Source organism: Citrus sinensis, chromosome 8 (assembly GCF_022201045.2).
Source record: "Citrus sinensis cultivar Valencia sweet orange chromosome 8, DVS_A1.0, whole genome shotgun sequence".
Lineage (NCBI taxonomy): Eukaryota > Viridiplantae > Streptophyta > Magnoliopsida > Sapindales > Rutaceae > Citrus > Citrus sinensis.
The window spans coordinates 21,940,530-22,084,708 of record NC_068563.1 but is presented as its reverse complement, the minus strand read 5'-3'; the positions used below and the strand labels follow the sequence as shown (position 1 = coordinate 22,084,708).

Sequence of the window (144,179 nt, the reverse complement as noted above, 5' to 3'; positions counted from 1 at the left end):
ACATAATTTCATTAAAACTTGAAAATTGTGGCAGAAATGCGGTCAGAAAAATACCGTTGAATGTCATGCAGAATTACAAATTTAAACTGCAAGATTGCGACTCAATGCGTGTAATGTAATGTAAGTTTGTTAACTTTAAATTCCGAGTAAGCGAGTTCCACTCTTCATCTATCTTCGTTTATTATATAGCTCGACTCGTGTTTGACAATTCATCCAATTAGGTTTGCAAATAGTCAAGAAGAATCAACATAAATCTACGAGAATGGCGGTCGAATGTTTGGTCAGTCCTCTCCGGTTACGACACGTGGATCGAGGAAAGCTGCTTTTGATCATCATGGGATTTGTTGAAAGTAGGTCTTTTTCTTTTTCTTTTTCCAGACGATATTGATTATTGAACATTCGAAAGCTTGCTTTCTGTAAGAAATAAACACTGAAGAAGGCTGATATTTCATGATTTTGTCTTTCATGTTTATGTTTGATTAGATGTAGTTGTCTCTTTTATTTTTTATAGGGTTTTATAATGATTTATACGATTTGTCATTTATTTTACTATATATATATACTTTGGTGGTTGTATGTGTCTGTGTATATATAGAGTAACATATAAATTCGGTTGTGTGTGTGTGTGTGTGTATACATATATATAAAAGAGCTCCTTAGAACTTCCCCAGCTTCATTTTCTTAAATTCAATAATCCATTTATTTACATTCCTAGTATAAATGTTGCGTCTTTTTATTTATTTATTAAGTAGTGTTGAATGAAAAACAAATTAATATGTTTAAAGCTTATGTTAAAAAAATAAATAAATAAAAATTGTAGGTAAGTAACCTACAATTTCCCCCTCAACTTAATCATCTTACAGCCCATTTGCATAGAAATTAAAGTTTGCTTCTGCTTATTCCAATATTACTTCCTCTGTTCGTGCTATCAGCTACTTATGAAGCAAGCAGACACGGAAAACTTTGCCACATCTACACAAATCAACTACTATATATGCTTCTACATAACTTTGAAAGCATAATAACCAAGATATTTGATAAACACTCATTTTTTATTTACCAGCTGAAAGTTTTAATTCCATTCCTTAATATATTAAGAGTCACACCTCCTCAATCACAAACATGGCAATAATCTTGTCAAAAATGCAGTCCAAAAAGGATTGCCCTAGCCTGAGTTGTATGGTAAAAAATGGGACACATGACATTTTTTTTTTTTAACTCTTTTTTGTTTTGAATAATGAACAAAACCACACTACGTAGCAGCATCGCCTCCTTATCATTTTTCCACAAAGATTCAATCATCAGGTTTTTTAGTTTAAGATCAACGGATCAGGTGGAAAGCACAATCCTTTTGGTCAAACTCGTGCTTGAGAAAGTCACCACTAGGCCAAGTTGGAGAGTGCTGTTGAATTACAACACGATTAAGTAAGTAATCTCCAGATTTTAGAATGAGTGTAAAAATGCGTAACATGGATAAAAAGAAATTTTTATGTTTTCAACTTATCGCTAACAGCTGGAAGAAGTGGGGGGTTAGAGAAATGGAGGTCATAATAATCTGTAAAAAGCTACATATGATACCTACATATATACAGAATGGTATTAATTCTATTAAAAAATAATAGTAATAATTTACATTGAAAGCCATTCTGTAAAAAGAATTGTCATGGAAGCAGCAAGCATTTGCATTAAAGCCATTTCGTCAAGCAAGAAAGATCCAGCCATTTTCGTAAATTGGTAGGCCATTTCGTAAAAGGAATTGCAATGGAAGCTGCAAGCATTTGCATAAAAGCCATTTTGTGTGAGACTAAAACGGCCCTACCTAATCGGTACGTATATTCAAAAGCTTATTATCCTTTCATTAATTGTCAAGTCCTCGAAGTGAGTATGGCAGCTCGATCGCCATCATTGTAAATAAGTTAAAATAATAATTAAAACAAATTTAAAATGCAATTAATAAGAAAATTGAATTTTCCGTAATTAAATTAATTTAAATATTTAATTAACTTTTATCAAATATCTCAAAATTTATATAAAATCAATTAATTAATGGAATTATTGATTTTCATGATTGTAATGGAATTACTTTGGAATTGCCATCTTTAAATTTAAGTACGTTTGCGCCTTGATAAGATGTTTGCATAAATAAGCTAAATATTAATGTGGCATATACAAATATGCTTGTTACTGTGCAGGAATTGCAGTCGTGATACAGCGCTGCCAAATGTTCCTCATAACGAGAAGATGTGAACTTGCCACCCAGCTTGCTGTAAGCAACCTGCGAAGAGGACCCTTGAATTGAACCAAATTTCCGTCCTCCTCCCAGATACATTTTTAGGTTTGGATTCAAGAAAAGAGTTTCAATTAATCGAAGGGGTGATCAAGTATGGGGTCGATGGAGGGGAGAGACATACTTGTGTGGGGTAATAAAATGGTGAGGACCTGAAAATAAAGGTATACACAAAAAGGACCTCTAAATTAACCACACAGTGATGGAAAATAAAGCACATATTTTGCTAATCAATTTACAAAAATTACATACAAAAGCAAGAAATTGAAAAAGAGCAAAAAAAAAAAAAAAAAAAGGAAAGGGGAAGAAATTTTATTAATCCTGCCAAATCACACGACCCATTCAATTCAGCCGAAGGCAAAATTTCCACTCTAATCCAGTGAATGGAAGCATGCGATAAGCACGGCGAGCATGCGTTCAGGAATAGTTGATCCGCGATCCACCGGTTCAGATGCTGTCAACAAAGGTCGCTCGGTAAAGCAGAAATGCGGCTAAATGTGGAGCATGGGATCAAGACAATGAACGATCAAGATTGCTTCCCCATAAGGTGTGAATGGTTAAGCGTGTATGACCCAATCAATATCGCGAGTGTATACCGCGCATGGTGGCGTGGCAAGATCTCAACCCTCCATGGTCAAAGTGTGTCAATCGACCGGTTACTATTTCGAGGGCGTAATACGAACACCCCACCGCAAGCGGGAATAGTGACCTGTGAATATTGATGATCCCATATGTGCATGCCTACACTGAGTCCACCGTCCAATCAATCAAATAGGGACACATGCCTCAAATTCTGACACTCACAAGTACAGTACACCATGCCCCACAATGGCGTCCGCCCAATTAATCTCCGATTTCGGAGGCGCATTTGGGGCAGCTCACACGAGTGGGGAGAGAGAGTGAGACAGAGACAGATAGAGAGAGAGAGAAGCAAGGATGGCAATGCTGAATCACCATTATGAGCAATAATCCCACAAGGTATTCCACTATCGATCAAGTGCCACATTCAATTAAATGGATCAAGATTACCTATCCAGCAAGGTCTCATCACATTAACCTCAGAGGTCTGCAACAAGCATCAAAACAGATTTAGACCATAAAGGATACAGCTGAAGGGAAAAGGGACTTGATTTACATAATTTAATTACAATGGTATGCCTTGATAATATGTTGTATGCACCTAACTCCAAATCAATATTAATGTTGCATGTATAAGCTTGTTACTTCACAGGAATTGTATTCAAAATAATACAGTGGTGCAAGAATGTTTGTGCTAGTTTTTCTTTTCCCCAGTTATATGATCATTATCGCCACCATTACATTAAGTCCACCCATGCAGCCTATGCAATTGAAATCATGTGAACACGTAATTTTACTTTCTAGTTTCATATATTCTTATATTCATAGTGTGGTTAAACCTCAAAGTTGTGATGATTTTGGGACCTTGAATCAGTTCCATAGAACTGCACTTGGGAGGATCAACCCATGTTGCAACACTAACTACTGGCAAACTTCAAATACATAGCAGTTTCTTACCATTGTGATTTAATTAGAGAATATGCAAGATGCAAAATAGAATCAACAAAAGAATTAACACAAAAGCAAAACAAAGATTTGTCACCTGCGCCAATCAAGAGTTGGCAAGAGGGTGCAACCCATTAACACCAATGTATCTTGGACGTAAAAAAGGAAATGGAGTGAATTGATCACCCACTTCAAGCTCTCCAATCATGCCTCCCCAAGGTCGCACCAGCCCTCTCTCCAACCAACCATTAACCGACGGATGAAACCGATAATCATTCACAGTAATGAATTGAGCAGCATGACCAAATATCAGTGGTTGAGGACCTATCATTCTGGTTCCATTCTTCCTCCGAAGCCATGATCCCCCAGATACTGCAAAGCATAGTAATAAATAAATAAAACGAATCATTACATGGATGTTATTGACTAACTGAGCACCCAGCTCAGATACACAAAATTCAAAAACTTAAAACTCACAAAATTTAAGTTTTACAAGTTTGAATAACTTGAACTGAGTCCTCTTTTGGAGGCACAATAATTTTGAAAGCATTTTAGCTAAGATATTTAATAAACACCCATTTTTATTAAGCAGCTAATGTTTTAATTCCATTCCTCAATCAATTAAAAGTCACAAACACCTCAATCACAAAAATGGAAATAATCATATCAAAAACACAATCCAAAAAAGATTGGGCGAGCCTAAGTTTCATATGCACTAAGCATCACAATGGATGCATGTAGTTAATGATACACAAAAACCTTGTCACGAAAACAATATTCAATGATTAACACATGCTAAACTGTTGATAGCAAATAGTTTCAATCACCATTAAACAAGCATTTACTCTCATCAATGACTGCAATCTAATAGTCTAAGCTACCAAAAGCAAGAGAATTAATATAAGGGGCGACCAAAGTGAGAAAACATAAATCCATAAACAGTGTGTAGATAGAAGCATGCCTTACCAACTCTAGAAATTTTTAATGTTCTGCTTAATGAATCAAGTGGCAGGTTGATATGCTTGAGCTTCCACTTTTTCCATGGATTCTAAACCCAGAAATTGCCCTATATCATGTCCTTTGAGTGGCAGAATATTTGTTTGCAAACCAACATCAAACTCCTCAGAACAAACTCCATGACTTCCTAAATAAGCTACAATCTACATAGACCAGGTACAGTATTTACATATGAATAATCATGCTTCAAGCTTATGATTGAAATTTGTCTGATATTTCAAACAGAATTGAAGCCAATATACTAATATATATTTAGATGTTCATATATAGGGGTATAAATAAAGGTTGTGTTAGAGATTTTATTATTTGATATTAATTATCAATCGTGAAATATATATTTCTATGCACAAAAATAAAACCAAATAAGCAAAAGAAAATCATATTCTTGCTTACATGCTCAGCAAGAGCCAGCCACTTCAGGCAGCAGACTCTGAACTTGAAGCCAACAGCCATCACCACATATACTAGCCCTTCCACGAGTATCCAAGATACATGGAATACTTGGAGTGTTAGTTGGAAGAGCTGCATCTCCACACATCCCCCCAAAAAAAGGAGAAAAATACATATATCATCAAAAAGAAATTTTGAATTTTCTTAATTATGAAATTCTCCAAGTTATTTTAAATATTCAATAAATTGGAATGACATATTCCATTCCGTTACTCAAAAAGCATAACAAGAAAATAAAACTAGAGTAATCCACACAATAACTTGTTGAGCTTGTCCAAATCAACCACTAATCCAAAAGCAACACAAGCAGCAAATAGTTACAGCCCAACTTGGTAACAAAGATCCACACAAAAAAGGACTTCTAAAATGAACCTCTCGGTAGGCCAAGCGCAGCTACAACAGCCTCGAACATACCTGTTTTCACCTTTTCAGCTGTTGCAGTTGGGAAATTTTCCTAATAAATGATTTAAAAAACAATTCATACCAGTCTTGCAGAAAGCCTGAATTGCAACGTATACGTATCTATATATGCTGTAACATTGGAATGTTATATTGATTGAAGTATAAAAGGGAAATTAAAGCTAATCGTACTGCAAAGTCTATATAAATATGCACAAAAAGCCTTGTGTTTCGGGATTTCAAGCTTAATTATGAATGGATTCCAGTGCTCTAGAAAGGCCCTTCAACTTTGAAAACGCCATCTTTCTTCTGCAGCTTGCCACCTTCAATGCCAACCATCAGATCTCACTTTCTTCGCCCCCAGTTCCAGTCCATGGTGACGTTTCCGAGGGTGAAGGGACTTTCTACAGCACATGAAAGAATATGCATAAGTTTTTTTTAAAAAAGAGACAGTTATATAGAACCCTCGCTTCATCCAGTAGTGAATTTCCTCGAGATCTTTTCTCTTTCTTCAGCTTTCTTCAGCTTGCTTATCATAAACCTTGAATCCCAACCGTCCGCATCGGTGCAGATCTAGCTTATTTCCGACGACGAACCAACCCTAGTGTAGATTGTTGACTTGTCGAGATGAGTTACGGTGGACGCATTTATATAGATACAGGGGTAATCATTTTGGAGCTTTCTTAACAGTTGCTTCCGAGCGTTGGATCCAGCTTATGGTAACAACTATAATTAGATTTAATGGCTGGATGCAACTGTAGTATGGTACCACAGTTGTACCATAATTTTATCCTTCTTAATGTTATTTTTAGGTTAATTTCTGATTATTTCTAATATTGTTTCCCTTATTTTTAAAAATAAAACAATTTAAATTTTTTTAAAAATAATTAAAAAATAATCAATTTTTTAAAAATATAATTCAGAATTTAGCTTTTTCTAAAAATCTCTTATATAATTAATACAGATACATATATTAAAATTAATTATCTTCCCATAAAATTTTTTATCTTAAAAATTTGTATATTTTTAAGGCTTTCATTTATAAATTACATATAAATGTTCAAATCTTAAATTATTTTTCTTATTATATATATTTTTGTTTGTAATTTTAAAATCTTACAATTTTCTCAAAATATTTTTATAAAAATTAAAATATAATTATGAAATGAGGTGGGTGTAAAATGTTTATTAAAAGAATAATTTATTTAAATGTTTATAAATTACATATAATTGTTCAAATCTTAAATTATTTTTCTTATTATATAGTTTTTATGTTTTTAATTTTAAAATCTTACAATTTTCTCATATTTTTTTATAAAAGTTAAAATATAATTATGAAATGAGGTAGGTGTAAAATGTTTATTAAAAGAAAATTTTATTTAAATAGTTAATCGAAATTTGTATTTAAAAATAAGAAATAAACTAAATTGTATTTAGTTTTTTAGGTAATTTTAGTTTAAAAAGAAAAAAGAAAAAAGTTATAAAGAGTTTTTGAGGGGTGTGACGAGGAACTAGTGTTGGTAAAAGCCCAATACATGTTTTTCTTCTAATGGATCTTTGCAAAAGCGGGCCCATGTTGGCTTAGCCCATTAAAAATCTTTAGCGTCCCTCCAATAAGTTGAGACTATTGGCAACCCCTCTTGTAGCTTCTCACACTTCTCAAAAGTCTCGATAAAATTCCTGTATGCAGTTTACAATTTTAACCTTAATGAGAATTACGATAAAGGACAAACAAAGACATATACACTAAAGTCAACACATAATTTCTTTTTAGTTTAAGAACTTTTTACAGCAAGTTGGAAAAAAATGCAAACGAAGAGACCACTGTTTCATCTGAGATTTCCCAAATGCAAACAAAGAAACTATGGTTCTCATTTGTTCTTGCGCTAGCCTCATAGAATTGGTCTCCAAATTCCAACATATGCATATCTATGCAGCATCGAAGTTTGCTGTAAAATTGAAATGTCATATTGATTCAAGTATAAAGGGGAAAATAAAGCTAATCTTATTGCAAACTCTATATAAGTGTGCGGAAAAAAACTGAACTCATTGCAAATATCTTTCAATAGCTTGGGAGTTCAAGCTGAAGGATGAATCGATTCAACTAAAGGTATAGCCAATTGGTTAAAAAGTGTGACAATATTTGTTGTACGCGGAATGCGGAATCAAGCGCACTAAATAATCACAGAAAAATAAATGACATAGAATTTTACGTAGCTCGGCAATATACCTACGTCCACGGGAGTAGGATAAAAATAATTGTATTGCTAACAATTATTAGAGTACAAGTTTGAGTAGAGAAACCTCACTTTTTCAGAACCCAAATACAATCAGTACTCTCACACACACTCTTTAATTGCTCAGACTCTCATAACTCTATAATTGCTTCACTTGCAATTTCTCTTAAGCTCTCAAATTTTGGAATGATTTCCAAGTGAAGAATGCATATATATTTATAGCCAAAATGGTTGCATAGTTGCACTAAACCCTTGGTCAAATTGTCAATTAAATCTGCAACTAAATTCTTCAAAATTGACAAACACATGCATGCGGTGCCAACTTCCTCCAAATCATCAATCATGCATGTGGCTTACCTTTTCTTTTTCAACCAATTTGAATAAACTACTCACCAAAAGTCTTTCAACAATTCTCCATATCGGCTCAGATTTATCCAAATCTGAGCCGACTATTAATAAACCATCATCCTCAAAGTGGTTGCATCTCTATGACTGCTTACGTACCAAAATTTGAGATCAAGCCAACCGTAGTTCAAAATTTCCAAACTCAACACATTCGAAGGATTTGAATTAGTTTCAAGTAATATTAAAACTTTTAGTAATTACCTTTGTCAACATATGTGATGAATTATCTTTGGTATCGATCTTTCTCAACAACACAACGCCGCTCTTGATAACCTCCCTCATATAATGATATTTCACATCTATGTGTTTCGTCCAAGCGTGATATATTGGATTCTTCGCGAAGAATATTGCATTTTGGTTATCACAAAAGACCTCAATGTTCTCTTAAATCACTCCCAAATCACTATGTAAGAATGATGTCTTAATATCCAATTGAGTCAACTCTAACTCATATTCAGCTACCAGGGCAAATAGGATACGAATGAAAGTATGTTTTACGACTGGAGAGAAACTTCATTGTAGTTAATATCTTCTTTCTAAGCAAAACGTTTTGCTACAAGCCTTACTTTATAATGAAAAGTTGCTTGATCTGAAGATCCTTACTTTTTGGTGTAAACCTATTTGTTGCCAATAGCCTTCTTCCCCTTAAATAACTCCACAAGTTCCCAAGTCTGGTTTGATGGAGAGATTTTATCTCTTCCTCTATGGCTAACTTCCACTAATCACAGATGCGTAATACTTCACCGAAAGTGTTAGAGATGTCATCATTAATAATTGAAAGTGCATAGGCTACCCCCATGTCTGTAGTAAGTCATTCGGGTTTCTTTATCTCTCTTCTTGGTCTCCTTATTGCTATAAAATCATCATTATCTACATTATCAGTTGTTTCTTCATTTTCTTGAAAAAGAAAAGGTAAGCCATATGCATAATTGACGATTTGGAGGAAGTTGGCACCGCATGCATGTGTTTGTCAATTTTGAAGAATTTAGTTGCAGATTTAATTTAACCAAGAGTTTGGTGCAACAGTGCAACCATTTTGGCTATAAATAGAGATGCATTCTTCACTTGGAAATCATCCCAAAATTTGAGAACTTAAAAGAAATTGCAAGTGAAGCAATTCTAAAGTTCTAAGAATGTGAGTAATTGGAGCGTGTGTGTGAGAGTATTGAGTGTATTTGGGTTCGAGGAAAGTGAGGTTTCTCGACTCAAATTTGTACTCTAATAATTGTTAGTAATACAATTATTTTGTTCTTACTCCCGTGGACGTAAGCATATAGCTGAACCACGTAAAATTCTATGTCATTTATTTTTTGTGATTATTTGGTACGCTTGATTCCGCATTCCGCGCACAACAAGTGGTATCAGAGCCGGCGGTTTATACTTGGGAGGATACGGTATTGTTCACATATACGGTACTATTCTCGTATGCGGGACTGTTCACAAATACAATAGAGACAGTCTATTGTAAGTAATGTGTATTTTTGCATGTCTAGGAAAAGTTCTGTCAACAATGAGATAAGAGTTTAAAAAGTCTGAGTTTTAAATGAGACCGTTGTGAGCCCTCCATTCTCCTGAAAACTTTCCTAGTGTATTTATTCATGCGAAATTAACATCATAAAGATTGTTTTTCAAGTGGAAATAGTTCGTTGAAAAAATGGTAGAAGGTGAAACTTCCAAAATTAGGGAGAGATCTACCAAGACTATTTCAGAAGACACTTTAGGTAGGAGGCGAGATTTGTCAAATCACTATTCAGCACTTGTTATAGGAGGCCAAAAGATCGATGTTCAAAAGTTTGATGGAAAAATCAACTTCGACATATGGAGGCGCGAAGTTATGGATACCCTTATTCAAATCGATCTCAATATTATTCTTAAAAACTTATTATACGCGGAATGCGGAATCAAGCGCACTAAATAATCACAGAAAAATAAAAGACACAGAATTTTACGTGGTTCGACAATATACCTACGTCCACGAGAGTAAGAGAAAAATAATTGTATTATTAACAATTATTAGAGTACAAATTTGAGCAGAGAAATCTCACTCTCCTAGAACCCAAATGCACTCAGTACTTTTACACATACTCTCCAATTGCTCACACTCTCAGAACTCTAGAATTATTTCACTTGCAATTTCTCTTAAACTCTCAAATTTTAGGATGATTTCCAAGTGAATAATATATAATATTTCAACTTATAATATTTCAAAGTATTATATAGCTTCATTTGTCTAGCAATTAGAGGTAAGCCAGATGAACCAAGCAACTAATTTGCTCATTTTCCTACCATTACATCAAGGAACTATTACTAAAAAACAAAGCCATAATGTTAACAGAAAAACACAAGCAACAAATAGACTACAATCAATAAGAAACAGAAAGGAAACAAACATAACCTTGTCTTCTATATCTAGAACCCTATCTGGTCCTTAAATTTATAATGATGCTTCCAATTCTTTCATAACAGCTTATGTAATACTCATAAGAGAAATTTACAAGTCGTGGATAGGAAATTATCAACATGATGAGTTGTGGACATATCTAAAGTCATTGAATGAATGGCACAGATATCTTTGAAATAATTTAGAACGGGTCGATACTAAATAAAACATAGGCTGGATATTAAGAATAATTTTAAAAAAAAACTGAATATTTCAAAGTACATATACCTTTGTTCATCTAGCTATTAGAGGTAAGCCAGATGAACCGAGCAACCAATCTGCACATTTTCCTATTATTCCATCAAGGAACTACTATTACAAAACAAAGCCAAAATGTAAACAGAAAATCACAAGCAATAAACAGTCTTACAATCAACAAGAAACAGAAAGGAAACAAACATATCTGGTCGTTAAATTTATAAAGATGTTTTCAATTCTTTCGTAACAACCTATTTAATGCTCATAAGAGAAATTTACAAGACACTGATAGGACATTATCACCATGATGAGTTGTGGACATATCTACAGTCACTGACATCAATGGCAAAGAGTGAAAGTCAGCTCATATTATTCTAGCCTACTTAGTTTCACCCAAGCTTCATCCTGGTCAAGGATAGATCACCCATGTTTGAGTCCATAAGCAGTGACAACTGCTCTATGAAGACTTGCTTAGCTGCTGCTCCTGTGGCTTCCCCTAACCAAGCTACTGCATATGAGTCGCCGGCTCATTCTTCAAAAGGCATGTGGTCAGAGCCCCAGGCTCCTCCCACTACTTGGAAGCTTACAGTTCCATGTTCTATTTCACTTCTAGTTGCTTATAGCTACGAGTTGCTACTAATCTTAGTTGTAATCTAGCTATCATTTTTTCAAAATTTTGAGTGAAAAATTTGTATGAAATTTTATGAAGCTTTCCAATATTTTTGACGGCCCAGCATCCCCTCCCCCCCCCCCCCCCCCCCAAACACACACAACAAAAAATTTTAATAAATAAAAGATCAACAAACTACATAGGATTTTGTATTTGGGGAGGGTTTCCCTGTACCAAACGAGATTATTCACCATTCCTAATCCATTGTAATGATAGAATGTAAAATCAGATTTTTTTTCTTTTCTTTTTTTAATTTTTTTTTTCCTTTTCCAATAGCAATGCCCATTGTAACATTCATGCGACTACAGAAAACAATAACCTGCATTTTTGTAATACAAACGACTGTAAGACTATAACATTCACAGAGAGAGAAAAGGAGAAAGGCTAGCCGCACTGAATCACCATTATGAGCAATAATGACCACATCAAACTGCCCACGAGGTTTCCATTCTTGCTCAAGTGCTACATCCCATTAAATGGCTCAAGATTACTTATCCAGCAAGGTCTCACTACAGTAATTATAGAGGTTTTCAACATGCATCAAAATGTATTAAGCCATGGCACGAAGGACAAAGCGACTAATTTACATAATTTAAAAATAATGGTATACCATGTAAGATGTTGTATATAACTAACTCCAACTCAATATTAATAATCCATATATAAAGCCTGTTACTTTGCAGGAATTGCAGTCATAATACTATGGTGCAAAATGTCATACTGCTTATTCTTTTCCTCAATTATGATCATTATCAGCACTGTTTCATTAAGTCTAGCCATGCAGCCTAAGTAATTGAAATCTCGTGACCATGTAATTGTAGCTTTTAGTTTCATATACTCTTATCTTCCTTCTCCAGCCAAACCTCAAAAATATAATGATTTTGGGACTTTCAATATGCAAGCAGCTAACTTCCAGCAAACATCAAAAGCAATAATTCAGTTTCTTACTGATGTGATTTAATTAGACTACTTTCCCATTTTAATGCAAAGAAGCATTATAGAATCAACAAGAAAGAAACACAAAAGCAAAACAAAGATTTGTTACCAGGGCCAATTTATTGGAGGTGAAGAGGATGCAGTGAATTGGCCACCCACTTCAACCTCTCCAATCACACCTTCCCATGGTCACACCAGACCTCTCTCCAACCAACAATCAACCAACTTACGAAACCGAAAATCATTCGGCACAAAGAATTGAGCAGCATGATCAAATATCAATGGTTGAGAACCAATCATTCTGCCAAGCCACAATTCCCTGATATAGCAAAGTACACTGTTAAGAATACATAAATAATACATAAATGTGGTTGACTAAAATATTTGATAAATCCCCACTTTTATTTAGCAGCCAATGTTTTAATTTCATTCCTCAACAACTTCAGATTAAAAGTCACAACAACCCAATTCTAAACATGCTTATAATCAAATCAATAATGCATCCCAAAAAGAACTGAGTTTGCCAAAGGTTTATACACATTGTCTATCACAATAGCTACTGCCAACGAATGATATACAAAAACCCTTTTCTCGAGAACAGTATTCAGTGTACAAGAACACATGCTAGACTGTTGATAGCATATTTTTTCAATTACCATTAAACAAGCATATACTCTCATCAAATAAAAACATAACCCACATCAACGGGTGCAGTGAAGGTGACTTACACTCTAGTGACTGCTTTCTTGAGAGCTGACCTTCTTGGACTGCCATATGATGATCTTCTGCGGCGGTTTCTTGAAGTGGGTTTTTAAGCGTTTTGTGCTGCTGGGTTTCAGTTGAGAAGAAGGTACTTTAATAATGGTTGAAGTTACTGTCTTTGCCTTTGACAATCTTGAGAATTTTGAGGGTTTAAGGGGTTGAAGAATCAGAGAAGATGAAGATGCATAGGACATGAAAGTGGTCATCTTTTACTGGTAGTTTTGTTTGTTTTATCCTTTGTTTTATACTTGATGCTGCCTGCACTCTTTTACTGATATATTGTTCTTGACTTGGCCCATAAACTTGTGTTGAGGATTATCTTTCATATGATCCGTTTGATTTTTTTAAATCATTCTAACTAAATAATTCATATGATCCGTTTGATTTTTTTAATTCATTCTAACTACATAATTAGGGGTAGATATCTCCACGAATATTAATCAGACTAATTTGCCGAGCTACTGCTTAGCACGTTCGTCAGAATTCTAAATTGTACTACTAAATCCAGAATCTCAATAAATTTTAGATTGTAATTGTATGTATAAATTGTAACAAATTTTACTTTTGTTTTTTGTCTTTGAAATTTGTATCATCCAAACATACTAGACAGATTACACAGCAAGTTTATGAACTTCCAAAACCACATTTATTTACCAAACTATGAGAAGTTGCAAGTGATTGCCCTCTCAACAGAAACAAGTAAAGAACAGAACCTGCATTTAAGTTTGATGCCAAAACTACGGTTTGGTTTGCAAACTATTAAAAGCAGTCCAGAATTGAGCCTGCAATTAAGTTTTGATTCAAGATACAAGGAATCCAAAGGTGCCCAGAAATGAAGTGATGCACAAAGTTATATTATGAACACAGATGTCAGGATTATGATGCAATGATCAAAATTAGAAGAAAGAATGTCGAGAGAGACTCAATACAACTTATATATATAAAACATTTCAAAAACTGCCACCTCAAGTTCATACTATTGCTTAAGCTATCAATATGTCGGACAAAACAACATTTTTGTCCATGTTAAAGTGGATGACTCTTTATATATAACATAATATGTACCCAGCTGGCAGGAAAAAAAAATAATTTACAATTCAGATCAACACAAACCACTTAAAACTGAGTCACTGCAGCTTAAAAGAAACAGGCTATTTCTTTAGGAACATCCATATGGGAGCGATGGAAATCTAAGTCCATTTCCCCAATTTAGAGTTAGTGAAACCAACAGTTCAGGATTCGACAGTGATATCTGTAATTGCCTGCTCCGTGATAATCTGAGGGGAGGTTTTTGTTGTCTCCATCTGCTTCAGTTCATCGTTGACCTTGTAAGTTCCATTACCATTCTGTTCACGGATCCTGCTTTTAGGAGTCTTGGTAGCAGGGGATTCTTTGCAATTACCAATGCTATGGCGCTGTGCCCGAGCTGAAACTCTTCCCTTGTCCTCCCCAGCAGAGATAATTGCATCATTGCAACTCTTTCGCCGACTACCATTGTTTAGTTTTGGAGATTTCGGTCTTGTCAATGGCAGCTGGTATTAGATAGAAAGTAAAGAATTAATATTTTGTGGTCCAACAAAATCTGAGTGTAAAATAAAAGGCAATTTTAATTTCCATTAATAGTAAAATTTTCCTGAATATCTTTTCCAAGATTGACATTAATAATTTAATATTATTACATCCTCTCCCTCCTCATTAGAACATTATTAAGAACTACATACTTAAGAAGTCTCCTCCGTTGCAGCTATTCTGGAGAAAAACACAAATTTAGCTAAATCCTAGCCTTACACGCAATTTTGTTCAACTTAAATCTGAAATTTATCATAAAGGATTATGGACTTTCCAGAACTGAAAGAAAATATGGAAAAAAAAAAAAAAACCTTTTTAAGTTCAGCCTTGGGCGGGGGCCCCTCGTAGTAAAAACTGGGAACTGGTTTTGCTTTAATCACCAGGGACTTTCTAAGTTGCTTAATTGCAGCTTCTTGCTCTTCCTGGAAATAGAATGCCAAAAATAAATAAATCAAGATTGATTTCTTCACTCATAACATCGTCAGATTCTGTAGTAAGATAACATCCGACACTTGCTGACACAGTAGATCAGAGATACTTAATAAAATGCACCTTCAGTCTTGCTTCACAGTGGCTCCTCTCTTCCTCCAAAGCTTTGTGTTTTTGCTCTAATTTCGTGTAAAACTGCAAGATGGAAATGACAACAAAGATAAAAAAACATTATTTAGATAACTCGTTTGCAAATAAATTTCACATTTAATTATTTGATAACAAAGAAAATACCTCCTTCCGTTTCTCAGCACGTTCAGAGCATCTAAATTTTGGAGCCGTTCCAACAGTTACCTTCCGTACAGATGCCGCCGTTCTATGTATAGCTCAGGATAATCAAAGCCAACTTATACGAAACAATATAGTTAAAAGCACACTTAAATAAGAAGTATGTAATATGACACAAAGGATACGAAGAAGCAACGGACCAACTATCTTCTTCATCAAGGAGCTTCTTGTTATCAAGTTGTGACAGCTTCCTTGATGTCAGGGGTGAGTTTGGCTGAAAGAAATTGCAGAATATCAAAGACTAGCAACAACTTGAAATCCATAATTTGTACAACATTGATCATTGCGAACAACATCACAATGCTTTTGAATTCCCTTCAGAATTTTCACCATACAGATTGCTTTTTCAAAGAGCAATATATTCCTTTTGACGGTCATGCAAATAGGATGACAAGACTACAAATCTGTGAACAACAGATTTCCCCAAGGTGCACCAGGGAAGCCAAACAAAACAATGGTTATGACGTACAGCAATTCCAATTGAATCAAGCATACAGACTGAATCAAGAAGGCATATAGTGGGTAAAGATTCTCAATACTATTCTTAAGAAATTTTATAACTTTTTTCTTCAACAAATCTAACGAATCCTACACTTTTATGCAAGAAAAAATATTTTTAGGCAATTTTATGAGGTACAAACTCCAGTGGATGAATTCGTTATCTATTTGTCAGGTAACTTCTCAGTTCCAAACTCCTTACAAATAGTTGGAATTCTTTGCCTCTTCAGACCTCCAGTTATATTGGCTATAAACAATGTCATGTCAAGTTTCTCATTAAACTCATTGCCCTAACATAATAATAAAGAATAGTGGCATTCACTATTTATCCAATTGAGGATTTAACTTACCTGTGAAGTCTTCTTAGCCATAGGAGATTGTGCATTGTTGCTATCTGCTGCAATTTCAGCCCCACCATGTCTAGTTGTGCCTGAAGCACGTTTTTCAGTTGCCAGAGCAAAGGGCTGTGGAACAGTACGACTTGTACGCACATTAGCAGGACCATGAGATTTAGATGGCAGAGAGTTTGACTTTTGCACTGCCAGCTTGTCATTTCTATCATCAGTTAGGTCAACATCAAAATTTTTACTTTTCATACCAAGTTCATCTTGTTTCTCACGAAAATTTTCAACCGAGTTCTCTTCAGTGCATTCTTTCACCTCATAGTCCTTTGCATCAGCGTCATCTTCTGGGATTTTGGGAGCTACATGAACTTTATCACAAGACGCACCATTTGAATTCGGCACAACTCCATTTGAATTCTTATCCATGTGTACACCTGCGAGTTCCCTCCCCATCACCCTGCATGGTAAGTGAAACACTAAGTATCACCATGCTTCATAGAAGTGACATTGCTCAACCAAATTATATATACTCACTACAGATGCAGACATCTAGTGTAACAAGACACCAAGAACACTTATGAAAGGTTTTCTTATCCATGTCAGAATCTATGACACAACTCTCCGCGCTCGAGAAGATGTCATGTCTAATTCGACTAAAACTTTAAAAAAAAAAAAATTTTGAATGTAACGTATTTTAAGACAATTAGACTTTTTAGATTGTCCGTTTTAAAATTTATCACTGATTGTATGATTTTTCATTTTAAAAGAAAAGGCTAAAATTTTTTACTTATACCTTAAGTCTAAAGTCAACATTTCAAATTTAAACTCTCAAATTCATTTACAAAAAAAAAAAAAAAAACTAAGAAATTAGTACAAACATATTCTTCAGACATAAAAAAGAATAAATAAAAACAAACATATTTTTCAGATACATGTATTTAGATCTATTGACACTTCAAAAAAACAAAACAAAAAAAGAAGTTAGTAAATATTTCAGAAATAAGAAGATGCTCTAAAGCACCACAAACGAATGTAAATAATTCAACATGGAAAAGGGGAATCATACTACTAATTAGAAGATTTATGGCTGCTTTTTACGAGTTCAAAGAATATGATATTTTAAGTTTGATCCTTACCATAAAATTGCTTTAATTAATCTATGGGATATAAAATCATCATGTCAATTGTTCCAACCAATGAGTTGGTTACTGGATTATAAATACCTAGCAGAAACGTGTACTTTTGAGATACAATCTACAAAAGACACGATGATGGACGTGAGAAAGGGGAGATTTTGTCTTTCTCACCTCTTGTTCCCCTTACAACTCCAAATTTTCAAATATTCAGAAAGCTCCCACTCACACAAATTACAAATCTCCGTTGAAATGTTTCCATTTTCAAAATCTCCAATCCAGACAACTACGTAAGATCACAAGAGTATGAAGCTAACAGGTGATGATCTCCTAATCGTATAGAAAGCTGAAGGTCTTATTTCAAAACCAAGAAAACAGATACCATTATCCTAAACTTAGTAGCTTAAAAGACCTGGACAGAAAGCAAAAAATGGTCCCACAACTCCATGGATCTGGAGAATTGAGACTTTCCATTATTTGAAGAAGTTTATTTAAATTTTAAAATAACTATATTTTTTAATCTAATTTCATAAATTCATGCCAACTTAATAGGGAAGCTTTTCAACAACATAAAATGATTTTCGCTCTTATGATTTAAATCTCAAATCCCAACCATATATTTTCTTATATTACTCCTGAGATTTTCGCTGTCTTTAGCATTGAAAAACAAAAATCTAAAAAGTATTTAGAAAAAAAATAAATAAGAGATCTTTAAGGAGAAAAAAAATTCTTCACGAAGATAAGAATGGAAGTATAAAGATTAAACATGGCAAGAATTTAAAAAGGAGAAAAAAACTGGCACTTGTACATAAATGCTTCATGTACACATAATTACATTAACTAAAACACTGTAAGGAAAAAAATATCTTCATTTATTAAGCAAAAAACTACATATGGGAACATCTTCACATATAAGCATTACCATAACTACAATTAAAAAATAAAAAAGAACAAGAACAAGAGGAAAAAGAAAAAGAACCGCAGCATACGCAAAGAGCACACAATGAGAATTGAAAAAAAAAATCGGAAAAAAATATCACAAGCAACAAGAAATGCATGCAAATTCCACAATGCCCCCACATAAAAACAAAAAATACCCATTTCTCAAAATCTCGTTTCAGAATTACCCAGATGAAGATATGGAATGAAGAGATAAAGAGACATTAAAAACATTAGATCAAAACACATTATAAAAATGAAATGAAATTTTTAAAAAGAAAAAAAAAATTCTTTTTCAAGTTCTTACAACGAGAAGAAGAGGAAGAAGAAGAAAGATTATCTTACAGTTGGTGTCCCGATCTGACAAGATCTTGAAGTTGAATCTCCCTCTCTCTCTCTCTGTGTTTCTCTTTTATCTCTCTTTCTCCCTCTCTCTCTTCAAACAAAACAAAAAATTATGTTTTTTGAATGGATTTGCCTTCTCTTTAGGCTTTTAGCTAATTAGACTTTTCTTATTACCTCAGACCAAACTGTTTATTCTCATGTTGCCTTGTTTCTTATTTATAGTGGCAGTTTTTTCTGTTTTAACGGCGTTTATTTTCTATTATTTTATTCTTAAATTAATTATCCTTTCCATTATCGATTTCTTTTACTTTCATTTTCTTTTATTTTTTCTCTCCTAAATCTGTGAAAATTTGGGTTATTTTCTAAAATTCCTTAAAAAGATTTTAAATTAAAATTTAAAAAAGGCAACATTTTAAACATGTGAAAAGAAATTTAGTAAAAATAACTAAAAATTTATCCGTTATAACATTTTAATCGTTGTGTTGTAGACTGATTCAGTCTATTAAATTTTTATTATTTATAAAAAATAACTAAAATTTGACCAATTTTTATCCGTTAAAAAATGACAATTAAAATTTATTAATTAACAATAATTTAGTTTAAATTCTTTGGGAGTAAGATGATTTTCTTATGGTCATTATTAATCAGAAGCTTTATGTGGTGAATGTGTATATGTACTCATTGAGTTGGATTCTTTATTTTTTTTAATCAATAAATATATTTCTATACTAGAGGATAAACTCTATTATGTTAATGCCATTTGTGCATAGGATGTCCATGATTTTATTAATTTTTTTCTTAATATGATAATATCCCATGAATAATGTGGCAAATATAATATAATAAGAGATGATTCTCATTTATTTACGTGCAAATGGTGATACTTGCACACGTATCAAGTATGTCCAATTATTCAAGAGCAATCATTTTCGCTCTTGAATAAATTAATTATATTCAATTGTGACAAAATTGACACATAGAAGAAGAAGAAGAAGAAAAATTTGTTCATCAATTATGCTGACTGGCCATTTCTCATAAGAAATTATGTTTTTATGTATTTAATTTTGACCACAATTATGGTATTTTAGGATATTATATCATATGGTCTAATTATTCTCCGATAATAAGATTTTATTGATTTTCTAATCATCTTATATATATATATATGATGTAAAGTATTAGTCTAATTTTATTGACTTTCTAAACATCTTGTACATCGTAAGATAGTGTAATTGGACCCCTTAAATATTATAAGTATTTTTTAAATAAATTATTTTCCGTAATTATTATAAATATTTTACATAATTAAATAAATAAATATTTTTTACGAGTTTGTTCACTTGTGGAAGTTCAGGCGACGTCAAATGACGGCGCCAAGCAAAGCCAAAATGTGTCCAAAATTCAAAGAGCCGACATGTCGGTGGTGGTTGTCATTCGTAGCCAAAAATCTATTCGAATCTTGTCAATAGATTCTTCTTCTTCTTTTTCCAATCTTTGATTCTCCGTGTTCAGTTTTACACTGGGCCTCTCCATCTCTTTAAAGGACGACTTGTCGGAGATTCCTCAGAAAAAATAAAGGATATAACTTTTGGTCAAATGACCTTATCGCCCTTGCTTGCTTTCTCATCGTGTGTTTCCCAATTTGGATTATTACATTTTAATTTTTCACTTAATAGAAGACTCAGAGGGTATCGAATTAATGTTTTTAAATTTGGGATCCACGATTTAAGGGCTACTAATAATGATGATGATACTTTGTTTTAAAATCAAGAGAATCAATTAGGGTTTGAACATGTAGGGCACATTTACATAGTACTTTTAATTAGTACTAGAAATTTGCCTTAACAAACATATTCTTCATTCATGTATTATATTAATTTAGAGGTGGTGGTACCCATGAGCCATGACACACTTACATTATGCCCAAAAAAATTAAAAAAAAAAACAAAAACTACTTTGTTGGTTATAAATTTTGAAATGGGGAGTGGTAAAGTTTGAATTCAAATTGAGATGGTAAATGCAAGTAATTAAGTATGGTGTATAATAAATGTGGGAAGGTGTGTGTTTTCATGTTGGAGGGTTCTTCAAATTGAATAGATCAAGTTAGAATTGTAATAAATTGTGAGAGTAAATTTTTCAGAGTCATTCTTAAGTGAATTAAACCTTAATTGTATATTTATGATTGTTTGAAGTAAATTATTCATAGATTTATGATTATAATGTCAATATATCAAATATCAATTAGATAAAATAGACATCATCACTTATCATGAAAATAACTCAAGATTTGTATCTATTTCCTAGAGAAAAAAATAAATAAATAACTTGTGTATTTTGGCCTCTTGCAGTGAAAGTAAAAATAGATTAGGGATTTAATTCACTCCTCAAAAATGTATTTTACATGATCACAAGTGTTACAAGTTTTATGATTTCAGTTTATAAGAAAATAAAAATTATTCCTGTAAAATCAACAAACTTTTTATTTGAACAATGGAAACTTTGACCAAGACAGACAAATTTGAAACAATGATCAAAATTCATCTCAGTCAAGGCTTTGCTGTTTACAGAATCTCGGTGATGTTTCAGCTTATATATGCATTAGCTGCATAAGAGAGTGGAAAGCCCTCATTCACTCATCAAAGTAATAAACAGCTTCTGCCAAAAGCACGTTTCCACAAGTGCTTCTGCGATCTGCTTCTGTAGGTTCTGTTTGGGAAGCAAGAATTATACGTGTCCTAAAAAGAACTGAACCGACTAATTAATAAATGAAGCCATAGCTACCATCTGATATTGAAACCAGCTTGGTTCTTTAGCTTTTAGCTAGTACAATTAGTTTATGAAGAATTTATGAGTTTCATGAACATTCGATGATTCAATATAATTTCCCGTGACCATATTTACAATTTTCTTGTACATCAAAAACTTTCAAATATACAGTACAATACTAACAAAAATCGTGACGCACTTTATGAGAGAGCCAGCTCTCTCTAAGTTGTTGAGTAAATAGAAACTAATTAATGTCCAAATGTTTTAATTTTAATAATCACTATGAGTGTATTCCTTTTTTTTTTTTTTTGGGTGGTTCGCACGTAGGGACTTGCATGCACTGCTTAATATATATATATTACTCAAGGCATTAATTTAATTGTTTATTATAATTGTGTGGGTGGTTAACTAATGAATTAATTAGAAAATATTTTTGAATATGAATGGAGGTCTTTCCATGCATCTGGTCCCCATATTCAAAATAAATGCAACTTTTGGTCATTTCCTTTGAACATTCTCATCTTCCAAAGCTTCAAAAAGGTCAAAAAGATTCAATTTCAATAGTCCCCTTTAGAAAAATGTTGCCTCCCACCTTCTTTTGAATTTTTAACATCTTCTTTAATGGAGTCCAGCCATCAGCTGACTATATATATTTCATTAATTTTTCTTTAGGCATCACACACATATATATGTCACTTTCAGTTATTCAAATTACGTCCAAAAAATGTACATCTTGTCAAAGTACGAGCCTGCCTCCGATGCCAAACTTTCCACGTTATAAAGATTACGTAAAATATAATTTAAGAGTTATCTTGTCACGTCTATATTTTATAAAATATAGATTTATCCTTTACATAGATTAAAAAAAAATCTTAACTTATCTTTTACATTCATATATGTAAATGTCCCTTTCTATACTGTAAAAATCATTTACACTGATTTATATATTTACACGGATATATAAAGTGCAAAAATGCAAACGTCCAGATCGGAGCAATTTTCAAGTAACCTAGGGTTGGTTCATCATATATATATATATATATATATATATATATGGACTATGGAGAGGACGTGAAGGAGCAATTGGCGGCAAAATTTTTTGGTTAAATTAAGAAAAGGAGAAAATGATGCTGCTTGTTGGGAAGACAAAGTAGGGCCATAATGCATTTTCTTTATTCACTCTGGTGCCCTAACTTGAAGGAAGTGAAAGTGCTTCTCATGTATATATATGCAAACATTCTTAAATTGACCAATTTCGTTTTCAAAAACCAGATTAATTAGCGTATGTGCCTATAATTAATTATGAAAATTAACCCAATTTTGATATTTTAATCACCAGTGTCATGACCCCGAAAAAAAAATAATGATAATCTTCTACGTATACTCTACTTTATTTTGCTTTTCTTGCACTCTTTGTTTTAATTAGTTAACTCATGTACGTTTGGCTTTATGTATATATATTCCATAGGAAATACAGCAATGCAAATCAACTTTTTGGGGTTGCTTTTGCTTTTTAGTCCACGGGGTTTAACAGAAACCTAATAAATCCTTTCCTGTGATTAAAGTGGATTACAGTGTAACCAAAGTTGATTGGTGTGAGTGGTTCGACAGTCTCACTCTTTAAGAGAGGTCAAGGGTTTAAACCTCGCTTTCGTATGGAGTTACCATTTTGGCCAGCACTTTACCCTTACGAGCCGACTCAGTGTGAGCAGAAATTAATCTGAATTATAGTACAGTCTTAAAAGTACCTTTCACATTTATGGCCTACTCAAAACGTTGTTCAGACCAAAATAAAAAAAGTGGATTACATTGTTTCTTTAATTATTATTATTATTATTACTTTAATGATGGGTGGCTCGATAGACATGGATAAAAGTATTTTCGGATGCAAGTTTTAGTTAATAATCTTCTCAATCTTTCAATGAAGCGACTTGCTCAAAAACTTATCCGGAGTCACAAAGAATTGACTTTTATATGTACGTATATTTGTTTTCGTTAAAAAAAGCAATAATTTTATAGAAAAATGTGGCAAAAACTTGACTTTACGTAATGCTTGCTGGAATATTAGGGTATATGTATTGACTTTTGGCGTAATTTTTAGTGATTAACTTTTAAAACTTTGTATTATTATTCATTGAACTCTGATATAGTGCACGATGTTGTACACGTTATGGTGTGTCATGTCACTCGTGGCAAAAAATGACTGGAGGCTTTATTCTGTGGGCACCACAACTGCCCATTCATGATTTGCCACGCACAACGTCGTGCACCATAACATGAATGGCTTCGCGTACTAGATTAGCCCTCATTTATTATTAATGACACTCTTTAGATATTTACTGTCAATGAAAATGAAATTGAAAATTCAAGAAACATTATTTCAAATCCTTTGACAATATTGTTTGATAAATAAAGATGAAATTAATTACGATAATAAATGTGATAACTTAGTTTGGACTGTATACATGCGTGCATATTCAGAAAAGCCGAAGATTGCGAAAATTTAGAGAATTTTTGTTCATTTCCTATGTAGCGTAAGTATCCTATTTTCAATCATTAATAATAATCTATGCGTGCTAACCATTGGACCTTAAACCCAGTGGTTAAGGCACTCCCTCACAAGTGTGAGGGAAGTGGTTTGAACCCCTACAAAAACATTATCTCTTGAGTGAGGGTTGAAGTCTTTCGATTATTAAAGAGGGTTAAAATTCAGGTCGTGCTATATAAGAGTTTATGTAAAGTAATCTCAATAATTATGTGATTGTAAATATCAGTTATAGTAGCATGTAATATATTGTATCTTGAGAAATAATCTCATGTAATCAAAATAATAATAATAATAATAATCATAATTTATGCATGCTAACTTCCTAATTCAAAGTCACTCCATAAAAATATTCTTGTTAATATAGAGGTCGATGGTTTGAGTACTTTGTACATGCGTAAGAGTAAATTTTTGCCTTCTATAAAAATAAATTTTAAATTTAAATTCGATTTTGGGTACACTGAAATACATCCTAACAGACTTCTGATATCAATAAATCAAATAAAAAGTTATTAGATATATGAATAGATGGACTTGTTTTATTATGTTGATATCATTCATGATTATTATTTTTAATTTTATCAAAGATGAGCGACATGTGTTGAAGAAAAATGTGTTGGGTCAAATTCGAAGACAAACTTGTTCATGAAATTTCTTTTATGGAGGTTAATGGTGAAATTAATCATGGCACCTAACACATGCCATATGACTAATTAACACTAATCATATCCCAAAATGAATTTTTAATTTTTGTTGTAGACCCCAATTTATTTTTGTGTTGATTTCACAATGGATTGTTTTAATTAATTAGTATGATTAATAATTCTAGTTATCCGTTCATGTCAAGACAGCGTCACTTAGAATATGACTTCATTAAGCATCACTTTGCATATTAAACAAGTAATGCTACAGAATTCTGTCATCTCTTTAATAAACACATCGATTCATATTGAAACGTTTTATTAGTTAACACACAACTACCTAAAAATAGGAATAAAGAAGGAAAAATTTGTTCACCTACAACTTTACATTAATTTAATAATATTAATGTCTTAAATCAATTGAGATGAAATGTACGAATAAAATATTTAAAGAAAGGGAGCAGTGATATTGTTAGTTACATACCTTTATAATCTGGTTTCCCTTAAGTTATGTTTAATATAATTTATAATTAAGTAAAATTCACCCATTAACCCCACTTAATTCTATTATTCTATGACTGATTTTTACATTAAAAAAATTTAGTCAAAAATTTACAACTTACAATAAATGTAATTTAAGAAAACACTCCGTAATCATCTAAGATTCTAAAAAGAAGTCAACAACTTAAGCCACATAAAAGTTGACACATGGGCCATATTTGCTATGTCAAATCATCATCATCAATTAAGATCCACCCGTAATTCCATCACCGGCAGTCATGATCTTTCTTTGTATTTGGATGATTCGTCAAAATCAAGTGGTGGGTAAGCAAGTTTCATCAGAGTTCAAAATGGCGACTATACATATATAGGATTACTTGTGATGCCTAATTTGCCTAATTTTTGTTTTGATCGTGTAGAAGGATACAAACTCTACAAATCAAATGCTAACGAAAGCTTCAATAGATCTTGTCTATGATGAAAAATATACATCGCGTATGGTGGCTAGATTGTAAATGCCAACTCCAAATTTTCAATCATGGAGTGAGCCCAACTTATGTACAATAGGGACATTTGTAAATTACACAAACTTTTCCTCTTAAAGAAATTAATTATCACCATTGAATTAAATGTTTTAAAAGTACATCGGTGTGTAATTTTTTGGTAGTCATATCTTTTCTTTTCTTCCCCTTTATGATAGATTTTTTATTTCACAAATATCTTTTAATTAATTTTGCTCTTAGGACAATAATTAACATAACATTAGAGAAAATTGTAAGTAGGGCAGATACATCTCTTAGATATTAGTGATTACAGATATATTCTGTAATAAAATTTATTTACGTTTGTCTTAATAATTATTTAATTGTAAATATAAGTATATTTTTTATTGTAATATATTATTTTTTTGAAAAAGTACATGAATAAAGACGATTTGAGGCAATTCAATTGTATTACCCTCAGGTGCTCATAGTCAAAGTTCTTCCATTATCATGATATAATTCCCTTTGTTGACTCAAAAGTCTCGAATTAATTAAGATTGATTTGTTCTAAGCTACTGCGGCACGGAAGTGAACAAACCTTGACCATAATCTTGAACGATTTAAAATTCCCATATACTAAATTCAATTCTAATTGCGTTTACAAAAAGTATACATAGTCTTACTTTGTTGAACCAAAAAGATTAGATAAAATGTTTTGAATAACCCCCCCAAAAAAGAAAAAAAAGAAACAATTGAAAGTACTAATAGCAAAACACTTTCCCCATAAATCTAATACCATTTCTTGGAAAAGCACTTTTTATTTGTTAATAACAACATGCTACCAAATGAACTAAAATAAACCCTCAATGAAAATTTATAAAAAAAAAAATTGATTAAAAAGAAAATTCCATTGAAGCAAGAAACAATAATTCATGAATTATTAATATTTCCCTGCTCATTTACTTGTTTCTAAGAATCAAATAGAAAATGACCACACATTAGATTTTAGTTGTCCCTGATGTTCTTGTTTGGTTTCGGGTAATTGCTTGTCAATTTCATTCACCGACTAATTCCTTTTGCACGTGTGGGAACCATTCAATTCAATTCAACTCAATTTAATTCGTTAAAAAGATAAGCAATTTTGAGCCAAATTCCTTTGATTCATATTAGTGGTTTTTTGTATGGGACCGCACCATTACTGATATTATGTAAATTGGTATATGTTCCTATCGAAAAATTGAAAGATAATAACATACATTATGATTGAGATCACTCGACTTTCCCCTTTGGCTGTACTTATTAGTCTATGGACCCTTTCATATTCCTTTTTTGATTTTGTGGTTTTGTTCACTATTTTGTTCCTGTTTATACGAATTTCAGTTGTTGATCCACGTCGTTATTATTGCTTTTAAGCTTATTTACTTTTCAACCTAGATTCATAAATATTTATTGAGTCACGCATCAATGATTTGGATAAATTGAATTGATTTATGCATTAAAATTTATTATTATTATTATTTTGGAAATTCACATCAAAGCTATTAACGAATACAATTTAACTTAGTTTAGATTCACATCAAAGCTATTAAAGCCTGAATGTTTGATCAGATTAAATTCTCAAAAATCCTATAATTTTGTAATCTACTATATATTTTTTATCGGACTGCACTATAACTGAATTTATTGTAGTAGTAAGGTATCAAGTAATTTTTTGAGGACTCGATTAGAGTAGTCTTTAAGTAACTTTTTATAACTGGCCGTTAGGAGAATAAAAAATTGATTCGAGATTTTCTCCACCTTAAATATGTTATTAACTACCAGTACATGCTCCGAACTTTTTGATGCTTGAGAAGGTGTTTGATCCCCATAAACAAGAAGCAAATAAAATAATGAATCGTAAGTTATTAATTTAAAACTCAATTCATAAACGACTTTGATCCAAATCGATATAGAAAAATCTCCAATTTTCTTTGGAACTTTAATTATTTGTCCCAAATTCATAAATAAATAATGTTTTTAACTAAATTTTGGTATGAAGGAAAAAGAAACAAAAATTTAGTTAAAAACAATAAAATTTGTATTAGGGATAATAGGGGTGCCTCGCGTAACCCAGGGTGCGTTATTTGAGATGGTTTAGAACAGAGGTTGAAAGTGAAGGGAAGAAGTGAGTGAGCTTTGGAAGACCTAAGTCTAGAATGATAGTTGGCTTATGAGTTGTTTTTAACTTGCAAAATAGAGAAGAGAGATTAGAGGTGGAGCTGGCAGTGACCGACGATCACACTCCGACGCTCAAGTCAATTTACTGGCAATATTTTAGATGTTAAGAGCTTACAAGCCCTTAACAATGGTGGCTGGAGATTGAAGAAAGTCTCAGCCTATTTTTTTGTGTGTATTGCTGTGAGTATTCATGAGTGAGAAAAATAGAACCCAAGTGCTTTCATATAGAGTGCCCTGGGTGCCCTGGTCGCCTGCCACCAAGAGAAATTTTATTGATCAGCCCTTAAGAATATGCCATTCCTTTGGCTTGTATATTCATTTAGAGCAATGAGAGCATGCTTGGAGAACGAGTAGGGCGTTATTTGCTAGGTTTATTCTTTTTTACACATGGTGCATTCTGCATGGTAGTCTTGGATATCTCAGTAGAGGCTGTCTGGATGATTATTGTCTTTAGTGTGTTGTCCTTTACTTTTTGACAAGTATGGCAGCCAGCTGTCCCTTCTTTTCCAACAAGATATTCCTTATTTGATTATTCCAAATCAAATATTATTTTCTGGGCGATGGAGATATTTTATGCAGCGAATATTCCGGACAATTTCTTTATCCATTTCACTTCTGACATGGGGCACCCCGCGTATCAGCTTGACTATTAGCAGTATCTTGTGTAGGTCGGGTACCTTCTGGTCAGCCATGTAATTTTTCATTGACACGTGGCGCTCTATTATTGACCTTCCATTTCTTCCCCAAACAAATAACAAATTTTTCTTTTGATTCGGAGATTTGGGTATGACTCGAAAATTTCAAAATTCTTTTCTATTTCTTCCTTACCAAATCTCTAGCGTAAGAACAATACTCAACTAAGTTACTACAAAGTCTTTTGAAATTGCTATATGAAAATTTGTAGTTTTATTGAAAAATTATAATTTTGTGAAAGTTGAAATAATGAAATCCATTTCTAAATTTTTAGTTGCACGTTTTTGTAAGACGTTATCCTGTAATCACACCGCACCAGGATCTGTCAATACATGCTAAGTACAAGATAAGTCTTGCATGTATGAAGAAGACTTGCGTGCGTTAAAAATGTGTTAGACGGCAACTTGCTTGTATGATAGAGTGCAAGACAGAGACTTGAGCATAATAATTTTGTACAATATCTAGCGAAATATTGAAAGGGAAATATTTGTTATGATAAGAGTACATTGTCTTTTAAACTTTAAAAAAAAAAAAGAAAAAAAGATTGTGTTCAAAAGAATCAAGATTCGGAACAAGAGCTAAAAATGGTCCTCACTCAAGTAATCCTAATTTTGGAGCTTGTGAAAAAAGAAATTTAAATAGTTCGTCACATGCAACAACAGCCTTTTCCGAAACTCGCAAACCAGTTTCTTTGAGATCTTACCAAAACACAAAAGAGTTTAACTATTTAACATTTTGATTGATAATCTTATTTAGGATTCTGAAGTTTTGTGTAAAATTTTAAAATATATGAATTTATAGACGTAACTTTTAGATCTCTGTTTCAAAAGCTCAGAAACTGTTTAATGACACCAAGCTGATATCAAGAAGTACCTAATACATTCCCTTGCAACTGCATAAACAAGCTCCAATTCAAGAATATGAAAACTTGAATAAATAATGTGGATTAGATAGAAATGATCTCTCTCAATACACTACAAAGCATAGTAGCATAACAAAAGTTCATGTTGAGTATTACCCTCGAGATTTGGGTACAGAAACTGGATTTTGGGCTCTCAGTTTCTCGATTTTTGATTTCAGATCACTGTGGAAAGAAACAAGCGATTTCTGCCGGCATGCAAAAGCCACGCTGAATTGTTTAATCTCTTCTTCGAGATTTTTCTTTTTCTCTACTTCAGTGTTATAATCCTTCAAGACATTTTCCTTTTGGTCGGTAACCATTGTAAGTGTTTGAGATGATTCGGATACTTTGTTGAGCAAAGAATCTCGCTCTTCTTGCAACAGCCGAAACTCTCTTTCCAAGCTATCATACATTTCTTTGGAAGTTTCCAGAAACTTGTTGTTGAGATCTAAATCTTTCTCCAAGCCGTGGTACTTTTCCTTGATGGTATTGAGTTCACTGCTCAATTTCTCCTTCCAACAAGTAGATTCTTCTTCCTGAGCACAGCCCTTAACCGCAATCAAAACTAAATCTTAAAGAAAATAGAAAAATAGAAAGCAGCCTACAATGTTTTATTTTTGAGCAAAACATAGTATGCACATATGCAGGCATGAATTTGAAGTCTTTCAACTGGCAGACATCAATTACTAGTACCAGAAACTTTAACATCTGGTGCATTGCAACATGCGAGTCAAGACTTCATTTCTAAAGCTAAAATCATATGTCAAGAAAAGCAAAAGACTGGATACAATGTTCTGGTTTTGGGCAAAAACATAGTATGCACATATGCAGGAATGAATTTGAAGTCTTCCAACTAGCAGACATCAATTATTCGTACCAGAACCTTTAACATCTGGTGCATTGCAACATACGAGTCAAGGCTTCATTTCTAAAACTAATATTATATGTCAAGAAAAGCCACAGACTGGATGCACAAACAACCTAATTAAGATAGAAAAATAATTGTCATAGCAGTCCATGAGCAACCTCAGGATATGATTTTCAACTAATATATTGAACTTTTTGGTCTAGTTCAGAAGTTGAACTTCTGTCACACCATAACTAGCACATGGTACACAGTACATAGTTGATGAGATCACTCTATTTTGATAACCTTGATAGGTATCATTCTGTTCCCGGAAAAAAAAAATTACTAAGCTTTTCTAGCTCTTGAACTCAGATTTACAGAGTGTTAACTGTTAATTGTTAAGGATCATAATTCCAAACAAATTAAAAGCAAGGTTTATCCTTAATTTATTCCTCGAGAAAGTAGCTTTATGCCATGTTAGATCAACAAGATACCACAGTTGTGAAATTTAGGGAAGATGGATCTACAGTAGAGAAAACATGCCATTTTCTAGAAGTCATACTATAAATAGTTTAAGTTTAATCTGTTCTATGATTTTAAGAAGAAGAACATGGCCAATCAAAAAGGTCTTACAATGAATCCCAATTTATTGGGAAAAAAAGGACAAAACTTTCTAATAATTTTAATTTTTTTTTTCCACTCAGTCAACAGAGGTTTATGGCCAAAATAAACAATAAAGACAAAACTTTCATATAATTTATTTTTTATTACCACTCAGTCAACGGAGGTAATAATATGGACAAAACAAACAGCACAAACATCATAAAGAATAAAAGCATAATTGAGATATGATATCTTGATAATTGTGACCAGGCAGCTACCTTATTGTTGCAACTACATGGTGAATTCTTTCCTTGCTTATTGTCAATAGGTGCTTTTTCTGACAGTATCAGTGCTGAAATTGTGCTTTTCAACTTCTCACGAAATACCTTGCATTGTTCTCGGACTAGAGAATCATTCTTGGAGAAAGACTTGTCACCATCCATTGCCATCAAGAAATTGGTTTCCAGAGTTGAGAAAAGGCTGGAGCCAATTTCACTGATGCTAACAAGCTTTTTGGCAGTGGAAGATTCCCCATCAGCTGCAAAGCTCTAATTCACATACAAAAGGACAGAAAGTAAATATCAGTTCTTTGAATATCTGAAGAAAAAATTTGAACGTTGCTGGCATAATGCACAAGTTTCACCTTCATGCTACACAGAAGATCCTCATAAAAGTCCTTGCAACTCACAACAGATTCATATAGTCTTCGAGGGATTTCTCGAATTACAAGTACTTCTTGTCTAAGTTCTGATATCTCCCCAGTTAATCGAGCATTCAATATTTTTTCCTCGCTGTACTTTCTCTGTAAAAACATTAAAGCATGAACATAGAAAGGCATGTCAAAATGTAAATAAAAGAGAAACTGATTGGTTCAAGGCTGTAAGAGAATTTACTTAGAATGGAAAAAGAAAAGAGCTCAAAAGCAATATTATTGAGAAACTAGGGCTTAAAACTATTTCTCTTATGTTATGTTTGCTATGAAGGATTATTTTATAAACTCGAACTTGCAATTTGCACTTATATACCCATTAGTAGCACTTACAATGTATAGCAGATTAGCTAGACGCAGAAGTGCAATTCACAACAATAAAATTGTATTCTTCATCTTTGAGAAAATAGAATAAACAAATGAAAAATATTTTACAAGTGCAGGTTCAAGCACATACGCAGGATCTGAAAATTCAGATTATAACATAAACAAGACTATGTACCAACCTGAAATTCATTCTTCTCTTCAGTGACATTTTCTAATTGTCTTTTGAGCTTTTGAACATCTCTGTAGTTCTCATTTGAACAACCCTGACAAGAGCCCAATTAAAATAACAGTGTGAAATTATGCAATTGCTAAAATTACTAACAAAAACCTCCTAATGAGTGACTAATAGGATTAACTGTCATGGAAAATTAATTATAATTGATTTTAGGTTATATTTAGCTGGCATGATTTTAAAAAGATAAGCCTCCAATAGATGGGTGACAAACTATAAACCAAAACATTTTCCAATTTAGCATATTTCTTCTCCAGCACCAAGGTAGGGTATAAAAATGGAAAAACAAACATAGCAAGTTAAAAAGCAATCTGAACAGTGTTTGTCAATGTTATAGAGCCCAAGAACTTGAAACTAAAGGAGAAAAAGAAATAATAGATGTATTATTCAAAACAGAATTGATTATAACCATTACAATAACATAATAATTGCATCAAGAACTTCAGTAATAACAACTCACAGGAGTTCCATCATTTAGGGGAAAGGATTGAACTTTTGTCGCAGGAGTCATCTGAAGTGAATCAAGGTCAGCTATGTAACCTTTGTTCATTTTTAACCAAGTATCTTCATCAGCCACATTGCTAAAAGTATCTGGAAGTGGGCTATATTCAGGTAGCCTTGAATAATTTGATCGCTTTACAACAAAGGCATTAGGAGCTGCCTTAGAGCAAGGAGTTCTAAAAGCACCTCCTTGGCATATACCATTGCTATCACTGCATTCTTCACAGAAGCTTTGTCTCTTAGAATTTTGCTCCTACCAGTAAATACGGAATATTAGTATGATTAATAATAAAAATAGTGAAATAATAGATTCATTTACGTGATGACTAGCTAAACACAAATTAATTCACAAAGTAATGTTTTCTCAACATGATCAGGTTTCCATTGATTAGAATACATATAACATTGAATTACAACAATCTTTATTGTGACTTAAATTAATTTCTATGTTGTGCTTTGCATAAGTATGTCATACCTCACTATGGCTTCCATCACCACCTGAAGAAGTAACAAGACTGTTGTGATTTTGTAATCTCATCTGTTGCTCCCTGACGCATTGGTCACGCTCTTTGCGTGATCTCCTCTCCTCTTCTAGTTCCAGTTGAAGCTTCTCACGCTCTAGTTCATACTATAATTGCAAAATGAACAAATATAATTTATATACACGTAACTTAGCCTTGGCGCTCAGAAATAAATTGTAAATTCATTCACAAGGAGAAAAAAAATTACCTTGAGCATATCATTCCTCAATTTTAAAATCTCTTGCTCTAGTACCCCGGCATGAGATCCCTATAAAAGAGATGAACTACATTAATTGTTTGAAACTCTTGTATGAGGACAATTAATATCATACTGTCACAACCTGAAGTTTCCTTCGCAGTTCCTCAATCTCTAATTTCTGCCGCTTCAGTAAGGCAGCATCTGTCAAAATCTGTGACAAATTGAACCACTATTAGCTACTCTTCAAATTTCCACCAAAAGGATAGTGAAATGCAGCTTCAAAATAGGCATAAATAGCCATAGGCAAGTGTCAGTATTTTGATTCTCAAAGGATTTCATCTATTGCTAAATTCTACTAGTTTAAGTTGAAGTCCTGCCTATGTCTTATTATATCAAAACATTATATGTAAATTATCCGAGCCAACTAAAAGCGAGTGATTGAAATACAAACAAGATAATAAACAGACCTCGTTAACTTGAACGCAATTGGTGATACGCTTGGCTCTACTGGCAAACTGTAATGTTCCCTTTGTTTCTTCAATATGATCCTAAATGTACCATGATGTCAATTAATTAAACCAGAATTAAACAAATAAAAAAAAGATGCCAATCCTTTTGCACATCTTCTCAAAACAAAAAAAGTTAGAACCAAGATAACAGAAAATATAAAACATAAATAACGTGTTACCTCTTCTGGTGCTATAGTGCAAATAATTGAAGTTTTTGCATTTCCACCCAAAGCAGGCTGGAGTATGCGAGTTAACTTACTATCACGGTAAGGAATATGTCCCCTGAATTAGTTTGAATTCTATCATTAAAAACTGTTGTTCAACATTACTGTCATCTACAATCACACACAGAAGGAAAATCAAGTACCTCTGCTTTACTCCATCACTTAGTTTGTTAATCACATTGCCAAGAGCCATTAAGCTCTTGTTAATGTGCTTTCCTTCCTTTAAACGTACTCCATCAGCTCCAGTTTTAGCTATGCGCTCGGAGCCCGCTAAATCAACTAAATTCTACATTACATGCAAAATAAAAAAAAGGGCAGATAAAAAGAGTTGTAGAATATTAAATGACTTGCCAAATCCAAAAAATAAGAGGCAACAAGCATATGCATATATTTGAGGAAAATAGTCAATAGGTAGTTAGAAATGGTTTTACGAACCAAGACTGAAACTCGAATAGCATCAGTACTAGAAGAATCACTTGAAGAATCGTTGTCCTTCCCCTTGCTTTCGATTACCTTTTATACAGATTAAACAATGAAAAATGAGTTTTAAATAATAATGACCAGGTGGAGCTTTATTTCCAGTAAAACATTAAAAATATACCATTCTAAATATCGTGTGAGATCTACTACTTCGTACATTCATGTTTGTCTCTCCAAAGTGCCTATTAACTGAAAAAGAAAATAACTAATAAAGATAAGAACAAATTGATATTTAATATACGAAAGGAGCATAAACGAGAAGCATTAAAAGCATTAAACTATCATTCACATAGTATTCAACCTTCTCCCGACTCAATGAGCTTAAGCACTTGCTCAGCACTATTGACAATTTCCTCCCTCAGACCTGCAACAAATACCCCATGCTAGGAAAAAAAATATAAAAATAAAAATCAGTGGTTATACAAATTCAACAACTATCAAAATTTTCACAGCTTCATCAGTATCAAACCTCCAAACTCTCATGTATCTGCAACTTCTGGTTCTCCACCGCAAGGAGATCATTGATTTCCTCGTTGTAAATTTCCATGTAGGAAACTCGAACCAGAAACTCTCTGTTGGACATCTGCCAACATGAAATACCAAATATCATAATCATCGTTACCTGTAAGCACACAGCAAACTTCATAACAGTACAATTGGTTCTTACCATCTGTATTGCGTCAAAAATATCTTTAACACCCAAACTAATGACTCCTGGGTTATCAGCGGAACCATTCATGGTGAAAGTCTTGCCACTGCTGGTCTGTCCATATGCAAATACAGTTCCTGTGAAATAAACATCTAAACAATCAGCTTCCAAATCAAAATTATGTGCTTCTATTTATGTAGTGATTATTAAAAAACACTAGAATAACTCACTTCTCTCCTTTGATTCTAACTTTCAAAACCTTAAGCCACATAACACATTCTTCAGTAAGATTGTGGTTTTCACTTTGTTTCCTAATTAACTTTGAGAGAACAATAACAAAAGTGTTTGATAACCCACTTTTACTTGGTGGTTAATGTCTACTAACTAAACGCAACAGTTAATGTCTACAGACAAAACACCCACTTAAATAACAACTAGTGATTGCATTATCTTCCAAGTTGTGAATTACAGTATCTCAATTCCAAACATACTCATCGACCCTAAATGTGCTTGAAATGCTTTCTTTAAAATGTTGTACTCGAAATCCTAGTAATACACTAATTTTTTCAAATTGTTCTCTAATCAACAGTATAGCCAACAAAGCTGAAAAATGAGCTCAAAATTCAAAATTCAAATTTCAAACATAAACAGAAAAAAAAAGCAGGAAAAACTACCATTGAAACCCTCAACTGCAGCATGAATGATGTCCTTGGTAAGAAGCTCATAAACTCTGGCATTTGAGCAAGTTTCATCAAACACATGATCTGCACACACATGCACACTCAGATACAGACTTAAATGTAAAAACTAGATCAGGTCAAACGACAAGTCGAGAAAGATGAAGGCAATTGTTACCAAAAGCATAAGAAGTGCCAGACACAGGAGTGTCATGTTGCCTATGAAGAGAGACGCGATTGTCTTCAACCTTCCAAAAGACTCCACCTGAGGTTTCGAGTGAGACAGGCGGTCTCACTCTCACTGCCACGCAAATCTTCTCCATCTCTATGTCTTCTATTTTTCAAAAAGGTAATTTATAGCCAACTCCACTTGAAGATGAATTTTGATATTAAATTATAGTCAACTCCACGAAAATCTCACAGAGACAGGAGTGTCATGTTGCCTATGAAGAGACATCAATCTGTCACCTAATAATATTATGTGAAATCAAATTAAACCAATGGTGCAATATGAAAACTAACGATTGTAACGCCTTTGAACAAGAAAAAACTAAAAACCTAGAAACTACTAAAAAATAGCAAATTAGCAATCATATGCATCTTATTCAATATGAAAGGAAGATGATGTAGAAAAGCGCAATCACCAAAAGAAAAGGAATTTCTTTTCAACCCATTGAAACAATTTTCTTCCTAAGCTGTAAGTTATGATCCTTGATGAGGGCACTGAACACATTCCTTTTCTTATTCCATCTTTTAAAGATTAAAGTTTCTTTTTAAACACATTTCAATCGTATGTGTTTCCAGAACCGATAAACATCCAAATAGGATACACAATTCATGGATATCACTATCAGGGCGGTGCTGGTATTGAAAGAAGAAAATAGCTCAAAGACAAAATGGATTATCAAATGCCACTTTCCCTCACCCTTCAATATCAGGGGTGGCAAAACATATGAGGAATTTTCACTGGATTAAGCTAGGGTTGATCATATGTCCCAAAGGAAGGCCAAATACACAAACATAAAACTGCAAAATGCCTGAATCTCTGACTATGGAAAGTAACAAAGGTCAAGACTTTGAACAAGCAAATTAACACTGCTACAGCAATATAATACCACTCACCGAAAAGTATCAACATGCTAAAATAAAACAAATGAAAATTAACCATTTTAGTATCACTTAATGATGAATTACAAACGAAATTTCACCATTAAACAATCAACCCAAAATTTCACAATCCAAATTTTCCTTAAAAATCCATAAATTTCCAAATCTTAGCTTCAGTTCAACGATACCCATTACCCTTTTACGGAAACAAAATCCCTAACTAACATGCATTATCAAAAACGAAACTAATTAAACTTCAAAATAACCAACCGGAAGCAATAAAAAAAAAAACGCGGTTCACAAGGTAGCGTACCTTAGGGCAAATGAACGAACTTGATGGTTTTTCAGATCTGTAATGTCTGAAAATGGCTGGAGGTGATGAAGCTCTCTGGTGGCTCTCTGCTTTGTTCTCAAAAAATTCAAATTTTGGAACCCGGGACCGGGACTTACAGTAGATATTTAACTCTAGTTAGTTTTAACTAGGGTTTGTTCTTAACCTTAGTTTAATCAATCGATCCAAGGCCAAGGCCACGTCTCGTGTTATATTGTCCATTTTAAATTTTGAACTGTGAATTACGACAATTATACCCTCGCGACGTAAGGACCTAAGTGAAGAAAAAGGAAAATTTGTAAGGACTTAATTGATTGATTGATTGTATAAATTAGTTATATTTTTGCTTTTTAAGTAAACCACATGTACTTCAAAGTAAATTATTGTTTGTTTAAAGGAAAATGAGACTCTTCCCACATTAAGCACCACAATAAGCACCGAACGGTGCTTTTTGTGCATGGTATAAAATGAGCCAACTCACGTGATACACTCATAGCCACCACAACACACGCGCAATAGATCTCACGCGACACACACCTTTTCTCCATTTGCTCTCACAGAAATCTCATTGTTTCTCTTGCCGTGTCTCTCTTTGATCTCCGTTCTCAAACTTTCTCAGGTAGTGGTGCTCGACGTTGGTCTCTGGTTGTGGGTCTCTCGCCGTTGGTCTCTCACCGTGGGTCTGCTCTCTCTCTTCTCTGTCGTCTCTATTCTCAAACTTTCTCAGGCAGTGCTGCTCGGCGTTGGTCTCTGGTCGTGGGTCTCTAGCCATGGGTCTCTCGACGTTGGTCTCTCACCGTGGGTCTGCTCTCTCTCTTCTCTGTCGTCTCTGTTCTCTCGATGTTGAATCCCCCTCCATTCTCATCGTCGATTGCATCTCTCGGCTGGCTTCAACTTTACTCCCTCAGCTTCAGTGGTTGTTAGCTGCCGTAGTCAAATTGTAGAGGTAATGCCAAATATCTGTGAGTTGATTATGAATTTTTGAAAATCCAGTTGATATTGTGAGCAAATGAGACAGTTTTAATTGCACTTGGATTGATGTTGTAGTCGAATTGTATAGGTAATGGTAAATTTTCGTGAGTTGATTATGAATTTTTGAAAATCCAGTTGATATTGTGAGCAAATGAGACAATTATTTTCGACAGTCTTAAGAGATGGCCTTGTGCTGGAGATGGGATTTTGATAGCCTTAGGAGATGGTCTTGTGCTGGAGATGGCATTTTGATAGTCTTAGGAGATAGCCTTGTGCTGGAGATGGCATTTCGATAGTCTTAGGAGATGGCATTGTTTTTAAAATACTAGTTCAGATTAAATTGTTGCTATATTTTGACATAATCCAAAATGATATAGCAACTGCTCCTATGACTTTTCATTATTTGAGAAATTTATATTTGCAGTGTGTTCTATAGTGTGCATGGTTGTGTTCTGATGATAATCCTAAAAAGAAACTTGTATACTGGAAACTTATATAATGTGCATGGTTGTGTTGTATATGCTGTTTATATGCATTATGTGTTGTGACCTTGACAATAATTGTGGGTTATTTTGTATATTGAACAGAATTTGTTCAGTCATTATGTCTTCAAGCACAAACGAAATTCAAACACAACTGAAAGCTTGTGATAAATGCTGCAACAACAATAAGGTCTTGCGAACTTCACGTACAAAAGAAAATCCGAATCGTAAGTTTTGGAAGTGCAAAGGATGTGGGGCTTTTGAATGGGATGATGATTGGAAGAGCAGTGAATGTAATGGTTTTAGAGGGATGGAAGATTGGATTATAAATCAGAATAAAATTGACATATTGTTAGCAGAAGTCCGCAAGTTGGGCCATCAAATCGAATGCTTATCTTTTAAATTTCAATTGCTTGAGCAAGAACTTCAACGAAGACGACAACCAAGTGTTCTTGTAACATACATCCCACAAATAAAGATAACTCTTTTAATATGTATTATATATAGTTATGTAATTAATTAATGTATTATTATCTTCCTTTTTTTTTTTGCGAATTGTATCATGAATGCTTCAATGGATGTAAACAAAAACTAATGTAACATAAACTTTGCAATTAATATTTCTGAGTTCATCCATGTGCATCTACAAAGGAAGTTACTGTTTCTGTAAAGGGCAGAGAAGATTATGCTTATGATTCTCGCTGTCATTTTAATTTGCCTTATCATTTGCATCTTTCTGTCATTTGATCCCCATAACTAGAGTTCAGTAAGTTATGATAATTGCTGCACATTAAAAACACATTCATTTATCCCTCCACCATTCCAGTAGCATACAATTAAAAAATATCAGAATATCATATATCTCTCCACCATTCCAGTAGCACACAATTAAAGAATAACAGATCTGCATCATCTCCCTCAATTCCAGTAGCATACAATTAAAAAATAACAGAATATCATATATCCCTCCACTATTCCAGTATCACACAATTAAAGAATAACACATGCAGCATATCCCTCCACCATTCCACTAGCATATAATTAAAAAATAACACATGCAGCATATCCCTTCACCATTCCAATAGCATGCGGCCAAATAATAACACAGCTGCAGCATATAAATCTAATAAAGGATCATGCATAGAACCAACTAGTGTACACCAATATTCCAATATCACATAGTTAAAAACCACTGATATGTCATTCAAGGAAAAATGTACTATTACAAAAATAAATTCATGTATGAAATCCACAATCTCACATATCATAGCCAAGGGCTTGTATCCGAATATTAATGAGAATAAAACAATAACAATGCTATTCTACGAAATCACTTCGAAACTCCTTATCAACTTCATATTCACTATCTTGCTGAAAGAGTAGCTGCTGAAAATGTCCATGCGGCTAGAATTGTGGTTCCTATTAAACGAAACATTAAATATTTTGCTATAATAAAAGAAAATAAAGTAGATAAGATGAATAAATACTAAATTTATCACCACTTACCTTGCAAGAATTTTGTGTAGGTGTTGGATAAACATTATTCCCAACCATATGATGTAAGCTCATAAGACCCTAAAACAAACATAAATTAAATGAAGCGATAATAAAAAAAAAATCATAACATATACTGTGAAAAACTTACATTACAATAGTCCATAACTCCATGTGGGTACATATTCATATCAACACAACTTCCTTTAGGATTTTGAAATGCCTACAGAGGATCAACAATATATTAGAAAAATGTCTATAATTAAGTAATAAAAATCAACGGCATGCATATGAATTCCATAAAACCTACCGTAACAACATTGTTCTCGTGTGTTGGGATCACAGTCGGCACTTGCTCGTTCACTTGTCCATCCTGCAAAGTCCACAAAACGTACATTTGAACATCATTTATCTCATAAATTATTTAACTTTAATTAAATTGAAAATACATTTTAAAAGTACCTTTGCATTGGAACGTGAGGAATTCATTTTAGATTTTGAAAATTTATTAGATTTTTTTCTTTGACCAGATGGCCGACCTTTATGACGCCGAGCTATTGGATCTCTAACTGTTTCTACTTCCACACTACAACTTCCTTGGCCTGTAACAATAGTTACTTCGTTATCTCCGCAAGGAATTGCCTTTGATAAATCGTCCCATACATTCTCAATCCAATTGAAAACAAGATTAGAGCTTTCAATATCATGTGCAGCCATATTTGCAACCTCCGCGAAAGTAGAACACATTTTCTCATATCATTTTTGCTCATCTGTGCAGCTATGCAGCTCATAACTCGTTTTCACTCTACTATGGCATCTCCACACATCTTTTCTCCATCTTCGTAAAATATACTTTTCTGGAAGTACTTTTATGTCATTGCGGATCATGATTGTAACGACATGCCTACAAAGAATACCTCTAAACTGGAACCTTGAGCAGCTGCAACGTATTTCACCATTTTCTTTTTCTAAATATACTTAAAAAAAGGTTCTCTTTTTACCTTCTCCAACTTTGACATCCTCTCTAACTATATATTCACAACCCATAGAATTGACAAATTCGCAATACATTTTCCCAATCAATTCTTGCTGAAATTCTTGAAATTTTGAAATAGTGTACACATCTCGGACTTGCCTCTCCATTGCATAAGATGTTACACATGGCATTTGTTGGGAAAGACACCTGACATCTTCTTCAACTTCCTTCTGAACTTTATTCTTCAACGCACAATTGTATTGCTCTACAAACTGCTTCAAAGTAGTCTTTGAGTTAACATAACCATCAAAAAATGCATTCATGCTCTCACTGCATTGAGTAGATGACATTCCTGCCCAAAAAGTATTGTTTAGATAACAAGGTACCCAATGATGCCTCTCATCATATAAGCCTCGTAACCATTCGTTATCCCCCAAATCATATTCTACAATCATGTGGTGCCAAGTTTCCTCAAATTTCGCAGCACTCTGAGAATCATAAACAGCACAATGCAACACATTACTTATGTCACGATATTCTTTATGACCCCCTAGCTTCTCTGGAATTTTCTTCATTATATGCCATAAACACCACCGATGTCGAGTATTGGGGAAGACATTCTGAATTGCAACTTTCATTACCCTGTCTTGATCTGTAATAATTCCAATGGGAGCTGAATTAGACATGCAGGATAGCCATGTTCGAAATAACCACGTGAATGTCTCAATATCTTCGTGTGAAATCAATCCACACCCAAACAAAATAGAATGCCCATGATGATTAACTCCTACAAATGGAGCGAACGGCATGTCATACTTATTTGTAAGATACGTGTTGTCAAATGTAACAACGTCTCCAAACTCCTTGTACGCTTCCCTATTCCTTAGCTCGGCCCAAAAAATATTTTTTAATCGTCCCTCATCATCTACTTGCATACTAAAGTAAAACATATTATCTTCTGCTTGCACTTTCATAAAATAGTTTTGAAGAGCAGCAGCATCTCCATTTCCAAGACGTAATCTTCTTTATTTCTGAAGATGATTTCTACAATCTCTTTCTATGAATGTCACATTTTCATGACCGCCAGCCTCAATAACAAGTGATTGATAATTTTTACACAATCTGATTCATGCTCGATCATTTACATCAAGCTTTTTTTTTACATATGTATTGAGGCTACGATTGCACCGAAAATACTTGGATTTGGTTGGAGTGAACAGCACATGGTTGCGTTCAAGATTTAAGTTTCGAATTGTCCACTTTCCATCATCCCCTAAACCAGCTCCCAATCTAGCATTGCAGCTTGTTTTTGCATTAGGTTGGGGCTTTAAAATATTCACAGATTTGCTTCTTGTCTCACCACTTCTCCCACAAGCAAAAGTCACATTTCTAAGAATCCCATCACTATCCTTTCTACTAGTTCTCCTCAAAACCGGAAACCCTTTTCTTTTACCGTACTCTTTGAAGTAAATAAACAAATCAGCATCACTATCGAATGACATCCCAATTATTGGCTCATCGTCCTCCTCAATTTTCTCCAACTCTTCAACTTCGATGTCCTTTTCCATATTCTTTATTTCTACAAAATTGAAATAATTCACATTGACAAAATGAAAGTAACAAAATACAAATAATTCAGCACAACCTTACAAAACTAAACTAACTAATGATAGAAATTGTGAACACAAATTTAATATATACCAGCTGAATCTGCAGCATATATTTATTTATTTCGTGCTTACTATTAACTTTGTAATACACATGAATGTTTGCTGCATCCTGCCTGAGGCTAGACTTGCAAATCAAACTTATAAAATTCTATGCCTGTTGAACATGCTCTAGATCATGTTTTGTTGCATAATCATCCGTAATTACTAGACAATTAAACAACATTCTATAACTCCTAACCCCAAGTTTTAACAGCTAGTCAATATAAATTAACATAATAGCAATTAAGATGTCACAAATTAATTATTAGCACAAAAAAATTCCAGTTAATGAAGGTCTTCAGCTGGCCTACGATTAGAGGCTGCTGAAAGAGAAGAAGCTGCATTATCCATAATTTATAGTTTCATATAAAATAAATGAAGAAGACAATTAGACTGTCACTAACGAAGAAATAGCATACGCTCAAAGTCCGCCAACCTTCTGGTAGGTTCCACGGGGTTCTCAACGTTGCCGTTACAATTCTTGAAGCTGTTAATGCAATAAGGCAGATCTAGCCTTAAGAAGAGAGTGAGGAAAGGGCCTAGCTTCTCAATAAGTCCTTCATATGGCACTGACCATAGTTGCTCGCATCCAATGTATACCTGCAGAAATTGATTGCCGCAATCGACAATGAGTGAAGTCAGTCGCCAAGATGCAACTCAATTCCTCACACAACTAAGAGAATGATATACCGTGAGAGAGAGCCGACGGATTTCACACCGTGAGGAAGAGTCCATGAGTAAAACAAAAAATGCCTTGGGAGAATTAGCTGTTCAGATTTCTAGCTTGAATGAGGAGTGGATTTGATGTGAATGAGAGTGAGAGTGATGCATGCCTGAGATGCGCGTGTAATGTGTTTGTTCAAACAGTAGCCTTTTATATTGCACACAAAACGCACCGTTCGGTGCTTATTGTGGTGCTTATTGTGGGCTGAATATCGGTGCTGTTGTTTAAATCTAGAGAGGTATCACATGCATTTCAATCTGTTTGATTTTAAATTTGGTTGACAAAAATACCCTTGGTACGGGAGGGCGCATTTTTTTATTTGAGTGATGCTATACTTTTTTAAAATACTTGGTTTTATATGCTAGCTGATACGTGATTAGAAGAATTTCATAATTTTAAATTAAAAATAATGAGGGTTAATAATTATCTATCACTGAGCGAATCAAATAGTGACACTTTATTCATCACATTAGTTAATATATAAAACTAAGTATCCAATTAAATGAACATAACATTATTGTTATTTTATAATATAAGAATAATTAGTGTTTAGTAAAATTGATACCTCGTTTGATAGTTTATTTTAAAATTAATATCTATAAATGAAAATTATAAAAGTATTTGGTTATTTGTTTGAAAAATCTAATGCTTGTGGGATCATTTTAATAAAATAACTTATTTTGAAATTATGTTATAAAATTATAAATACGTATAATATTTTTTTAAATGCGATCGTTCAAATAGAGAAAAACAAACAACTATTATTCTTTTGATAAGGGACTACACCTTTTTCTATAATAATTACAATAAGATGTGAAACCTTTCCAAACTCAAATATTTGAAAGCAATAATTTTGTGAAGAAAAAGTGTAAATTGAATATAATTCATTTTCGTGCAAACCAAAAAAAAGTGCCACCAAATATATTTTATTATTTTATATTCTCGTAAAATGAAAATAATTGGTGCAAAATAAAATCAAGGGCACCTTTTTTTCATTTCTATTTTAAGACTAATATCATAATACTCTTTTTTTTTTTTTTAGTTATAACCTACGAACTCTAGACCTCTTATTTCCAAACAACAAATTTTTACCAACTAAATTAATTGACATCCACAAATACAATCCTATAGTTTGATCATAAACATACAAATACAATCTTATAGTTTGATCATAAACATTAATCGTAATATTTATTTATTGAATGATTAATTTCAAATCCAATGTCAACTCGTTTGAATTCTAAAGCATAAACATAAACCTAAAGTTTTTGCAATTTAAGGACAAAATCTTATTCTAATTTTTTATGAGTGTTACAAAATGTGAAAGTGTTATCAAAACGTCTGAAAATAAAAGAAAAGAAAAGAGAAGAAAAGGAAAAAATAAAGATCCTCACTCGGAGGACTAGGATGAATAAATCTTAATTCTCAAGGGGCGCAACCGTCAATCCATCTAAAAGAAAGACTAAAATCGAAAGATCGACCCGTCATTTGCTCTTACCGTTTCAACAATCAACGAAAACAAGCCACGTGTAAAAACCCCATTGGTCTAAGAACCCACACTCGCGCTCTGTACATAACCAACCTTGCATAACGATTTCCTCTACATATCCTTTTGGCCTTTTGCCTTGAGGCTCCATCCCACCATTTTCCTGCTCTCTCTGTACAAACGCAACACAACAAGAATTGAAAAGAAAAGTGAACAAGAATGGCAGGAGAAGCACCAGTGGCGGCAGCAGCGGCAGTAGCAGCAACAACAACAACAAAAACCACAACAACTGGAAGCATTGAGTCTCACAAGAAGAACAGAATCCAAGTCTCTAACACCAAGAAGCCCCTCTTCTTCTATGTTAATCTTGCTAAGGTATATATAACGTCTCTCATCTGGGTTTTTCTTCTTTATGATTCTTTTCATTGTAGAATGATTTGATCTATTTTTTTGTTTTTTTATGAATTATTTTGTGTTGCAAAACCTATTGGTGATCTGGGTTCTATCATTTTGATGTATAAAGTTTAGTGTCGTTGGATCTATATAATAAGTAGTAATGTTTGTGTTTAAGTCATTTTTGTTCTCCAGTTGATTTTCTTTTATGTGTTCTGTGCGTTGATGTGCGACATTTGATCTTTTTTCTTTGTAACGTGTAGTTTTTTTCCTTTCTTCTTTAAGAGATATTGTAGATCTCCTAAAATCATAAAAGATTTTGATTTACTGCCATCATTCTGTTGTTAAGAAAAGGAATTTGCATTGCTTCATTTCATTTGATCTGTTTCTACGAGGCATTGTGCATAAACTTTGATTTGTTTTAGGAAAATCGTATATCATTTGTACATGGCCTGATTGTTGCAATGTTTTCTCGTGTTGTCCTTTTGATGTAGAGGTACATACAACAGCACGATGAGGTCGAGCTTTCTGCATTGGGTATGGGTATGTTTCTTCAAATTCATCTTTCTTTCATTATTCACATCACATTCGAGGTGTTTAGTTTCTCTGCATCAGCGACAAAATAGATTTATATCTGAATTCTATTTGCATAATTTAGTTCCCTGTATAACAAGAAAGCACATTACTGAAGTTACCTTGTACTTGAAATAGTTACAGTGGACTGGAGATCTGATGGGGATTAATTTAAAGGGCTATAACTGTAGGCGTTTATTGTTATTGTTTGGACATGCTGAAACTAGGAGTTATGTTTGATGTTGCCGCGAAGTGGATGAAGTTATGCCCTGTGAAGAGATTCATTAACGTATGCCTCTAGTTGACAAGCCAAGCAGAAGCTAGGAATCCAAAATATCTAATGTATAGTGATCTTCATATTTTTGCTGCCTAAACTTTCAGTCTCTCAATATGGTGATTGATGATGTTGCGACTTAGAGATCGATTGACACTTCATTCAACTTAATTGACTCTACATGCACCATTTAGTTTAAAGTTTAGTCACAGTCAGTTATGGATTTAAGATAAACTGGAAAGTTTTGAAGGCATTAGATACTAGGTCCATGCCCTTGTATAATTCCAAAGATTTGAAAGGGGATTTGTGTCAGGACCAAAGAAGGAAATACAGGAGATGATTCTCTAGGCTGAAAACTTAGACGTAAAACATTCCTGTGATTGTTAATTAATAGTTGAAACTTCCAATGCTTGATAAAATTATCATGCCAGTTTGAGTTTTAGTTCATGAGTTTACACCTCGAAACCAAGTAATTAATTGACACTTTAATGTCTTTTTACAGCAATTACTACTGTTGTCACCATTGCCGAGATTTTGAAGAACAATGGACTGGCTACTGAGAAGAGTAAGAATCCTCCCCGCTTAATGCTCAGCATTGTCTTTAATTTATCTAAGGGTGGCTAATTCGTTAACTCTTCTTGATATACATAAAACAGAAGTCTTAACATCTACCGTGGGCATGAAAGATGAGAACAAAGGACGATTTATTCAGAAGGCCAAGGTAGGTTTGAGTATACTGTTGGTCAATATGCTAGCAAACGTATTAACGACGTAAAAATTTCTCATAACTTTTCTTATAATGGGTAATGACTTGCAGATTGAAATAGTGTTGGGGAAATCCGAAAAATTCGATTCTCTGATGACTGCTTCTGCTCCAGCTCCAGCTCCAGCTCCAGCTTCAGAGGCTGCCACCAAAGACAATGATTGACCAGAAAGATGGGAGCAATGTTGATGTTTCCTTGTTGTAGTTTTGTTCAAAATCTTCTCTTACAGTATGCAAAAGTAGTGATAACTAGGAGGTTGATAGGTATTTTTCTTTCATAAGTTCTGCTACATTGGACATTGGAGCGAAAGAGTAAAGAGGAAGTCCTCTGAAATGATATGGCAACATGGGGTAGTGGCATTTGTCTGCTTCTCTCTAATTACATCCTTTCCCAGAGCTATAGAGATCATATCGTCTCTGTTATCATATTGTCTATCATTGAAATCTGTATGCTTTCAGCTTACTGCACGGTGCTGATTATATTTGAATGGCTAATTAGAAAGAAATTCTGCTGATTTTCTTGCTTGGATATTTTGGTTTCCTTAGTATTTCGCTCATTTGCAAATGGACCATTACTTGCATACAGAGATTCCATCTGTCGTTTGTGAGCAAGAAGCCCTTGCCCAAGCTCTAGATAAGTAGAAGTTGGAACTCCTCACCGTGTCTTTTCATTGCCCTCAAGATATTGAGGATAATTCCACAGCTCCATATTGCTACTAAATCTAGTAGCAACTTGCAACTATCAAAACTTAAGTGCCATGGCCTAAAGCGCTTCATCACTCAAGTCTATCTACGCTGCAATTGGTGTTACTTGTAAAGAGTCTTAATAACATTTTTCATTATAATAATTAATGTTGTATAAGCACATCCTATGATAAGCCATAAGTTTTTATATATTAATAAAAAATGGCGTTGTCTAAAATTAAAAAAAAATTACGAGCATTACAACGTAAATTCGCTCATTCATATTCTCATCCATTTTAGATGTCTATTAAATGCATTATTGAATGCATTTTACATAAACATTTTTTTCTATTGTCAGAGTTTGATTAGAATTTTTTATAGTAGTTTGTCTAAGAAATGTGTGTTTTTTACCGTCCTCAGCAATGGAAATGCTTTTGGTTTTCGAAAATAATTTGGGGGAGTCGCCTATCGTGCAACCGTGATACCGTATAACGGTTTTTGTCTGTATTCGGAGAAGCCGTTGGATGAAAAGTTAGTGCATCTAACGGTTAAAATTAACCAATATTTGTGTTCAGTGAAACCGGGGAAGGCGGTAAGGAAAAGGTAAAATAATCGTTAAGTAATGGACGTGAGGGAAAGAACAAAATTCCGTGAAAAAATAGGAAATAATATTATTTGGATTAAAGGGGTTCCAGTTATCGATCGTACATGAAACAAAAGATAATGAAAAATGAAGATTTGTGTTCTGGGAAAAGGTGGAATATAGATTGCGTAAAGTGTAGAGGAGATATAAGGATTTTTGGGTGAAGACGAGGTAATTTGTTTTATTTTGACGATTGACGGAATAATATGAAATTGGGGTTTGTGTGAGTGGAAGGATTATTGTTATTTCATATAAGTGTGGATCACTGAAGTAGGTTTTGTTTGTAGGCGTTGCAGCGATATTGTCATTTTATGGGAAGTTTGTAAATGTGGACGAAATCTGAGAAAAGTATTTGGTTGGTCTGGTGATGTAGGTTATAGATTTATGATTGAGTGTAAATTGGATATTGCGTCATGGATTATTGGTAAAAAAGATTTGGTTGGGAGGGGGAAAATGGTGGCGAAGAAAAGTTGGATTTGAAATAATCAAAGGGGTTTGAGCAATGGGATAAGCACATGGTAAGCCATAATGTTAATTAGTATGATATTGGAAGTAATTAAAAGATGTATATAGAGGTTAAACATAGGAACATATGTTGATAGTCCAGTGATCTGCAGTGGTTTGAGTTTTTTTATCTGAAAGAGTGAAAATTGACAGGCTGTGCATGTTGCAGATGTGTAATTATATACATTTGGTGGCTTGTTATGTGATGAATGCATCAGAGATGGGAAAAATGGCAAAATCTGTAAGTTTGAACATTTAATGAGGTTTGAATGAGGCATGTAATTTCGTAGTATTTAAAAAAAAATTTGGGACGTGTGTGTGTAATCTGTTCGGTGTGTAGATGTATTATACAATTATCAATTTTATAGTTACTAGAGATGCAAAAAATTGAAAAAATGTTTCATTGAACGGTTAATATTGGAGTTGTTATTTGGAAAAGGGAGGAACTATATAGGTGGAATGCTATGTATTGTGGTGTTACTGAATGTACAGAAACAGAGGAAAGACGAGAGTGATATATTTATGACTGGGGAAAGGAAAGAAATTGATCCGAACACAATTTGGCCCCAGGGCAAATGCAATGCAGGGACAAAGTGCATGCAGGGAATTGATTAAGTTCGGGTGTAGTCCATTAGTTCAGTAGTTGGATAGGGCTTGGATGTTTTGATTTGGTGTAGTTCTTTAATGAAATTTGAGCAATTTTAATTTGTTAGAATGCAAGAATGCTGAATTATGTAAATTTTTTGTCAGTTGATCGATTGTGTGAATGCTGAAATGACAGGGAAGTAGTGAATGAAAAAGTTCGGCAGTATTGGTTAGCTTAGAAGTGTTTGTAGGTGAGATGAGTGTATGGCAATAATGGTAATGAGTATTAATTTAGTGAGGGTTCGTATGTGTGCCTTCATGCAATGGAGCATCTGTGAGTTGGTACAAATTGGTGTAAGAATTGTTTATTGTTTGGTGGATCTGCTTATTAATTACAAACAGGGTTAATATTCAGTTACAAGAAGAACTGTAATGAAGATCAGTAATATCGTGGAAGCACTTTCGAGGCTTTGATGTGTGAGGAAAGTTGTAGAATGAATACATGGTGTTTGTGGATGTATATGGTTGACATGGTAAGTTATATATTAATATTGTTTTACTGTTGCTATGTCTACCTAGGGATAAGAGATAGATTCCTTCTGCTAAAATTTAAGCGGATGGTTGGATGAACGGGATAATGAATGGAAGCAGATAGGATTCGCTCCAATCAATCAGTATGTCCCTGGCTTGTCCTAGAATCTATGGAACCACTGTCAGATAAGGGAGCATGCCTAGAGAAAGAGATTTCCCGGAAGAACTGTCAGGGGATTTGATAGTGAGTTGTGATTTATATTTGCAGGAATTATTAGTTGTGGCTCGTAGTTGTAGAGCAATTCAGAAGATTGCAGATGAAGAACCTACGAGTCGAACTAATATTGGGCCTGTATAGTGATGTTGTTTGACCGTGTAAATTTATGATTGTTTTGAAAGTGAAACAAAAACATTATTGGGCTTACATGGGAGTTGTTGGTCAATCAAATGATCCTGGGGTACACGGCGGAAGTAGTGGCAGTAAAAGTGCTTGCGGAATGGGATGGGTGTGCGGAATAGAAGGAAGGTGATGTAAGGGCTATTGACAAATTTGTGGTGAACTGTTTGGCATTTGGAGGGGATGATAATCTGTTGCAAGAAATGGATATCATGTTATTGTTCTGGTATAACCCATAGGCAGTATTTGCGGAAGAATAAAGCGAGTGTTGAGTGGAAGGTGTAGAGCAGATAAATTACGTTATCTTGTAATACATATCCAGAAATTTCTGATGTAATAAGTATTTGCGACAGCTGAAGAGAGCTGATACATGGTTGTCAAACCCATAGGAGAGACGTGTTTATGTTAATGGTGGTTGTAAGATAAATGAGAGAGAATATAGACTGGCGAAATAATGGGTATCAGTGCATTTGCCAACTACATATGAGATTACGATGGAAAAACATTGCAAAAACGACAATGAATTAAAAGGTTCTAGTAGTAAGAACAGATAAGGGGCATTAGTGAGTAATGGCGATGTTTCCCATCAGGGGACGTTGTTTGACATTATTTTACAAACCAAGGCACCACAAAAGAAACAAACTATTATGGGACAATCACACAGGCGAAAGACGTAGTCTCAAAAACATCAATGGTAGTGGATATCAAAAGTTGATTAATACTGCGGAATTGGTAGAATAACAGTCTTCCCCAACGGCACACTGTGAGTCAGAAGTATCGGATGAGAAACTATCAAAAAGATAATACTATAGTGCAATGTGGGTGAGGCCTAATGGGCAATATTTGATGTTGAGGTCTTGTACCCGATAAAGTGGCGACATCAGAGGCCTGCAGAGAAATGCAATTGCCAAAGTTACGACTAATTAGTAAATTGGAAACTACTTACGAGACTAGTGGATAACATAAAGGATAAAGAGAAAGTGGTGTGTTAGAACTGTAACCAATGAAAATAGATAAACTGAAATCAGAATTAAGCCAAGATTATGCAGTAACAGTAACTAATGGATAGCGACAAAATCCATTGACAATGACAATTATTTATCAGAATGTCACAACCTTGCATCCCATGTAGAAGAGCGACCGCAGAGAAAGAAACAAACATTATTGATATAAAAATTAGGGGTAGAGACAGGTTAAAGTGTGGGTAATGAACAACATATCGGAATAAAACAGGCAAATACATCAATAGTCTATTTGGTATTAAAAGTTTGTTATTACACACAATTAGAAGAAATGCAGAGAAATTGGTGGAAGGAGTTTATAAGCCAAATGGGTTATGTGCAGAGAGCGAAATTTTAACTGAACATGTGGATGAAAACAAAAAACTGTAATATTTAGGGTCATAGTTAATTAAGAAATACAAATGTTAAATTCGTTTATCATAGGGCATAAGGAAAGATTTTAAATGCTTACTTATACTATCATCGCTGCTGGTGGATATCATAATACACATGCCATCCTCTTGACTAGAGTTGGTAAAGGTAGTTTCCTGTGTCCAGTGTTAGCAGTTAAATAAAGTGAATTGAAAGTGCATATGTAATTGTCTCGATGATGAGTTATGGAAAGCAACATACAATTAGTGTAAGAAAAACATTAACCTGTAGGTTGTCCGTAGTAGAGTAGTAGTGATGAAGCGTGTGTTGTAAATCTTTGTTTGACGTGATGTCATTGGGCGGCTGAAGTGTGAGAGGTTGAAGAGCGACAGTCATGGGTGGATGCAAATTGTGACCTGAATGCCACTTCCAAGCATTTTCTTTGGGTAGTTGCATCATGCCCGGCGCATAAGTGGACAGAAAATTTTGAACAGACAATAACTCGTCGACATAATCTTCAACGTTTCCATTGATGTAATGTATTCCGATGCAAGCATGAGGACAGGGAATACCTGAGATTTGCCATAATCCACAAGTGCATGTCATTGCTTCCATGTTTAGGTCATAAGAGGAGGAAAGACTATCAGTAACTTTCAGCAGTGTGCCATGGTCCTGAACGACGCTGAGCCGCTTACCATCAATACAACGATCGTTAATTACATCTCGAACTTTTGGTGGTACTTTCTCCCGGTTCCAGTTCCATACGACCATTCGTCTTTGTTCAAATAGTTCTGATGTTAACCGTGCAATTGCCTCGAATTTTCTTGCAATGTTCATTTCCAAATATGGCTGACAGTAATTGCGAAGTTTTTCGGTAATTGTTAGTGTAATACAAGTGCACTTTACCCATTCAGGCACGCAAAAAAGCGCCCACCTTTTCCAATTTGATTTCTCTAACCAATCATGGCATTCTTTGCTTTGAACACATATCAACTCCATGTATTTAAAGAAAGCTAATGCACTCGTGCTGCGGCAAGCAGCCCAGAATAAGTGGTGAACAACTGCCTTGGGGAATTTATTGACCATTTCGGTGAAGATCCGGTGGCAGCATTGTCTGTACGTGGCATGAGCGAGGTATTCTTCAACAGCATATTCAACATCGTTATCTCCATCGGCCAGTATGCATAGACCCGTACCAGATTCTAAACGCAAAGCATTGTTAATGTTCTTCAAAAAATAAACCCAAGAATCCAGGTCTTCAATTTCAACTTCGCAGAATGCTACAGGCAATATCCCATTATTTCCATCAAGTGCAGCTGCGACTAGCATGACATTATTATATGGATTGTTCATTTTCCATCCATCGACGGCCAGCAGACGTCGACAATGCACCTTGAAGGCATAAGAGGCTCGTTCATAGCACACAAACATCCGCTTGAATCTCTCTCCGCCATCCGATGGCAGTATTTCGGTGTCGACAAGCACGATGTTGTTCCTATCGATTGTTTCCATTTCTTGTTTGAACTGGTTTACCATTGCATAACCGTCTTCGTGATCAATCCCTAGAAGTTGTTTGGCTCTATTTGCTGCACAGAGCACCTTCCATTCTGGGCATTTACAGTCGAAGGTAGCTTCAATCTCATGCGTCGGTGCAATTGTACTGATAGTTGGTTCTTGTTTCCACCGATGAAGAAACATGGTCGAAATCCATTTCGATCGAGGTTGGAATATTGGGCCACGTCAGGGACATTTGTGTTAGGGTGAGAAATCTGTTACGACAAAGGTATTTCCATTTACAACTCTCGCTGCCTTTATTTGCCAGTCACAGCACAGATGAGAACACTCACAACTAACAACATCAGTTCGATTTTCTATAACGCACAAGTTAAACCCTTCACGAATTGCGGACACCTGAAGTGCCTGTCTAAACGCTGTGACATGTTTAAATTTCTGTCCAATATAGAAAATGAGTTTATGATGTTCACTGTGGTCAATTACGAATGTGTCCCCGACATCTTGGCAGTCCGGTTGGTTAGCTGTGAATGTATAGAAAGTCTCCTTTTCATTTTCGGATGTGTAACCTTCTAATAGGTGTCGGTCGTCATTGATGTCTGCCAACCTGTCGCATTCGTCATCGGAGTAGCACCCTATTGGCCAGCGTTTATTTAGTAATATATCCATTGGTTTATCATCTCTAACATGTGCTGTTTCGGTGTTGTTGGTAGGAAATAGTTGTTTGGACACTTTTCTTGTGATTGCTACACCCTTGTCATCCAATATCGTCCCCCGTGTATGAGTTCTTTTGCGACTGCGAATATATTCAGGGGACCAGTTGGAGGATAGACGTTCGTTGGTAGATCCCGTGAATGTCAATTTCTTTTTCTTTTTTGTATCCTTCACTTCGGCTCGCCATTCGTCTTCCATAACTTTAGTGGATCGTCGTAAATTTGGCCGGTCATTCTCAACTCTCCTGCACATTACCACCCGTGGATGGCATGCATTAACATTCAATTTATGAATCATGTTATAACTACTACATGACCAAAAGCATTGCGACATGGCGAGATGCTTCGGTGTCGCAAATTGTTTGTACATTTGGGTGGAATACAAGCTAAGGTGAGATTGTTAAATAATTCTGTTGAAGCATAAACAAATTCATTCATTTTCACAAGTTGTAAATTACATGAAACAGATATTGTGCTATGCTTTTTACCTGGTTTATGCGCTCGAAGCGACATGGTTTATCTTCCACGCCTATTTGGTATGCCTCATGTCATCTGCATTTGAAGATTTGTAGCACTCCTACTTAATGAATGAATTTAAGGCAGCAGACTTAAGGTGGAAATTTCGTTGGTGGCACGTATGTCCGAATCACGTAAAAAAGTTGAATGATATCAAAGCAATTAATTACACCTGAACTCTGGGAGTGGCGCGAAGTCGGTTGATGTTGCCGCCACTTTGACATTTATTGGTTCTTTTGGTTGTCAGCACCATCATCTGACTGCATACTTGCCACATCCATTCATCGCTAACGAAGCTTCGTGTAGTGCTCCCATATCGACCTTTCCGTGTGCAGTCTGTCGTTCGGATTAGTAATAACAACATAATCAAGGAAATGACTTCACTGTGTGTAAAATTGGGCTCAAGTTTAGGAGTCATTTTTCTTTTGGGTCGCAATCCGAAAGATGTTATTTTCAAAGGGCCTATATAAAGCATCCCTATGGGTTGTACTCCGCCTGGGGGGACACTAGCAAGTGCATTTGTGAACGTCCAAATGACGTTGACCATATTAACCCTCTCCGATTGCCTCTTGATGTACCCCACATTTTCTGAACATATTATTGTAAGTAACAACAGTGGCTGCTATAAATGGCATTGGTAACGTTAGATTGTGCGGCCGTTAAATTGGCCTTCAGTATAATATAAGTTTTGACGGATCCATCCATGGCGGAGGTTACATGTGTTTGTTGTGATGAACCAGTATGGATTGACCCGATTTGAAATCGTTCTTTGACAATGTTACGTTCAATAACAAAGTTTTCATGATCCACGCTTTGTATAATATTCGACAATGTATAATTTATGACTACTAAAGTTAATATTTCATACCTTATTTAATTGATCGACGCTTAATAATTTAATCCATATTAATATGAAATCATTACAATTCAAGTAAACCATAACGGGTCTTGTACCTTGCACCTGCTCCATGGTACCCGTCATTTTGTCTATATATGAGTTGCCCATTATATGTAACTGAAAACTTGTTTCAACGCCTCGGATTTATTCTCTTTGGTTTGTAACACTCACATCATTAATGATTTCAAAAGAACTAAATAATGAACGGCTTCATACAAAAATTTGGTTTTTTCTTCATTTGTTTCCTATGTCAATTGAGTAACTGTACTATTATTTTCTGTGACAGGATTATGGCAATAACTTAAAACACATTGTAATACATACAATGTTTTTTATTCTTTGAAATACATAAATAGCAATGTAATATAAAATAAAAAGATTATTGTTATTTAAAATTTTAATGAAGCATATGTGATATTATAGAATTTATACTGTTTGTAACAATATATAAATTAACCAACCATATTACACAATTTGTAGAAACAGTAAAATTTTTTTTATGAATAATAAACTAAATTAATTATTTAACAAAATTTTATTTTTCAATATTAATAACAAATTTTACCGTTGCACCGTAGATGTCTCCCAGCAAATGACAATGTTTTAAAAATTTCATAATACTGACGTAAGGTTTATCATTCAAATATAAATAATGGATGACTCTTCTGCAAGCAAGAGTCACAGCATAGTAGTTTCCCAATAAGAAGGGGTACCGTGTACCCCTTCGACCGTATGAAACCTGTTATTTAAAGTTGAAGCTCAAGACCGCATCGACTTTACCAAATAAATGAGTTCCGGTTATGCACTAAGTTATTGGTTGATGGTGTTGTACCTTCAATGTTTGTTATACAAATTCCATGGGGGCAGCTTTAGTTCACTTGTGGTTCCAATCATCGGATGAAGGAAAGACGACATAAAAGTTTAAGATGTTTTTATTTTCAAAATGGGATAAATATGTGGGCGAAGTGTGGTACCGTGTCACAATCAGGGCCGGCTTTTGAGTATATGGGGCCTTAGGCAAAAAGTTTTTGTAGGGCCTTTTTTATTTTGTCATTTCAATACTCAAAGAAATATAAAATATTAAAAAATTTATTCGACTTTTAACTCTTGAATTTTAATAGTAATAAAAACGATCTTAAAAATTTTCAAAAACCAAACTTAAAGAAAAAGCAAGAAGATATCTTTTTTACTTTCATTAACATTATTACAAAAGTAAACAAACAAATAATTAAAACAATATTTTGTCAAATAGAATATTTTTGTATTTAGAATAGCAGAAAATTGAGATGATAAATTGATTATTAAATATTAGATATGCACTTTGTATTTTAAGAAAAAAAAATTTTTCTTTTTAAAATGAATCAATGAATGTTATAATTCTCTTTGTTAAAAAAAAAAAGAGTAAGAAATCTATTTATCTATTGATTTTTTATACTACAAGGAATTAAAATGAATATTAAAAGTCATATTTTTGGCCTTTTCTTAGGAAAGTTAAAAGGTAAAAAATGTAAATTTTTTTATAGAAAAACTAATAATGCATGAATTAATGACTAAACAATTTTCCCTATTATCTCTATGGAACATTAAGGTTACCAAATATTGATTTTCTATAAATAAATAAAAAATAATTCTTAGTTATGGTATAACTGTTAATTATAAAGATGTCTAATAGGGTTTTCTACAATACATAATTTTTAATAAAAAAAAAGATATTTATTAATTAAAGAACAATTAAGAAATACAAAAAAAAAATGAGGCCTTCAAAAAATATAGGGCCAGAGACAATCGCCTTGCTCGCGTATACTTAAAGTCACCCCTGGTCACAGTTGCATTCAGCTGTTGCCTGTTAGTGGATCCCAGCAATGAATGTGCATCGAACGTCTGAATGCAACAGTAGCGCGGTACCGCAGTTGGACCGTACCTTTATCCGTAAAAATGTCTAATTTAAAGGCTGTGCATCATGTCATGTACCAAACACAGACATACATCCCGAACCCGACTCTTTATATATATGTGTGTATACATAGTTATAAACCTATGCGATAACTCAATATCGAATGGACTTCGTTCTCCGCTCATTATATATTATTGACAAAAGCAGTGTGCATATCTCCCAATAAATACCGTAAATCCAACTATGTGGTCGCGTGGGGATGATAACAGCTAAGTCTCCTTTGCAATACCTATGGAATATTAACAATATTTGTTTCATCTGTTTTCAAACCCTATGCGAAAGGAACATCGGTGGTTTAATCACATTTGTTATTGCACTTCTTATTGTTGCGTAACCAAAAATTTTTTTCCCCGGGACTTATTACTTCAATTGAAACTCTACTCCTTTGTTCGTCTTGGGCCACTGTGCCACATGTACGATTTTAATTGACCCATGTGGACCGTAACATTAATATAAAAAGCCGTTACAGCATGGTCGTTAAAGTAAACAACTTCCCCTCAGGTTTTCATCCGTGGTGCTCAATACATTATCACCACTTTTTCCCCCGCGGAGGGACGTCACCTCGCTCGTTCGTTCTCCAGAAGAAAACAATGATATCAGGTTCGGCAGACTACTGATTGATATATAAGTTTCCGATTTAACGTTGCGATGGAAGTGTGTGCTGTGTTTTTACTATATTTCCATGGTTATTTTCTTTCATATAAATGTTTGTTATTTACAATCGTCGATAATATTCTTAAAATCCATCAGCGACTCGCATGGTCCTAATATTACGGTGTAATTACCCTTAACCTTACATACACAAACGCTTTATTCGGTTTGTTTATCCAACGACTGCCATGAAAACTTGTAAATGCCTGCCTCAGTCCTGGAATATGAGACGACAATCTTGGTATTTCTTAGGTCTGGGGACATGTTCTGTCAATCCTAAATAATAAATTTCGAATTATCTGCAGGTACGAAGCAGATAAGCGCAACATCATGCATTTGCACATTGCCATTAATGCAACTTCTCGAACGTACCAGATTATGTTCACGTCCTCATTTCTTGATGTGTTCATCACGTGGGAGGGGGTTCTATCAAATTTTAATTTTAATGTCGAGCTAAATGAGGCGTCGATTATGTTCGTTTTAGCCCGGGCAATTTACAATCGGCTACACTAGCAAATCTCCGTCTTGAAGGCATTGATAGTAGATGCTACCTCTTATCAACGTCTCTCAGTGTTCTAATGCTGTTTTGCTGCTGTTCAACTCTGGTGGGGGCTTTTTTATATCTCAGATGTTCTTTGGCTATTATGGATAAGGGGTAGCATCTATGTTTTACTTTTTATAGTTCACGCGCCTTGTTTTATACCTTTGTGCGATAACAATTGACTTAAGTTAGCTGACCCCACTTTTGAATGACATTCCCTTTGTCGGAATCCTAATGGTTACAAACAATGCTAAATGAAACACAAAACAACCTGTAACAACGCCATAACCAAAACACAATTATGCAGATGATTTAATCCCCAGTTTCACAATCTGTTCGATTACATATCGGTTAATGCACTTTACATGTGGCAATGTATAATAGCACATACTTTACTATTTCAAACAACAAAATTTAAAAGCATAAACAATTGCACATTGGCGGGGACTTATCAGCTTACTAGGTCCTCCTTAAATACCACCAAAAGTACATCACAACCACTCCTCTTGCCAAAAGGTTTGCCACGATGATCCCAATAAACCACGACGCAATGTGCCACGGACGCAAACGAAACTCTGTTGTCCTATCATGAACGTAGTCACGCACACTGGCCCACTCCTCATTATCCAGCGTCCACCACTGAAAGAACTTACATGTGTCACAGCAAAATAAAAGGCGCCTTGGGTTCTTAGGTGACTCTGAGATGCGTATTGCAGCTCGTCGACGCTCATGACAGTTGCAGTATCAATTTTTTAGTTGAATCCATTTACCCCGGCTCCCACTCCCATTGCTGGTGTAAATACTCGCACATGATGCCATTTATTCTTCTTAAATCGAAATTCCCATGAAGATATCTCAAGCAAGATCGTATAAAGAAGGAAAAGCAATATATAAGTGGTGAAGGTGCTTTACGGAATGTTATCATATGGTCCCCAACGGTAATAAAAGAAACGGTAACTTTAAGTCAACCGAGGGGATGCACAACAAATTATTCCACTCATCCCTTATAGGCGTGCAGTTGCTGTCAATTAATTTGACCAATAGCTACAACGTGGCACCCATATTAATGACAATAAATGCAAAATAGGCGAAGACGAACAACGATTTAATGTATGCGCCGTTTGTGCAGCTGGTATACCCCTGGGAAATTTCCACGCACCTTCTCCATTGCCCAAAAGCATTAAATAACTGCTGCAAGATTTGAATATACTATCACATGTCTCCGAGATTGACAGGTGCGACACCCAATGCACTGTCAATTATTTTATTGAAACCCGATGACTGTATTGGTCAGCAAATCACTGGAAAGTACTTCGTTGTCAGTGTTTGTACACGCCAATGACAACGACATCATCCCTCAACTGTTGCCCTCCCCGAAATCCACAATCCATGCTTTAATTACTTCGAAGATTTAGTAGGACGGAAGGATCTACTACTGTCATTTATTTGTCATTGCCGATGTGACAGTCGCAGTCGCGATGCAAGCAATTACCCCCAAATCGGTCAATCTTGGTTGAAGTGTTATCAGTGCTCGGTAACTGTGTGGGAGACTTCTGGGCGAAGCATCGTACACCCCGACCGTTACAACCTTTCCCCTCCCCTGGGAATCATAATTAAGAAGAGATATTTCCAATAAAGTTACATTTAATGTAGGTAATGGTCGGCCTATGAAATATCATGCACGACCCTGTTATCTAATGTATTTCTTTTTATTCCACACTACTATAAACAATTTGAATGGTCATATTTCGTTCAACTACTTATACTGAATAATATTTTATTGAAATCCTATAGTATCAATTGGCACCCATACTTATAAATAATGAAAAAAGCCTCCAGTTTAAAAAATTTAAAACTATTGAACTTTTTTAATAATTATAATTATAATTATATTTTCATATAAAATTAAATTTTTTTGTAAAAATTAATTTGTTATTAATAATTTCCAAGAATTAAATGCATTATAACTAATTAATGTATTATTAATAAATAATTAAAGATTTTTATTAACTTGTTTATAATGTACAATTAATAATTAAATTGTGAACAGTAATTACATCACTATTGACAATTATAAAGTAAATTATTAATTATGAGTAAAATTATTTTTACATTTTATAGTAAGTTGTTAGAAATTTATTATATGTGATGTTCATTCTAACAGAAAATGAACACATAAATAGTAATACATAAACTTCTAATAACGCTTTCTCAAGTTTAAGTAAATACCAAAACCACATCAATTGTGGGGAAATGAAAAACATGGAGTAAAACGAAAAATAACGAAATTGTCAATAGTTCGAGGACTGGACCAATCATTTATGGTATTTACGAAAACTGTCCCTGCAGCCGTAATTGCACAAAGGGGCCCGTCATTTATGAAGTGTGTGTGTAACCGGCCGGGGGGTACTAGTGGAAAGCAAAATATATTGTGTTTGCCAGAAAAAGTCATCATTTGTTTCGATTACTGCATAGCAACGTTTCAAACCACAAAAATCGTACTCAACCGGGTTTTATAGTATTTACGGAAACAACAGTATGACCGATTCCACACCGGCAGAGGGTCCTCTCTTTACTTTCGTCCTCGAGTACATGGGGTCGGGCATGATGATTCAAACAGTTAGGCCAACGACATATACTGTTGAACGTCTGTGCAACATTGCAGCGCTGGTGCTCCAGAAGAAGGAGTCTCCAAAGATTCATAGATTCCACCCCAAAGCAGTCCTTCCGTGGGGTGGTCATGTCGTGGAAGTCAATGGAGACGAATCACTTAAGAATATTATTAGACAGTGCATCACCAATGGCGAGTACAATGTCCGTCTTGTTGTAATGTTTGATGGAGAGGAATCACAAGTGGCGACATTTGATACCCCCACAAGAATTTTGGGGGTAGGAGACCAAGTCCCCAGCGTATGTGTCGGCCGGGAGCACAAACTAGAAGAAGGTATCGCCACGAAAGGTCAACAACCGACGGGAAAAAGGCGCGACGGTGGTGGGTCCAAGCGAATTTACAGGTGCAGCATATGCAGTGGAGACAGCCATGGGAAGCGGACCTGCAAGGTTGTAAGAACATTACCACCCGTGGCCCCATCGAATAGTCAGGTTGTGGTCTTTATTTTTATAATGTATTAAAAATTTCCTTCATCAACGCACTGGTCATAGTTAATTAAGCATATATCTGCATGATCACTATTATCAACATTTTTTGGGAAGTTCATAATGTTTGTGATGCTTATCTGTCCATTTACATAGGAACGACATTTATGTAATCCGACCGAGGACGAAGATTTCGCAACGAACGAGGATAACGACAGTGGGAGTTCGGCCGATAGTGGCTATACAGTTGTAATTATGTAGTCAATCTTTGCGTTGGTTGTTACTCTGTTTGTGTAGTAGGTTCGTAGGACCGGACCCGAAGCACTCCATTTATATATAGACAATATAAAGTTGTCCCTTTGTGTGGTACCTGCACTGCTTTTGTCATGGTCTGTGTAAATTGTTTTCTTGAACTGATACACATTTGTGTGGTTAATACTAAGTTGCATATCATCTCATGTAATATGTCGGTTGGCAACTATATTGCTCTCCATGGACTCCCTAAGGCAACATATATCACCAAAAAAACCAAACATATCAAGTGGGTTTATGTATTTTACAACAGAACGAATTAACAATTTTCTCTATTTTCGGTGTATGATGCATCAGGTAAAAAGGTTAAACAAAACTGGAGTCAGACAAGATAACAAAATATGACGAAGTGGAACCCTTTTAGGGTTACCTCTCCACGTAAATGGTGCACGCCACGCACACCGTCACATCTTACTGAAAGCAACCATATGCGAATCTCTGATTAAAACAGTCAACATGTCCGTGCAGCTACTGTGTTAGTGAAATACGTAATGTGCATTTGGAAGGACGTAGTAAGCTGAAAATACGTTGGAAGTTAAATCACACTGATCGGTGCAGGTAAAATGTTACACATTAATTGAAAACAAACTTTGATCCGTTCAGTCGATTACAAATAAAGATTGTTAATGAAGGGGGTGTCCAGCAGTGTAATATCAATGAAGCAATTGCAGTAGCGTTGGTGAAGGTTGGTTTACCCCATATGCAAATGCAAATATGTCAACGGATAATTTTATTTGAAGATATAATGAACATGAGTGTAAAAGGAATCCTGAATTGCAATTGAAATGTGAGTCTTCCCAAAAGGTTGGATACATTACCATTGGGTACTCGAGTTGTGAAAAGTTGAAGTTGGTAACTGGCACACTGAAATTTTAGAGAGATTCATGTTCATTCTGCAAACGACATGTTGCAAACGGGGCCAATGCGGGGCCCGTTTGCATTGGATATATAGGTTACGACAATAATGAGCCTTTCATATGAATGGATAATTTAATTTCAGGTCAACTACGACCAATTAGTAAATAACCTCGCGATACACCAATGAAGTAGTCAAAATCGCGTAACTGTAACAGTAGCATTTAAACTTTTTAAACATACATAAAAGGGCGGGAGAACCAGGGATCTCGTTATACCTTGGAGGGAAAAATAAGTGACAGGAACCTTCCGAGAAGATGCAACGTTATTGGAATGTTGAATCGGGGATGACTTCCTGTCGTTACGTACAGAGGGCGCTGAAAGAAATATGTCATGAGTGTTTTGTTTTAGTGAGACAGAATACCATGTCTGAATCATACAAAGAAACGGAAGCTGGGGACTATTTCAGTTCGCTGATTACTGCAGACATATACGGCGAAGACGACTTTAATACAGCGAATTCCAGTCCGGTCAGAACTGACGATGAAGGTGAAGGACCCTCGGAAGACGACCCCCACCTTACCGTGGACCAGGTGACCACTGCAGAATGCATCAACATCAACAATGACAGACAATTCCCCCAATCCGTAGCTGCAGGTTCGAATAACGGGACAACCATTCCGCCAATGTTAGAAAAGGAATTCGGCAGTGAAGAGGAAGTTGAAATATGTTTCCGGGAATACGCGCGCACAAAAGGATTTGGCATACGAAAACACAATAAACGAAGAAACGTTCAAGGAAAATCACTCATATTGCATGGGTGTGTAGTCAAGAGGGGTTCAGACATCGAAAGCACCTCGAAAACAAAAGAAGGATAAGGGAAGCAAGGCCCATGACACGAACAGGTTGTAGGGCACAATTTCGCATAAATTTCAACGAACAAACGAGGCGATGGACATGCAGCTATTTCCAGGGCAACCACAATCACGAACTAACCCCCCCAAAGCTTGTGCATCACATACGGTCCCATAGAAGAGTAACAAAACTAGACTTGGTAGCGGCATCGTCACTTCAGCAAGTGGGTGTAAAACCCTATCAGATACACGAGTTCATGGTGCATAGATCTGGGGGTTACGACAAAGTTGGGTATAATAGGAGGGATATGCAAAATAGGCTCTATTCGAAGAGACGGCAGGAATTAAAAGAGTCAGATGCAGTTACATGCCTATCATATCTAGATGGGAAGAAGAGCTCCGATCCGTCTTTCTTTTATAACTTTACAGTTACAAGCTCAAATCGACTAGGGGACTTGTTTTGGTGCGACGGGGGATCTTGTGCTGATTATGCATTGTTTGGGGATGTAATAGCATTCGACGCAACGTACAAAACAAATGCGTATCAGAAACCTTTTGTCGTTATTTTGGGGATCAATCATCATAGGCGGACAATAGTGTTCGGATTTGCTTTATTAGCGGATGAAATTGAACACACATACACATGGCTATTAGAATCATTTATATTGGCAATGAATAACAAGCAGCCGAAGACAGTCATTACAGATGGGGACAGAGCAATGCGAAATGCAATTAGCAAGATTTTTCCACAAGCGTGCCACCGATTATGCTGCTGGCATTTGGCTCGGAATGCACAGACCAATGTAAACAACACTGATTTCACTAGAGAATTTCGGCGGTGTATGCTGAATGGATATACGGAGGATGAATTTAATGAAAAATGGAAACACATAGTAGACACACACCACGTAGGGATGAATGATTGGGTTCAGAAGATGTATGATGACAGACATATGTGGGCTGATGCATATTTGCGAGGTAAGTTTTTCGGTGGAATGAGGAGCACTCAGAGATTAGAGGGAATGAATGCATATTTAAACCACTCTGTGAATAGAAGGCTTTGATTGGTTGAATTTGTTAAACAAATGGATCGAGTTATGGATAGGCACAGAGAGGGGGAGGGAAAGGATGACTTTAACAGTTGTGAGGGCTGTCCGGTACTAATAACCCACCTGAAGGTGTATGAACAGCAGGCAGCCGAGAAGTACACGCGTGCCATATTTCGTTTGGTTCGAGAAGAGATTGAGAAGGAAGGGATGCTTACTGCAGTACTATGTGACCGAGATATAGGCTGTACTACATACAGAGTTAGACAATTTGGTGTTTCTGGAAAACATTTCCAAGTAGTGGTAAATGAAACGACAAAAACTTTATCCTGCAGCTGCAAGTGCTTGGAGACACTTGGAATTCCATGTTCGCACTGTTTTATTGTGATGAAAGCTGAAAATATCACAGAAATTCCACCTGCAATGATTTTGTCTCGATGGAGTATGACTGCAAAGTATGCAGTTCAGTCTCCATCGGAGACAAGTTTACAGTGTTTGCATTACATGACACAGGAAGCTCGCGTAAGCATGATTTATGCATCATACGGGAGTTTTCTTCGATATGCTGCATCCAGTGTTGCCGCATACAATGAAGCAATATCAGATATTCATAATTTGATGTTAAGATTAGAGGCAATGTCTCAGGGAGAGCAATCGACAAGGGAAGCTTTCCATAGCACAGAAACAGTGGTGCGAAACCCGGAGGTTATTTTGACAAAATGCTTGGTTAAAAGACAAAAGAACACACAGGGGCAAAAGGGAAAGTGCAGCAGATGTGGTGGACGAGGCCACAATGTTCGAAAGTGCAAGTAAAAAGGTGAGACAGAACAACGGTTCAATGACTCAACAGCACAAACCGTGGACTTGGGTTGCGATAGCAACGTTCAACCAAGAAATGGGGTATGTGGATCAAGTACATCCCCCATATTACAACAACCAACGGACTCGAGGAACGTTGTCACGGCGCAACAAAGCAGTCAGCATAATCTACCATTCATGCCTGATGTACCTGCATGGCAGAACCAACGTCCACCCACCTGGGACAGTGACTCAACAAACCAGGCCTGAACAGAAGCACCCTCCCAAGTCAATTAAACAACATTGGAACCTCATCATATGCGCCCACCACTTTTGGTGACTATCAGTACATGTAACACAAATTAGTTGGGTAGAGGACCCTACCTCTAGTTACTTGTATACAGCCAAAGCTCAGGTGTAAAGATACACTATCCATTAATTTTGGTTGCATAATACCAGACTACTGTCACATATTGAATGGTAATATGTTCCATTTCCGATCAAATATTGATTAATTACCACTTAATCTACCAATAGCGCTTAACATTGTTTCCCAATAAATACCATAATGGGATGGATGTGAAGTCGTAAGAAGGTCCACTGTATGTTTGTGGATGGCATTCGTGATCAATTGATTTAAGAAAGCACGGCCATCAAGGAACAAAACAGCTAATTTCTGACAGCACATATGCGCAATCGACAGCGACGACCCAGGCCTTTCGAATGTTTCCATTTACAATTATTGATATGAAACCTATTATTGCATTACATAAACCACCAATACATGAAAAAAGTTTCAGTTTAAACGACAAATCATTTCAACGTTACAACATATAACCAAACATAATCGATATGCAAAATCTGTGAGGGTGCAAGAAAAGTTGTACTGTCGTAAACACACCCATCAAATGGAATTGAATGTCAGAAAGCGTATACATGTAAGCAGATAATGCAATAAACAGACAGGTAACTATGCATAGGTAGCTAATGCCTCCGACCGTGGCTCATACGGCTGGACTTCCTAAGCTGCCACAACCGCCTTTCCGCAATAGCCTTATTCACACAATGCGTTGCATCATCGAGATCCTGTTGATGCTTCTGAGCGCTTGCGCGAACTTTATCCTTTAAGTTGTTAAAGCTGTAGGTGATAAGGTCGACCACAATGCGTGCCCTCTCACAATCGGAATGAAACTTGATCTAAACATGTTCAATACACACATTATTTTCAGTGCATAGCACATGTATAATAACAAGTGCACAGTACTAGTATCAAAGATTGACACATATAACTATCGAAAATAACAAATGGAAAACATTACCTCTGTCTCAATAAGGCATGACCACATTTGATGCCTCTCTATCATCAACATAACATATAGCGCACCATCATGTTCATTTACTATACTTGGCTCTCTTGTACAAAACTCAATCGCGAAATCCCTGATGTTTAATGCAGCGGAGATACGGGTTGTCGCCCCTTGATGCAACAATATCTCAATTGATCGTAACTGCAATACAAGAATCACTACAAAGGTTTCAGTGTGCACTTTTGCACAACTATGTGGCATAAGTCGTCATTCCCTAAGAACAATAATTGCTTTAATAATTTTCCCCGGTAATACGTAACTACCCTTGCAATTAACAAAACATAACTCACCACGTGTTTACATTCTTCAATGGCCAAATCTGAAGTCGTTGCACTAGGGAGTGGATCCCACACCTCGACTCGCGTTTCATCAATAATTACAACCAAGACGTACCAATGCACAAACCTGTTGCTGACCGGGACAAATATCTACACAGGTTTGCACAATAACAAGGAATACGAGTTACGGAACAACAAACCACTAAGTGTACCCATGCCTACACGTAACAAAAGTATTATGCCCACCTTTTTACAACAACCAAAATTCGCCACAACAAATTTACCATTCAAAAAGTGAGCAGATGGAAACATAAGATGCGTGCACTGGCCATCAACACAATCCTGCAACTGTTTGATTTATCCTCCATCTATGTTATAATGGACGAACTAAACTTTCTATAACATACAATGAGTACACAGTTAGAAAAATAATGTTTCATATGAAGTTAGGAAAAAAATTTTCATATATTTTGTCACGAACTTCTACACCTGGACACATACAATACATTTTGCTACACTCGCAGTTATGTGTTCAGCTGTTATTAAAAGAAACTATCAACATCACAGAGTCGCAGAAACGACTTACGCCATTAAAAGCTGACAGGAAAAGGCTGAACGTACTGTCGCCAACCTTCTCCCTCCCCTGTGCTGAAAGCCATTCCGAAAATGCGCAAACAATCTGAAAATGAAATGTTCACCAAACTTAGACTTTTACATGGCCACTAAGTAAAACCTCAGTGTACACTTTTTTATGACAACTGATATTCAAAACAATAAATTATTAACACCAACATCAATGCAGCATTGTGAACGAGTTATATCTCCACCTTCAAATTTATCATACTTCTGGGAGTTAGAGACATAATATCGTTTCGAGTTATCTCATTCAACTTTGTTTGGAAAAGCATCTCCCTGCCACATTAAAAGCAACCTCGACAGGCATTAGTGCTATAACTGAATCATCCGTCAACTTTGTCCTATCTACATTTTAAGCTACTAAAGAATCCAAGATTTACACTTTTTTCCTACATCACGGTCGCGGTTGGGTAAAATTTCCAATTATCTCACCCTTTGTTAAGATTTTCATCCATGCAGAATGTTATCAACTCTCCGCATCCATATCAAAAGGCCTTGGCATAAGATAAGGTCCGACTCGATAATGTGATCTTTCAGGATAATTCTTAAACACTTCCAACTCACCATGCACTCTCCCGCCACACTTTCCATTACACACATGCACATCTGCCAGCCGTTTACTTCGCATACCAGATTGTAGCCTACCAACACACCCCTGCAATAACTGGTCCGGCAAATCATTCGCAAGTAATCAAACAAAACACACACCACGTTAATGATAAACGAACTAATCATATCGATTCATTTACAAAAATTTTGCATTTCTTACATAAAAACCACCTTATTTTGCTCATTACGGTGTAACTTCTCAACACATACTGCAGGCATCCAGGTCTCGATATCACTATGTCGCAGATGTACACAATCCATATCTTCTTTACTCTTACTATCTTCTTTTCCATTGATTTCGTTATGTGTATCTACACGGCCACTAGTTCCACTGCAAGAGGGCTCATAATTGAGGCAGCAATTGCATGCTTTCTCGCAATCGATTCTCTCACTGGAGTCCTTCTCCATTTCCTTATTGCACTGGGGACTGCGGTACACTCTCTGCTTCTTCATAGACATATCAGATGATCCTCCATGCGATTTTGACATTAACGCCGGAATTTCTAAATAACTAATCATATTCGCCTTTTTCATTCCTGAGACAGTTTCCGTGTCTCCACTTTCCACATCACAATTTTCCTCTTCTGCAGCCTTACTTGATCCATCCTCACATCTATTATCACATTTCATTGCTGCAGTTGATACCTGTATCTGCTAAAACAAAGTAATAAGTACAAATCTATTTTCGGCCCGCACAAACAATTTTATATGTAACCATCAAGTTTAATAAAATGGACCATCGCTCCTGCTAATTGTACCACGTAGTCCCTTTAAATAAAGTAATTTTCCATTAACTTATTCGCACTTATTACGTATCATCCTTCAACTTTTGTAATAATTTACCTCAGTGCTGCCATAACCTCCTTTATGCTCTATCCATTTCATTAACCGTTTTATCTCGTCTGTGATCCACACAGCCAGCGGACACATCGACCTATCCCTCCTTACTTTTGCATACAATATTGAATTCAAGTACAACATCTGAAAAAAGGAAAACACATTATTGCCAATACACATTTCAACCACAAACTCGTTTATTTAAGCATACAGTTTTCGAAACATATTTTCAATTCCAAAGTTAACCAAGTACGCATAAATTCTTCAGATTATTCAATAATGTTTCTCCACCCAATATGTCCTTTGCTGAACAGCTGCATTAACAGTGCCACTCATCATGCAGTTATTCTTTGACATTGTTACCAAAGATTCTTATCAATGAAACAATAACAACTACAGTTTTCCAATTACATGACGTGAACATGTCGGTTATTTTTGGTCATTTACATATATTCTCTTAATACAACGAATATTGTTTTTACCTGCGGTAAATTTTAACAGTCAATCATTCCATGCTGCAATATTACCTCCAAATATAGAAGACATCCTCCTATGTATGCCAAATTCTCTTCTTTATACCTAGTAATGCCTTGAATAAATCTATGAAAACAAAATGTGGCCCAATTCCTCTTTTGTATGCTCTTCGCGTCCTTTAACGAAAACAAGAAACCAGAACTTATATGTACTCCACCAAGGGGACATAAGACTGTACACAGAGCAAACAACATAAAAATCACTTTGAATCTATCGTCGGCTGCCGTTAAATTACTCAATATTTCCTCCAAGTCCTTGATGTTAATTCCTCTGGATGATGCACGTAACAATTTTAAATCTGATTCCACTTTTGTATTCTCACCCTCTAATACAATAGGCATCCCCCTATCCTTTAATCCCATTATCTGCCTAAAACTATTAGCGCTAAGCTCTACATCGATGCCATTCAAAACTAGAACACACCTAGCTATATCAATCCTCTCTACTAACCATCTGCATAGCTTCCTTTTCAGCCTACCACTGTTCAAGTTCAGCAGACTCCCCAAACCCATTTCACAAACTGCTGCTCTTTATTCGTCAGACAAATTCGAAACAGCTGCAGCTAATCTATCTGGGGCACATCGTGTGAAGAAATTGTTCCTCGCTTCCCCTTTTCTTGGTTGTTCGACTTGAACTTTGTACTTCCATTTTCTCTCCGGAGGCAAACTTTTAAATGTTGTCGCTATCTTCCTTCGAACCTACAAGGCAGTTCATTGTAACACAACGACATAAACCTTATTCTCACATCTCTCTTACTACCATTTACAATATCTTATTAAAATTTCACACACCTCTTTTGTAATGCGCGCACTTGCATTTTTTTCCTTCATTTGCCGGACGGTTTCACCACTAAAAATAACTCAAGTCATTTCATATTACTTTAATTGCATCCTCATATTCCAAACATTATTTTTTCATGCAGCATAAATACTTACAAATAGCTTATGAATCCATAATTACTATTACAAGCAATTAGTGGATTGCCTTCTGTACCTCCATTGCAATTGTTTCCATCGCAACCTTTCCGCTTGCGATCCCCCTCTGCCTCCATTGCTGTAATCAAATTAAACATTAATTTGTTATTACAAATCTCGCATTCACTCAATCATTTGCTGCAAACCTTTTTGCTCTCGGAAGCCAATTTCCATTATCAACTCTTTCACAACAAATTACAAGTTTATTTACACCAATTACCTGCTACGTCTGCTTTGAATGGCACAACAATAAATTTATATTAACTATGTCTACAGATATGCCTGTTTCGTAAGCTTTCACTATCGCTCCCTATGCGTCGCAGCTCCTGCTACCATCACAAATTCACCCTCGATTTCGCAACGCTCAGGCACCATTTCGCAACGGTGACATTCATCCAGGACTTCCCCTCCTCCCTTTGCAACTGAAATTGCGATTTTCACCTTTCAATTTCGTTCTCTGCACACTAGGTATAAACTCAACAGGCGATCGATTCAAAAACAAATGAACGATTGGATTACAATGTTTCACAACCCATGTTCATATACGATTCATCAAATGTTTTCTCCCCAACAAGTACCTATCTCCTTCGATTGATTTCCACATCAACACAAATCAATTGAACCCTAATTTGTTTTCGAAATTCTAAAATACAACCGTTGTTATCCAATGCAAGTTTACCGCCTTCAACAGTTGTCGGTCGTTACCTCACTTATTCGATTTCTATTTTCAACCGTTAGATGGACTCACATTTAATCCAACGGCTTATCCAGATATAGACAAAAACTGTGATACAGTATCACGGTTGTACCGTAATTGGATCCTAATTTGGGGGGGAAAAAAAAAGGTAATTGGGGTTGTTAGATGCCAAAAACCCATCAAAGCCCCATCCCTAACTCGTGGTCTCAGGGAGCCCACATTACTTGGACCACACAACCAAGTTAAGCCCACCCAATTAAAAGGGCATTGTAGTAATTAAGCATTAAATAGGGGTCAACTTGTAAATAAGATTACTTCACAGGACCACAAAATCAAATCCAAATCGCCTCAATTCATATCACACGACGCAAGTATATTTCACTTCCCCTCCGCTCTTCTCATCTCTCGCTCAAAAACCTAAAAACCCTCCAAAAACCAAAAGAGAAAATAATAATAATAATAATAAATAAACCGATTACTTGTTCCTCAGAAGATCACTTCCAGAATCTCTGAGGCCAACAGATTTTATCGTACAAGTATTAGCTCCTCGCTAACTTATGTAAGTGTTCTTCTATAGTTTTATTTTAGGGTTTATTACATGTGGGTCCGGTAATTATTGTGTGTAGTTTTAAATTGAATATCTTTTTAAGTGATTTGGGTGTTTTTATGTTTGACCCATTAATGGGTTCTTGCTATTTTGTGATTTTTTAAATTATTTTATAGTCATAATGTCTTTGTAGTTTTAGGGTTTATATGCTTATGTGCTGGTTTATTGTGTTACTATTTCAAACCCTAAGGTACTCCAGCTCAAACATGTTAATTCCAGGTTAGTGCGGTGCTCTGTTGTTTTCCTTTCTGTTAATTTTTTTTGGGATTATTACTTTTTGAATTGTTTGTAGATTCTATTTTTCTGCGATGCTATGCGTAGTTTATTTTCTTAAGTTAGTGAAGGTTAGGAGAAGTGAATATTGTCCAGTTGGAATCCTGAGTTCTGTTTGTTGGGCATATGTATTGTTGCTTCCGGTGACTAAGAATATTTGATGGCCGGAGTTCAAATATACTAATTGTTAATGCATTTTCTTTTTGAAATAATTTTTGAATCTATGTTTTGTTACAGTGGGGAAATTATGGCTGAAGCTGATCAGGGATTTGTTGAACATGACGGGAACCATGACTTGGAGCAAATACCTGAGAATCAAGAAGTTGAAAATCAAGTTCCTGGGTATGAAGTGCCTGAATATGAAGTACCCGAAGTACCTCAGGAGCAAGTGCCCCAGGAGCAAGTACCTGAGAGTCAAGTAACCAAGGAACAAGTAACTGAGGATCAACTAACTGAGGATCAAGTCCCTGAGGATCATGTACCTGAGGATCATGTACCTGAGGATCATGTACCTGATGATCAAGTACCAGAGGATATAGTACCTGAGGACTCACAGCTTCAAGAAAAACAAGAAAATGAGGTGAATTTGGCAGTTGGAAGCACTGAAAAAAAGTGGCCTGGATGGCCTGGAGAGAGTGTGTTTCGGATGTTGGTTCCTGCACAAAAAGTTGGTAGTATAATTGGCCGCAAAGGAGAATTCATCAAGAAAATAGTTGAGGAGACAAGAGCTCGAATTAAGATACTTGACGGTCCTCCAGGGACGACAGAAAGAGCTGTAAGTTTTCATAATTAATTTCCTTCATGCAGTTTATGTAGAAATAGCTGATATGCGAGTAAGCTAGACCTGCTTACTCTAATTTTTTGTTGGCTGATACCCTCTTTTCTATGAGCTAGCTCCTACTACTTTTTTGGTTTTCCTACTGGTCACAATTGGAGTTTTTTTTAAAAAAAAAAATTCAACATCACTCTTAAACATATGGATTTTAATTGTGTATGTATATTTGTCTTTTGAATTTTTTAAAAGACATGTTAGGTTGTTTGTTGGTTTGACCTTTAATGTGAAAATAACATATTACGCTCAAAAAATTTCAGTCGTTTAGTGCTAGATTGATGTAGAAATGGCTTGAATGAACATACGTGAGAAATGCGAAAGGAAATTGTTGAAAGTTTTATGGTCTCTCATAATTGAGAAAACTCCCTATATGCAGTAGATTTAGTTTGAAATGTTTATCATTATTTGAAATATGGGAAAGACATAAAAGTAAAACTACTGAATGGTTGTCTCCTTGTCAAAGCTAAAAGGTTTCAGAAATTCATTTCTAATCCAAGTTAAAGAACAAAACAAAAGGAAAATTAGGTAATCCTTCATGGAGAAGTTCATGAAGAGAGGAAAAAATGTACCTCTAATCAGTTGGATGTGATTGGAAGACTTTCATGCAATCAAGCAGATGTTTGGTTGTTAGGTGAGCTACAACTTCCATTCTGTCTAAAGTTTTAGAATGATTTATACATTAACTGGTAGCTTGGTTAATTTGTTAATGTCCTGTTATGGAGGAGGATGTTATGCGGCAGATTAATCGCATTGTTATGTAACATTTTGCAATTTCTCTTGAAATAAGGAAAAATGGAAAATGTTACTTTTTGAGACAGAACCGTATCAGACAATTACTCTTGAAACAAAATATAACTAATAAAGAGGACAAGAAGGGAGTGTCTTCTGTAGTAACTAGCAATCCGTAAAAGAAAAATAAAATTCCCTTTACTGCAATAACAAACATTAGTCTGTGCAGGTTCTATTCGCCTCTTTTTAAGGCAACAAATCAAAATAAGATTCCAAACTTGAAGGACCAAAGATCCAGATTGCAGGGATCAGCATTGAGCATTACAAAGTGCTGAAAAGCTGAGTTGAATAAAAATCTACAACCGTACCAAGAAGCCCTCCGCTGTCTCTGGTAACTTCAGAACCTGGATGATTGATGTCTTGCCGCAGATTGTAAAAATCACAAGAGAACCTATTAAAAATAAGCTTTAAAAGAGCACATAAGATCACTGTTAATCTTAAAATTTCTTTTGAAGAGGCCTACTTGTGTTTAAATTATGAACCCCTAAAATCATCTAACTCAATTAAGCAGTTATATTGAAAGACATACAGTAACTTTTGTACGTGTCATTTGTGTTTTTTAACTGAGTAGAATCTCAAATCTTTATTTATCAGCTCATTTAAAAAAGAAAACGAAAAGAAAACCTATGAACTTAGGCTTAATGTGTTGATAAAGTATATCAGGTTAAGGAAAAAATGAAAAAAAATAATTATTCACAATGTGGCAACAAATTTATATTTTGTTTAGTGACTGTGATGGCAAGAAGATGTCATGAGTTGGTAAAACCTAGCTACCAGTAATTTTTGAAATTATAGGGGATGTAACACATAAAATTCAATAGATTAGGAATTCCATTGGATCATTGTTACAACAATAAGCTGGTGAGGAGTTAATTTACTGCTGCATGATTTCTTGGCAAACAAATTGTTATATTTGTTACACAGACAAGAAAGTGGAGTCTTAGGTGATTTGTAATTTTCTTTTAAGTGTTTATTTTTTGTTTCTGTAAGCAAAGAGTTTGATTACCCGACGTTTCTTTAGTTATTTTTTTGTTTTGGTGGGTTCTTGTTTTATTTAAGGTTCTAGGAATTAAGACACGAAATTCGTGCTTTAATGTTTATGCTGATGTTACTGTTTTCCGGTTATGAATAGGTGATGATATCAGCCAAGGAGGAACCTGAGTCTTCTCTTCCTCCTGCTATGGATGGCCTTTTGAGGGTGCACAAACGCATTGTTGACGGTTTGGACAGTGATTCGTCTCATGCTCCTTCTGGAACTGGAGGCAAGGTCTCAACAAAGCTGTTAGTCCCAGCTTCACAAGCTGGAAGTTTAATTGGTAAACAAGGAGGAACAGTCAAATCTATCCAAGAAGCATCTAATTGCATAGTTAGAGTCCTTGGAGCAGGTATTCTTCAACCTCATTCTTACTTCTGACTAGAAGTTACTGTTGGTTCTATTTTGTCATCTTCTCTCATTATGTTCATCTTATTTCATCAATCTGGTGGGAAAATCTCTCCTAAAATTGAGCAGAATAAGCTTACTGCTGTGATGTTCCAGAAGGTTCTATGTTTGATTATCAGATACATGTTTTTTAGATGTGGTTGCCGTTCTTTTGCCTTTTGGAGCCCATTAAATCATTGTTAACATCTAATCAATTGTCTACTGCTATTACATCCAAATTTAAGGTTTTGATTAATCCACCACCTTATCCTAGGATTTTGTAGTTCTCATCGACCATCGCTTGCTATCTCAAAGACATTCCTTGAGAACCTCATATGATAAAGTTCTTATAATTATTCATTAATACGTCTATGTGCTTTATGTATTCCTGATGGTATGCTGTGTATATTTTAAGACTTGTTAAAATGAATTGCTGCAGAAGACCTCCCAGTCTTTGCCCTTCAAGATGATAGGGTTGTTGAAGTGGTAGGAGATGCATCTGGTGTTCACAAAGCTATGGAGCTAATTGGATCTCATCTTAGGAAGTTTTTGGTTGACCGCAGTATAATACCATTATTTGAAATGCATGTAAGTGTAATACCGTGACAATTGCTCCGAAGTAACTAACAAGACCAACTTTATCATATAACATAGTGAAATTCTAAATTGCTATTTTTTCCAACCAGATGCAAATGCCGAATCCTCAAATGGATCACATTCCACCTCCTCAGTCATGGGGTCCACCTCAGGGTCTTCCCCCTAGTGGAGGCCCGGGTTATGGACATAATCCTCAGTACATGCCACCTCCACGGCAAGCCGAGAGTTACTATCCTCCTGCTGACTTGCCACCTCCTATGGAGAAACAGCCTCATCAGGGAATATCTGCCTATGGAAGAGAAGCCCCCGTGAATGTCCATGGATCCTCAAATGCCCAGTCGACACCATCCATGATAACACAGGTTATATTTCTTTTTATTTAGTATAAACACTGAATAATAATTCTGTGCAATCTCTCTGTCTTATCTTTTTGAAGGAGAATATTGATTCCTTCTTTAGTTAAGAGAATAGCACTCTTTCCCCAATTTTATAAATGAGTCCCTGCAAACCAAATATAGCAGGCAAGCCTAAGAACAAATGAGAACATATAAGCTTATGAATCGAAGAGGTGATCGATAGTTGAACCGAGGGCCCCTTTGATTTCCAAAATGTGGTGCCTTGGCTTGTTATTACCGCCTGGGTATGAATATGTCATGCTAATTATCGCTGGATTTTTACATTGAAATTATAGGATGTGATCTGCTGTATACTGCTTACTTTATTTTATTTTATTTTATTTGTTTTAGTATACTCTCTTTCAGGGTTCTGTTAATCAAAAATGCATTTGGTTGTAATTCTTCAATGCATTATGCATTATAATGTAAACACTACGCTGCAAGTTCACTGCAGCCTAGATAAAACTTATCGTTGGCTGCATTTGCGGTTTATTTGTAATTCTTCAATGCATTATGCATTATAATTTAAATACTATGCTGCCAGTTGACTGCAGCCTAGATGAAACTTATCTTTGGCTGCATTTGCGGTTTATATAATCATAATCTTGGGCCAACCCAATAAACTTTTTCTTTTAATTTTTCCAGACATCTGAATGGTGGTTTTCATGTGATTATTCAGGTCACTCAGCAAATGCAAATTCCACTTTCTTATGCTGATGCTGTTATTGGGACAGCTGGTGCAAGTATAAGCTACATTCGACGTTCAAGTGGAGCAACTGTGACAATACAAGAGACCAGAGGCGTTCCAGGGGAGATGACAGTTGAAATTAGTGGAACTGCTTCTCAAGTCCAGACTGCTCAGCAGCTAATTCAGGCAATGTTCCTTGTCTTGAATTTGAACTGATTTTACTATATCTGTTTCTCTGTTAAATTATTTTCCAAAAAAAACTCTGAACTGGATATTCTGCTTTTTATGTCTGTTAGTGGCTTATTTTGTTTTTCCTGTGTATCATATTGCGTGTGAATTTTCAGTTTGTAGTGCGTCCACTACATATCCTTCTTAAATCTAATTTTCATTATCCTCGAGAAGTCTTTTACCCAGCTATATGTTCTAATTCTGCTACGTCTGGAAATAGGATTTGGAAAAGTTAATGCTCAATGTATGGGAATATTTACATTCTTTGAGTTGTACGTTGATGGGAGTGTAATTGGACACCTATTACACATAACAGTTCCGTATACTAGAAATAGGAATTACCCGTTGTGAGTGCTAGTTGGTTTAACTGGTACAACCTCTTAAAAAGTGTTGCAAGAGGTTTTGGGAGTGCTTTAGATCTGGTTCGGCCTGGTAGCTGCTCTTTAGTTTTCCTTTGGGATTGCTGCAGTCTATTTTTAACCTATCAGAGGCTGACAGTTTGATGACATTTGATCCTTAGGACTGAAGCACAATTTAGCACTTATTGTAATCCTTTTTTTTTCTTCCTTTAGTTGTTGGCTGAGTGAAATTTATATTTCTTAATGGACACACATTCAGCGTGTTTTCCCACACTCTCACGACATTTCGTTATGGTCTGATATGAAGATATATCAAAATGAACAATATAGAGATATTATCTTCTTTTCAGTGTGAATATTATGACTGCTGTTTTTCATGTAGCCTTTATAGCGTTCTTGTGCTCACGCTTTTTGGATTTTAAGCTGATAGTACTCTTTTTATCTTATGGCAGAATTTCATGGCTGAAGCTGCAGCTCCATCACAGGCACAAATGGGTGCGTCTGCAGACCAAGGTTATAACCCATATGCATCAATGTATGGATCACCCCCTTCTAATCCAGGACATGCAGGCCATGCTGGAGGCTACGGCTCTGTCTATGGCTCGAACTATGGTTACTAAGCAGGGGATGTTGAGTTAATTTTTCATCATTGAGACCTAAATTTCTAGAAAATGTAGCTGGTATATTACTGAAGTTCTCTGTTTAAGAAGAGTTTGATGTTGTACGCTGCTCTATCAAACTATCCTAAACAGTCATTAGGCTAACAGTTGAGCCGGCGAATATTTTGGTTATTAGTTAAACTCTAGTTCATTGTTGCTTCACATTCCTTTGTTCACCCAACAGCATTTTATGAATTGCCTTGTTCTTACGAGATTGCTAGTGACTATTGTAACTGTGCTTTTAAATCAAAGTCACTGTGTCTTGAGTTCTGCTTCACTATATTTTGGCAGGTGGGGTGTGTGAATAGTCATGAGCGTTTCATTGCAAATTTTGTCAAAAAAGATAATTAAATTAAACATCGAAAACACCAAAATCACTTATCAGCAAACATAGAACTGGCTGCTAATCTTCAATTGGAATGTAAAGAATTGGGGAATCATCGTTCATGTACTCAAATCATTTACAAATACGATTTTTTGGAATTCTATGTATGCATAATAAATATGAGGGTAAAATTATGGTGTAATTATGTTATTATACTACAGTTGCTTCTAGCCGTTGGATCTGCTTATGGACAACATCGTCGCCATCTCATTCTAAGTTCCCCCATGTGGCCTATGCAATTGAAATCATGTGACCATGTGATTATAGATTCTTATCTTCCTTGTGGGGCTAAGCCCCACAATACACTTTGTTTTAGGTAAAATACACTTTGTTTGCTTGGTGTGACTATGTGATTATGTAAATTACATCATATCATTATATAAGGAATAAAAAATCCATTGAAAAAAAAAATTAACATAGATAATTCAATTTAAAACTACTAAAATTACTGGTTAAAAAAAGAGAGAGAGAGGGAAAAAAAAAGCTGTAAACAGAGCTCTTTTTTTTAATTATTATTAAAAGAAAGAAAAGAAAAAGAAAAAGAAATACAACATAGTAAATTAGAACTGAACATCTGCTCTGGAGTTCTCCACTAATAGTCCAGATTTTATTCTCACTTTTCAAACAGACAAACAAAACACTCAGCTTAATTATTACTCAGTTGTCGTCGCCAACCACCTCATCAAAAGCGAGCTTGGAACCTGCCAGGAGACAACCTTGAGCCAAACATCCGAACCACTTTAATTTTGACACCAACTTCTTCTTCTTCTTCTTTTTCTCTGGCTTCAGTTCTTTAAAAGTGACAGTCAGAACCCCGGCATCATCCATCGAAGTCTCGAAGCCATTCGGGTTCACAGCAGGTGGCAATATGAAGCTCTTACAGTTCTTGCCAAGACTGCAGTCGCCTCCTCCCTCGTTCTCCTGCAGCTGCTGGCCTATTATGAGCATCTTGCCGCCTAGAATTCCCACGATCAGATCCTCCCTCTTCGTCCCACCCGCGAGATTGGCCTTGAAGTGGACGACGCCCTTGCTTTCTTCATTAACAGGCTCGTCCCAGCCCATGGGAGAATTGTCGAAGTTGAAGGGCCTTTCCGCAGCACATGAAAGAGCGGGCACGAGTTTCTTAAAAGTGACTGTTACAACCCCGGCATCATCATCCATTGAAGTCTCGAAGCCATTCGGGCTCACCCCTGCCGGCAAGTTGAATTTCATCGAGATCATCTTGCCGTCTCCTTCCTTTGATATGATCAAGGGAGATGAAGAGAGAGGACGTAAACTTGCCACCGTGCTTGTTATAAGCAACTTGCCGCCTTCAGTTCCAACCTTCACATCCTCTAGCTTCGCCCCTGATGCAAGAGGGCCCTTGAAGTAAACCAAACTTCCATCCTCCTCCCACAACACAGATTTCATAGACATTTTAGGTTTTGAATCAAGAAAATTAATTGAAGGGGTGAGAACTGAGGAACCATCCTATTTAAGGGCAAGCCGTCTAAGTTACGCTTAGCGTAATTTATGCTGGACACTGCAGACACTAACGGGTCCCATCATTATACAGGCGTAATTTACGATGTAGGAGAAAATGATAGTGCAACGGTGTACCGTATCACACCCAGCCAATGAATCTCAATGGATTCATTCATTCAAATAAATCTGACAGCGTGATGCAACAATGACACGATTGCACCGTAGCTGGGCCCATATTATAAACGCCGGCGCCATATAAGGGAGTTAACGGGGGAGACAAACTTGTGTGGGGTCACAAAGTGGTAAGGACCTGCAAATAAAGGCCCACGCGCAACGGACCTTGACCTCGAGATTAACAAAATAATTTAAAACAAAAAATTAACGTAACCTACGGGCTGCCCTGTAAACTATCTTTTAGCCCCTTATATTCCTACTTATTTACAATTTATTTATAAATTTTATATTATAAAATTTCATTTAATCCCTTACCCTCTGTTTTATTTTATTAAAACCCTTAAAGTACCAATTTACCCTCTATAATTTTAAATTCTCAAACTAACCTTGATTTAATTAAAAATATAAAAATTATTAAATGGATTATAATTATAATAATAATAATTATTATTAATTTATTATAATTATAAATATAATTATATTTTTAAAATGGATGAAGATGATTATTATTATTATTAACAACAACAAGAATAAAAAAATATTATAATTAATTAATCTATTAACAATAATTAATAATAATTTTTTAGTTAAATTGTTAATTATAATTAACAATAATTATTATTAATAATTAATTTTTGAATAATAATAACAACAAAAATAATCAAAATGTAAAATAATAATTATGATAAAAATTAATTAAGGATTTTATAGTAATTTGTTACAATTTAATTTATTCCAATTTTGATTCTAAAATAAAGTTAACACATAAATAATAATACAACTTATTCTAATTACGATTCCTGCAGTTCAAGTAAATAAATTATTCTGATTTCAATTCTTCATTTTAATTCCAACTATTCCAATTCTAACCTATTATGTTTCTAGTTAATTTCGATTCTTTTTTAGTGAATACAATATAAAATTCATAATAATTATGAACAAATTGTAAATAATATAAAGTGATCTAATTGAATATAGAATGGTTTACAATTTTATAGTGCATTCACTAAATAGGAATCAAAATTATTTGGAAACATAATGAGTTAGAATCGAAATGATAAATTAGAATTAGAATAATTATCTACTAGAACTGTATGAATTATAATTAGATTGAGCTGTATTACCATTTATGTGTTTACTTTGTCTTAGAATCAAAATCAGAATGAGTTAAATTGTAGCAAATTACAAATAAAATCCTTAATTAATTTTTATTATAATTATAATTATTATTTTGTATTTTAATTGTTATTATTATTATTTTGTATTTTAATTATTATTATTGTTATTATTATTAAAAATTTAATTAATAAGAATATTAGTTATTATTATTAACAATTGAACTGAAAAATTATTATTAATTATTGTTAATAGATTAATTAATTATAATACTTTTTATTCTTAATAATAATAATAATAATCCATTTTAAAATTATAATTATATTTATAATTAGGGTTCCTCTATGATGCTGTAATTTTTTTTTACAGCGTCAATAATGTTTTAATTATGTACCATTGGATTTAATTAATGGTACACAATATTTGTAGTAAAGAAAAAATAAATAATTTAAAAAATAATGGTAAACAGTTAGTTAATGGTAGAGAATTTTATAAAATAACTATGACCACCCTTAGCGTTTGAAATAATTTTACTTAAATAATATATTTTATTTAAAATTATTTTTCAATCCTCCTTTAAATTTGAAATGTGATAATCTTTTTTAAATAAATCTTTCAAAATCTATTACCATTAAGTATAAAATATATTGGTAGGTTACTTAACACAAATCAAATAAATAAGTTGCAATTACAAAATTTATATATGATATAACACTAATAAATAATACAACTAAGTACATATACTTAAGTAAATGTCATAGTTGCATCAATAAACTCATTAGTGAGATTGCTTGTAACATAAAAAATACTTAATTACACATGTTTTAATAAAATTTAATATCGTATATTAAAATACTCGTTATTTTATATAATATTAAGGGTCATTGTATAATTGATCATGAAGTATATATTATTTTTAACACCCATTTAATTTACTTATTCTCTTAACTTAATGTTTATCTTACAATTAATATTCTTACATGGTAGGAGTTTTAAGCTTTACAAGCCTATGTATTTTCATTTTATTTTCAAATATCACTTTGTTAATTTCATAAAAGTTAAATCTAATATATATTCTTAATAAGCTTTAGTTTATGAATCATAAAAGATTATTTTATTAATATCCTTTGATTGTAATTATAAAATTTTATGTTATTAAAAATCATTACTTTTGTTATGATAGTTAATAGTGACAATAAATAAAATATTGTCTCCAATAATATTTACGTGGGAAAAAAACGTGAAAGAAAATCTTTTATATTTTTATATTTTTATTGACATGGTAGGAAATTATCTGAGCCTTATAAAATTTAACTTTTACAAGCTTATTTTCATTTTATTTTCAAATGTCACTTTGTTAATTTCATATAAGTCTAACTCATATTCCTAATTAACTTTAGTTTATGAATCATGAAAAAATATTTTTATTTTTATTCTTTGATAGTAATTATAAAATTTTTATGTTACGAAGAGTCCTTACTTTTGTTATAATAATTAATAGTGATAATAAATAAAATATTACATCAAATAATATTTAATGGACAAAATGAGGAAAAAAAATCATTGTATGTTTTTATATTTCCATTATAAAGACATGGTTTGGGATACTTTAACTTAAAATTTTGACACAATATTCGAGTCACTAATATCTCATAGTCTAATGGTTGATATTAAAAGTCAAAGCAATATTTCATAATGTTATATCCCCCACCATTGATTGCATGAAATAAATAGTTTAATTTTTTGTTAAAAATTTAAATCAAAATATTTCTCACTTTATAGTTAAATAGACATATATATTTTTCAATAATAATTGGTGAATAAAATATTTCTCATTTGTTGTGACTCATATAGTATTATTAATAAAACACATATAAAATAGTTTATTGCAATGTCTTCTTTTATCGTTATTGTTTAGGTATTAATGGTTTGTAATTAAATTCATACAATACAAATTATTATAAGACTTTGTGTTAAATAACCTACTTGATATTATATTTTATACTTAATGGTAATTGATTTTGGAAAATTTATTTAAAAAAGATTATCATATTAAAATTTTAAAGGAGAGTTGAAAAGTAATTTTAAATAAAATATGTTATTTAAGTGAAATTATTTCAAATTCTAAGAGTGATCACAGTTATTTTATAAAATTTCTCCACCCACTTGAGCGGTTAACAAACTGTTTACCATTATTTTTAATTTTTTTTAGTACAAATATTGTATACTATTGATTAAATCTAATGGTACACAATTAATATATTATTGATGCTGTAAAAAAATTAGAGCATCATAGAGGAACCCTTATAATTATAATTAAATAATTATGATAATTATAACTATAATCATAATCCATTTAATAATTATTATTATTTTTAATTAAATGGAGGGTATATTGAGAATTTAAAATTATAGAGGACGGATTGATACTCTAAGGGTTTCAATGAAATAAAACAGAGGGTAAGAGACTGAATGAAATTTTATAATATAAAATATTTTATAATACTTATGAATATATTATAAATAATCAGGAGTATAAGGGGCTAAAGATATTTTACAGGGCAACGTGAGTTACGCAACTTAGGCGGACCCCTCAATTAATAAATAAAAGTCTGCGGTGGGTGAGAACCTCTAGAGTCTAAAAGTTAGCTGGAAGCCTGGAAGATTTAATTATTTAAATTTATGCCATTATGCTTTAAAGTTTAAATATACGGGAGTAATAAAAAATATCTTTTGAAGTTAAAAAAAAAAATTCTCTCTACACCATATTTTTTTATCATATGTACATTTAATCACTCTAAATTTTTGACATATATTTTATATCATTTTTATTTTTAAGTTTGTATTAATTAATTACTTTGATATTAAAAAATAATTATTTTATCCCTAAATAAATTAAAAGGTAATTTTATTTTACAAAATTTTAAAAATTAAAAACTATAATATAAGAATATCCTTGAGTTTAATAAAAGAAATAAATCTCAAATCCAATACGTTAATTTTTTTATAATTATAATTTCATTTAAAATTTATCATATTAATTTTTTATAATCATAATTTCATTTAATTTGTGTGGGGAAGTTTCTTAATATTAATTATAGGGAAGTTTACAATAAATATATGGAGCTTTTCTTTTCACATTAATTTTTGTAAACTTCCTTATACTTAATTTAATTACAAAAATTAAATAAAATTACAATTACAAAAAATAATAATTACAAGATGTTATTTTTTATAATTATAATTTCATTTAAAAATTACTATCTTAGATTTTGAGATTTTTTTTATTTTATTGAATTTAAGGGTATTCTTATAGTTATATTCTTTTTATTTATAAAATTTTTTATAAAATAAAATAATTTTTTAATTTATTTAAGGGTGAAATAATTATTTTTAATATCAAAGTAGTTAATTGATACAAGTTTAAAAATAAATGTGGCGTAACGTATATGTTAAAATTTTATGGTGATTATATATATATATATGATAAAAGAAAGGTGGTGTAAATATAATTTTTCTTAAAAGAATAAAATTTAATTAAATAGTATCTTAACTTCATCTCACCCTAACTTGGTAAAATTAACCACAGGTTGTGGAAAATCAAGCTCATATTTTGTTAATTAATCTGCAAAAGTTACATACAAAAGCAAGAAATTCAAAAAGAGAAAAGGAGAAGGGAGAAAATTTAATTAATTCTGCCATATCACACGACCCTTTCAAGTCAATCCGAAGACAAGACTTCCATTTCAAAATCCTGTTGCTGTAGTAATCATGGTGAGCATGCGTTCCGGAAAAGTTGATGCGCGATCCAACGGTTCGTATGTGGTCAACAAGGATGGCTGAGTAAAAGGGAAAACGTGGCTGAATGTGCAACATCAGATGTGTGGTCAACAACGCCGGCTGAGAAAAGGAGAAACGTGGCTAAATGGGGAACATCGGATCAATACAATGAACGATCAAGAATACTTCCTAAGAAGAACAAGATTGGTTGGGCGTGTGTGACACAATATAGTGAGTTTAGACCCTGCACGGTCGCGTGGCGAAATCTCAACCCTCCATGGTAAAAGTACGTCAATCGAACGGTTACTACTTCGAGAGTCTAGTACGCACACACCCGAGCGCGAGCGGAAATGGTGATCTATGAATTTATTAGAAGTAGGACTAGTAGCAGTTTAGCACCTCTCTAAATATCCCTTAACAGTAATTTAAAAAAAGAGAAAAAAAATTTCTCATCCTTAAAGTTTTGCTCATTTTATTCATATTTTTTAAATAATAGCTCAAAACATCTTCCGTTATCTCGTTAACTCATTATTAATTGAATATCATCTATTAATAATTTATTAAGAATAAAAATAAATCTTCTGCAATACTGGTATGGCGACGCTGAGTGGAGATAGCGAGAGAGAGAGAGAGAGAGACGCAAGGATGGCGACGCTGAATCACCATTATGAGCAATAATCCCACGAGGTAATCCACTCTCGATCAAGTGCAACAAGCATCAAAACAGATTGCCATAAATGACATAGCTGAAGGACAAAGGAGTTTGACTTGCATAATTTAATAACACCATGGTATGCCTTGATAAGATGCTGCACACACCCAACATCAAATAGTAATGTTGCTTGTTACTTCACAGGAATTATGACCTACGGTGGTGCAAAAATGCTACTCACGATCATTATCGCCACTATTACATTAAGTTCACCCATGCAGCCTATGCAATTGAAATCACGTGACCATATTATTTTAGATTCTAGCTTAAACCTTGTGCGATTAAATCTCAGAACTGCGACGATGACTTTGAATCAGAACCATAGAACCGCATTTGGGAGGATCAACCCAGGTTGCAATACTACCTACCAGCAAACCTCAAAATAAGATAGCAGTTTCTGACCATTGTGATTTAATTACAAAAGTATTCCCCTATTTTTTTATGCAAAGATGCATAATAGAACCAAAAAAGAATTAACACAAGGAAAACAAAGATTTGTCAATTGGGCGAATCAAGAGTTGGCAAAAGGGTGCAGCCCATTAACACCAACGTATCTTGAAACCCACCTCAAGCTCTCCAATCGCGCCTTCTCACGGTCGCACCAGACCTCTCTCCAGCCAACCATTAATCAACAGACAAAACCGAGAATTATTAACAGTAATGAATTGAGCAGCATGACCAAATATCTGTGGTTGAGGACGTATCATTCTGGATCTCATTCTTCCTCCCAAGCCATGATTTCCCCAAATACTGCAAGGCATAGTAACAGAAATAAATAAATAAAACGGATCATTACATGGATGCAATTGACTAGCTGAGCACCCAGCTCAGATACACAAAATTCAACTTTCACGAGTTTTAATAACTCAAGTTGAGTCCTATTTTGGTGGCAGTATAATTTTGAAAGCATTTTAACTAAGATATTTGATAAACACTCATTTTTATTAAGCACCTAATGTTTTAATTCCATTCCTCAATAAATTAAAAGTCACAACACCTCAATCACAAACATGGAAATAATCATACCAAAAATGCCATCCAAAAAAGATTGGGGTAGCCTAAGTTACATATAAACTAAGCGTCACAATGGCTGCATGCAATTCATGATACACAAAAACAATATTCAATGATTAACACATGCTACACTGTTGAAAGCAAATTGTTTCAATTACCATTAAACAAGCATTTACTCTCATCAACGACCAAGCTATAAAAGCAAGAGAATTAATATATGGGGCAACCAAAGTGAAAATCATAAATCCATAAACAGTGTGTAGATAAAAGCATACCTTAACAACTCTAGAAATTTTCATGGCCTGCTTAATGATTCAAATGTTAGGTTGATATGCCTGAACTTCCTCTTTTTCCATCTGAACCCAGGAATTGCCCAATATCATGTCCTTCGAGTGGCAGAAAACTTGTTGGTAAGCCAACAGCAAACTCCTCAAAACGAACTCCACGACTTCGTAAATAATCTGCAATCTAGATAGACCAATTACAGTATTTATATATGAATAATCATGCTTCAAGCTTATGATTGAAACTTGTCTGACATTTCAAACATAATTGAAGCCAAGATACTAATTTATATTTCAAACAGAATTGAAGCCAATATACTAGTTTGTATTTAGTTGTCCATATACAGGGGTATAAAGGTTGTTACAGATTTTATTATTTGATATTAATTATAAATCATGAAATATATATTTCTATGCACAAAAAAGAAACCAAATAAGCAAAAGAAAATCATATTCTTACTTACATGATTGGCAGGAGCCGGCCACTTAAGGCAGCTGACTCTAAACTTGAACCCAACAGCCAATCACCAACAAATACCAGCCCTTCCGCAAGGATCCAAGATACATGGAATACTTGGAGTGTTAGTTGGAAGAGCTGCATCCCTACACATTCGCGCCCCCCCCCAAAAAAAATAAAAAAAAAGGAACCTTGAATTTTCTTAGTTATGAAATTCTCAGGTTATTTTAAATATTCAATAAATTAGAATGACATGTTCCATCTCGTTTCTCAGACAAGCATAACAAAAAAAAAAAAAAACAAAACTAGAGTCCACACAAAACTTGTTAAGCATGTCCAAATCAGCCACTGATTCAAAAGCAACACCAACAGCAAATAGCTACAGGCCAAGTCACAGAGATCCAAATGGGACATGATAAAAATGAAATTACAAGATAATGCCCATAAAAGTGGAGCCTTAGCATAATTGGACTCTGAGTATAAATAGGGCTTCTGAAATGAACCTTTCGGTCGGCCAAGCGCAGCTATAACAACCTCAAGCATACCTGTTTTCACCTTTTCCTAATAGATGATTAAAAAAAAAAATCACACCAGTCTTGCAGAAAGCCTGATTCGCAGCCTATACAGATCTACATATGCTGCACCAAAGTTATGCTGTAACATTGAAATGTTATATTGATTCAAGTATAAAAGGGAAAATAAAGCTAATCTTACTGCAAAGTCTATGCAAATATGCACAAAAAGCCTTGGGTTTTGGGATTTCAAGCTTAATTATGAATGGATTCCAGTGCTCTAGAAAGGCCCTTCAACTTTGAAAACGTCATCTTTCTTCTGCAGCTTGCCACCTTCAATGCCAACCATCAGATCTCGCTTTCTTCGCTCCCAGTTCCAGTCCATGGTGACGTTTCCGAGGGTGAAGGGACTTTCTACAGCACATGAAAGAATATGCATAAGCTTTTTTGAAAGTGAGAGTTAGAACCCTCGCTTCATCCATTGCTGAATTTCCTCGAGATCTTGCCTCTTTCTTCAGCTTGCTCATCATAAGGAACTCGTCACCTTGAATCCAAACCGTCCGCATCAGATCCTCTTTCCTCGAGTTAGAACCCTCGTTTCATCCAGTAGTGAATTTCCTGGAGATCTTGTCTCTTTATTCAGCTTTCTCATCATAACTCATAAGGAACTCGTCACCTTGAATCCAAACCGTTGGCATCCTCTTTCTTCGTCCCTACCGTCTTCACCCTGCACCCATAACACAGAGAGTGTAGATCTAGCTAAGAAATGACATAAAAGCAACCCAAATTTTATGAGAATCAGAAGAGAAAAACATACTTTGAATGTACACACACACAAAATTGAATACAATTACAAGATTTTAACATTTCAAAATTATTTTGCTTCAAAACAATTATTGAAACGTAATTCAAAACTGAAATTACTTCCAAAAAAAAAAAAAATACAAACTTCAAATTATAAACAAATATATTTTCCATAGTTTTTCATCTTGCACCACAAAAGTGATCGAGTGCCCTTTTTGTGTTCGCACACCAAATATTATCTCTTTAATTCCTTAAATATATTTCGTTATTAAAAATATTATAATATTTTAAGAGTGTATTAATTATTTATTTTAAATTAATAAAAATTATAACTATCATTTAAAAAATAATAAAATTATAACGGATTGATAATTTTATTCTTAAAAAATATTACTTGTTAATTATTATTTAAAAATTAATAAAATTATAATGAATTAATAATTTTATTTTTAAAAAATATCACTTATATATTTTTAAATTTTTTTATTATCACTCGTATATTTTTAAATTATTAAATATCATATAAAAATATTAAATTATCCATCTAACATTATCTTATTTAAATAAATAATTTAAAATAAATAATTAACACACCTTTAAAGTATTATGATATTTTTTATAATAAAACATCTATAAGTATACGAATGATAATTTTTCTAATCGTAATTATGATGCTTACGTGGACGGTTGCAATTGGATTATAAAAAAATAATAATAAAGTTTATCAGCTTTGATCAATCATAAATTTTTTAGTTGCGTTAGAGAAGGTGACATCTGGCCTATGGGTCGGATGAGATTAGGTAAGCGTAATTAGGCGCCGACAAAACTAAGAATTTGTCAAAAAAAAAAAAACAAAGGCAAAAAGCTTTTTATGTGATTGAACGGGAGCAAATTGTTGTGTTGCATGTGTGTTGGGAATGACATCTAATTATTTGCCACCTGGATTCCTAACACCGGCTAACGAGCAATGATCTTGATTTGATCCCTAATCGGACGGTGGATAGAGTCGGTGGGTCGGTCGACCCTTGATTTGTTGTAATCAATCAAAGTCAATGGCTTTTATATCTCAAATGCTCAATGTTGTCATTCAATTTCAATATTTAGGTTTTAATCTGGACCCGATTCATTAAGTTTTGATTTTCACCCTCGCTTCATACAATTGAGCTTTTGTTTCTCTTCTCATTCTCATAAAATTTCCGATGACGAACCAACCCCAGGTTGTCGAGTGAGTAACAATGGACCAGTACATATATATATAAGGCCGGAGCATTATTAATGTTATTTTTAGTTAATTTCTAATTATTCCTGGACTATTTAAATATAATCCTCTTTACCTTTTAAAACTCTTAATTTACTCCTTTTTTAAAATAAAATAAAATAAAATCAAAGTCGTTTAAATTTTTAAAAATAAAATTTTGAAGATAATTAATATATAAAGAACGTAATTCAAAAATTACGATGTTCTAAAATACCTCTAGTATAATTAATACAAATACATATATTAAAGTTAACAATCTTTCTATAGAATTTTTTATTTTAAAATATAGTATATTTCTATTTATAAATTACATACAAATACTTAAAATCTTAAAATATTTTTTATTATATAGTTTTATTTTTATAATTTTAAACTCTTATAACGTTCTCAAAATGTATTTTTATTGAAATTAATATACAATTATGAAATGGGGTAGGCATAAAATGTTTGTTAAAATAACAATTTATTTAAATATTTAATTAAATTTTCATTTTAAAAAATTAACAAATTAAATTGTATTTAGTTATTTAGTGATTTTAGGATTTTTTTTGGTTTTTTAAGGTTTGATTAGGAGCTTCGAGGGTTGTGACGAGGAGGAACTTGTTGGTAAAAGCCCAAAATATCCTTTTGTTCTAATGGAGTTTTGTCGAAGCGGGCCCATGTTGGCTTAGCCCATTAAAAATCTTTAACACCCCTTCGATAAGGTGGGGCAACTGGCAACCCCTCTGTAGAGATGAGCTCCTCACAATTCTCAAAAGTCTCGATAAAATTCCTCTATGCAGTTTACAATTTTAACCTTGAGGAGAATTACAATAAAAGACAAACAAAGACGTATACAATCAAATCAACACATAATTTTTTATGGGGGATTGCCATTTTCCCCTATACAGTAATGAACATATACTATTTATCTCATTATTTTTATAATGGTCAAAAATCTCATGACAGTATAAGTTTATAATATTAACCTTATTTTCAACTACTCTTTTATTTACATTTATTATAAATTAAATAAATTACATGAATAGAAACTAAATAAAAAAAATTAAGTATTAAAAATAAGAAATATATGTTTTGATATGAGCAAAAAAATTAATAATAAAATTTTTTCTTGTAATTATTTATTTTATGAATATTTTCTTATAATAAACATTTTGTAATATTTTTAAATTAAATGTAAAAAGTATAGGCAAAATATTTTATTATTTATCTTATAATAAATTTTTATTTGTCATTCAAGTTTTCTTATAATAATTTTTTTTATTATTTTATAATAATTTTCTTATATATTTATTATCAGAAAGTTTTCACAAATATAAATAAGAAAATTTTTTTATTATTAATTTTTTTGCTTATATCAAAATATATATTTCTTGTTTTTAATGCTTAATTTTTTATTTAGTTTCTATTTATGTGATTTATTTAATTTATAATAAATATAAATAAAAGAGTAGTTGAAACTAAGGGTAATATTATAAACTTATACTGTCAGGGGGATTTGTGGCCATTATAAAAATAGGAAGGAGGTAAATGGTATATGTTGATCACTGTAGGGGGAAAAAAGTGAAAATCCCCCTAATTTCTTATTTAGTTTAAGAATTTTTTGCACCCCAACATGTACATCCAAATTACAGCAAGTTGGAAAAAAATGCAAACGAAGAGACTATTGTTTCGTGTACTATTCCCCAAATGCAAAGACAGAGACTATGGTTGCCATTTGCTCTTGGGCTTCCCTAATATATTTGGTTTGCAGAGTTATCCCATTTGTCTTCCCAAGCCATATTCCCCCGATATGGCAGAGCACAATAGAAAGAACCTGAATAATTGCAACATGGATGTGGCTGGCAAACTCACAAACAAAAAATTCAAGTGTCACTAGTTTGAAGAACTCGAGTTGAGCCTAATCTTGTTTCTTACCTATGTGTTGATATAACACTTGATGCTTGTCGGAATCAACCAATCATTCTAAAGCCACAGCAACAGCAAATCATTACAGCCCAAGTCGGTCACAAGGGATCCAAATGGGACATGATAAAAATGAAGTTACAAGGTCATGTCCAAAAAAGTGGTTTGCAGAGTAATTGGACACAAGTATAAAGGGGCTTCTGAAGTGAACCTATCGGCAGGCCAAGCAACAGCTTCAACACCCTCGAGCATACCTGTTTTCACCTTCTATGCTGTTGCAGTTGGCATATTTTCCTAATAAATGGTGAAAACAATCGTAAAAATCTTGCAGAAAGCCTAAATTGCAGCATAGACATATCTATTCAGCACCGAAGCTTGCTGTAAAATTGAAATGTCATATTGATTCAAGTATAAAAGAAAAAAATAAAGCTAATCTTATTGCAAACGGTATATAATATATGCGAAAAAAAAGGGAACTCATTGCGGCCATGTTTCAATAGCTTGGGATTTCAAACTGAAGGATGAATGGATTCAACTAGAGGTCTACTCTATTGGTTAAAAAAGTGCGAAAATGCCAGCATATAATCATAAGTATTTAAACAAGACACACATTTACAAACAAACTGACCTGTGGAACCTTGTCTCCTTTTCCTGAAGCTGCAATGCCGAAGAAGGTCCAATAGTGAGAACCATCACTATGAAAACTCAAAAGTTTCGCTGAGTTATTTGCCATCCATGAGACAGAATCAACACCTTTAACAAAGGCCCCTTCAAATGTCACCGCACTGCACTGCCTAGTAGAAGGGGATCCTCAGATGCGACAAGAAGGGCCCATATAAATCTTAGTTCCAGCCTCTGCAAACCAGGAAAATGCATCATGAATCTTTGAAATAATTTATAAATGGCCAATACTGAATAAAGATAGGCTAGATAATAATACAAAAAACTTAATATTTCAAAGTGTATATAACTTCGTTTGCCTAGCTATTAGAGGTAAGCCAGATGAACCAAGCAGCCAATTTGCAAATTTTCCTCCCATTACCACAACACAAAGCCAAAATGTAAACAGCAGACACAAGCAATAAACAGTCCACAATCAACAAGAAACAGAAAGGAAACAAACATAACCTCATCTTCTAGGTCTAGAACCATATCTGGTCGTTACATTTATAAAGATGACTTCAATTCTTTCATAACAACCTATTTAATACTCATAAGAGAAGTTTACAAGCCACTGATAGGACATTATCAAGATGATGAGTTGTGGACATATCCCAAGTCATTGAATGAATGGCATAGATTGAAAAAATAAAAAATAATTACATGGATGTGGTTGACCAAAATACTGGATAAACCCCACTTTATTTAGCAGCTAATGTTTAATTTCATTCCTCAACACCTACAGCTTAAAAATCACTAGAACCCAATTCTAAACATGCTCATAATCAAATCGAATAATGCATTCCAAAAAGAGTTGAGCTTGCCAAAAGGTGCATACACACTGTCTATCACAATAGCTACTGACAATTAATGATATACAAAACCCTTTTCACGAAAACAGTATTCAATTTAAAACAACACATGCTAGCCTGTTTTAAATCAAATTTTTTCAATTACCATTAAACAAGCATATACTCTCATCAAATACAAACATAACCCACATCAAAAACACAAAAGTACAACAGAAAAGGCAACCATGTCAAAAACAGTGGAGTTGACACCTCTCTTATCCAACCTCAAAGCACAAGCCAGAACCACCATGCCTCCGCCGATAATCCCCACATGCGGGTCACTGGAGACGGGTGCGGTGAAGGTTAATTAGATACTCATAAGGCAGGAAAAACATGCATGCACCCACACTCTGGGCAAGGGGGGAACAAGGGGGAGAGAAAAGCACAAAAAGATTACCATGCACCCACTTCCATATTTGATGAATAAGGTTCATTTTTCTACTCAACCAATTATTAGAACCCAATACTAAGATGAATTGAAACCCCTCTCTCTCTCACTCACACACATACTATTGGTTGACCTCCAAAGTTAATAGCCAGACAAACTACTACCTCCTGTACAGGACGAGGAGGAAGAGAGTCCTGCAACTGCTTCAGAAGAGATATGTACGCTGCGGGAAGTACATCAGCTCGTGTGGATAAGTACTCTCCAAATTTCACCCACAAGCCTTCCAACTTTATTATCAAATTGAGAACACGCTTAGCATTTCGCTCATGAGCCCTCTGCCATAGAGCAGATATCTTAGACTTGTCCATCCATTTCTCTCTTTGCTGTACAGCCAGTAGTAAAAGCAGCAATGGAAATGAGATTGCCATTCATTTGAAGTCAAGACAATAAGCAATAATCAAGAAACTGATACCTTATAGTCAAGGTAAATTAATATAGCCATTGAGAATATACTCATGCGTCTTCGGTAAATGTTTCCCCATCCCATCGGAAGTGGCTATGTATAGATGGTGAATCAAGAATAAGTTATATGAGTTTTTAGGATTTCCATGCAGATGATTAAATGGTAAGTCTCTTGACATTTCAAAGCATTGGTATAATTTGTACTGTCCCCATTCAATAGATGGTTTGAAAAAGACAAAAATGCGAGACCAAACATGGAGGGCCGTTAGTAGGGAGATGCTCAAACCTGGTGATCACATTTGCACTGACTGGTGGAAAGGTGTCTTCTATCATCATGGTCAGCTTGCTTTTAGTATTCATTGAGAAGTCTAATGTCTGTATGTATTGCAACTGTTCCTGTGTATGCGCAGTGTTGAATATGGCATTTCCTTATTATATGTACAGGGATATATGTAGGGGATGACTTGGTAATCCAAGTCAATGGACCCAGGAAATAAAGTGCATATTCAGCAATGAAAATGAAATCTAGCCCATCTGCAACAAATGTATGCCCTGCTAATTGCCAAAACAACCAGAAAGGGTTTAAGGGCTGGACCATCAAAACGTGTCTTGACTGCTTCTTGGATGGCCACTCATTGTATGTCTATGATTACGAGTGTTACACTGTACGTCAGCATGTCGAACAGAATGGTGGTTATATATAAAGTTACCGGAGGAAGTTATCGAATTTGCCAATAGCGACCTACAAAGGAAAGAGTTTTGCTCTGGCTACAGTCTACTTGGGAGCAACTGTGAGCATTTTGCTACCTTGTGTAAAACAGGCTTGGCCTTTAGCATGCAATCAATATTATTAAAGGCTAAGGTTGATGCTTCCCTTACAAAATTGAGGGCTATGTTTTCTGCTGCTGCGTTCATGTAATGTATCCGATAAAACTTGGTCTTCGAAGAGAAGAGTGTACAGATTTGGATGTGTTTACAATTTAATAAATATGGTGTTATTATTTTGTCTGTACTAGTACTTTTTCTTAAAGGTATTTTATTAAGAAAAAGTACGATTAGATGATTAGAAATTGTGTGGCAGGATATTTTTTAAATTTGGAATATAGCACCGGAATACAAATTACTTTTCCAGATAAGGGATATCAAACAAGCCTTGAAAATTATCTGATGAAGGTGTTTGATGAAGTGAACTAAGTGTTTGATGAATTATCACAGTGAAGCAACTCCTAACAAGCACCTGATTAGTCAAGGACCATGTAACCTGATATGGCAGACGTGGCAAGTGTCTCAGCAAAGTACCGATAATGCCAATGAGCAGTGAGGATAAGATCAACAGTACAATGCAGATAAAAATGCAGCCGTGTGGTTGAAACATCTTGGCCAGCAAGAATTGAACTGTGTATAAACAATGAAATGAAGTAGAACATTTTATTCTATGTCTCTGTTTTATTGCTTGTCTTTTAAAGATTTCAACTTCAACATATTTCCATATGATCAAATATAAAAACCATTACGCTTCTGCAAGAAGTAACTTGATGTCTAGCAACCAAAACAACAAGAAACCTAGCACATTTGCATTAAGTTTGCGTGCTTGCCATCCTTTCTCCTTTCTTTTTGAAAAGGGTCTTTATCTTAGCATGTAATTGATGTATTAAACATGGATTACATCATTTTTTGGATAACAATTGTTCGAAGATAATTAATGTTCTTCTTGTAGTGAGATTAATATACTTGATTTAGAGGATGGTTATGAACCAGGATTCAGAAGTTGGACGCAGGCTCTAAAACCAATACACCATGTTCATAAATATCAAACTTGACTCAACTGCTTAAATTATTAAGTAATAGTGGCTATAATCTCTCGAGACTTGACCGCATGGTTTCGAGTAACTTTCTTTGGGCTTATATGGGTGATTTAGAAATAATAAGAGTTTAAACAAACATGGCCGACTGCTGGGTAGCTTGTCGCCAACGTTCTGCTCTGCCTTGTGCTCACATTCGAAGTCAATATATATGAACGAATGCTCGTTCAACTTCTGCGGGTTTCTCAATCTTGTTTTGCAAGGCCTCCCCTATGGCGTGGACTTCGCCTAGTAGCGATTGATCCACTCGCCACTGTGGCATACAGCTGCATATATGTGGGAAAAATTACAAGCACCTTCATCGCGTTTTCGTGCTGGCCTTGTTCCTCAAATTCCACCAAAGCATCCACTTCCTCAAAGGACTTGAACATGGCAAATTGTAACTCATAATATTCCTTTTTTGCTCTATTAATAAAATTATGCATCGATATATCTATATCTATATCTATATTTATATACGCGTGTGTGTGTGTGTGTTAATTAGGTAACTGCAAGAAGCAGAGGAGAGAAGAAAAGAGCATAAAGAAGGAGAAGAACAGAACCAAGGTTGCTGCAACACAGCGTTTGCATGAATGGGTATTTATTTAGACACCAAGATTATTATGATGTAACAAAACATTTATCGCGCATTAATTTTTCTCCAACAGCCAGCTTAATGACTTGTAGGGACAAAGAAAGTTTATTGCAACGTACATGTCCTTCATAGAGCATCAGTCGTTCTATATGTGTAACGGAAAGTTACCTTGCATGACAACAGCATAATTCAATAATGAAAAATATATTGTCTTTTTTAGAGGCATTGTACCATGATGTAGTAAAATATCTCTATTAAAGTTTTGGGAGGAGTCACATGCAGTCTAGTCATAATGTTTGAACAGGCAACATGTTCAAATCTTTTTCCAAAGATTTGTATCATTGTATGATTTTTGCTAAAAAAATAATGAAAAGATTTGTAGGGCCAATTTTATGAGCATTTCAAGTAATATTTGTATGGTTGATAGACCCTCTTTCGCTTACCTTTGTTTGCTTCGGTATTTATGATATCAGTCATTAATTAATGACATTGAGACCACAAGTGAAATACTGTACTGTAGTATTTGTATCGTAGTTTTGGAAAAGACTTGATACTGCAGGAGCGCTGGACTTTTTACTATCACTCTTAATTACATGTACATTTCAATCAATTATGATAATATTAAGATACATATAGTGAATAGTAAATGGTTAAGGAGTGATGCATTAATTACAATAGGAGTGTTCGTGGATTAAATTTTGCGGATTGGACATCAATTCATATCCGATTCATAATTTTGCGGATTATAAATTTTAATCCAATCCAATCTACAAATTGGTGAAATTCAATTCAAATTCAGTCCATACGTCTGCGTATCGAATGCGGATTTGACCAAACCCATATCTAATCCACCATTTTACGGATTGATTTGTAGGCTAATTTTTTTTAATTATATCTTATCTATGAACTAACTAAATAAAAAATTAATATAATTTTTTTTACTACCAATCAAATTCAAAATTAAATAAGATTTAAATAAATAAATTGTTTAAATAAAACTAGAAATACATTCAAAGTTTCAAAATACAAAACATCAAAAAAAAATCTCATTTGTTTAGATCAGTACATAAAAATTAATTGTTTAGGAAGTTATATTTTTTTATTTAATTATTTTTATTTTATATTATTATCAGATAAGTTATAATATGGTGTTAATGTAATTAGATTTTAACTTATTTATTTATTAGTAAGTATAATGTTATATTTACAAGTTTAATTTTTTTTATTTTGTTTGCAGATTCGCGGATTTTGCGGATTTACAGAAGTAAAATCCATATCCAAATTCCAATCCACTGATTGCGAATTTTTAAATTTTTAATTCAATACAATCCACGAATTAGATTTTTATGGATCGAGTTTCTACAGATCAAACATTTTGAGTGGATCGAATTAAATTCTGAACACCCCTCAAGTCCAGCAAAGATTTATTTTCACTATTAATTGGGGATATTTGGAAAAAGTACAATAATGAAAAGGTTTTAAGTGAAATATTGCAGTACTAGAATCAAACCAAATGAGTTTTGTGTGGAATTAGAAATGAAATGGACTAAGGCCTATCTCTACTAGTTAGTGGGTAATTTTATTATGACCCTAAGTTTTGGGTCCGAATCTCACATAGAGTGCGTATGTTTAATTAATAATTTTTTTAAAAAAGGAAATGAAATATAATGATTCAAATCAAACTATGTTAATTGCTAAGTATGTCAACCACCACACGAACAGGACAATGGTCTTACTTCTAATTTCTAAATCACCCATGCATATGTTCACTGTTAGGTAATAGTTTATGGCATGACATGACATGCATTACCAAATTTAGAAAGATAGATAAGAAATTAAATGATGTTTTGAATGTGAAGCTCAAATTTAGAAAGAGATCGAAAGACGATGTCGGTCGTCGTGTGCTCTTAGAACTAACAAGTCCTTCGCATATTAACTACATGTCTGTTGAAATTATTCATGCCAAGAAGACAAGAACGACATCCAGTTGATGTTGTCAAGAGTCAAGACTTAGTGAGTGAAGTACAGAATACGTAATGTTCATATATTGACCATAATCTCAATAAAATTAATAATGTTTATATTAGCACATAAAAATTTCATCTTAATCTCGATAAATATATACATTAATTTATCGAAGATTATTTTAGTTTGGCCTAAGAAAAATAAGTTCGTCGTAACTTTGGCTTTGCCCACTGCAAAATACGGCGCCTATACCATCTGAGTGCCATGTGTGATGCAGTCTGCTGATGCCTTAAAAGCAAAAAGACAAGCGCCAAAGCAAGCGTAAATGCCATCCATCAACAGCTTAGCTCCAGCACTGCCATAACCCTCCACCAGTGCCGTCCAATTACTATTTCTATTTGACCTTTTCATTGAGAGAGAAGATGTCAATGTTAAAAAGCAAACTAGCTGGAGCATTGGGCAGCGTCTAATTGTCTGTTTCAATTGCTTTTTAACACGCATAGCCCTAAATACAATGTTAGGAAATTAATATATAGATTAATAGGTGGGTTGATTGGAACTTCTAACTAACAAACACTGTATTGTCACTTTTATATGAGTTTGCCTCACATTAGTCTATATGAAAATATAGGTTGATGGATAGAGTTTCTTTTTTAACCACTAAATAAACTGTCAACATATATAATTAATCCATTTGTTACAGGAAATTGCCTTTTTCCCCGAAGGCGTGATATTCAACTTGTGAATTGTATTTGATTGTCGATGGGAACAAATATATTCACATGAATTCTTCAAAGTCCTCGGTTAAAGATTTGAAGAAAAATATCCAATATTGGATATGAATATTTTCCTCACATTTTGAACTAAAATGTAGGGAAAAATACTTGTTTAATTAGCACTTAGCAATTATGTCAATTATCGAACTATTAGTCTTTGTATTTTAAAAGATTATTTAAATTGTCTATGTTATATATCTGTCTCTGATAAAATTGATTATTCTTTACTTCTCACTTGTTGCATGTCAGATTTAATTGAATTGTAAATTTTATTTAGAAAAAAAATTATTTTATCCTTCAAAAGTTAGATCTATCAAGTACCAACAATAAAAGTAACCAGATGGATCTCTTGAACAGTTTTTGAAAATACAGATCAATTGGATATCGACTAAAACCTAAGTACTTAGTCGACTCTAATAAAAAGGAAATTAAACTTTTTAACACTTTATTATCTGCATAATTCCGTGAGGGTTGGCAAGGCTGTATAACATAGCCATTGGGCCTCAACGTCTCAGCCCCTCCCTCACTCTATCATGCTGCAAATTTTTGAAACTACCCATTTTACCTATATATTCTTTTTTTTTTTTTGTTTGAACCACGAGGTGGTCTTGAGTGGGCCTTAATTATGGGAGGTACATTTAAGTCCGTATCACAACACAGACTAATCTCCGCTCGCACCGGGTCGGCCTATAAGGGGTAAAATGCTGGCCAAAGTGATGATTTCATACGAGAGCAGGACTTGAACCCCTAACCTCTCTTAAGGAGTGAGAATGTCGAACCACTCACACCAACCAACTTTGGTTTTTTACCTATCTATTCTAGCTCTTCTTGCAACTACTAACAAAGAAGAACATTTAAAATTTTCAAGCCCAATCGATTTACTATATAAAGATGGATAGGGTTTTTAAAATTTACTTTTCAACATTGTTCTTTAGTATTATTTATTTATTTTCCCTTATGGACGCTTGTTATACCATAATTCACAATTAAGCATGGGAAAAATGGGTACTCGTGCAACTGCGGTCCAGCTCACCGGTCTAGAACTGAACCGGATGGCCGAGTTACAACAACCTGCAGTTTCCACTACACTAATTATTCTACCCTTCGCAGTGCTCTTCTGGTCCAAGCGTTCCAGGCCGGTCTACCTAGTCGACTTCTCGTGTTACAAACCAGATGATGAACTCAAAGCTTCGGTCGACAAGGTCTTGAAAGTGACCGAAAATAGAGGCTTGTTCCAAGAGGACTCGTTTCATTTCCAGAAACGTATAGCGAACCGGGCTTGTATTGGTGATGAAACGTATTTACCAAGGGGAGCAACATCCTCACCTCCCAATCTTTCCTTTGATCAAGCTCGGTCCGAGGCTGAATCAGTCATGTTAGGTGCACTTGATTCTCTTTTTGACAAAACTGATCTCAAAACTAGTGATGTTAGAACCCTTATCGTGAACTGCAGCTTACTCAATCCAGTCCCATCTCTTTTCTTCCAAGATAGTGAATCGTTACAAGCTTAGAACAGACATCAAGACCTACAATCTTGGTGGCATGGCCTGTAGTGCAAGCCTCATATCCGCCAAGCTCGCTTGGTCCCTCCTTAAAAGGAAAGCATAGCTCCTATGCAGTCGTCGTAAGTACTGAAAATATTACTCATTCTTGGTATTCTGGTAAGAACCTGTCTCTTCCGGATGGTGGTGGCTGATTTCTCCTATGCAGTCGTCGTAAGTGTTGCTAACCAACTGTCTCTTCCGGGTGGGTGCATCTGCTTTGCTTTTATCAAACAAGGCACGTGACCGGTCCCACTCCAAGTGTGTACTGACTCATTTAGTTCGAACCCATACAGGCAGTGTCGAAACTGGAAACTTATTTTAATTTTAAAATAATTAACCTTTCAAAAAAAAAAAATAGTTATTGGGACTATATGAACTTTCAAGGGGTTAACAAGAATATGAATCTTTGCCGACGTTCGGATCAATTCTTTTACAGTGCTGTAAAGGAACTTTACAATACTGTAAAGCTTTACAGTACAATACTATAAAAGTTTGATGCAGTGGAAGTTTAATGTTCAAAATATTCCGTTGATTCTAGAGAATACCGGAACAAAAGAACAATTAAATTCACGTTGATTCAAAAAAATACCGCGAATTTAGGGGTTAAGACTCGTTGATGCCGCAGAATACCGAGAATTAACTGTTCAAATACTCACAAAGAGATTTGAAAATTGAAATATTATTAAACTCAAAATTCTCTGCCCTCAAAGGCTACAAGAGGGAGCTATTTATAGTAGTAGTAATTATCCTAATTCATGAAGTAAAACAAAATCCTAAATTGAAAGGGAAACAAAATTCTAAATTAGAAAGGAATTTAAAAGTCTTAAACTTTAGTTAATAAGGAAACTAATCATAGTATAATATGAATTCCTACTCTTCATCATTCCCCCCAGGGTGAAGAGAATTCGCCCTCGAATTCGGATTGTCAGCAATAACATCTTCATCATGATCACCTCTGTAAGGAATAAGATGCTTGACATTAAAGACATCTGCGGTGCGGATATGACTAGGAAGCTTTAATCTGTATGCATTAGGATTTATCTTCTCGATAATCTCCAAAGGGCCAATTTTCCTGGCAGAAAGCTTGTTGTACTCACCAACTGAGAATTTATCTTTAGTTAGGATAGCCCAAACAAGATCTCCTACTTGTAATTCTAAAGGTCGACGCTTTTTGTCTGCCATAATTTTATAACCTTCGGTTGTCTGCTTCAAAGACTCTTGCGTAGTTTCATGAATCTTCTGAAGCTGCTCAATAAAGTCTTCTGCTTTACCGCTTTTGCGAACTAAATCTGGAACTGGAGCCAAGTCGATAGGAGCTCGTGGATTATATCCGTAATTCACCTGAAAAGGGCTTAAACCAGTACTACGCTTAACTGCACGGTTATAAGTAAACTCGACTTGATATAACTTCTGATCCCACATCTTCAAGTTATCACCAACTAGACTACGTAGATGGTTTCTTAAAGAGCGGTTGACAACTTCAGTTTGACCATCTGTTTGTGGGTGGTAAGCACTACTAAAATTCAGGCGAGTATTAGTCAACTTCCATAATGTCTTCCAAAAATGGCTAAGAAATCGTGTATCCCGGTCAGATACTATAGAACTTGGTAAACCGTGCAATCGATAGACTTCCTTGAAAAATAGGTGAGCAATAGTCAAAGCGTCTGTAGTCTTCTTGCAAGCAATGAAGTGACCCATTTTTGAGAATCGATCAACAACAACAAATATTGAATCCATACCCCTCTAAGTGCGGGGTAATCCCAAAACAAAATCCATGCTAATGTCAGCCCAAGGTTGTGTTGGAATCGGCAGCGGCATATATAACCCAGCATTAGTTGCTGCGCCCTTGGAAACTTGACAAATGCGACAAGTCTCGACATAGTGATAGACTTCACGCCTCATAGTAGGCCAAAAATAAGTGTTGGCGATTAGAGCTAGAGTTTTGTCACGACCCATGTGCCCTTCGTTATGTAACTCTGAAATGATTTTCAATCTCAAACTGGAGTCAGGAACACACAACTGATTACTCTTGAAAAGGAATTCATCATGTAAATGATAATCTGAGCGAAACCCTGCAACAACGTCTTCTAATATAGGAGTAAAGTAAGGATCAGAAGCATATAACTCTCGAAATGTGTCAAATCCGAGAACTTGATTATGCATCTGTGTCAATAAAGATGTTCGTCGACTAAGTGCATCTGCTACCCGGTTGGATTCACCAGAGGTATGCTTCACCACAAAAGTAAATTGTTGAAGGAATGCTGTCCACGTGACATGTCTGTGAGAGAGCTTGTCTTGACTATTAAGGTATTTTAACGCTGCATGGTCAGTGTATAAAACAAAGTCTTTATGAACTAGATAATGTCGCCAATGTTTTAACACTTGGATTACTGCGTAAAATTCCACGTCATAAGTGCTGTAGTGTGTCTTTGCTCCATTCAACTTCTCACTGAAATAAGCTATAGGTTTACCCTGTTGGCTAAGAACAGCTCCAATGCCGACTTTAGAAGCATCACAATGAACCTCAAAAGTGAGCGAAAAATCTGGTAGGGCAAGTACTGGGGCAATAATCAACTTTTCTTTGATAATCTTGAATGCCTTAGTAGCTGCCTCTGTCCAAGAGAATTGTCCTCCTTTCATGCAATCCGTGATTGGTGCCATAATAGTACTGAAATGAGGAATGAATCGCCTGTAAAAAGAGGCCAATCCATGGAAACTTCTGGTGGCGGATAAAGTAGTTGTCTGAGGCCAATCTCGAATAGCATCCACTTTTGATTGGTCAACAGATATACCATCCTTCGATACCACATATCCCAAAAATAATACTTTCTCTGTCAAGAAAATACATTTTTTTACTGCTGTGTATAAACTTGCTGCTCTTAAGGCTGAAAGTACTTCTCTCAAATGTTGTAGATGTAACTCGTGACTGGTGCTATATATAAGTATATCATCGAAGTAAACAACCACAAACATTCCAATGAAAGGGCGAAGAACTTGATTCATGACTCGCATAAAAGTACTCGGAGCATTGGATAAGCCAAACGGCATTACCAACCACTCGTATAACCCTTCGCGAATTTTAAAAGCTGTTTTCCATTCATCTCCAGGCCGTATTCGAATTTGATGGTAGCCACTCTTCAAATCAAGTTTGGTAAAAATTGTTGCTCCACTGAGTTGATCTAACAAGTCGTCTAATCGAGGGATTGGAAAACGATATCGAACTGTAATTTTATTGATAGCTCGACTGTCCACGCACATCCTCCAAGAACCATCTTTCTTTGGAGTCAATAAAGCAGGAACTACACAGGGACTAAGACTTTCACGGATAAATCCCTTTTCTAGTAACTCTTCCACTTGGCGCCTTAATTCTTCATGTTCTGTAGGACTCATACGATAATGAGGTCGATTTGGTAATGTAGAACCTGGTACCAAATCAATTTGGTGTTGTATATCCCGCAGAGGTGGTAAACCCTGTGGTAGCTCATTGGGGAACAAATCTTGAAATTCCGCCAGAATAGGTGTCACAGCTTCAGGAATCTTAGAACCACCGTTACTCTCTATTCCCAATAAAATGTAGACTCTCTTTGTCTCTGCTACAACATCTATAAATTGCTTCTTGCCTAACAAATAATTACTCAAGTCTTGCTGGAGAGTAAACTCCTTGTTAGGTAGGAGAACGATCTTGGTGTTGTTAAACATAAAGCTGTAGGTGTTTCTCTTCCCATCATGTACTACGTTTCGATCATATTGCCAAGGTCTACCCAGTAATAGATGACAAGCATCCATAGCCACAACATCACACTAAATTTTGTCTTTATAAATTGAACCAATGGATAAGAAAACTAAGCAACGTTTCGATACTGTCACTTGATTTCCCTTCTTCAGCCATGTGAGCTTGTATGGAGTTTGATGAGGTTCTGTCTTTAAATTTAGCTTTGTTATGACTTCTTCCGAAATGACATTCTCGCAACTGCCTGAGTCTATGACCATACGACATACTTTACCCCCGATTGTGCAAGTAGTCTGAAAGATATTCTGTCGTAGCCACTTGTCTTTGTCTTGACCTTTAGGAGTGAAGAATGCGCGGTTTACGATCAACATTGGCCCACTATCACTATGTTCTTCAACAGATTGAGCGCTACCACTACTATCAAAAGTTGGCTCTACAGCGAACTCTTCAGTTTCTTCCTCCTGGTAGTCTTCACTTTCCTCTGTGCCTACGAATAACCCTTTACCATATTTTCCTCCCTTTTTACATTCTGTCATTCGGTGCCCATTTTCTCCGCAATTAAAACAATGTAATCCCGAACCCGAGAATTGAGTTTTGCTGCTTTGACCGTTTTCACTAGGTTTACTAGTTTTATTTGGAGGATTTGGAGGGGTGAAATTACGAAATTGGGAAGTCGGGATTGAATTATCACGAACAATAATTCGAGCACCCCGAAAGCTTGAGTCATTAGTACGTCGACTAAATTGCTTCTCCAACTGCAAGGCTTGTTGGTGTGCCTCTGAAATAGAGTATAGGTCAAGTAAATTTAATTGGTCTTGAAATTGAGATCGTAGGCCTCCAATGTAGCGGGAAACCTGTTGTTATGCTGTCTCTGTCAAGTCATTGCGTGCTACCAACCTAGGGATGGCAATTGTACCCGCAAACCAGCAAACCCGCCCAAACCCACCCGCCAAAACCCACCCGTTGCGGGTAATTTTACCCGTTGCGGGCGGGTTTAGTATTATAAATTAAAACCCGCACATGGATGCGGGTGGGTTTGGTATTAGCCTTATATCCGGTGGATACCCACATGGATATCCACCAAACCCGCAATATTTTTTTCAAATATTTTTAATTTAATTTAAATCTAAAAATGTATAAAGAAAATAATGTCATTAATTAAATTACCAAATAGCCAAAGGCTCAAAGTTGTGTATGTGTGTATGTGGCCTATATCCTATTCTAAAGTCATAATCTAAAGACAACTAAAGGCATTTTCCTTCGAATTAGTATTTGAAAATATTAATCTTAATTATTATTATAGGCATTGTGTTGGATGGATGCTTATGGTGGTGAATGAAATGAATATCTTCTCTTGGAGCTTGTTTTAAATGATAATATGAAATGTAATTATTATTTTTATATACTAGTTTGTGTTTTTTAAATGGATTTGTGTAATTTATACTTAAATTTGAGAATTTGTGTTGAATTGATGTGGAAATTTTAATTTTTCATTTACATTATTTAAATATAAAATTGAGTATGTTATATGGAATTTGAGGTTATTATTATAAATTTATATATTAAACATTTGTGATTTTAAATACAGAAACCCGCAAAAAATCCGCCGGATACCATTGCGGGTTTGGTAATTGTTAAAACCCGTTGCGGGTGGGTTTTTGTAAAAAAATAAAAACCCACTGCGGATTGCGGGTGGGTTTGGTAATTTAAATTTTGTGCGGGTTTGGGTTTGGTAATGGCAAACCCGCTGCGAGCGGTGCCCATTGCCATCCCTATACCAACCAATGGAATTCTGTAGTGTAATCATCCACTGATCGATTACCTTGCCTTAAATTCTGTAGCTGTTGGTATAACAGTTTGGCGTAATTATGCGGCAAGAATGCTCCATGCAAGTGCTTCTTGAACTTTTCCCAAGAATCAATCTTCTTTTTGCCTTGCCTAATCCTTGTGAGCTTAGTTTGTTGCCACCAAGCTGCTGCTCTTCCACGAAATCGAGTTGCAGCAAGCGAAACTAGTTTATTTTCAGGAACTTCTTTGTATTCGAAAACTTCCTCAATGGCGTTAATCCAGTCTAATAATTCTTCAGGTCGACCACTTCCTTGAAATTCGGGAATGTCAATTCTCAACCTAGATTCCCATCTTCTGTCATCAATAGACTCAGTTTTAGGTCGACGCCCAGAGAATGGGTTAGCAAAGCTTCCACTTGATTTGTCTTCACGTTCTGGAGTACAATGGCGTTCGTCAAGTAACTCTGCTATTCGTGCCATTTGTGCAGCTAACATATCAATTCTGGCTGTCATACTAGCCAGGGATTCATCTTTCGAAACATCTTCTTGATTGTAAGTTGTAGTATGAGCATCACGAGCTTTTCTTGGAGGCATTTTTTTCAAATTCGGGTTTAAAAAGGTAGTGGGGTTAAACTGAAAGTAAATAAAAATTTTAGGCCGAAACTGTAATTAAGCAAAAAGTTTTAGATTGCCGATGATGGTGGTCGGAAATCGAGTAAGGGTGGGTGGATCTGAAAGATTTTGGGTTGGTAAGATGGTGGTGGTGGTTTGTCTGAAAAAGTGGTTTTTTTTTTTTTAACTAAACGGAAAAAAACAAAAAGAGAAAGGAAAACGTTTGGTGGTAGATGGGTTAGATGAGTAATACCAGGTTTTGGCTCTGATACCAAGCTGATGCAGCGAAAGTTTAATGTTCAAAATATTCCGTTGATTCTAGAGAATACCGGAACAAAAGAACAATTAAATTCACGTTGATTCAAAAGAATACCGCGAATTTAGGGGTTAAGACTCGTTGATGCCGCAGAATACCGAGAATTAACTGTTCAAATACTCACAATGAAATTTAAAAATTGAAATATTATTAAACTCAAAATTCTCTGCCCTCAAAGGCTACAAGAGGGAGCTATTTATAGTAGTAGTAATTATCCTAATTCATGAAGTAAAACAAAATCCTAAATTGAAAGGGAAACAAAATTCTAAATTAGAAAGGAATTTAAAAGTCTTAAACTTTAGTTAATAAGGAAACTAATCCTAGTATAATATGAATTCATACTCTTCATGAAAGTTTCTGTACAGTACATTATAGTAACGTTGAAGAAGGATTTATAGTGTTATAAATTGATCGTTGATTCATATACTTTGTAAGAGTGCGGATATTAGCACCTAAGACTCATTAATATAAACGTTACTGTGAAATCGAAACTATCTTTACCTTAAACTCGTGAATATTACTTCTTTTGCTTATTTTGTTATAGTTCATGAGAAATTATCTAAATTAGCTTCGCCTTTGCATGCAGGTTCCAATGATAAGCACTTCAACTGTGTCCGCCTAGCACAGGATGAAGAAGGAAAAGTTGAGAGTTTCACTCTCCAAAGAAGTAATGTTTGTAGCTGGAGATGCATTGAAGACAAACATTACCACTTTGGGCCCTTAGGACTAAAGCACAATTTAACACTTATTGTAATCGTTGTTTTTCTTTTTGTTGTTCTTGGCTAAGTGAAATTATATTTCCTAATGGACTCACATTCAACGTGTTTTCCCGCTCTCTCCCTCTTCACGACATATCAGTATGATCTGATATGAAGATGTATCAAAAAAAAAATATACAGCTATTATCTTCTTTAATTTTCAGTATGGATGTTATGACTGCTGTTTTCCATGTAGCCTTTATAGTGTTCTTGTGCTCGCTCTCTTTTGGATTTTAAGCTGATGGTACTCTTTTTGTCATATGGCAGAATTTCATGGCTGGGTGGGTCTGCAGACAAAGGTTATAACCCATATGCATCTATGTATAGATCATCCCTTTCTAATCCAGCACATGCAGGCCATGCTGGAGGCTGCGGCTCTGTCTGTGGCTCGAACTACGGTTATTAAGAAGGCAATGTTGAGTTAAGTTTTCACCATTGAGACCTAACTTTTTAGAAAATGTAGCTGATATATTATTGAAGTTCTCTGCTTAAGAAGAGTTTGATGTTGTACTCTGCTCTGTCGAACTATCCTGAACACTCAGTAGGCTAACACTTGAGCCGGAGAAAATTTTGGTTATTAGTTAACTCTAGTTCATTGTTGCTTCACATTCCTTTGTTCTCCCAACAGCATTTTGTGAATTCCCTTGTTGTTACGAGAGTGCTAGTGGCTACTGTAACTCTGCTTTTAAATCAAAGTCACTGTGTCTTGAGTTCTGCTTCACTATATTTTTGCAGGTAGGGTGTGTGAATTGTCATGAGCATTTCATTGCAAATTTTGTCAAGAAAGATAATTAAATTAAACATCGATAGCACTAAAATCACTTATCGGCACACATAGAACTCGCTCAAATCTCCAATTCGAATGTAAAGAATTGGGGAATCATCATTCGTGTACTCAAAGCATTTACAAATACGAATTTTTGGAATTCTATGTATGAATAATAAATATGAGTGTTTAAGATTAAACCGTAGGTCAATTCAGGAATGAGAATTCCATTTCCAACTCTCCATGGAATGAAATTCCCATTCCTTATTCTCAAATTGTACCCCTTTAATTTTTTCATATATGAAGCCATTTACACGAGTTCTATTATCAAATTGCAAAGCCCTTGAAACCTGACCATCAACGGACATCACAAAACAAGCCGTCATGAATTAGCCATTTGCCGTCGCTCTGCTCGCGTTTCCAGCGCCACCTGTCGTCGTCGCCTCCGCGCCGTCGATCTGCTCTTGACACACTTCCGTCTCAGCCGATTGAAAGGTTTGTTTTATTTTACTTAATTTTTGGTTTGACTCTCTTTGTGCTTCAAGTTCTCTGTGTTTCATGTTGTTTTGCTTCTCAGTTTAGTTTGTGTGATTATTCTTTATCTCAAAAAGTTTCATCTGGATGTTAATAAATATTAGTGGGCATGATTTATTGGTGAGGATTGGAATAGTAAATTGTAAAATTTAAAGTGGGTAATGAGAAATAAACTGCTTTGAGGCTGTTCATTGTAGAGATCACCCATCCTAAAAGAAAAATACAGTTTATTTTTAGCTGGAGAATTGCTCCAGATTTAAAATACAGTTCTTAGCCACTAATTTCTTTTTATTATGTTAAAAGGTCAAAACTCTTGTTCCTCTTTGCACTTTCACGGTTTCAGAAAAAAAAAAAGGGGAGAGGAGAAAATATTTTCATTGAAAGGAAGAAGAAGAGGGAAAAAAAAGGGTGCTGTTTTCTTTTAATTTTGGAAGAAGTTTGCTTGCGGCCTTTTTACCTTGTGTTTTGGTTGGCTTTGCTTGTGTAAGAGGGAGGCTAAACATCTTGAGGTATTGTTTGTTTAATCCATGAGTATGCTCTGTTTTGCTGGTTAGTTGATTGATAATTATTGGCACAGGTTTAACTCTTGAAATTAATGAGAATATGTTTTTAGTAATCCTGAGATGCTGTGAGCAGTGTGGATATTATACTGAATATCTTTTGATTTAGCTGGAATCATGTGAAATTAATTTTATAATTTTAAAATAGATTTCCTGAGCTTTTCGCTGATATGTTTCATGTTAAAAAATTCTTAAAGCATGAATTGTTATGATGTTTTGAAGTTGCAATAGTGGGGCTGGAAAATTTCAATTTTCAGCAGTTGCCCTCACTTCTACAATTTATTTGGTAAACCTAATAGCTTCCATAAATTATAGGAAATTTTATTTCAATATGTCTACATGTCTATTTTCTGTATATTGTATTTCGTTATTTTTAACCTTTTAGAAAAAAAATAAAATAAAAATAGTAATGTTTGGTGCTGCAGTTTCTAAAGACTGTTTTTTCAGAATTTCAGAAGCTGAATTGGGAGTCAGTTTGGGTTACTTTGTGATCATTAAATGCCTTATTAATTTTAATACAAATTTCTTGTTGTCTCCTCTGTCAAAACTGGAAATTTTATTTTTGGATATGTGTAACCAAAGATATGAATTTTTGAGTTGGGTAGTAGCAGATTTTGGAAATTTGTAAGTCTCGCTGACATTTCAAAGCATTTGTATAAATTTGTACTGTCCCCATTCAATGGATGGTTTAAAAGAGACAAAAATGGGAGACCAAACATGCAGGGCCATTTGTAGGGAAATGCTCAAACCTGGTGATCACATTTGCACTGAAAGGTGGAATGGTCTCTACTATCATCATGGTCAGCTTACTTTTAGTATTCATTGAGAAGTCTAATGTCTGTATGTATTGTAACTTTTCCTGTTTATGCGCAGTGCTGAATCTGGCATTTCCTCTTTTTCGTGTACAGGAATATATGTGGGCGATGACTTGGTAATTCATGTCAATGGACCCAGGAAAAGAAGTGCATATTCATCAACGAAAATGAAATCTAGCTCGTCTGCATCAAGTTTATACCATGATACATGCCAAAACAACGGGTGCCAGAAAGGGTTTAATTGTGGAACCATCAAAACGTGTCTTGATTGCTTCTTGGATGGCCACTCATTGTATGTCTATGATTATGAGTGTAGCATTGTACGTCGGTATGTCAAACAGAATGGTGGTTGTATAAAGTCACCGGAGGAAGTTATCGAACTTGCCACTAGCAAACTACAAAGGAAAGATTTTTGTGCTGGCTACAATCTACTGGTAAGCAACTGTGAGCATTTTGCTACCTTGTGTAAAACAGGCTTGGCCTTTAGCATGCAATCAATAATATTAACGGCTAAGACTGTTGCTTTCCTTACAAAATAGAGCGCCATATTTTCTGCTGCGGCGTTCAATAAATCATTATCTGCTTATCATGTAATGTAATCTCGACGATCTTCTGAAAAAAAAAAAACGACGTGCGTAGGTTGAATATGTTTTACAATTTAGTAAAAACCTTTTGTTATTTTGGAGTTATTATTTTGTCTGTAATATTATTTTGGAGTTATTATTTTAGTAATAAAACGTTTCATTGGAAAGTATGTTGCTGGGTATTTCATTATTTTTTAGAGTTCAAATACTCGACCCGAGTACAAATGACTTTTCCTGATGAAGGTGTTTGATGAAGTGAACTAAATGCTTGATGAATTGACACAGTGAAGCAGCTCCTAACAAGCACCTTACTAGACAAGTGACATGTAACCTGATATGGCAGACGTGGCAAGTGACTCAGCAAAGTACCGAGAATGCCAATGAGAAGTGAGGATAAGATCAACGGTACAATGGAGATAAACATGCAGCCGTCTGGTTCAAACATTTTGGCCAGCAAGAATTGAACTGTGCTTATACAATGAAATGAAGTAGAGCATTTTATTCTTTGTCTCTGTTTTACTGCGTGTCTTTTAAAGATTTCAACTTAAATCCATATGATCAAATATGAAAACCATTACGCTCCTGCCAAAAGTAACTTGATGTCCAGCAACCAAAACAACAAGACCCCTAACACGTTTGCAGTTTTGCACTAAGTTTGCGTGCTTGCCATCTTTTCTCTCCTTTCTTTCTTTTCGAAAAGGGTCTTTATCTTAGCATGTAATTAATGTATTAAAAATGGATTACATGTTACTACAAGTTCATTTTTTTGGATAACAATTGTTCGAAGACAAAAAATATTTTTCGTGTAGTGCAATTAACGTACTTGATTGATTTACAGAATGGTTATGAACCAGGATTCAAAGTTAGACGCAGGCTCTAACACCGTGTTCATAAATATAAAAAAATTGCTTAACTTTCTAAACTATTAAATAATAGTACCTATAAGTCTCTCGAGACTTGCCCGAGTGGTATCACGTAGCTTTCTTTGGGCTTTGTCCTAGTAACAGTTACATGGGTGACTAAGAAGTAATAAGAGTTGAAACAATCATGGCTGACTGCTGGGTAGCTTGTGGCCAAGTCAGTACATATGAACGAATGCTCGTTCAACTTCTGCGGCTTTCTCAATCTTGTTTTGCAAGGTCTTCCCCATGGTATGGGCTTCGTCTAATGGCGATTGATCCACTCGATATTGTGGCATACAGCTGCATATATAGGAGATCTATGGTTAATTATGCACTTGTTATGTATAATACGAAAAATTACGACAACCTTAAATTAGAGCTGCCTCTAAAACAAACATATTTGCAAAATGGGATCTTCATCGCGTTTTCATGCTGGCCTTGTTCCTCAAATTCCACGAAAGCATCCACTTCCTCAAAGGACTTCAACGTGGCAAATTGTAATTCATAATATTGCTTATATATATATGTGTGTGTGTGTTAATTAAGTAATTGCAAGACGCAGAGGAGAGAAGAAAAGAGCATAAAGAAGAAGAAGAACAAAACCAAGGTTGCTGCAACAGAGAGTTTGCATGAATGGGTATTCATTTATACACCAAGGGTTGGCTACTAGTAAAGGAAGACTATTATGACTTAACAAAACATTCATCGTGCATTAATTTTTCTCCAACATGTAGCCTAATAACTTGTTGCAACAGCCAGCCTAATAGCTTGTAGGGACAAAGGAAGTTTATTGCAATGTATATGTGCTTCACAGAGCATCAGTAGCTAGTTCTATATGTAACAGAAGTTAGCTTGCATGACCTAAGCATAATTCAATAATGAAAAGAGTGCTGCTATTGAAACTCAAGGACGACAAAAGAAAGACAGAAACATGGCCTCTCTCTCTTCAGAAATGAGCACACGTGAATTTTAAATTGGGCCCACAATCAATTTAAAAAATTAAATTAAACATTGCACGTGAGCCAATAAAGCATTTAACAATCAATTTATTTTCTTGTTCTTTTTCTCTCCATCTCTCACCTCTCTTTTAGTTGTGCATTTATCATTTTCCTTCTGCATTTAACAAGGAAAAATTAGTGGATAGTTGAGGACATTTGTCGCCTCAATTCTTTTTTTCAACCCTTTCTTCAATTTGAGAAGTTTCAGGGAAACCAAGTTCACCAAAAAGAAAATATATGACATGTGATTTTGCGTTGAATGGTACATGGAATTTTTAATGTTATTTTTGGCAGGGAGCAAAGGGGTTGGCTATACTTTTGTATTGTTTTAAGCATAAATTAATCACCCATAATCTGTACTTTATGTATTGCTAATTTAGTATTCAAGCAGTCATATGCACATTTAACAATTCACTAAGCACGAAATGATGGAGATGGAGTTACAAATCAAAAGAAAGAAAAAAAAGAAGCGGCTGGGCGAGAACAAGAAGCGGTTGTCGTTCGATAACGAAGCAAATGGCTGGAAATAATGGGGATGAAGTTACAAATCCAAACGAGAAAAATGTGTGGAGGGGATTAAACTAAGGAAAATGAGTGGCTGGGGAGAATAACATATAAGGAAAAGGAAGATGACAAAAGGAAGAAATTTGAGCTGCTTTTTCATTTTTTTATTCTTTATTTTATTATTTATTGTGGTCCATGCAAAACTAAATGAAGACTAAGGGAACGCGTGAAACGGCAAGCCCACGCTGCGTTTCTGTCGTCCTTTAGTCTTCCTTTAGTTTGTTTATCATTTTCCTAACGAAAAATAGATTCTCCTTTTTAGAGGAATTTTACAATCATATAGTAGTAAAATGTCTCTATTAAAGTCTTGAGAGGAGTCACATGCTATCATAATGTTTGAACAAGCAACTTGTTCAAATCTTTTTCCAAAGATTTGTACCATTGTATGATTTTTGCTAAAAAATAATGAAAAGATTTGTATGAGCAATTTTATGAGCATTTCAAGTAATATTTGTATGGTTGATAGACCCTCTTTTATTTACCTTTGTTTGATTCGGTATTTATGATATAAGTCATTAGTTAATGATATTGAGACCACAAATGAAATACTATACCATAGTAATCATATTGTAGATTTGGAAAATATTTGGATACTGCATGAGCACTGCACTTTTTCTATCACTCTTATATTACATGTACATTTAAACTAATTATGGTAATATTCGTGTACATGAAGTAAATGGTAGATGGATAACGAGTAATACTTTAAGTGCAGCAATGATTTATTTTCACTATTAATTGGGCACATTCAGAAAAAGTACAAATAATGAAAAGATTTTAAGTGAAATAGTAGAGTAGTAGAATTAAATCAAATGAGTTTTGTGTTAAATTAGAAATCGAATGGACCAAGGTCTAACTCTACTAGTTAGTGGGTAATCTTATCAAAACCCTAAGTTTTGGATTCGAGTCTCATAAAGTATGTCCGTGTTTAATTCATAAGTTAAAAAATATCAGAAATGAAATATAATGAGTCAACCCAAACTATGTTAATTGCTAATTAAGTCAATCACCACACGAAGAGGACATCCCACTTCTAATTTCTAGATCACCTATGCATATATTCACTGTTAGGTAATAGTTTATGGCATGACATGACATGACATGCATTACAATTATAAGAAAGATAAGAAATTAAATGATGTTTTGAATATGAAGCTCAAATTTAGAAAGAGATCGAAAGACGATGTCGGTCGTTCTGTGCTCTTAGAACTAACAAGTCCTTCGTATATTAACGACATGTCGGTTGGAATTATTCATGCCAAGAAGGCAAGAACGACATCCACTTAGTCTAAGAAAAATAAGTTAACTTTGGCTTTGCCACTGCAAAATATGGTGCTTATAACATCTGCATGCCGTGTGTGATGCAGCCTATTGATGCCTTAAGAAGCATGATGTTACCAAAAAGAGGATAAGTTAGCCAAAGCAAGTTTGAATGCCATCATCAAAAGCTAGCTCGAGCACTGCCCTAACTCTTCAGTGCCCTCCAATAACTATTTCTATTTGATATTTTCATTTAGAGAGAAGATGTCAATGTTAAAAAGCTAACTAACTAGCTTTTGGGAGCGTTAATGATCTTGATTGCCTTTGATATACGTAGCCTTAAATATAATGTTAGTTAATCAATATATAGATTACTAGGTGGGTGCATTTGAACTTCTAACTAGCACATATCATAATGTCACTTCACATGAGTTTGTCTAACATTAATCTTTATGAAAATATAGGCTCATGGATAGAGTTTCTTTTTGAACTACTAATGAAGTCGGGTCTTTTTCCCTAAAAAACTCGGTCCTTTTTCCTAAACCCTTATCCAGATCCAATCTATACGAGCTTTACATTTTTTGACCCATATTCAGACTTAACTTTTTTGCCAACCCTATTCTCAAGCAAGAATTCTTTGTTTACTAAGTTGGGTACTTAATTTGTATCTTAACTGATGTATCAGACAATGTGTATTGTCTCGAGCGATAGTTAATTATTAAACATTATCATTTCTAATTCAAATTGTAAAATATTGTTGGTGGCACATTAGTTGGAAAACAAATTAAGTATCAATATTCAATAAGCACAAAATCACTAATTTTCATTTGAGAGGGTTCTCATTGCGCCATGTGTCCTTAAATTTCGAAATAGAAGGAATGAAGGATAAGTAAAGTTCCAAAATATTCAAAATGACCGAACCCTACATTCTATAAACACCAGTCGGGTTCAGATCAGGAAATTTTGGAACTAATAAGGGAGCTTGTGATGGGTATGATGAGGATCAAATTGGTGATGTGCACTCTGAAAATTAGGGTTTAGGACAAAGTTCCACGTCGAAGGGTTAATACTTAGAAGAATTTTTTTTGGGGGGGGGGGGGGGGGGGGAACGTAGTCAAAGCACACATGCATGCTAATAAAGAAAGATGGTAAATAAATTAAACGATATTACTTTATATAATTGGAAATAAATAAATTTTATAAGGTCATGTTGGAGAGAATGTTAAACTTTCTGAACCTTTTTTATTCACATGAAAATTAAAAGTTAGTTCTCATCATTCAAATATTTTGCTATTCAAATATAAAAATGAAAGTCTAAGCATTCGAATAACAAGATTGCTCTCGTAAAATGAGTTCTCTTAAACTTTAAAGGTTTGAGAGCTTTTGGTTATGATTTAACTATATTTTTTTATTTATTAACGACTAATTGCTTATGGGAATTTTACCTTTGATCCTAGTGTAAAGGTTGTAATTAGACTCCATATATATCTAATAGTACGAATTATGTATTAGATTATGTACCGGATTTTTCGAGATTTCAATATTTAAATTATGAGATTTTATATCGAATATTTCAGGATTTAGAATTATTAATTTTCTTATTATATATTTTTCTTCCTCATAGACATTACATATTTTCTTATAAATAGCGGCAGAGGTTATACTTATCATTCACCTTTGACACAATTACAAAATTTGAGACTTGTTTACTTCATTAATATTAATTTCAAAATGATATTTCAGATTAAAAAATATGATAAATGTTATTAAAGCAGGAAAAATGTCTGAAGCAGATGACAATGAAGAAGATAAAGAAGATTATGAGCATCATTTGGCGTTATCGAATTAGCGATTTACCAGAAATCATTGGAAGGGTGAGACATAAATTTTAAACTTCTTTTTCCAATTTCATTTCTAATGCATAACCGTATATATACTTTTAAGTTCTTAATATATCATGAGCATTCAGTAAAGATGTCTGCACATTAATATTTATTACGCTTACTCATATTAATTTAAAAGACTATTGGTTTCAGAACTGCTACCTTCCCTTTGCAATTTCAGCTTCTTAGGGGAAGCATCAATTCGTTGCTCAGTAGCAAGCGCCGCCACTGCCGCCAGAGAATTTGGTCTTGAAGTGGCAAAGGCCAAGAAGTGAAGGCGATTCAAGCCCCATAGCCCTCCTTAGGGCCACCAACTCTAGTTCCCACTCAATATCATCATATGATGGGGTGCAGTGAGCAAAGAGTATCAGATTCAGATCAACCCTCACACACGTCTGATAATTGAGACACAACCCTACATATTTCTTTTTTTTTTTTAGTAGTTATAGTGTAATTGAGTAGTCATTAGATTACTTATTACAAAGTTGAAGAAGTGGTTCAATTCCATTTGCGCTTAAAGTACATTTTTTAAGATTTAGCGTACACTTGTTTGCGTTTACAAACCGAAATTTAACAAGTTTTGTGTATATCCTCATTCAAAATGTAGCTCATATTTATATGGTTAATTAATTAATTAATTAATTTTTGCTAAATCACTTGTAGATTAAATCTATTTGGAAATGTTAAATATGGTCATGATTAATATAAATTTTATAAACTGAGTTTGTTTGTTAAATGCTTGAAGTCTAAAATTTTATTAATTTCATACATTTTTTTTTAAAATTTACTTATTTGTTTATTGTAATTTATGTATGATTTTCAAACATTTATATCTGAATAGAAAAAGTAAACTTTTATTACTTTTATCTGAATAAGAAAAGGTTTGAATGAAAAAAAATTATATTTAAAAAATATCTCTATAAAATATACTTATTTCCTAAATTATAAAACTTAATCCCCTTTTTTTCCTTTTTTTTTTTACTTACAAGAACATAAATGTCAAATAATCATGCTTAAGATGTTTTATTTTTATAACAAAAGAAGATGCCAATTAGATTCAGATATTTAAAAAGAAAAAGTAAATATATCATTCAGATATTCATATTTAGACCCATTCAGATTTCAAAAAAATTCAGACCTATTCAAATTTTATTTAAAAAAAACAAATCCTGCCTAACTTCATAATAGAAATAAACAACTCCAACAAGTCATAGCATAAAAACAAAGTCCTGCAACCATAAACAATACATAATAAGTTTGCGGTGATTTTGAATTGATGAAAAAAAATCTTAGAAAATAGAGGTAACAAATGCATTCCCATCCATTCTATCAAAAGAATCACACACAACAATTGCCCACTCCAGCTAACTGCTAACCTATATGTTCTGTTACTTTTTTTGACCAAAAAAAAATGTTAAATAAAACACGGACGCTAATTTTTTTTTTTAAAAAAAAGAACAGTAAAAATATAGAGGGATATATCTTCTGTAATTGGAAATAAACAAATTTACGGGGTAATTAATAACGATAGAAAATATTAAACTTTCCATTTAGACAGTTTTTATATTCATACAAAAATTAAAAGTTGCTTTTTATCATTCAAACATTTTGCCATAAGATGTAAACACGAATGTCTTTGTATTAAAATTTAGAGTCTCAGCTCTTCTTAATAAGAGTATAAAGATATAAGTACCTTCTTTCTATCATTCAAACATTTTGCTATAAGATATAAACATGAATATCTTAGTATTAAAAATTGGGAAAAGGCCACCCACACCCTAAAAGTTTGTTTAAATGGTCACACAAATCCCCTTAGTTTCATTAATAGTCTCACTGACCTTTTTTTTTTAACTATTATACCTTTGATTACAAACAACCAAATAATTGACTTTATAAACTTCTATAATAAATAAAAATAAAAATAAAAATAATATAATATAATATATAGAATAAGAAAAAAATTATAAATTATTTTGAACATTTAGAAAGTTATTTAACTTTATTAATATGTCATATTCTTTTAATAATAAAATCTATTTGATAAACTAATAATATTAAAATAATTATACCAAACATTCACAGTAATTTATTTTATTTACAATTTTTTTTAATTATGTCTACATTAGTATAAGTTTTAAAGTCAATTTTTTGATTAATAGATATTAGCTAGTATTAATAAAATTCAATAGGATGGATGAATAATAACTTAATATTAAAAATAGTTTTCATTATATACGTTATTTTATTAATTATACTTATTGTAATATTTTACTTGTATCATATGATATTTATTTATTTTTATCTTATTACTATATTTATATTTATTTGGATTGTTATAGTCAAAGCGTATATTTGTCATTTATGAAATTAAGGGGGTTTGCGTGACCATTTAGTGCCTGTTTGGTATGGCTTATTTAAGAGCCATAAGTGCTTATTTAATCGTATAAGCACTTTTTAAAATTTTTTATGGTGTTTGATTATTTTTTTAATAGAGTTTTTTTAGCTTAAATAAGCTAATTTACCTCTACTAGTAAAAGCCCAAAATTTGAGCTTTTGAGAGTCAAGGTTATAGAGTTTTTCTAAAAATATATAATATAAAAAATATTAGACAATTTAATGGTTCAAAAGTGCTTTTTTTATTGACAACCAAACACTCAATGACTTTTTGTCCAAAAGCTCTATTGGTATAAGCTCTACTGCTATAAGCTCTACTGTTATAAGCTCTATTTAATAAGTTGTACCAAACGGAGCCTTAAGCAAACTTCGGGAGTGTGGGTGGCTTTTTCCCCCTAAAAATTTAGAATTTTCTCTTGATTTGAGCTCTCCATAATAAAAAATAAAAAGATCTAAACCCTCTGATTATGATTTAACTACTATCTCTCTTTTTTTTAAAAAAAATATTTATGGATCACAAATCTCCCACGTGAGTTTTACTTAAGAGAAGTTTAGATCATAAAAGAATCCGAGTACTAACGTTAATACTATAATTAGACTCTATGTAAATCCAACAATTATAACACTATCTGTTAGAATATGCATCGGATTCTTTGGGATTTAAATATTTACATTTTAAGATTTAGTATTGGATTTTTCGAGATTTCGGATTACACCTTTCTTAATTGTAAACTTTATTATATTTCCTCAAAGCCATTGCATATTTTTCTATAAATAATGGTAGAGGTTGTACTTATCATTCACATTTCAAACAATATCAAAATTTGAAACTTGTTGAACTTCATAAATATTACTTCCAAAATGACATTGCAGTCGAAAAATATCGTTAACAGTGTTGAAGGAGGAAAAATATCTAAAGAAGACGATGACGACGAAGAAGAGGAAGATGAAGATTATGAAGGATATAATTTGATATTATCGGATTAGCGATTTACCAGAAATCATTAAAAAGTGAGACATATTTTAAAACTTCATATAGCATGCAACTTCACTTTTGATGCATAATCGTATATACACTTTAAGTTCTTATTGTATCACGAGTCTTCAAAATTTTGAATCTAGCAGGACTTTGTGTTTCAACGTTTTATGAATAATTATTATGCTTGCTTACATTTAAAAGATTACTGGTTTTTGAGCTGCTGCCTTCTCCTTGCAATTTCAGCTTCTCAGGGGCAGCACAAATTTTTTGTTCAGCAACAATGATAGCCACCACAGGAGATGCTGCTGCCGCCAGAGGGTTTGCTCATTGAGTGGTAAAGGCCGAGGAGCTGCTGGGGGTTGAAGTGAAGGTGCTCCAAGCCCCCATTATTACGGCCACCAGTGATGAGCAAAGAGTCTTAGATCATCAACCCCACCACGCCCTCCCATTCCCATTTTCATTGATGATAATTTTTTAGACACTACAAGCGATTCTCATCAATCTACCATCGGGAGTTTTGATGATCTAATAAATCAAAGCGAGAAATACTTTATGTTTTACAGAGCAATTATATATACTGTGTATTTGAGTATATTAGTATTACAAAGTTGAAGAAGTGTTTCAATTATATATAGTGTGTGTATTCTTTACTATGCAGTAATAAGAATCGGATTTGTTAAATTAATAAATTATTTATTTGTTAAATTGAAATTGAAAATAAATTAATAAGTTTTTTTTAAAAATTTTTTTTTGGATTTGGTTCCTAAAATTTTGCTTCAAATAGGTGATTGGGAACCAAAACTCCATTGCCCCGATGACAAAACTATCCCCGTTATATGTTCAATATTTTTAAAATAGCCTCTTTGCAATTAAAAAATATAAATTAAAAAAAAAAAAGCAAGTCCCTAATAGCCGACTAACCCAGCTCCTCCCTAGAACAAAGAAAAACGATCGGCTGCACATTTGACGGTTAAGGAGCTTGTCATCGGTCATCTCCGTCGTCGATTGCGACCGATCTCCGTCGCTTCTCATCGGCCGGATTCGTCGCTGCTGTCAAGGTCAACCTCTCCGTCCTCGTTGAAGAACCAATCAATGATGGTGATGATTATTTTTGATGAAAATAATAATTATGATTGATGATGATGATTATTATTATTATTATTGATGATGTAATTGTGATGATGATGATGATGATGATGTTGATGAAGAAGATGAAATTGACACGTTGACGATGAAGAACTAACAAAGAATTTTCAGAAGAGAGAGAATAAGAAAAAAAGAGAAGAAGAAGAGGAGAAAAAGGAGAGAAAATAATAATAATAAATAAAAGAGAAAAATAATAATAATAACAACTATTATTATTAACAATTTTCCTAATGGTAATCATATATCATATAATAAATGAAGGTGATTTTAGTAGTTTAAAATAATTTATTTTGATTTTAAAACAAAGTAAGCACATTAGTAATAGAATAATTCATTTTGATTTTGATTCTTATAATTAAATTAAATATTTTATTTTATTTTTTATTTCTCATTTCAATTTTAATTTATTTTAATTATTGATTAGTAAATACACTATTAAAATTTTTACTAGATGTCATCATTTGATTTTAAATCTTTGAGGGGATTAATTAAAAGTTTATTTGTATTTGGTCCACCCAAACCACCCCTCTACTTGAAAAAAAATTGTTTGTCTACTTTTTTTTATTTAATAACTTATTCCCATTGTTAATTTATTGTTGGCTTTGATGATTCTATTGAAAATTAACATCTCCTCCTTTAGATTGCTCATACTTTTACCCCCTATTAATTTAGAATTTAATTAAAGTTTTAACTGTACAAAATGAGTAGGGTTATCTAAACCCAAATTCCTGAATATATATTCATTACACCTATAATTTAATAAAAAAAATTATGTTAAAAATATAGCGATGGGCAAAATTAATTACTAATAGGCACATGATAAAATTTGTACGTATTGTTTTCATCAGCAAAATTGATATGAGCGCTTTGTCCGTCATCCAACCTTTTAATAAAAACAATACATGGCTAAGATTTATTTTCTTCTATAATCTTACCTAATACTATAAATCATTAAACCACAATTTTATTCAAGAAAGCTTAATCTGGTAAAAACTCTCAGTAACAAAAGAATACATCTCTTCGTTCACCCTCATAATTGCATTATTATATTCATACTATACACCGAATTTTTTGGGATTCAGATATATTTCTTATCATAAATACTATTTAAATTCCTCAAAACCACTACATTTCTTCATATAAACAATGCTAGACACTATTAAATTTAACACAAGAAATCATTTTTCAAACAGCAAAACTTTGCATATATGTTTTCCTCAAAATGATATTTTAAATAAAAATCAGGGTTAAAGTAATCAAAGGAGAATGAGGAGATGAAGAAGATGAAGATAAAGCAAAAACTGATGATATTATCGAATCAACGATTTACCAAAAAATAAAAAATAAAAAAAAATTGAAAGGTGAGATTCACAAATTTCAAATTTCTTATCGTAATTTCTGGTGTAATTAATAACAAAATAATTTAGCGATTTACATCATATATAATCATTCTCCAGTACAGATCTACATTATATGTGCTAATATATACTAGCTAATGCTTATTTTATAGCATATTAACCGAAAAATTAAATACATCTTTCAGCAGGCATGCCGCTGGAGCTCCCCAAATTCAACATCTGAATCCTCATGCTTACATTTTTCAACTTCAAAGGGTTTCCCTAAATTGTGTAATTGTGGTAACATAAGCTCAACAATAGTCTTCTTGAGGATTACACATGGGATCCAGTTACAGATTGGGGTGATGGGATATTTTTCACAGGTGGCAATTGCTCATTTGTTGTTTCGATTCTGGATTTCACAAATTGTTAGTTTAAAGATGACTAATGAGCAACCTGGGCATCTGCGACCACCTTAGTTTAAGTACTAATACGGAGCCAGAGTTAGAGCTTAGTTGTCTGGTGTTTGCGGAAGCAAGAATTAACAAGTGCTGTGTATATCTGCACAGAAAAATCGCTCATATTTAAATCTTTGTTTACAGATTTATTTTGGAGTTTTGTCGCATATTAATTGTCTTAGATATTATTTTGTAACTTCAATTTATTATATGGTTAGATAATTTATTTAGTTACTTTTCACCAATTCGCAAAATAAAACTTTCACTTGCAGATTTTACAATCATACAAACTATAGTTTGAACGAAAACCACAAATTATACAATCTGACCAATGAAGCAAATGACCATAGTTAGCTTATTGTGCACATATACACGGTCATGATTGGTATAATTTTATACTGATTTCAGACCCCAACAAGGCATATGAGCATAAAATCCAATCCCTGCAAAAATGATACAATTGCTATGATTTTGAATTGATAGAAACCAGAGGCTCAATACTTTTGCGGCACAAATGCAAAGAAAGTCGTTACAAATCATCAACGAAATAAGGCGCACACACTCCAGACAAAATTCGTATCAGATCATCAATTGAACCAGTGATGAACCGGCTGTTATACCAAAAGAATCACATACAACCCTTGCACTTTACCCCACCCCAGCTAACCTAAATCTTTGTTCATTTTTCTCGTCGACATCAAACTAAGTTTCCGCGGGCATTTGTCAGACTAGTTTATGCCCATCTTGCTAAATGTTAATAACGTTGCTGACACGGGTTAAATGACTTGAAAAAATTTTACATTATGCAGTTATGGGTTAACAAGACAAAAAAAAATGATCTCAGAAACACATCAATGATTTAAATATGATTCCCAACCATCTTTTTGTAGCTTCTCTGCTTTGGTCAAGACATCATCTCTCATGTCTTCCATATATTGTTGCATTCTGCACATGACATGTGCAAAAGCAATCAGATTTGCATTATTTACAAACATAAAGGGAGTTAGAGAGAAGCTAACCTTGCCCGAAGATCTGCATCGCCAAACCCTAACATCCTCACAGCCAACAGACCTGCATTTGTTGCATTATTGATTGCAACTGTTGCAACTGGAACACCTCGCGGCATCTGCGTCATCAATACAGAAAATCATTACGCAATTTCTTAGAGAGACAAGTTAAAGGGGAAAATGGAAAAATGATTAAAATAACAAATTAAATGTCATTTTGAGGAAAATGATGCAAGTAATACTTCGTATGTGCAGCTTTATAACTAGACGTGAAAACGGAAACAACTGCACATAATCTATCGGATTAAATAAGCATTCACGTGATGCCCTCACTTCAGCATTCTCTTGATATCATGAAAATTATGTCCAAATAACCTTAACCCAACAAAATTGCTCTATTCCTGTTGCTATAATAGAAAGTATGTCATATAAAGAAGAAAATATGTTATAAGAGTAATAACATACAGAAGATTGCTTCTTAACGCACTGAAAAGGAACTACAATATACATAGCTCCTTATCAGTCGAAAGAAAGAGAAAACGAAGAATAAGTAATCTAAGAAAAGCAACAGACTAGGAAAATGGGCACATCTTACTCTCAGACTAGAAAATGGGCTAAATTATCAGTATCCCAGACATTAAACGTGAATATTACTAGTTAAACAAAAGTCTACCTGCACGATTGATAATAGTGAATCAAGTCCATCCAAAGCTGAAGCACGCACAGGGACACCAATGACAGGTAAGGGAGTACGCGCAGCAACCATACCTAAAATAAAGAAAAAGCTTCATGGCCCCACATAATTGTGCACTAGGCCAGCATATGGATCAAATTCATAACTTATAACTTGCCTGGTAGGTGGGCAGCACCACCAGCACCAGCAATAATGATCTCAATGCCTCGCTCATGAGCAGATGAGGCATAAGAAAACATCAAATCAGGAGTTCGATGGGCTGATACTATTCTAACCTGGAAACACAATTTTTGTACTTCAAAAGGTCAGGTAGAAACGGAATGTGCAAGACTACAACTTTTAAATCACATGAGACAAACCTCATGAGGAACACTAAACATGGTCAAGATCTTTGCAGCATCTTTCATTACAGGAAGATCTGAATCTGAGCCCATGATGATCCCAATGCGTGGAAGGACTGCTGTAAGCAAATAATAGGAAGCAATTTGCATCATGCTCCAAGTGGCAGTAAGCACAAAACCCAAGCAAATTGCATCAAACACAAAACCCAAGCAAATTGCATCATCAATCCTCTTAAACAAATGTAATGATACAGTCCAAATGTATTGGTACTGATGTAGGACAGGTTCTCCCCCAGTGATAACATATATAGCTGATAGAGGAGCCCAGAGAAACCTAAAGAAAGCGGAGGAAATTCAAGAAAGCTGAGGAAAAAAAAACATATTATTTTTTTCCCAATAATCATCAAGACTTCCTTGAAAATGAAACACAGGGCCCTATCTATAGTAGCCAAAACCCTAAAATAAAATAGGAACTCAAATATAAGGAAATCTACTTCCTAATTTGAAATAAAAAACCTACTCAACTAAGAAACTTCGTAAGGAAATTATATATTACTTAAATGCCAATGCTGATCAACTACAAGAATTCAAAACTACAAGGAGTTTGAAATCAAATTTCCAAAATGGGGGAAAACTTGTTGCCATTTACAAACTTGAAGGCAAATAAATTAGTTTCAGCAAAAAAATCAAAATAATAGTATAACCAAGAAACATACACCTACTTTATTTAATTTACTTCACAAAGTCATGTTCTTCTTGCACTTTACCCAAAAGATTAAAAAAAAAAAAAATCATGAAGATGGTTGAAGAAAACCAGAGTATATCAGAAAAACTTGAATCAAACATGTCCACCAACAACATGAATATTTGTTATAAATATCAAGCCATCACAGAGGCAACTAACTTTTAGACTGGCAATCGGAACTGTCTTCTTTAAGCAACGAATTTAAACATGATTCTACCAGGCCCATAGAAGATCCAACAATAGTTATATGGCCCATCTTCCGCTGTTGCCGCATCTCTGTGGGATGATTATAACAACACAGTTAATTGTTAACTATGTGTGGGGAAGAGATAGAGAGACAAGATGAGACATTAAAAACGAGGCTGGGTAGAAGTAAACAAAACCTGACCTGGCTTATCATACCAATGAACAGTAGCCCCTGGGATAGACAATGCCTTTCCAATCAATTGATGAGCTAAGTAGAAGCCACGCTCTCCCTACCATGACAATCAACATTTAGTTAAATGTTTTATCTTCTAGAACGATGTGGTAACCACAAGACTAAAATTAAAGCACACAGTCATGCATGCACAAACACACACCAAGAGAAATTATAAAGCAATCCAACCATATGACACGAAAGAGCAAAAGATTTAGGCATAGGATTTTGAGGTAAAATTGTAAAAACAAAACCGAAATATCACCTCGGCTTCACCAAGTAAATTGTACATGATAGCTGCCGGAGTTTTCATTGATGGATCACCAAGCGGAAGACCTACAACAGCCCGCATATGTTGTTCAAATTGCGAGGTGTAGCAAGACTCAATTGTGTGATGACCACTATTGTGAGGTCTAGGAGCTACTTCATTCAACAAAATCTGTTTCCATGTAAATGAAAAAACAAAATGGTCAAAATCAATAACTTCAGGAAGCTAACATAGCACTTAAAGAAATAAATGTGTCAAGCAAAAATGATGAAAGATACAAAATTATTACCTGCCCATTATTTGTCCAAAACAATTCCACTGCAAATATACCGGCACCTTCCAGTGAACTAACAGCTTTGTGAGCAACATCAGTAGCAAGTTCACTGATTTTCCATGGCACAGCAGCAGGTGCCTTGACTATGTGGCATATGTTTTCTCTGCAAGATTAGGATCCCAATTCAAATGCGTCATCAAATTCGTTTCGCAATTTACGCATTGAAGACAAAAGATTGGATATAACCAAATAATATGAAGGTTGAACTTAGAACCTACTTGTGAATTGTTTCAACAACAGGATAGCACAAGATAGATTTGTCTCTTCCTCTCACTACAATGACAGCCAGCTCCTGTAATCATTAAAATTACAAAACCACGGAATCTATGCCATCATCACATGTTCTATTGTTCAAGCTATATAAAGAAAAAGAAACAGACCAAGTAAGAGCTTTTTTAAATAGCTTCTTTTCTTGTTATGAACATGTGAGATAACTTTAACAGTAAAAAGTGTATAAAGGAAATGTCACATTGAAATACAAGTTTAAAAAATTAGCAATAATGAAAATAAAATCAAACTCGAATACTAGTAAACTTTTGAATTAACAATGTTCGCTTATAAAAACTTAACAGTAATATAATAGAAAAACCTAATGAACTTGAATTACACAAGTGGCTCTACTAGTAGTGGAACATTATATGATTGACACCAACACTAGTACTATGGTGAATTTTGCAAATGATTAAATAATCCTTTTCAGGAGGAAAATGACTATCAAACCCTGTTCTGAATTTTTTGAAGTAGTTTCTTATGCATATATAAGGTAACTATAGTCACATAGATGACAGTAAAAAATAATATTTACATTTTAACCAACAAATAATTTAAGGCGCAAAGTAAAGGATTGTGGGTTGAAAATTTATTGAAGATGAAAAAGATCTGAAGCAACAATTAAGTGTGCATGTTAGACACTGACCTTGACAAAGGGTGCCCATTTCTCAACATATAAACCACGATCAAATCCTCCAAGAGCTGAAAAATAGGAAAAATGAGCGTTTAAAATCACTGAGAAAAAGAACCATCCACTATTTCAAATTATACACCTATACCACCAGATGCCAAATTTTATGCAAAATCAAAACCACAAAGCTAGAAACCAAGTAACACCATATGCAAGACAAACAAGTTACCAACATTTTGTAAATCAAACCAAACAAAAACTTATGTAATACAGCAACAATAAGAAAAATAGCTATAAAAGATTGCTAACATGCAGAAGAAATGAAAACTTGGACAGGATTGGAATGACTAGACTAAAAGCAACAGCAATGCATCTTTAGACAGACTTCAGAAACTCAGGACAAGCAAAGACAAACTAGAAAATTAATTCAAGGTATACTATCTTTAGACAAAACAATTGCTACCTAACACTGCCTTGCTACACAACCATCAGCATATGGTAGTGTTTTTCTAAGTAGGGCAGATGATATTAAAACAACGAAAAAAGAAATTTTATTATAAGAAAATTACAATATATTTGTACCAGCATACCATTTGGATACCAATACCTGGGTACAACAGCTATCAAGATGAGGTAAAAAGTGCAAGTAAAGATAAGCAGAATATTACATGCCTACTGAATTGTAACGAAACCATCTATATCAAATTCAGACAGTTATATTTAAATGAGCATTTACCAGTTATGGCGGAAGACAGCTCCTCTTCACTCTTTGCAACAGCATTCCCACGCCCATCATAGGCTAACCTTTTGCTCTTAACCATAAGAGGATAGCCAAATTGTTTACCTGCTCTCCTGGCACTTTCAAGATCATTTACCTGAAGCAGTCATATTAAGAACAATAAATCAAAATCTGAAACTAAATTTCTCTCGATAATAATCAGATTCAGAAATGCCCAAAGGAAGTATGGAGGTGTTATTAATAAAAACCAACCTCCATAAACTCAGGAAGCGGAAGGCCATGCCGAGAAAAATGAACCTTCTGAAGATACTTATCCTGTAAAACAGAATCCACAGATGAAGCTCAGAACAGAGTTATCTTTAACATCAAAAAAGCAAGAATAAACACTGGCAAGAAGTAAAATTTAGGGTAAAATTAGTTGAAAATTCATAGAAATAGCTGTCAACCATACAAGAGGACTCTGTGAATGCTCAAAGCAAAACATTATCATGAAGCCAAACTGTTGGATAAATGAAGAAAGACATACTTGGATTATCCGAATAGTAGAGGCTTTAGGTTGACAGTCAACTCCTTGTTGTTCAAGCTTCTCCATTGTGGCAACATCAACATGTTCAATCTCAACTGTCAAAACTCCACATCTAACTACCAAGCAAGAAATCAGCAATGCAAACAATTTCTTGCCACAAACACTAGAAAGACAATAGCTCGGCCATAAAATCAAACCTCTTAGCGAATTCCTGAACCGTAGCACTGTCATCGAAACTACCAACCATGTGATGATACGAAAGAGCACTCGCAGGGCAGTTTTCAAGTGGGTCTAAAACCATAACTTTAATGGCCAGCTGTGAAGCCGCTTGGCATAACATACGACCCAATTGCCCTCCCCCCAAAACACCAACAATCGTTTCAGATAACCCATGAACAGATGAATCATCCTTCCTATATTTACAATCAATTTGCAGAATTCCCATGTTAAATAATAAGTAAATAAACAAATCAAATACCCACTTAACTCATCATCCATTGTGGCAAAACAAATTAAGAATTCTCCAAACAACAGTTAACAAACAGGTGAATAGAGAGAGTACGGACCTGGCAGGGGAAGTCTCGTTAGAATCGCGTGAGGCACGGCAAGCCATTAAAACGGGATTCTGATGAGACTTGTTAATGTTGCCGCTGTTGGTTTTTTTATACATTGAAGAAAAGTTTAATCTGGGTGGCTTTCGGAGCCTAGACTTATTCGAAGAATATGAAGAAGGATTGAAGATGAAATTGGTGGAAGCAGCGAAAACAGATTCTGTGTTTTTCGAAAACACTGCGCCGTCAAGCTTTTGCATTTTAGTTTGCTTTGCCGCTGCTGCTGCTGCTGCCGCTTCTTTTGCTTGGCTGCTACTTTCTCTGCGTTTGTCAATTCCTACCGCTTATATTTTTCGTACAAAGTTTTATTATTTATTATTTTTTCACAAAACTCTCTAACGTAGCTTTTAGTCTTTGGGAATCCTAATAACGGGAATCTCAGAATAGAGAATGCAGGGTAAGAGTACGAGTCACTTGCAGGGATTTGTCCGTGGTATACCCAAAAAGGAAGGTATTTATCTAAAAACATCCCCATACTCTAAAATTTCTCATATATATCTTTTTTAATGTGCAGTTACGAAATTACCCGAATTAAAAACCTAAATCATCTAAATTACCCTGCACAATTAGTCACAAAACACGCGCCCATCCCTGAAGTTGAAGCTAGAGGTGAATACAAAGCTCTTCTTCTTCCAATTGATTACCATTCGTTTTTCTTCTAATTGATTACTGTCTCTTCTTCTTCAGAGATACAAAGCTCTCTCTCTCTACCCGAAGAACATTCTTAAGTAGCGTAGGTGTAGCAAGAAGCCCCAAATTCTTGATTTGGCCAGGAACGACTGCACTGCTTTGGCCCCAGAAGCAAAGGGAATGAGCTCGGCTGCTTCTCCTCCACACTAATTTTTCTCCGTGCCCGTTCCGCATGCATTTCGCACGCCATTGGCGCTTTGCTCTCCTCTTATTCTTCACCATTCCCTAAACCCAACGCCTTACTCTCTTCTCCCGACTCTATGTTGCCACAACCGCTGCAAAAGCACAAGGCACACATGACTCACAAATCGAGTTTTTCTGCGAAAAAGAAGTCCAAATTCGACAAAAAATAAACAGGATAAGAAACAAAACCCTAAGGTCGTCAATTGTTATTTACTTTATTTTCCCCCCTTCATTTATATAAATAAAATAATTACTATTGCTGAATTTAATTTTCGTTATTGCTATTATCTTTTAGGCATTTGCTTTTACATCATCTGTGAAATCCAAGTGATTACAGTCACGAGCAGTAGAGAAAGAGCAAAGTCGGCTTCACATTCCGACTATAGACCACTCTTACGATGAACCACCGCCATTTGTAGTTGTAGTTCAGGGAGCTCCCCAGGTTTTTCATATTTGTTTATTTATTTTATTGTTTTAATTTTGAAAGTTTAGGTGGCTTTTTTTAGTTGTTATTATAATCTAACCTCCAATGCAGTTGTTTAAAGAATTTCTTTACCTGACTTTTACCTTGGAGTCGTGTAAAGAATTTTCCAATGCAGTTGTGTAAAGCATTTCTTTACCCGACTTTTACCCTGGAGTCGTGTAAAGAATTCTTTACTCGACAGCAGTAGTGTAAAGAATTCTTTACACGACGGCTGTTGTGTGAAGAATACTTTACTCGACAGTAGTCGGGTATGAACACTTTACTCCACTATGTTCGCATAATTAGTTCTTTACTAGACTTTAGTTTGTAAAGAATTCTTCACTGGACATGAGTCGAGTATGAACACTTTATTTCCAATGTTACAAAGAATCTATGGTTTATATAGTGGACTGTAGTTCAATGCATGTTTTACTCGATTGTAGTCGTGCAATGAATGATTTACTCGACTGGTATGTCGTGTAATTTTTATGATTGGTTTAAAATATATTATTATGCAACTTTTCAATCATTTTATATATTGATTGATAAATTTTTTTGTATTTATGCAGATGGAACCAGAGATCAAGGAATCTGAATAGACTTCTATTTATGACTCCATGATAGACTTAGCAAATGATTCAGTTTTGGTGAGACAATTGCTGCCTGTTGCAAACATGATACCTTTAGTACTTCAGAAGATAGCATATCACGAAACACATCCAGACTGTAGTGAGGTTATATCGAAAATTTCTTGGCACATCGTGCGAGTACGTGACATCCCACAACAAAAATTAGGGTATGTACTATACATATAATGTGTTTTGAACATAATAATAAGAATGATGATTTTTAACAATTGATTTATATGAATTTTTACAGTGGTGATTGTGGAGTATTTTTGTTGCGGTACTTGGAGGTCCTAGCCCATGGACTTGATGTCAATTTATATTGCCAACAAGATCATGCTATACAATTTCAAAAAGCCTTGGTTGTCAAATTATTTGGGCATAGGTCATGAAAAAAAACTTTGTAGTGTTATTTTTTGGACTATGAGATGTAATAGTTATAGTGAGGATGTTGTTGATATTTGATGTCATTAAAGATAACTTGACATCATTAATATATTTTATTTCTTTGTTAATTATATTAATGATAAATAAGATAGTTTGTACAATCTATGTGATAAAACAGGATTGCCATATATGCACAGGGAATACGCTGTGAGAAAATACACGAATGCAGTCGGGTATTTGCACAGATACACGACTGCAGTCGGGTATTTAGAAATAAACATGAGAAGCTCTCTGTGAGAAAATAGACGACTGCTGTCGGGTATTTGAACAGATACACGACTGCAGTCGAGTATTTAGAAATAAATATGACAAGTTCTATAACAACCAAAATACACGATTGTACTCAGGTATGTGCACAAAATAAAAACTCTCCTAAAACATTCATTATATTGATGACACAATCAATATAGACTTTAACATATCAAACTTCAAATAAATGAAACTAACTGTAGTCCGATTGCCTATCAAATAACATAAATCCAATACTTATTGAAATTGTAAATAAGTCGTAATACAATAGAAGTTGTTTAACATTCATCATAAATTTTTGGCATCTTCAACCCAAACACTCGGTCCATATTTTATAAACCTCTGGTCGCCTCCCTTCAATACTTATTCTTAGAAAGCCACACAAATACATTTATTCATCTGCGAAACAAAAAGGTAGAAAAATAAAATCTATTCACTACAAAACATAATAGGCACACGTACGGAAGTCATTTCCTGTAATAATACAACAGTTGATTATACAACAAATACAAAAATAAAATCAAACAAGATTTACGAAATGTAGATCTGTCTGCCTATTTACATGATTGACATCGTGTAATTGATAGTTTGCACGACAATAGTTGTGTAACTTGCTAAAATACACAACTATAGTTCTATAAACAGTGAGATGATATATTTAATAAAAAATAACTGTAATCTGTGTACTAACAGAATGCTAGGTGTCATAACAACTACTATATCTTTTAAACTTGTAAGATTGTTGTCGTGTAAATTCATACATACATGACAGAAGTCGTGTAAGTTGCAAAAATACATGACTCAGTAAATAATCAGAGGACATATTTTTTCTTAAAAAAAATATTGGGATCTCATAACAATTGGAACATTTTACATATATACACAATTATAGTATGTAAGTTCATACGTACACGTTAGTAGTCGCGTAACTTATTAACACACACGACTATAGTCTAGTAATAGTAAAATGATATATATAGTGAAAAAAATATATTTTTTGAACCAATAGAATGACAAAGTGTTATAATAATTGAATTTTTTTGCACATTTTCACGACTACAGTCGTGTATGTCGGGTGCAAAAAAAATTTGACAACAACTTCAGGTTTTAACGAATGTAGTTATAAAATCCATCAAATAACAGTCATATGATGCAAATGTAATGAAAATATGACTTGCTTTAGTGTTTATCACAAACCAAACAAAACCCTAAAAATAATATAATGTTAACAAATTGAATAGATAACACAAAATAAAAAAAAAGTTTTAAATACCTTATTCATGGGATGAATAATACACCCAGTTGCAAACAAAAATCTCAATGCATTAGCTGTTTGTAAGTGATTTTGAGTATGGTGTGAGTTTTTGTTGTGTGGAGTTAAAAAGACTAAGAAGTAAAGAGTGTTGTGAGTTGTGTGTGTTTTATATTTTTCTTTAGGAATATTTTAGACAATATACCACATAAAAAAGTATATCTAGATAATTTTCAAGCATGGGGTATATTTAACTAAATACTATACTTTTAAGGCATATTTAATTAAAAACCCCAGTCAGTTGCTTATTCAAACTGAAATAAGGTAGAATTGAATTAGGAATATTGAGAAGTGAGCATGTTGTGATTAGAGTGAGCGTAGGTTGTAGGTTGTTTATTTATACTGTAAGAAAATTGTGGAATAAAAATAAAAATTTTATTATTGGAAGTGAATTATTTTAAATTATAATTTTATTTTAATTTAAAAATTATAATTTTTAATTATAAAGTGAAAAATATATTTATAACATATATTATTTATTTTATTATTAATTTTAATTATATAAATTAATATTTTTAATTAATAATATAATAAAATTATTTTGATATTATTATTTTTAAATAAATACACTAAAATTTTATTTTAATACATATATTTATTTTTTATTTAATAAAATAATTATAAAAAAGACATGTGAGTAGATTTTCATAGGAGTAATGAGAATCTCACTCCTCACTTAAAAAATGAGTGAGACCCACATAGTAAGAGTGTAAGACTCTCACTTCCCTCTTTAAATGACTAAGTAAATATTTGTGTGAGTTGACACTCTCTACTCTCAACGTAAACACAGGCTAAATTTATTAATTTTTAACAAACTATTCTTTATGCTTCTCAAATATTACGTAACATATTGTAAGTTAAAATATAGATTTGTAGAATTTTGATCTAGGTGCCCAATGTTGCGGGTGTTAAGTTCTGATTGGGGATTCTATGATATGGAAGCATAAAGTCTGGAAATATGATTTATCATACACTAAATTAGTCCTCTAAATTTATAAATATAAAGAATTATTTTGACACATAACAACAAAGAATTTGTTATCAATACCGAAAAACACGTAAAGAGAGTAAGATACATATTTTTGCAATGTTGGTAACCCTTATGTATCAAATGTGTGTTATTGAAAAATCCATGTTCTCTTCTAAACCGGTGTTTTTCTTTTTTTTTTTTAAATAAATAATAAACCACTGCTATTACAACAAATTTACGGGTCCAGCTATTGTGCCCCCTTGGGCACCGTGCCTCCTTTATTTGTCGGCTTGCTGGGAACCGTTAGATTATAATGAGTGAAATCTAATGGCTGGAGCTTTGAGAATGAATAGTGAGTTAAAGTTGGGCTACCATTCCAACCTGTTGCACCTTTGAAATTGGTCTTAGGGTGCTGTAAATTGTGAGTGGAATTGATTTTGACCGGTGTGAGGGAGAGAGACCCGAGTTGTGGAGAATAGTCAAGTGCGCAGCGACGGAGTGTTAGCTCGGATTTATGAAGTGAATCGTGTTGAGTTTAATTTTCTTCTGGTAGCATCAAACGAAATAGAGGGAGAGATCACGGCAATAAAATATCAAGTTAGTGGAAGCTGAAATTGAAATGCATGAGTTGAATAGTGAATTTTTGTTGGTAAACCTACTGGGAAGTGAGATTTAGTACAAAGAACGGTAAAATTGTGGAGTAGAGGGCATCGATTTCAAATTGATTTAGGGATTATTACCAGCAGTTCAACTGGGCCCATTTAATGCAGCAGGATTGATGACTATACATTGGTGGTGTTTGGCGTCGCGTTTATTTATCTTTATGCTGACTATACATTGGAAAGTTCAACTTCTTCGAAGCACATCGCGTCTTAATTACCAATTTCCACCCAACTGATTTTCCTAAATTTATATCACAATTTTTTGCACTTGTATAATGATCAAGGGATTAATTAATTTATTTGTTTTGTATCTTTGTAAGTACATGTAATGATAATCAAATGTATGATCGAAAGTTCCATAGTAACTTCAGAGTTGTTAAGTTTTTTCAATGAATCTGTGTGGAAAATCAGAAAGTGAAATTGCAACAAGTAATGGAAAGAAGTGAATCGGATGCATTATGCCTATGGGTTACAGTCCGTTGTAGATCTGATTTATTGATTTCATTGGAAATGAGCATTATTATTATTTTTCTTTAAATTTTTGGGCTGCCAATGTAATGGACATGTATTTGTTTTGTGCATTACGAATGTATTTATATGGTGCTATAAAGTGCATTTTCATGGTAATAAACAAAGATGATGGGCATTTGGTCGTTCACGTCTTAAGCAATCACCCACTTTCCGAGATATTTGTTATTTCAAGTCATGGCTGTGGACCTATGGTGATAGCCATGTAATAACACATGCATGGGTTTTCTAGCTATCGTCAATTCCATAGCTCCTGCTTTTTGAACTGATTATCCTGCTTCCATGCCAATCTTTATTTGCTACATGTTTTTTTTTGTATTTTCACTTGATATTCAAATCTTAGCCACAGATCAGTTCAAATTCTATTCAAATCCAATTTATACTTCTTCAGACTCATACAAATTTCACACAATCTAATCCACTATTGTTCTTATTATATATCCCTCCTCTCCACTCTACAATTTGTTACGTCTTTTTTTTTATAAAAAAAATCATTATCTATGCAATTATACTTTATTTTCATTCCATTTTTCTTTCCTTTCTATTTATTTCAGTATTACTTGTTGTGCTGTAATTGTTTTTCCTCGTTTTCCCATTATTTCCATACACTACAAATAATGCCACTTACACAAGCTTCCTTCCCCCATTTGCCCATTTGTGGAACTAATGCCACAAATGGTCAGCCGACAGCGGCTCTCAATTTTTTTGATGCTTCCTACCAATTCGCCAATTCATCCATTTCATCCCTCCACATACTGGATTATTTTTTGCTCCATTTAATGTGGCCCCGCCGGATTTTGCGGCTCCAAGCGTATTCTCAACACATCTAATCAACTACATCTACTTCCTATCCTTTCATTCATGCTTCATTTTTTATTTAGTTAACATCAATTGATCTCATTTCATTTTCCGTGCTACAGTAACCACACTTATATGCCTCTTCCAACAAAATATTTGTTTATAACGTACATAAAATTGTCTCTAACAAACTACTTGCTTCTACATATAAATGCTCCAGCTAACTACTTTATTGTTGTCTATACCAACATGCGGGATCCCCTATCTTACATGCATGTAAGATACATGCCTCTCACATGAATAGTGTGTGGGTCCCACATATACACTATTCATGTGAGAGGCATGTATCTTACATGCATGTAAGATAGAGTTTGCCCCAACATATTTGTTGTTCCATTTAATAAAATTATTGCACCATAAACAGTTCCTGTCTATTGACTTATACTCCCGGTTTTTGTCAACTGCCACCTGGCGATTTCCCACTTCCACGATCTTCCTCCTTTTCATCCAACGGTGCCCGGGGGGCATGGTAGATGGAGCCCAAATTTACTTATTTACAGATGTACGGCTTTATCTTTCCTTTAATTAAGTCGACAATAAAGTAAAAGTACAACAGAAACAAGTGAAACAAAGCAAATAATATAGTTATAGGCTTACCAATTATTTTGCATAAATTGATGTGGAAGCATATAAGTGGTTGAAGAATAAAAAGTGCTCGTGACCCACATGCTTATTTTATTTTATTTTATATTCCATCCAATCAATCATAAAATGACACATTAATTTATAAAAAATAATTTATCCAAGAGTTTAGCTATAACATTATTAATTTAGTAATTAAATTTTAATCATTTAAGTGCAAGTCTATGGCCATGAAGCTAATTACAAGAAGTAAATTAACAATAGCTAAAAGGAATCAAAGGAGCAAATCAGATTTACATGTAAAATATATCATTTGTTCTAATGTAAAAAACATCAGGTTGAACAGCTAATCTCAACCCTTTTAATGTACAAAATACTGCTAACTTTACACAAAAACTTGTACAAAGCAAATGCAATCACTCATCCAATCTCGCAATTAAGAAAAGATATGCTGTGGGGGAAAAAAAAAAAAAGAAACCAAATCTTTGAATTGATAGCACTCTACTTGTAAAATAATTTAGCTAGTGAAAAGAAAATTGGAAATGAAAAAAATGAAAAGGAGAAAGAAAAACAGAAGCACACTGTATAAACTCAAGCTCTATTTTGTATTCTTGGTATGTGGAGAAACATGCTGTGAATTCTGTACAATTGATTGCCAGTCTTCATTATTTTAGCCGTGTTATATTTGAGACCTCTTTCTGGATCATCGATGTGTTGCGTCAATCTGATGAATAAAAAACAAGAACTTAGGTTGAAGTAGAAAGCTTGCGGAAAGGGATATGTTAATGTGTATTAAGTAGGCGTGTATAAGAGGAGTTTGAAGTTCTTACCCTTGAGTTGAATATGCATTAATCCTCAAACAACATTTTCTTCGCTCCTTCTTACCCCGATCCTTCGTAATTCTCGCAAGTGATAAGCTATCTCCTGGACGAATTGAACACCATCCTCTCCTTTTTTAAGCGAGTTAATCGTGAGTTCAAGAAAGTTCTGGTCCGACTCAAGTGCTTCCAACCTCTCGTTCAGATCAGATATCTCATTTTCAAGAGAAACCAAATCTGTTCCCTCACAAAGCGCAGGTGAGATTTTCTCACCACAATCCATTTCACTAATGTCCTTGCCACTGATCTGAGGTTTTTCAAGTGAGGAACTGCATCCCTGGTCATGCGGACTCCCTCTTGATTCACATGCTTTATTCAGCATCGACGAGTCATTCCCTTCTGTCCCGCTGTGCACATCAGAATCTCCTTTACAGTTGAGTTCTTTGGAGTCATTTACATCATCTACTGCATTTCCAGAATTTCCACCATTAGCCAAGTCTGCCGAGTACAGCCCATTGTATGAGAACATATAAAGCTTCTTCTCCAATTTCTTCAAACTTTCTAAAATATACTTCTTTTCATCTTCAAATTCTAACACCCAATTTTTTACAGATACTGTTTTCATGTCCTCAGATGACATATCTTTTTTGGGACTATTGATCACCAAGTTGTTATTAGAATTTTCACTTTCATGAACGCATGTAGAGTCCGAATGATCCATCCTAATCTCTTTCGCTTTGAAGCCGGGATTTAGCTCCAAAATGCTTTCCAACATCGAGTCATTTGGGTACTTCTTTCTATAATATTCAAGCTGCTCTTCTAGATCTTGAATCTCTTTCTCCTTCTCGGCTAGAAGGTCATTTGTTTTTTGCAGTGTTTCCATGTCATACTCAGCTTGCTCTTCCATCATTCTGAGGGACTGCAAGGCTTCCATGTGAAGTGATGCTTTCTCCTCCTGCAGTCTAGTAATCATGGCCATTGCTTGATTTATAGCATCCGTGGAAGCATTTCTTTCTTCCTCCAATTCCTTATACACAGCATTCAATAATTTCTTATCATGTTCGATCTGTCGTTTCAACCGATCTACCGCACTTTCACCTTCGATTTCACTGACAGTGCTTCCATCTAGAGATTCAAAACCAGACTCATTTCTCTCAAGTGAAATCCTTTTTTGAAGTATTTTCATTCCATTAGAACTAGAAGTATCAGAAGTCCTCAATTCCTCACTATTTGCACGAATTCTAGGACTCATATCTGACAGCAATTGGTCAAATCCTCGAGCAGATAGTTGTGACAACAAAAGCTTTAGATCTTCACTAAGTCTGGAAGAATCCCTCCCAAACCATTGTTCAGCAAGCACACCAGACAACTGTCTACCTCTACTGCCAACAGCTACCTTATATGCATCACTGAGATCCAATAAATTGGATGCCAGTGCAGCAGTATCACTTGAAACAGGGTTTCTTTCTGTAGCTGTTCCATTTGATGTGCTCGGCACACTTCCAGCTTCACGGATTTCTTCACGCTCTGTCTCCTCAAGTTCAACACTTCTTGTAGCACCTAGAAAAAGAGAAAAAGAAAAATTTGATACAGGAAAAATTGTTAAAATTGATAGTCATAAATGCCTACAGCAGTTCCGGCAAACAATGAATATTCAATTGGAAACTCCATAGCATGAGTAGAATAAATACTTCAAGGCCCTATTCCATGGGAAATTTAAGGGTGGGAGGAGATGTATCACACTCATTATAGATGCTAAAAGGAATTACTATGCAATTTCCATAAGTCAGATAAAAAAAGTAGAAAAAAGTGAAAAGCTTGAACTTACAGCTCTCTTTCTGTGCTTCCAAAGGAGATTCCATAGCATCAGATGTTTGCAGGCCATCATCAAGGAAATTAAATCTGCTATCTTTCGAAACTTCAGGATGACTATCCCCACCATATGATGGAGCGGCATCATTGTGGGATACCAGCTTGCACTCTGACACATCAACAGAAGATTCAACAGCGTTTGATGGTAGAGAGACCTCATCAATGGCAATAAACTTGCTCTCTTGGGAAACATCAATCGAAGATTCTATGGACTTTGATTGTGGAGGGACATCATGGTAAATAAGCTGATTCTCTTTTGATACATCCATAGAAATATTCCCTGAATTTGATGATGGTGAGACATCATCAACTGAAATACGCATGCTGTCATTTGATACATCAATAGAAGCTCTCTCAGCAATTGCTGATGGAGAGGCATTGTGGACGGAAATAAGCTTGTTTCGATCCGATACATTAACAGAAGATTCAACAGCATTAGATGGTAGAGAGACCTCATCAAAGGAAATTAGCTTGCTCTCTTTAGAAATACCAAGGGGAGATTCCCTGGACTTTGATGATTGGGGGATATCAAGGTGAATAAGCATGTTTTCTTTCGACACGTCTGCATAATTAGTCCCTGCACTTGATGATGTAGAGATGTCATCAACAGATATAAGCTTGCTCGCATGGGATATATCAATAGAAGCTTTCTCAGCCTTTGGTGATGGGGGAACATCATCAAGGGAAATAAGATTAGTAACTGCAGAAGGATCAGCCTTGATGTCAACATGTTCCCAATTTAGGTCCTCCAATACATCTCCAACTGCAGTAGTAGAGGCTACAGATATGCCACTATGGAGCTCAACAACGTCTGAATTTACTTGAGAAGCTGTAAGTGAAGGCTCAGAAGCAGAAACGTGATCTATCAGATTCTCTTGAGCTGAATCGTGAGACGGGATGATTACATGAGGCTCTAGCTGCACATATTGAGCTGCAAGATCTTCCTTAGGACAATTAATTTCACGTATTTGAGCACATGCATCATCATCATCTGACAAAAGGACTTCAGATTCAGTGTCGGAAGCAACCTTCAGCTCTGTGTACTCTACATGAGACAGAGGATCTTGCCCATAACTTTTCGGATGAGTAGCTCTTAGCACCACTGATGGTTTTTCAATTCTCTTTTCAAAATGCTGGTTATGTTCATCAACATCCGACAAATGAACATTGACTTCAGCAGGCTCAGACACACTTGATTTGCTATGTATCATTTTTTGGACATTCCCTCTTGCAGTCCATGGTTCATTGCAACAAGAACAATGTCTTATACTAGATTGACTGTTTTTATGACCTTCAGGCAATGGATCCTCATCAGATCCAAAGTTAGAATCATCCCCCACCTTACCCACCAATAAGCTGTATGTTTCAGTGATTGATCTGTTAACCTTGGCAAACGAGAAAAGACAATTCTGACACATTCCACGGACATCTACAAGTTTATTGTGAGCATGACATAAAACTAAGGATGAGATCTCCAACCTATGCTTGCCACAGATCAAATCCCTGTAAGGATTTAACTTTTCATTGCCCAAAACATGGTCAAGTCTCGAGCACAGCAGGCACGGCCTTTGCAACTCGCAATAATGGGCAAATCTAGTGATTAGGTACGAGAATATGGCATCAATAAACAATAAAAATATCAGCAACCACTCAAGAGCAGCTGATCCCAAAGCTCTGACAAAACCATGGGAAATTTTCTGGGGTTTCACAGATGAATTTTCCCTGGCAGCCATTCCCTATTGTGCTTGAATGCTTAAGTAGCCTCAAATATGATGTATTAGTTGCTCGGAACACACAGAACTCCAATCCTCCCAGAACAATATCAAATATCCAAGATGTGATCAAATCTGTAATCATAATTAACAAACAGAACAAAGTTAGAACCAGGAACAATTCAAGGAACCACCCAAATCTCCTCCCCCCCAACTGAAAGCTAAACAGACAGAAAAGTAGGAAAACAGCAAGTCAATCCAACACCGACAGCTGCAGTATATAATTCATTATTGGAAGCTGGCCAAAGTATTAAGACTCATACATAGAACAAAGCGAATATGATGAATAGCCACAAAACCTCATCAAAAGCACTTTATCCAAAGAATTAAACAAATATCAAAACTGGACCTAGACACATTTCCCATGGAAGTTCCAAATCGATAAAAACTCTAGCGCAGGCCTGGAATCAAAAACATATGCACCCATTTCTCACCTATAAATATCCCACTGGCTTGATTCTCCCATTCATCCCAAATTAGAAGCTTGCAAACCATATTTTAATTTGGAAAATATAAATTTAATTATGTTACGTGAACACAAAGCTAACAGATAAGAAGTTAATCCAATAACAATCAGATCAAAATGATTTTAAAAAAAAAAACACTCATGGTACATACGAGATCAGCATATATTAGAATTCAGAACAAACTCAAAACCTCATTAAAATGACAAGTAGGAGTTGACAAAAAGTAAAGAAGATCAGTCAATAAATGAAATTTAAACAAACTCAATTCTAATAGAGAATCAATAATAAGATCATAATTCACTCCAATTCACATCAATGATCGTGTATACCAATTGACAAACAACAAGTCAATCAATGAAATTCAAGAAGGAAAATAAAGACAGAGATTAAAACTGACCTGTTCAAAGACTGAAAATTTAGGACAAGAACATGAAATCAAAGCTACCCACGTTCTAGATCATGACAAAAAACAGAACCCATGTAGTATTTGTGAAAGAAAAAGAACAAGAAAAATTGTTTTTATTCATTATATTACGAAACAACGAGATTGCACGTAGTTTTCAGAATTTGGAACAAAAATTGAAATGGAATTTGAAAATACGAAGCCGACAGACAAAAGCCAAAAGGTCGGCTGCTGAGCTGATAGAAAAGAGAAAATGACACGTACCGAAAGTTGACATGGCAAAAAGCATATCAAAAGCTATTAAGTGCTTTTGAAGGCAGCCTCCCCTTCTGCTCCTGTCTATAACTGCCACAGTTCCAGTTAGAATGAACTGTCAAAGTGTTTTTTATTTTTTTTCCTCCAAATTAAATAAATAAGTCATTTTCCCCCTTAAATATGTAATAGAAAATGTTAATAATTAAAGTGTGTAAGTCCAATAGATCCCATGTTTGGGGATATAAATTAAAAACTAAATGTTTGGATTACTATTTTTAATTATTTTTGATATTATGAAATTATCGTCGATGTTGGTAATTACAATCCAACTACTTAAATTAATTTTTTTAATCTCTTTTTTTTTTAATTGAAGTCAAATAATTAATTAAATAAAATTATTTAAAAATTATTCAATCAAATTATTGAGA

At 34.3% G+C, this 144,179-nt stretch overlaps 13 protein-coding genes and 2 long non-coding RNA genes across 30 annotated transcripts; 7 read left to right on the top strand and 8 right to left on the bottom strand.

The window, feature by feature from the left end:
- Positions 1–2,454: 2,454 nt before the first annotated feature.
- Positions 2,455–6,484, bottom strand: LOC102629504 (uncharacterized). Of its 4 annotated transcripts, XR_008050892.1 has the most exons (5): positions 5,763–6,484; positions 5,222–5,350; positions 4,778–4,971; positions 3,909–4,183; positions 2,455–3,353 (listed from the first exon to the last, which is right to left on the bottom strand). It is a non-coding gene; the product is annotated as an uncharacterized LOC102629504 (long non-coding RNA). The 4 variants fall into 4 exon arrangements; XR_008050889.1 differs by having other exon boundaries at positions 5,222–6,474; XR_008050891.1 differs by having other exon boundaries at positions 4,778–4,889; positions 5,222–6,469.
- Positions 6,485–14,236: 7,752 nt separating this feature from the next.
- On the bottom strand, positions 14,237–19,121 carry LOC102629047 (protein WVD2-like 2). Its single transcript, XM_006487715.4, has 7 exons — positions 18,931–19,121; positions 16,520–16,970; positions 15,797–15,885; positions 15,618–15,699; positions 15,447–15,518; positions 15,206–15,316; positions 14,237–14,857 (listed from the first exon to the last, which is right to left on the bottom strand). Exons 2-7 carry the CDS (start codon positions 16,964–16,966, stop codon positions 14,558–14,560), a joined length of 1,101 nt encoding a protein of 366 aa, XP_006487778.2. The 5' UTR covers positions 16,967–16,970; positions 18,931–19,121; the 3' UTR covers positions 14,237–14,557.
- Positions 19,122–29,553: 10,432 nt separating this feature from the next.
- On the bottom strand, positions 29,554–37,771 carry LOC102628575 (kinesin-like protein KIN-7N). 3 transcript variants are annotated; one of them, XM_006487713.4, is made up of 19 exons: positions 37,575–37,771; positions 36,333–36,622; positions 36,152–36,241; positions 35,496–35,614; positions 35,298–35,411; positions 35,130–35,211; positions 34,950–35,017; positions 34,784–34,861; positions 34,492–34,634; positions 34,304–34,406; positions 34,083–34,163; positions 33,758–33,826; positions 33,625–33,684; positions 33,371–33,523; positions 32,855–33,148; positions 32,342–32,425; positions 31,770–31,928; positions 31,405–31,674; positions 29,554–30,224 (listed from the first exon to the last, which is right to left on the bottom strand). In XM_006487713.4, exons 2-19 carry the CDS (start codon positions 36,475–36,477, stop codon positions 29,790–29,792), a joined length of 2,547 nt encoding a protein of 848 aa, XP_006487776.2. In that variant the 5' UTR covers positions 36,478–36,622; positions 37,575–37,771; the 3' UTR covers positions 29,554–29,789. The 3 variants fall into 3 exon arrangements, with proteins under 3 accessions (XP_006487776.2, XP_024957466.2, XP_006487777.2); XM_025101698.2 differs by having other exon boundaries at positions 36,333–36,597; XM_006487714.4 differs by having other exon boundaries at positions 29,554–30,212; positions 37,575–37,770.
- Positions 37,772–41,518: 3,747 nt separating this feature from the next.
- On the bottom strand, positions 41,519–42,451 carry LOC127899402 (protein FAR1-RELATED SEQUENCE 5-like). Its single transcript, XM_052432775.1, has one exon. It carries the CDS (start codon positions 42,449–42,451, stop codon positions 41,519–41,521), a length of 933 nt encoding a protein of 310 aa, XP_052288735.1.
- A 3,203-nt stretch (positions 42,452–45,654) lies between these two features.
- LOC102612104 (uncharacterized protein At2g34160) lies at positions 45,655–47,603 on the top strand. Its single transcript, XM_006487809.2, has 5 exons — positions 45,655–45,810; positions 46,323–46,371; positions 47,178–47,240; positions 47,332–47,396; positions 47,493–47,603. Exons 1-5 carry the CDS (start codon positions 45,655–45,657, stop codon positions 47,601–47,603), a joined length of 444 nt encoding a protein of 147 aa, XP_006487872.2.
- A 4,795-nt stretch (positions 47,604–52,398) lies between these two features.
- Positions 52,399–53,853, bottom strand: LOC107178276 (uncharacterized). The gene has a single exon (XM_015533184.2). The coding sequence runs from the start codon at positions 53,851–53,853 to the stop codon at positions 52,399–52,401; it is 1,455 nt and encodes a 484-aa protein (XP_015388670.2).
- A 7,475-nt stretch (positions 53,854–61,328) lies between these two features.
- LOC127899077 (uncharacterized) lies at positions 61,329–62,577 on the top strand. Its single transcript, XM_052431849.1, has 2 exons — positions 61,329–62,042; positions 62,193–62,577. The coding sequence occupies exons 1-2, from the start codon at positions 61,479–61,481 to the stop codon at positions 62,295–62,297; spliced, it is 669 nt and encodes a 222-aa protein (XP_052287809.1). The 5' UTR covers positions 61,329–61,478; the 3' UTR covers positions 62,298–62,577.
- Positions 62,578–64,314: 1,737 nt separating this feature from the next.
- On the top strand, positions 64,315–65,121 carry LOC127899401 (protein FAR1-RELATED SEQUENCE 5-like). The gene has a single exon (XM_052432773.1). The coding sequence runs from the start codon at positions 64,315–64,317 to the stop codon at positions 65,119–65,121; it is 807 nt and encodes a 268-aa protein (XP_052288733.1).
- A 21-nt stretch (positions 65,122–65,142) lies between these two features.
- LOC127899400 (protein FAR1-RELATED SEQUENCE 9-like) lies at positions 65,143–65,916 on the top strand. The gene has a single exon (XM_052432772.1). The coding sequence runs from the start codon at positions 65,143–65,145 to the stop codon at positions 65,914–65,916; it is 774 nt and encodes a 257-aa protein (XP_052288732.1).
- Positions 65,917–72,184: 6,268 nt separating this feature from the next.
- Positions 72,185–78,957, top strand: LOC102628082 (flowering locus K homology domain). Of its 3 annotated transcripts, XM_052431848.1 has the most exons (8): positions 72,185–72,392; positions 72,951–73,210; positions 73,241–73,488; positions 75,467–75,719; positions 76,194–76,342; positions 76,441–76,713; positions 77,426–77,620; positions 78,474–78,957. In XM_052431848.1, exons 2-8 carry the CDS (start codon positions 72,961–72,963, stop codon positions 78,639–78,641), a joined length of 1,536 nt encoding a protein of 511 aa, XP_052287808.1. In that variant the 5' UTR covers positions 72,185–72,392; positions 72,951–72,960; the 3' UTR covers positions 78,642–78,957. The 3 variants fall into 3 exon arrangements, with proteins under 3 accessions (XP_052287808.1, XP_006487775.2, XP_006487774.2); XM_006487712.3 differs by having other exon boundaries at positions 72,951–73,488; positions 76,197–76,342; XM_006487711.3 differs by having other exon boundaries at positions 72,186–72,392; positions 72,951–73,488.
- Positions 78,958–86,676: 7,719 nt separating this feature from the next.
- On the bottom strand, positions 86,677–89,629 carry LOC127899078 (uncharacterized). 3 transcript variants are annotated; one of them, XR_008050888.1, is made up of 3 exons: positions 89,396–89,627; positions 87,601–89,305; positions 86,677–87,061 (listed from the first exon to the last, which is right to left on the bottom strand). It is a non-coding gene; the product is annotated as an uncharacterized LOC127899078 (long non-coding RNA). The 3 variants fall into 3 exon arrangements; XR_008050887.1 differs by having other exon boundaries at positions 87,601–87,793; positions 88,074–89,624; XR_008050886.1 differs by having other exon boundaries at positions 87,601–89,629.
- An 11,455-nt stretch (positions 89,630–101,084) lies between these two features.
- On the top strand, positions 101,085–101,749 carry LOC102611815 (3-ketoacyl-CoA synthase 1-like). Its single transcript, XM_052432771.1, has one exon. The coding sequence runs from the start codon at positions 101,085–101,087 to the stop codon at positions 101,592–101,594; it is 510 nt and encodes a 169-aa protein (XP_052288731.1). The 3' UTR covers positions 101,595–101,749.
- A 7,927-nt stretch (positions 101,750–109,676) lies between these two features.
- On the top strand, positions 109,677–112,667 carry LOC102627396 (protein LEAD-SENSITIVE 1-like). Of its 3 annotated transcripts, XR_008050838.1 has the most exons (4): positions 109,677–110,091; positions 110,434–111,490; positions 111,599–111,939; positions 112,375–112,667. XR_008050838.1 is itself a non-coding variant. In XM_052431751.1 (3 exons), the coding sequence occupies exons 1-3, from the start codon at positions 111,370–111,372 to the stop codon at positions 112,375–112,377; spliced, it is 465 nt and encodes a 154-aa protein (XP_052287711.1). In that variant the 5' UTR covers positions 109,685–111,369; the 3' UTR covers positions 112,378–112,612. The 3 variants fall into 3 exon arrangements, 2 of the variants coding, with proteins under 2 accessions (XP_052287710.1, XP_052287711.1); XM_052431751.1 differs by having other exon boundaries at positions 109,685–111,490; positions 112,375–112,612; XM_052431750.1 differs by lacking the exon at positions 112,375–112,667 and having other exon boundaries at positions 109,682–111,490; positions 111,599–112,346.
- An 11,909-nt stretch (positions 112,668–124,576) lies between these two features.
- LOC102626933 (phosphoribosylaminoimidazole carboxylase, chloroplastic) lies at positions 124,577–131,024 on the bottom strand. Of its 3 annotated transcripts, none has more exons than XM_006487706.4 (16): positions 130,550–131,024; positions 130,181–130,396; positions 129,984–130,095; positions 129,710–129,772; positions 129,455–129,593; positions 128,734–128,789; positions 128,036–128,109; positions 127,773–127,920; positions 127,481–127,654; positions 127,186–127,273; positions 126,957–127,073; positions 126,071–126,171; positions 125,869–125,986; positions 125,691–125,785; positions 125,030–125,136; positions 124,577–124,955 (listed from the first exon to the last, which is right to left on the bottom strand). In XM_006487706.4, exons 1-16 carry the CDS (start codon positions 130,792–130,794, stop codon positions 124,862–124,864), a joined length of 1,947 nt encoding a protein of 648 aa, XP_006487769.2. In that variant the 5' UTR covers positions 130,795–131,024; the 3' UTR covers positions 124,577–124,861. The 3 variants fall into 3 exon arrangements, with proteins under 3 accessions (XP_006487769.2, XP_006487770.2, XP_052288526.1); XM_006487707.4 differs by having other exon boundaries at positions 126,071–126,168; XM_052432566.1 differs by lacking the exon at positions 130,550–131,024 and having other exon boundaries at positions 129,984–130,099; positions 130,181–130,365.
- Positions 131,025–138,429: 7,405 nt separating this feature from the next.
- Positions 138,430–143,893, bottom strand: LOC102626433 (myosin-binding protein 1-like). Of its 3 annotated transcripts, none has more exons than XM_006487705.4 (4): positions 143,761–143,893; positions 140,811–142,701; positions 138,995–140,542; positions 138,430–138,888 (listed from the first exon to the last, which is right to left on the bottom strand). In XM_006487705.4, exons 2-3 carry the CDS (start codon positions 142,585–142,587, stop codon positions 139,020–139,022), a joined length of 3,300 nt encoding a protein of 1,099 aa, XP_006487768.2. In that variant the 5' UTR covers positions 142,588–142,701; positions 143,761–143,893; the 3' UTR covers positions 138,430–138,888; positions 138,995–139,019. The 3 variants fall into 3 exon arrangements, with proteins under 3 accessions (XP_006487768.2, XP_006487767.2, XP_052288085.1); XM_006487704.4 differs by lacking the exon at positions 143,761–143,893 and adding an exon at positions 143,491–143,753; XM_052432125.1 differs by lacking the exon at positions 143,761–143,893 and adding an exon at positions 143,061–143,456.
- Between the last annotated feature and the right edge of the window lie 286 nt (positions 143,894–144,179).

What these genes read in the sequence shown, in the direction of transcription:
- LOC102626433 (XM_006487705.4), bottom strand. Translation starts at nt 142,587, where the DNA reads ATGGCTGCCAGGGAAAATTCATCTGTGAAACCCCAGAAAATTTCCCAT. An exon ending in GGAAGCACAGAAAGAGAGCT is followed by an intron (nt 140,543 to 140,810) that starts GTAAGTTCAAGC and finishes CTCTTTTTCTAG; the next exon opens with GTGCTACAAGAAGTGTTGAA.
- LOC102611815 (XM_052432771.1), top strand. Translation starts at nt 101,085, where the DNA reads ATGGGTACTCGTGCAACTGCGGTCCAGCTCACCGGTCTAGAACTGAAC.
- LOC102628082 (XM_006487711.3), top strand. Translation starts at nt 72,961, where the DNA reads ATGGCTGAAGCTGATCAGGGATTTGTTGAACATGACGGGAACCATGAC. An exon ending in CACCATCCATGATAACACAG is followed by an intron (nt 76,714 to 77,425) that starts GTTATATTTCTT and finishes GTGATTATTCAG; the next exon opens with GTCACTCAGCAAATGCAAAT. An exon ending in CTGCTCAGCAGCTAATTCAG is followed by an intron (nt 77,621 to 78,473) that starts GCAATGTTCCTT and finishes ATCTTATGGCAG; the next exon opens with AATTTCATGGCTGAAGCTGC.
- LOC127899402 (XM_052432775.1), bottom strand. Translation starts at nt 42,451, where the DNA reads ATGCAAGTAGATGATGAGGGACGATTAAAAAATATTTTTTGGGCCGAG.
- LOC102629047 (XM_006487715.4), bottom strand. Translation starts at nt 16,966, where the DNA reads ATGGGGAGGGAACTCGCAGGTGTACACATGGATAAGAATTCAAATGGA. An exon ending in TGGCTAAGAAGACTTCACAG is followed by an intron (nt 15,886 to 16,519) that starts GTAAGTTAAATC and finishes AATTTCTTTCAG; the next exon opens with CCAAACTCACCCCTGACATC. An exon ending in AGTTGGTCCGTTGCTTCTTC is followed by an intron (nt 15,700 to 15,796) that starts GTATCCTTTGTG and finishes AGCTATACATAG; the next exon opens with AACGGCGGCATCTGTACGGA.
- LOC127899077 (XM_052431849.1), top strand. Translation starts at nt 61,479, where the DNA reads ATGACCGATTCCACACCGGCAGAGGGTCCTCTCTTTACTTTCGTCCTC. An exon ending in TGGCCCCATCGAATAGTCAG is followed by an intron (nt 62,043 to 62,192) that starts GTTGTGGTCTTT and finishes CCATTTACATAG; the next exon opens with GAACGACATTTATGTAATCC.
- LOC127899400 (XM_052432772.1), top strand. Translation starts at nt 65,143, where the DNA reads ATGGATCGAGTTATGGATAGGCACAGAGAGGGGGAGGGAAAGGATGAC.
- LOC102627396 (XM_052431750.1), top strand. Translation starts at nt 111,370, where the DNA reads ATGGATGGTTTAAAAGAGACAAAAATGGGAGACCAAACATGCAGGGCC. An exon ending in TGGTCTCTACTATCATCATG is followed by an intron (nt 111,491 to 111,598) that starts GTCAGCTTACTT and finishes TTTCGTGTACAG; the next exon opens with GAATATATGTGGGCGATGAC.
- LOC107178276 (XM_015533184.2), bottom strand. Translation starts at nt 53,853, where the DNA reads ATGTTTCTTCATCGGTGGAAACAAGAACCAACTATCAGTACAATTGCA.
- LOC102612104 (XM_006487809.2), top strand. Translation starts at nt 45,655, where the DNA reads ATGGCAGGAGAAGCACCAGTGGCGGCAGCAGCGGCAGTAGCAGCAACA. An exon ending in GCTTTCTGCATTGGGTATGG is followed by an intron (nt 46,372 to 47,177) that starts GTATGTTTCTTC and finishes GTCTTTTTACAG; the next exon opens with CAATTACTACTGTTGTCACC. An exon ending in TGGACTGGCTACTGAGAAGA is followed by an intron (nt 47,241 to 47,331) that starts GTAAGAATCCTC and finishes TACATAAAACAG; the next exon opens with AAGTCTTAACATCTACCGTG.
- LOC127899401 (XM_052432773.1), top strand. Translation starts at nt 64,315, where the DNA reads ATGGTGCATAGATCTGGGGGTTACGACAAAGTTGGGTATAATAGGAGG.
- LOC102628575 (XM_006487713.4), bottom strand. Translation starts at nt 36,477, where the DNA reads ATGGAGAAGATTTGCGTGGCAGTGAGAGTGAGACCGCCTGTCTCACTC. An exon ending in CTCACACGATATTTAGAATG is followed by an intron (nt 34,862 to 34,949) that starts GTATATTTTTAA and finishes TCTGTATAAAAG; the next exon opens with GTAATCGAAAGCAAGGGGAA. An exon ending in AACTGCGAAGGAAACTTCAG is followed by an intron (nt 33,685 to 33,757) that starts GTTGTGACAGTA and finishes TCTCTTTTATAG; the next exon opens with GGATCTCATGCCGGGGTACT.
- LOC102626933 (XM_006487706.4), bottom strand. Translation starts at nt 130,794, where the DNA reads ATGCAAAAGCTTGACGGCGCAGTGTTTTCGAAAAACACAGAATCTGTT. An exon ending in TCATTGGTATGATAAGCCAG is followed by an intron (nt 127,074 to 127,185) that starts GTCAGGTTTTGT and finishes ATCATCCCACAG; the next exon opens with AGATGCGGCAACAGCGGAAG. An exon ending in TGGTGCTGCCCACCTACCAG is followed by an intron (nt 125,786 to 125,868) that starts GCAAGTTATAAG and finishes TCTTTATTTTAG; the next exon opens with GTATGGTTGCTGCGCGTACT.